The sequence below is a fragment of the Coregonus clupeaformis genome, chromosome 28 (genome assembly GCF_020615455.1).
Source record: "Coregonus clupeaformis isolate EN_2021a chromosome 28, ASM2061545v1, whole genome shotgun sequence".
In the NCBI taxonomy this organism is placed as follows: domain Eukaryota; kingdom Metazoa; phylum Chordata; class Actinopteri; order Salmoniformes; family Salmonidae; genus Coregonus; species Coregonus clupeaformis.
In genome coordinates this window covers 13409803-13553062 of record NC_059219.1, presented here as the reverse complement: position 1 = coordinate 13553062, position 143260 = coordinate 13409803, and the positions used below count along the sequence as shown (strand labels likewise).

At 45.7% G+C, this 143260-nt stretch overlaps 6 protein-coding genes across 12 annotated transcripts; 5 read left to right on the top strand and 1 right to left on the bottom strand.

Annotated features, from left to right (window-relative positions):
• Positions 1 to 67476: 67476 nt before the first annotated feature.
• Positions 67477 to 79238, top strand: efna1b (ephrin-A1b). Its single transcript, XM_041852224.2, has 5 exons — positions 67477 to 67741; positions 77681 to 77976; positions 78138 to 78203; positions 78393 to 78515; positions 78637 to 79238. The coding sequence occupies exons 1-5, from the start codon at positions 67644 to 67646 to the stop codon at positions 78756 to 78758; spliced, it is 705 nt and encodes a 234-aa protein (XP_041708158.1). The 5' UTR covers positions 67477 to 67643; the 3' UTR covers positions 78759 to 79238.
• Positions 79239 to 87892: 8654 nt separating this feature from the next.
• Positions 87893 to 94675, top strand: LOC121542719 (sugar transporter SWEET1). Of its 4 annotated transcripts, none has more exons than XM_045208601.1 (7): positions 87894 to 88118; positions 88519 to 88596; positions 88813 to 88936; positions 90599 to 90623; positions 90858 to 90913; positions 92695 to 92814; positions 92913 to 94675. In XM_045208601.1, exons 1-7 carry the CDS (start codon positions 88051 to 88053, stop codon positions 93018 to 93020), a joined length of 579 nt encoding a protein of 192 aa, XP_045064536.1. In that variant the 5' UTR covers positions 87894 to 88050; the 3' UTR covers positions 93021 to 94675. The 4 variants fall into 4 exon arrangements, with proteins under 4 accessions (XP_041708160.1, XP_045064536.1, XP_045064535.1 ...); XM_045208600.1 differs by having other exon boundaries at positions 90518 to 90623; XM_041852226.2 differs by lacking the exon at positions 90858 to 90913 and having other exon boundaries at positions 87893 to 88118; positions 90599 to 90679.
• Positions 94676 to 106090: 11415 nt separating this feature from the next.
• LOC121542350 (cingulin-like) lies at positions 106091 to 108111 on the top strand. The gene is made up of 6 exons (XM_041851753.2): positions 106091 to 106515; positions 106735 to 106902; positions 107003 to 107065; positions 107155 to 107259; positions 107380 to 107508; positions 107623 to 108111. Exons 1-6 carry the CDS (start codon positions 106227 to 106229, stop codon positions 107904 to 107906), a joined length of 1038 nt encoding a protein of 345 aa, XP_041707687.2. The 5' UTR covers positions 106091 to 106226; the 3' UTR covers positions 107907 to 108111.
• Positions 108112 to 108671: 560 nt separating this feature from the next.
• trim46a (tripartite motif containing 46a) lies at positions 108672 to 128449 on the bottom strand. Of its 2 annotated transcripts, XM_041852227.2 has the most exons (12): positions 128055 to 128449; positions 126207 to 126465; positions 120664 to 120814; positions 119361 to 119559; positions 115510 to 115656; positions 115161 to 115256; positions 113767 to 114020; positions 113424 to 113545; positions 112970 to 113302; positions 110963 to 111192; positions 110766 to 110833; positions 108672 to 110436 (listed from the first exon to the last, which is right to left on the bottom strand). In XM_041852227.2, exons 1-12 carry the CDS (start codon positions 128112 to 128114, stop codon positions 110019 to 110021), a joined length of 2337 nt encoding a protein of 778 aa, XP_041708161.2. In that variant the 5' UTR covers positions 128115 to 128449; the 3' UTR covers positions 108672 to 110018. The 2 variants fall into 2 exon arrangements, with proteins under 2 accessions (XP_041708161.2, XP_045064320.1); XM_045208385.1 differs by lacking the exons at positions 108672 to 110436; positions 110766 to 110833; positions 110963 to 111192 and adding an exon at positions 112223 to 112841.
• Positions 128450 to 128980: 531 nt separating this feature from the next.
• LOC121542721 (transmembrane protein 107) lies at positions 128981 to 131221 on the top strand. Of its 2 annotated transcripts, none has more exons than XM_041852229.1 (6): positions 128981 to 129209; positions 129459 to 129583; positions 129799 to 129866; positions 130020 to 130120; positions 130766 to 130862; positions 130999 to 131221. In XM_041852229.1, exons 2-6 carry the CDS (start codon positions 129497 to 129499, stop codon positions 131066 to 131068), a joined length of 423 nt encoding a protein of 140 aa, XP_041708163.1. In that variant the 5' UTR covers positions 128981 to 129209; positions 129459 to 129496; the 3' UTR covers positions 131069 to 131221. The 2 variants fall into 2 exon arrangements, with proteins under 2 accessions (XP_041708163.1, XP_041708162.1); XM_041852228.1 differs by lacking the exon at positions 130766 to 130862 and adding an exon at positions 130605 to 130701.
• A 744-nt stretch (positions 131222 to 131965) lies between these two features.
• On the top strand, positions 131966 to 134936 carry LOC121542723 (keratinocyte-associated protein 2). 2 transcript variants are annotated; one of them, XM_041852231.1, is made up of 5 exons: positions 131966 to 132099; positions 132654 to 132805; positions 133140 to 133203; positions 133372 to 133438; positions 134358 to 134936. In XM_041852231.1, exons 1-5 carry the CDS (start codon positions 132096 to 132098, stop codon positions 134476 to 134478), a joined length of 408 nt encoding a protein of 135 aa, XP_041708165.1. In that variant the 5' UTR covers positions 131966 to 132095; the 3' UTR covers positions 134479 to 134936. The 2 variants fall into 2 exon arrangements, with proteins under 2 accessions (XP_041708165.1, XP_041708164.1); XM_041852230.1 differs by having other exon boundaries at positions 132651 to 132805.
• Positions 134937 to 143260: the final 8324 nt, after the last annotated feature.

Sequence of the window (143260 nt, the reverse complement as noted above, 5' to 3'; positions counted from 1 at the left end):
CTGGACTGTTCCCTATCATACACTAAATCAACTGGACTGTTTCCTATCAGACACTAAATCAACTAGACTGTTCCCTATCAGACACTAAATAAACTGGACTGTTCCCTCTCAGACACTAAATCAACTGGACTGTTCCCTATCAGACACTAAATCAACTAGACTGTTCCCTATCAGACACTAAATCAACTGGACTGTTCCCTATCAGACACTAAATCAACTAGACTGTTCCCTATCAGACACTAAATCAACTGGACTGTTCCCTATCAGACACTAAATCAACTGGACTGTTCCCTATCAGACACTAAATCAACTGGACTGTTCCGTATCAGACACTAAATCAACTGGACTGTTCCCTCTCAGACACTAAAACAACTAGACTGTTCCGTATCAGACACTAAAGCAACTGGACTGTTCCCTATCAGACACTAAATCAACTAGACTGTTCCGTATCAGACACTAAATCAACTGGACTGTTCCCTATCAGACACTAAATCAACTGGACTGTTCCCTATCAGACACTAAATCAACTGGACTGTTCCGTATCAGACACTAAATCAACTGGACTGTTCCCTCTCAGACACTAAATCAACTAGACTGTTCCCTATCAGACACTAAATCAACTGGACTGTTCCCTATCAGACACTAAATCAACTGGACTGTTCCCTATCAGACACTAAATCAACTGGACTGTTCCGTATCAGACACTAAATCAACTGGACTGTTCCCTCTCAGACACTAAATCAACTAGACTGTTCCCTATCAGACACTAAATCAACTGGACTGTTTCCTATCAGACACTAAATCAACTGGACTGTTCCCTATCAGACACTAAATCAACTAGACTGTTCCGTATCAGACACTAAATCAACTGGACTGTTCCCTATCAGACACTAAATAAACTGGACTGTTTCCTATCAGACACAAAATCAACTGGACTATTCCCTATCAGACATGAGCATTAGTTTTAATTTAAAGTAATATGTAATCAAATCAAATTTATTTATAAAGCCCTTTTTACATCAGCAGATGTCACAAAAACAGAAACCCAGCCTAAAACCCCAAACAGCAAGCAATGCAGATGTAGAAGCTGGGAAAAACTCCCTAGAAAGGCAGGAACCTAGGAAGAAACCTAGAGAGGAACCAGGCTCTGAGGGGTGGCCAGTCCTCTTCTGGCTGTGCCGGGTGGAGATTATAAGAGTACATGGCCATTTAAGGCCAGAATGTTCTTCAAGATGTTCTGCTGATGTAAAAAGAGCTTTATAAATACATTTGATTTGATTTGACTGGGGACAGCCAGGAGTCATCAGGCAGGGTAGTCCTGAGGCATGATCCTAGGGCTCAGGTCCTCCGGGAGGGGTGGGAGAGAGGGAGAGAGAGAGAATTAGAGGGATCATACTTACATTCACACAGGACACCAGATAAGACAGGAGAATTACACCAGATATAACAGACTGACCCTAGCCCCCCGGCACATAGAATATTGCAGCATAGATACTGGAGACTGAGACAGGAGTGGGTCGGGGGACACTGTGGCCCCGTCCGACAATACCCCCGGACAGGGTCAACCAGGCAGGATATAACCCCACCCACTTTGCCAAAGCACAGTCCCCACACCACTAGAGGGATATCAACAGACTATAGCCCACGAAGATCTCTTCCACCGCACAAGCCCAAGGGGGTTCAACCCACTCAAGTGATGCACCCATCCTAGGGACGGCATGGAAGAGCACTAGTAAGCCAGTGACTCAGCCCCCGTAATAGGGTCAGAGGCAGAGAATACCAGTGGAGAGAGGGGAGCCGGCCAGGCAGAGACAGCAAGGGCAGTTCGTTGCTCCAGTGCCTTTCCGTTCACCTTCGCACCCCTGGGCCAGACTACACTCAATCATAGGACCTACTGAAGAGATGAGTCTTCAATAAAGGTCGAGACCGAGTCTGCGTCTCTCACATGGATAGGCAGACAATTCCATAAAAATTGAGATCTATAGGAGAAAGCCCTTCCTCCAGCTGTTTGCTTAGAAATTCTAGGGACAATAAGGAGGCCCGCGTTCTGTGACTGTAGCGTACGTGTAGGTATGTACAGCAGGACCAAATCATAGAGATAAGTAGGAGCAAGCCCATGTAATGCTTTGTAGGTTAGCAGTAAAACCTTGAAATCAGCCCTAGCCTTAACAGGAAGCCAGTGGCTAGCACTGGAGTAATATGATACAATTATTTGGTTCACTAACTGAAGTTTATTTAGTGCTTTATCCGGGTGGCCGGAGAGTAGAGCATTGCAGTAGTTTAGTCTAGAAGTGACAAAAGCATGGATTAGCTTTTCTGCATCATTCTTGGACAAAAGGTTTCAGATTTTTTGCAATGTTACGAAGATTAAGAAAAGGTGTCCTTGAAATATTCTTGATATGTTAGTCAAAAGAGAGATCAGGGTCCAGAGTAACGCGAAGGTCCTTCACAGTTTTATTTGAGACAACTGTACAACCATCAAGATCAATTGTCAGATCCAACAGCAGATCTCTTTGTTTCTTGGGACCTAGAACTAGCATCTCTGTTTTGTCCGAGTTTAAAAGTAAAACATTTGCAGCCATCCACTTCCTTATGTCTGAAACACAGGCTTCCAGGGTAGGCAATTTTAGGGCTTCACCATGTTTCATCGAAATGTACAGCTGTGTGTTGTCCGCATAGCAGTGAAAGTTGACATTGTGTTTCCGAATGACATCACCAAGAGGTAGAATATATAGCGAAAACGATAGTGGTCCTAAAACGGAACCTTGAGTAACGCCGAAACTTACAATTGATTTGTCAGAGGACAAACCATCCACAGAGACAAATGTATATCTTTCTGACAGATAAGATCTAAACCAGGCAAGAACTTGTCTGTGTAGACCAATTAGGGTTTCTAATCTCTCCAAAAGAATGTGGTGATCGATGGTGTCAAAAGCAGCACTAAGGTTTAGGAGCACGAGGACAGATGCAGAGCCTTGGTCTGACGCCATTAAAAGGTCATTTACCACCTTCACGAGTGCAGTCTCAGTGCTATGATGGGGTCTAAAACCAGACTGAAGCATTTCGTATACGTTATTTGTCTTCAGGAAGACAGTGAGCTGCTGCGCAACAGCTTTTTCTACAATTTTTGAGAGGAATGGGAGATTCGATATAGGCCAATAGTTTTTTACATTTTCCGGGTCAAGGTTTGGCTTTTTCAAGAGAGGCTTTATTACTGCCACTTTTAGTGAGTTTGGGACACATTTAATATGTTCAACATAGGAGGGCCTAGCACAGGAAGTATCTCTTTCAGTAGTTTAGTTGGAATAGGGTCCAGTATGCAGCTTGACGGTTTAGAGGCCATGACTATTTTCATGAATGTCACGCGACGTGTATGCGGTCAGCGAAGTCAAACGCAGGACACAGAGCGGCTGGCAACGTACTTTTACTGAACACAGTAATAAACGTACAAAAACATCAAACCTCCAAACAGGGAGGAAAACACAATACCCGTACACAAAGCAACTGCCGGAATGACAAGAACAATCACACACAATAACCAATGAGAGACAGGGGGTAATATAGGGAATACAATACAACATAATGGGAAACAGGTGTAAACAATAAAGACCAAACAAGACAAACACCGAAACATCGATTGGCAGTAGCTAGTACTCCGGGGACGACGAACCCCGAAGCCTGCCCGAGCAAGGAGGAGGAGCAGCCTTGGCTGAATCCGTGACAGTACCCCCCCCCTTGACGCGCGGCTCCAGCCGTGCGCCGACCCCGGCCTCGGGACGGCCAGGAGGACGCGGAGCAGGGCGAGTCGGATGAGTCCGGTGGAAATCCCTCAACAGGGAGGGATCTAGGATGTCCCTCCTAGGGACCCAGCACCGTTCCTCATTCTCCTGGAGTGGACCAGCTACCACCGGCCTGAGGAGAGACACATGGAACGAGGGGTTAATGCGGTAATTAATGGGCAGTTGTAACCTATAACATACCTCGTTCAATCTCCTCAGGACTTTAAATGGCCCCACAAACCGCCGACCCAGCTTCCGGCAGGGCAGGCGAAGGGGCAGGTTTCGGGTCGAGAGCCAGACCCGATCTCCCGGTGCATACACCGGAGCCTCACTGCGGTGGCGATCGGCGCTCGCCTTTTGCCGCCTGATAGCCCGCTGCAGATGGACATGCGCAGCGTTCCATGTTTCCTCCGAGCGCCGAAACCACTCATCCACCGCAGGGGCTTCGATCTGGCTCTGATGCCAGGGTGCCAGGACCGGCTGATAACCCAGCACACACTGAAAAGGCGTAAGACTAGTAGAGGAGTGGCGGAGTGAGTTTTGGGTTATCTCTGCCCAGGGGATATACCCCGACCACTCCTCCTGCCGGTCCTGGCAATAGGACCTCAGAAACCTACCCACATCCTGGTTTACTCTCTCCACCTGCCCATTACTCTCAGGGTGAAAACCTGAGGTCAGGCTAATCGAGACCCCCAGACGTTCCATAAACGCCCTCCAGACTCTAGAGGTGAACTGGGGACCCCGATCAGACACTATATCCTCAGGCACCACGTAGTGCCGGAAGACGTGAGTATTCAGGGCGTCGGCAGTTTGTAGGGCTGTAGGGAGACCTGGCATAGGAATGAGACAGCAGGCCTTAGAAAACAGATCCACAACGACCAAGATCGTAGTGTTCCCCTGGGAGGGGGGAAGGTCCGTGACAAAATCCACCGATAGGTGAGACCACGGCCGTTGTGGAACGGGTAGGGGTTGTAACTTCCCTCTGGGCAGGTGTCTAGGCGCCTTACACTGGGCGCACACCGAGCAGGAGGAAACGTAAACCCTCACGTCCCTAGCTAAAGTGGGCCACCAGTACTTCCCACTAAGGCAGTGCACTGTCCAACCAATACCAGGATGACCAGAGGAGGGTGACGTGTGAGCCCAATATATCAGTCGATCACGGACCTCGAGCGGCACGTACTTCCGTCCCTCTGGACACTGTGGGGGAGTAGGGTCGGCACGTAACGTCCGCTCGATGTCCGCATCGACCTCCCACACCACCGGTGCCACCAGACAAGACTCCGGAAGTATGGGAGTGGGCTCAATGGACCTCTCCTCTGTGTCATATCGTCGGGACAGGGCGTCTGCCTTAGCGTTCTGTGACCCTGGTCTATAAGTGAGCTTAAATACAAATCGGGTAAGAAACATGGCCCACCTAGCCTGGCGAGGGTTCAGTCTCCTCGCTGCCCGGATGTACTCCAGGCGCTGTGACCTCCCTAATCAATCCCGACCCCAAAGGGCGGCTATCTAGGGCATGGATGGGGAAGGGCACATCAACTGGTACAATAGGAATCCCTAACTTATACGTGAACCTCGGGAAACACAACTTTAATACACATATGTGCAACAGAGAGCTCTGGGTGAGTTGGGTGCTTACTCACCTGGAATGATTCATCAGTGCGCTGCCTACTGCCTCGATTCCTAGGAGACCCTCCCCAGCACCGACCCGCAGTGTGTCCTCTGCGGCCACAGTTGGTGCAGGGGACGGCCTCTCTCCTGGTCTCCCTAGCACCAGCACCCCCGAGCTCCATAGGGCTCAGCTCGGAAGTGCTGGGGGATGGAATGGACGGCCCCGACTCCGGACGTCCGCGGGTAGCCAACAGGGTATCTAGGCGAATCGACATGTCCACCAGCTGATCTAAGCTTAGGTTGGTGTCCCTGCAGGCCAATTCCCGACGCACGTCCTCCCTCAGGCTGCACCTGTAATGGTCGATGAGGGCCCTCTCATTCCATCCCGTGTTGGCAGCCAGAGTCCGGAAGTCCAGTGCGAACTCCTGCGCGCTCCTCTTCCCCTGCCTGAGGTGGAACAGATGCTCACCCGCCGCCTTCCCCTCTGGGGGATGATCGAACACCGCCCTGAAGCGGCGGGTGAACTCTGCATAGTTGACTGTAGCGGCGTCTATTCCCCCCCACTCGGCGTTGGCCCACTCCAGCGCCTTGCCGGACAGACAGGAGATGAGGGCGGACACGCTCTCGTATCCCGAGGATGGTTGCCAGGTAGAGTTCCACTTGGAGCAGGAAACCCTGACACCCGGCCGCTGTGCCATCATAAGCCCTCGGAAGCGAGAGCCGAATCCCACTGGACCCCGGAGGTGAAGCGATGGGTATAGCTGATGGTGGTGGTATCGTCGGAGGAGGTGTGGGCAAACCTCCTCTTTCCCATCGCTCCATGGTGTTCACCACCCGTTCCATGGCGGTGCTGAGAGCCTGGATCATGGCCGCTTGTTGTGCTACACGCTCCTCCATTGATCCAGCTGGCACCGCCGCTCTTGCTGACTCCATGTCTAGGTGTGTGATTCTGTCACGCGACGTGTATGCGGTCAGCGAAGTCAAACGCAGGACACAGAGCGGCTGGCAACATACTTTTACTGAACACAGTAATAAACGTACAAAAACATCAAACCTCCAAACAGGGAGGAAAACACAATACCCGTACACAAAGCAACTGCCGGAATGACAAGAACAATCACACACAATAACCAATGAGAGACAGGGGGTAATATAGGGAATACAATACAACATAATGGGAAACAGGTGTAAACAATAAAGACCAAACAAGACAAACACCGAAACATCGATCGGCAGTAGCTAGTACTCCGGGGACGACGAACGCCGAAGCCTGCCCGAGCAAGGAGGAGGAGCAGCCTCGGCTGAATCCATGACAATGAATGTGTCAAGAGATACAGGATTAAAAAACTTGAGTGTCTCCATTGATCCTAGTTCCTGGCAGTTCTGTGCAGACTCAAGACAACTGAGCTTTGGAGAAATATGCAGATTCCAAGTGGAGTCCGTAATTTGCTTTCTAATGATCATGATCTTTTCATTGAAGAAGTTCATGAATTTATCACTGCTGAAGTGAAAGCTATCCTCTCTTGTTGAATGCTGCTTTTTAGTTAGCTTTGCGACAGTATCAAAAAGAAATGTTGGATTGTTCTTATTCTCCTCAATTAGGTTGGAAAAATAGGATGATTGAGCAGTATGATAGTGAGGGCTCTTTGATATTGCACAGTACTTTCTTTTCAAGCTAGTAAGAAGACTTCCAGTTTGGGGGAGTGCCATTTCCGTTCCAATTTTCTGGAAAATTGCTTCATGGCTCGGGTATTTTCTGTATACCAGGGAGCAAATTTCTTGTGACAAATGTTTTTTGTTTTTAGGGTGCGACTACATCTAGGGTATTACGCAAGGTTAAATTAAGATCCTCAGTTAGGTGGTTAACCGATTTTTGTACTCCGACGTCCTTGGGTAGGTGGAGGGAGTCTGGAAGGGCATCTAGGAATCTTTGGTGTCAAGATCGTTGAGAGACGGGTCAGACCAAGGTGCAGCGTGGTATGCGAACATGTTTATTTAATACTAAACACAAAACAAAACAACAAACCAACGTCACGTGAAGTCCAAGGCTATACACAATACAAGCCTATACACGAAACAAGATCCCACAACCTAGGTAGGCACACAGGCTACTAAAGTATGATCCCCAATCAGAGACAACGAGCGAAAGCTGCCTCTGATTGGGAATCACACCCGGCCAAACATAGAAATACGAAACCTAGATCCTAAACATAGAATACATCACATAAATTACCACACCCTGACTCAACATACAAGAGTTCCATACGTCATGGCGTGACAGTACCCCCCCCCTAAAGGTGCGGACTCCGACCGCACAAACCTGACATAACAGGGTAGGGTTCGGGTGGGCATTCCGCCTCGGAGGTGGATCCGGCTCTGGGCGTGACGACCTCTTCCTCTCAGCCTCCCCATTGCGCCCCTGGTCTGGTTTGGACCTCGGCGCGATGCTTCCCCTCTCCTTCCTCCCACGATGCACCAAGCCCTGTCTGGACCCTGGTGTGGGAGACCCCGAACCTGGAGAGGGGCTGACGTCTGGGCCTGGATCGGCAATCCTCCCGCGATGCACCAAGCCCTGTCTGGACCCTGGTGTGGGAGACCCCGAATTTGGAGAGGGGCTGATGTCTGAGTCTGGACTGGAGCCGCTGACCGGAGCTGAACTGGACCCCGGTGGAGCGGACTGCTCTGGCTCCGGAGTGGAACCGCTGACCGGAGCTGGACTGGAAACCGGTGGAGCGGACGGGGCGTACCGGGCTGGCGACACGCACCACTGGTTTGGTGCGAGGAGCAGGGACGGGCCGTACTGGACTGGGAACACGCACCACTGTGCGTGGAGCAGGAACGGGCCAGGCCGGACTGGGACCCGACGCTGGAGGTCTACGACTGTACCAGTCCTTTACTCTCCGCGCCCAGTCCTCCTCCAGTGAGGACTCCTCCTTGAGACCCCACGAGTGCAGTGGTCGGGGCTCTTCTCTATCGATCCCCGACCACCCTTTTAGCCCCCCCAAAAAAAATATTGGGGCTGTCTCGCGGGCTACCTCCTCGGCCGACGCCTTCTGTGTTCCTCTCCTGCCTGGGCCTCCTCCTTCGCCCAGGGTCCTTTCCCTGACAAAATCTCCTCCCATGTCCAAAAACTCTTCCCCACCTGTGTCCAGGGTGTCTGCCCCTGGGCACGCTGCTTGGTCCATTTTTGGTGGGATCTTCTGTCACGATCGTTGAGAGACGGGTCAGACCAAGGTGCAGCATGGTATGCAAACATGTTTATTTAATACTAAACACAAAACATACCAACGTAACGTAACGTGAAGTCCAAGGCTATACACAATACAAGCCTATACACGGAACAAGATCCCACAACCTAGGTAGGCACACAGGCTACTAAAGTATGATCCCCAATCAGAGACAACGAGCGACAACTGCCTCTGATTGGGAATCACAGCCGGCCAAACATAGAAATACGAAACCTAGATCCTAAACATAGAATACATCACATAGATTACCACACCCTGACTCAACATACTAGAGTTCCATACGTCAGGGCGTGACATTTGGGTTGTCAGAGAATTTATAGCACGGCTTTTGATGATCCTTGGTTGGGGTTTTAGCAGATTATTTGTTGCGATTGCAAATGTAATAAAATGGTGGTCCGATAGTCCAGGATTATGAGGAAAAACATTTAGATCCACAATATTTATTCCACGGTACAAAACTAGATCCAGGGTATGACTGTGGCAATGAGTAGGTCCGGAGACATGTTGGACAAAACCCACTGAGTCGATGATTGCTCCGAAAGCCTTTTGGAGTGGGTCTGTGGACTTTTCCATGTGGATATTAAAGTCACCAAAAATTATAATATTATCTGCCATGACTACAAGGTCCGATAGGAATTCAGGGAACTCCGTGAGGAACAATGCATACGGCCCAGGAGGCCTGTAAACAGTAGCTATAAAAAAAAATCAGTAGGCTGCATAAATTTCATGACTAGAAGCTCAAAAGATGAAAACAGTCTTTTTTTATTTGTAAATTGAAATTTGCTGTCATGAATGTTAGCAACACCTCTGCCTTTGCGGGATTCGCGAGGGATATGGTCACTAGTGTAACCAGGAGGAGAGGCCTCATTTAACACAGTAAATTCATCAGGCTTGAGCCATGTTTCAGTCAGGCCAATCACATCAAGATTATGATCAGTGATTAGTTGGAAGTGAGGGATCTAACATTAAGCAACCCTATTTTGAGATGTGAGATATCCCAATCTCTTTCAATAATGACAGGAATGTAGGAGGTCTTTATTCCAGTGAGATTGCTAAAGCGAACACTGCCATGTTTTGTTTTGCTCAACCTAGATCGAGGCACAGACACGGTCTCAATGGGGATAGCTGAGCTGACTACACTGACTGTGCTAGGGGCAGTCTCCACTAAGCTGGCAGGCTGGCTAACAGCCTGCTGCCTGGCATGCACCCTATCTCATTGTGGAGCTAGAGGAGTTAGATCCCTGTCTATGTTCATAGATAAGATGAGAGCACCCCTCCAGCTAGGATGGAGTCCGTCACTCCTCAGCAGGCCAGGCTTTGTTCTGTTTGTGGGTGAGTCCCAGAAAGAGGTTCAATTATCTACAAATGCTATCTTTTGGGAGGGGCAGAAAACAGTTTTCAACCAGCGATTGAGTTGTGAGACTGCTGTAGAGCTCATCACTCCCCCTATCTGGGAGGGGGCCAGAGACAATTACTCGATGCCGACATGTTTCTAGCTGATTTACATGCTGAAGCTATGTTGCGCTTGGTGACCTCTGACTGTTTCATCCTAATATCGTTGATGCCGACATGGACAACAATATCCCTATACTCTCTACACTCACCAGTTTTAGCCTTAGCCAGCCGAATCTTCAGATTAGCCTTTACGTCGGTAGCCCTGCCCCCTGGTAAACAGTGTATGATCGCTGGATGATTATTTTAAAGTATAATATTGCGGGTAATATAGGGTTTTCAATTTGTCAGAGCTAATGGTGGGAGGCTTCTGTGGCTCAGACCCCGTAACGGGTGAAGGAGAGACCTGAGAAGGCTCAGCCTCTGACTCCGACTCGTTGCTTAATGTGGAGAACCGGTTGAAAGTTTCTGTCGGCTGAATGAGCAACACCGGTTGAGCATGCCGACAGCATTTCATTCCAGAAGCCTTGAGAAAATTGTCCAGCTGCGGGGACTGTGTGGGGGGGATTTATTCTACTATCTGAACTTACTGGTGACACAGACGCTGTTTCATCCTTTCCTACACTTAAATTGCCCATGCCTTACGATTGCATCTGAAGCTGTGCTTGCAACACGGCTATCCTCACCACAAGGCGATAGTTCTCCTGCATATTATGAGTACAGCGACTGCAATTAGATGGCATAGTGTTAATGTTACTACTTAGATTTTTCGGCTGGTGGAGGTCCTGTAGAACCATGTCCATATAAAGCGTCCGGGGTGAAAAAGTTGAATGGAAAAAGTTGAGCGAGGGGGAAAAATGAAGACGTTAGTAAATGTATTCAAAGTAAAAACTGAAAAGTTTGGCAGATAGCCAAGTAGCATCAAACAGCACAACAGCACAGAGTCAAGTCTGGAAGTTGAGGGCAGAGCAATGAGGGCGGAACACCAAAATAACGACCAGCGGAGCGTCAAGACTCTAGAACACCTAGATCGAGAGGAGATCAAGAGGAGATTAGATGGAACATGTCCTCACTCTGAGGGTCAAAACTCTGGATGTTATTATGTCCTAAAATGGACACCGCTCCACTCTCATGAAAGGCACTAAACCATGGCCCTCACACACACATACACACACGCACACGTACACTCGCACACACACAAACTATCTCCTATCAGACACAAGCACTAACCACACATCAACATTGGAATGTAGCGTTTGAGCATAATGGCACTTGAGCATAATAACACTGAATGTGATTAGTTCATGTCTTTAGATTGTGGGTCATTCATTCACTAATGGTGAAAGTATAATGACCTTTTTGTGCTATGATGCTATGACGTGCTACACACACAAACAAACACACAAAAAAAGGCTTCCAAAAGGATTCTTCAGCTGTACCCATAGGATAACCCTTTTTGGTTCCAAGTAGAAACTTTTTTGGTTCCTGGTATAATTATTTTGGGTTCCATGTAGAACCCTCTCTAGAAAGGGTACTACATGGAACTCAAAAGAGTTCTACCTGGAACCAAAAAGGGTTATTCAAAGGGTTCTCCTATGGGGACAGCCAGATAACCTTTTTAGGTTCTAGATAGCACCTTTTATTCTAAGAGTGTACACACACAAGTACATATATACACACACACACACACATCATGGTTAGTGTTCATCCAAATACCTCTGTAGGTATTTGCATAAAAGGGACAGAAACTTGGACATAATGGGATAGGAAAAAGAGATGGACAGAGATAAATAGTGATGGAGAGAGAGATTAAAGGTACAGTAGGGATTGGGTATTAAAAGCAGTAAGTCAGTGGAGTGGGAGGGAGGGATGTGGGCGAAGAGAAGTGGTAAGCTGGTGTTCTGACCTGTCACTGATAGAGCAAACACTCACAAACATTAAACCACTAGAGCGTTTACAAACACACACACACACACACACACACACTGTTACGTGACCCGCTAACAGCATTTACAGTGTTTACTGGCCCTGGTCCATTGTCCCTGAGCTAAAACAACCACTGGGAACGTTCAGAGGATTGGTTGGTCAAAGATCTCTTGTATGCATGCAGACATGACATGGACAGATTTAGTCTGTGAGTTAGTTCTCATAATGCCACCGATCCAGAGGGTAGAACCCACTAGGTCAGGGGTACTCAACTCTTACCCTACGAGGTCCGGAGCCTGCTGGTTTTCTGTTCTACCTGATAATGAATTGCACACACCTGGTGTCCCAGGTCTAACTGATTAGAGGGGAACAATGAGAAATGCAGTGGAACTGGCTTCAAGGTCCAGAGTTGACTTTGAGGGCACTAGACCATATCTTTACAGAAGAGGGGAATCCCTTTTCTGGTTCTGCAGAACCCCACTAAATCAGAACAGGTGTACTGCGGAAATGAGCTATAAACACACTACCATACAGGGTTCAGAGAACTAGCCACCAAAAGCCCCATCATCATAACAGAACATTTGCAATCTGAAAATGAACTTTTGGTGGCAGGAGAATTCTGAATTCCAAAGTGAGTTTGTGGTAGCTGTGCAGGCTACAGGCTAACAGTGTGTCTCTATCTGTCATGGCCAGTCTGTCTGTGTGCTAGGAGAAGGATTAGTGGAGCAGGAGAGACAGAGGGTTAAAGACCACAGTCATCCGAGATCAGTCATCAGACCAGGATATGTCATCATTAAGCCCAGACTCTGTTTCTTCCTTCTTTCTTCCCTCTCTCTCCCAGTATTCTCATTGTCCCTCTCTCCTCTCTCTCCCAGTATTCTCACTGTCCCTCTCTCCTCTCTCTCCCAGTATTCTCACTGTCCCTCTCTCCTCTCTCTCCCAATATTCTCACTGACCCTCTCTCCTCTCTCTCCCAGTATTCTCACTGTCCCTCTCGCCTCTCTCTCCCAGTATTCTCACTGTCCCTCTCTCCTCTCTCTCCCAGTATTCTCACTGTCCCTCTCTCCTCTCTCTCCCAGTATTCTCACTGTCCCTCTCTCCTCTCTCTCCCAGTATTCTCACTGACCCGCTCTCCTCTCTCTCCCAGTATTCTCACTGACCCTCTCTCCTCTCTCTCCCAGTATTCTCACTGTCCCTCTCTCCTCTCTCTCCCAGTATTCTCACTGACTCTCTTTCCTCTCTCTTTGTTTTCTCTCTCTGTCCTGACAGATCGTTAGTTAATGAGTTTGTGCAGAGATGGCCTTGTACACACACAGACACACAGACACACACACACACACACACACACACACACACACACACACACACACACACACACACACACACACGGAGAGTGATTGTTCCCTTTTGGACACAAACAGGACGTTGTCATTGGTGTTCTGACCTGTCACTGATAGAGCAAACAACGCTCACAAACATTACACCACGTGAGCGTTCACACACACACACACACACACACACACACACACACACACACACACACACACACACACACACACACATTCACACACATTGGCCAACTACACAAAGAGAACACTGTTCGGTAACAGAAAGAGGGAGCGAAGGGAAAGGCAAACACCGGACGGACGGCTGGGAATAAAAGAAGAACAGGGAATGGAGAGGAGAAAGACACCATTGATCTTCAGTGACCTATAATCTATACTGCTCCCAAACTGTTTTTGTGCCATGGCCCATCTAATAGCTTGTGAATGTCTGTGTGACCATCTAAAACAGATCATCAAAACATTGTTTCATCCCAGTCTTTAGATGTGACCCAGAAGGAATTGTTAAGGACCTAGTAGGATCCAACCTACCATTTGGTATTTCAGAGTCTAAATAAATACCATTTAGTATTTCAGAGTCTAAATAAATACCATTTGGTATTTCAGTGTAAATAAATACCATTTAGTATTTCAGAGTCTAAATAAATACCATTTGGTATTTCAGTGTAAATAAATACCATTTAGTATTTCAGTGTGCACTGTACACTGATTGTCTTACATGGGACTATGTTTTCCATTGATGATGTGTGTTTACTGTACTGTATTTTTGTGCATTTTATCCCATTTCCACACAGGACAAATAAGTTAATGATTGCACCTTTAACAAGCCAGTGGATCCATGTGTCCAGGCCTGTGGTAGAGGAGGAGTGAGGAGGGGTGGATGAGGTGTAGTCCCATTACTGTGGTAGAGGAGGAGTGAGGAGGGGTGGATGAGGTGTAGTCCCATTACTGTGGTAGAGGAGGTGTGAGGAGGGGTGGATGAGGTGTAGTCCCATTACTGTGGTAGAGGAGGAGTGAGGAGGGGTGGATGAGGTGTAGTCCCATTACTGTGGTAGAGGAGGTGTGAGGAGGGGTGGATGAGGTGTAGTCCCATTACTGTGGTAGAGGAGGAGTGAGGAGGGGTGGATGATGTGTAGTCCCATTACTGTGGTAGAGGAGGAGAGAGGAGGGGTGGATGAGGTGTAGTCCCATTACTGTGGTAGAGGAGGTGTGAGGAGGGGTGGATGATGTGTAGTCCCATTACTGTGGTAGAGGAGGAGTGAGGAGGGGTGGATGATGTGTAGTCCCATTAATGTGGTAGAGGAGGAGAGAGGAGGGGTGGATGAGGTGTAGTCCCATTACTGTGGTAGAGGAGGAGTGAGGAGGGGTGGATGAGGTGTAGTCCCATTACTGTGGTAGGGGAGGAGTGGATGAGGTGTAGTCCCATTAATGTGGTAGGGGAGGAGTGGATGAGGTGTAGTCCCATTACTGTGGTAGAGGAGGAGTGAGGAGGGGTGGATGAGGTGTAGTCCCATTACAGTGGTAGAGGAGGGGTGGATGAGGTGTAGTCCCATTACTGTGGTAGAGGAGGAGTGAGGATGGGTGGATGAGGTGTAGTCCCATTACTGTGGTAGGGGAGGAGAGAGGAGGGGTGGATGAGGTGTAGTCCCATTACTGTGGTAGAGGAGGAGTGAGGAGGGGTGGATGAGGTGTAGTCCCATTACTGTGGTAGAGGAGGAGAGAGGAGGGGTGGATGAGGTGTAGTCCCATTACTGTGGTAGGGGAGGAGTGGATGAGGTGTAGTCCCATTACTGTGGTAGGGGAGGAGTGGATGAGGTGTAGTCCCATTACTGTGGTAGAGGAGGGGTGGATGAGGTGTAGTCCCATTACTGTGGTAGAGGAGGAGTGAGGATGGGTGGATGAGGTGTAGTCCCATTACTGTGGTAGGGGAGGAGTGGATGAGGTGTAGTCCCATTACTGTGGTAGAGGAGGGGTGGATGAGGTGTAGTCCCATTACTGTGGTAGAGGAGGAGTGAGGATGGGTGGATGAGGTGTAGTCCCATTACTGTGGTAGGGGAGGAGTGGATGAGGTGTAGTCCCATTACTGTGGTAGAGGAGGGGTGGATGAGGTGTAGTCCCATTACTGTGGTAGAGGAGGAGTGAGGAGGGGTGGATGAGATGTAGTCCCATTACAGTGGTAGAGGAGGGGTGGATGAGGTGTAGTCCCATCACTGTGGTAGAGGAGGGGTGGATGAGGTGTAGTCCCATCACTGTGGTAGAGGAGGGGTGGATGAGGTGTAGTCCCATTACTGTGGTAGAGGAGGAGTGAGGAGGGGTGGATGAGGTGTGGTCCCATTACCGTGGAAGAGGAGGGGTGGATGAGGTGTAGTCCCATTACTGTGGTAGGGGAGGGGTGGATGAGGTGTTGTCCCATTATTGTGGTAGAGGAGGGGTGGATGAGGTGTAGTCCCATTACTGTGGTAGGGGAGGGGTGGATGAGGTGTAGTCCCATTACTGTGGTAGAGGAGGGGTGGATGAGTTGTAGTCACATTACCTCACCACACATGTAGAGTCAGAATAACAAACAGTATAGTGGATAGAGTGAGGTAAGCAGAATGGATCAGGTAAACAACAGTGTCATGCTGTGTGTGTGTTTGCGTGTGTGTGTTTGTATGTGTGCAGTGTGTGTGTGTGTGTGTGTGTGTGCGTGTGTGTGTGCGTGCGTGTGTGTGCGTGTGTGTGTGTGTGCGTGCGTGTGTGTGTGTGAACGTGTGGGGACTGTAACTTGAGATGAGTACCAGTGGTGTCTAGTCTACTGAACTGTGTGAGTAGCAGGTATGAGGTCACCTTTTAACACGTGATAAGACCTGGACTTGGCCTAACACACAGTCCCTCCCTGAAAGATAGACATTCTACCCTCCCTATTTCTCTCTCTCTTCCTCTCGCTCCATACAATAACATGCCACACACTCTCACACACATCTATACCAGCATATTAAATACACAGTCCCACACTGTCATGAGCTCACTCCCTGAAAACATTCACACACTATATCAATCATGCATGCATACCCACACACACACACACATGCACACACTGACACACACACACACACACACACAGTGGTCAATGAGGGATACAATAGTACTTGTGTAACCTATGTGAGCTGTGCAGGTATCCATGTCTCTCTGTGAGCTGTGCTGGTATCAATCTCTCTCTGGGGCAATGTGGCATTGTCCTCTCTCTCTCTCTCTCTTTTTTGTGGGGAACCAAAGAAAGTGTGTGTGTGCGTGTGCGTGCGTGCAAGTGTGTCTAAACAAAAGCTAGCATGTTGTCATTCAGTCCTTTCCATGATTTACTGTATCTGTATCTAAGGGAACACAACAAACAATAAATACTTGATCCTCCAGTTCTTGTTTTTCCTTTCTCACCAACAAAATATATTGAAAACATCATTTTTTACAGGCTGAAGGGATGTTTCCACAGGGATCATATGAATGGCAAAGTCGTCAATGAATCATTCCTGTTTTCTGTGGTTAGGCCCTGTAGGCCCACTCAACCACCGGATAACAACTTCTACATGTTTTCAGTGGTGTGTGTGTGTGTGTGTGTGTGTGTGTGTGTGTGTGTGTGTGTGTGTGTGTGTGTGTGTGTGTGTGTGTGTGTGTGTGTGTACGTGTGTGCGTGTGTGTGTGATTGCATTCGTTCTTGCATCTTGAGGACAAAGACTTCACTTTAATAAACTGCCGTCTGGGATATAGACTCAAATTAACTGGTTAATGTTTCTCTGAGCATAAACATGTTTTAACAGCTACTGCTAAGATAAAGAGATCATATGCTGTTAGTATTACCACTCAAAGTCTGATATACCAACTCCTTAGTGTACAAACACATCTCCAACTCCTGACTGTCTCAAAGTCTGCTCTCTGACTGACAGCCCTGGACCTTGGACATCAACGCAATAAATATGATTTGATTAAGATAAGGGAAATGTTCGCTCTTAACTCACTCTGCCTTTCTCCTTCACTCTCTCTTTCTCTTGCTCAATCTTTCCTTATCACTTCTGGAGAAAGGTGTGTATGTGTGTATGCACTGATACAACCTTTCATAAAGGCACGTACGCTCTCACACACGTGACACATTGAGCAACCAAAACACTCTAGACGTGTGGAGGGACACATTCTACACACAAACACACTCACACACATTTCTGTCACACACAAACACATTCAAATACACACCACTATACTCTATACCAGGGTTCTTCAATTCCGGTCCTGGAGGGCCGAAACACCTCTGTTTTTCATCCTCTCCTTCTAATCAGGGGCTAATTCAGACCTGGGACACCAGGTGAGTGCAATTAACTACCAGGTAGAAATGAAAAACAGAAGTGTTTCGGCCCTCCAGGACCGGAATTGAAGAACCCTGCTCTATACTTCTATAACCACTCACACAAATATATTAGCATGTTTTATGTGTGTGTGTTTTATGTGTGTGAAGAAAAGCACATTTTACATCCCATAATACATCCCAGCTGTTTGTGTTGTTGCAGCAACCCAGACTGACAGGAGCCAGTAGGAAGCAGGAGCTAATTACTGTCTCACACCCTCAACCCTTCAACATTCTCTCTTTCTTTCCCCTCATCCCTCTCTCTATATATTCCCCTTTCTCTCTCTTTCCCTCCATATCTCTCTCTATCACCTCCATCCCTCTCTCTTCCCCTCCATATCTCTCTCTTCCCCTCCATATCTCTCTCTTCCCCTCCATATCTATCTCTATCCCCTCCATCCCTCTCTCTTCCCCTCCATATCTCTCTCTTCCCCTCCATATCTCTCTCTATCCCCTCCATCCCTCTCTCTTCCCCTCCATATCTCTCTCTTCCCCTCCATATCTATCTCTATCCCCTCCATCCCTCTCTCTTCCCCTCCATATCTCTCTCTTCCCCTCCATATCTCTCTCTATCCCCTCCATCCCTCTCTCTTCCCCTCCATATCTCTCTCTTCCCCTCCATATCTCTCTCTTCCCCTCCATATCTATCTCTATCCCCTCCATCCCTCTCTCTTTCTCTCCATATCTCTCTCTATCCCCTCCATCCCTCTCTCTTCCCCTCCATATCTCTCTCTTCCCCTCCATCTCTCTCTATCCCCTCCATCCCTCTTTCTTTCCTTCCATTCCTCTTGCAACCTCTCACCTCTCACCTCTCCCATGCTTGCTATCCCCCTATTCCTCTCTTTGTCTCCCCTCCTTTACCTCTGTGATATCATCTATCCCTCTCTTTCTCTCCTCTATTTCTCTCTCAACTTGTATATCTCACTCTGTCACCATCTCTCTTTCTCTCTCTGTGTTTTTCATTACATCCTTCTGTCTCTCTGACCCGTTCCAAGATAAGAGATGTGATTAATGTCTGCAGCAGTTTACAGTACATGTCCTTTAAGCTGTGTGTTCTTAATGCCTCTGCCCCAGTACAGATCTAAGGCGCTGGGATCACACTGTCTGTCTGTCTGTCTGGTGAATACAACTCACGTCCTAAATAATTGTAGCTCTTTTTGCATACACACACACACACACACAGCCCTGTTCCCCCGCTAGCTCTCATTAGTACAGCACTTAGCCGCTGGCTTGAGGTCCTATAAGCCGTTCGGGCATCCATGGAGCTGCCCGCTTGGGGTACTGCTTAAGCAGGGCTTAGCCTACTATTAGCCTGTCTGAAACTATACGGACCACAGAACTGGGTCAGAGTGTGCCCATTCAGATGGACATTGGCACAATATACTGTAAACACACAAACATTCACACACACTCTCAAACACACACTGACAAACACACATATAGATGTGCACAAACTCACATATACACACATACTGTATACACAAGAACACAAACAGGCCACACTCTTTTTATAACAGACAAGACCAGACAAAAGTTTGGACACCAGTCAAAAGTTTGGACACCAGTCAAAAGTTTGGACACACCTACTCATTCAAGGGTTGTTCTTTATTTGTACTATTTTCTACATTGTAGAATAATAGTGAAGACATCAAAACTATGAAATAACACATATGGAATCATGTAGTAACCAAAAAAGTGTTAAACAAATCAAAATATATTCTATATTTGAGATTCTTCAAAGTAGCCACCCTTTGCCTTGATGACAGCTTTGCACACTCTTGGCATTCTCTCAACCAGCTTTATGAGGTAGTCACCTGGAATGCATTTCAATTAACAGGTGTGCCTTGTTAAAAGTTAATTTGTGGAATTGATTTCCTTCTTAATGCGTTTGAGCCAATCAGTTGTGTTGTGACAAGGTAGGGGTGGTAAACAGAAGATAGCCCTATTTGGTAAAAGACAAAGTCCATATTATGGCAAGAACATGTCACGGTTTCGGCCGAGGCTGCCTCTCTTCCTTGCTCGGGCAGGCTTCGGCGTTCGTCGTCTCCGGAATACTAGCTGCCACCGTTGAATGTTTCTGTGTTCGTTTGCTTTTGTCTGATTGTTGTACACCTGTTTCTCGTTTAGTGTAATTAGTGTCCTATAAGTTCTCGTTGTGTTTTGCCTAGTGTTATTAGTGTTTCCACTGTCTTGGTTGTTGCCAGACGTATTGTGCATTTTGCTCGGTTGAGCTGTTCCTCCATAGTTCGGAGTGTTTTCGTCGCACCTGTTTGTGCGCGCGTATTTGTTTCGCCTGCATGCGGAGTTTCGCCTTCGGGCTATCTAGTGTTGGTACTGTGAGTATTTTCACTAAAGTCTTTGGAATATACTTCTGCGTCCTGCGCCTGATTCCACCACCACACCCACCTACTACATCCTTGACAGAATAACACACCTTTAAGTATGGAATCAGCAGGAGCCGCAGCAGCCCAGGCGACGCTGGAGGAAAAGGTCCGGGAACAGAGGGACCAGATCCTGCAGATGGGGTCCGCCCTGCAGGAGGTGATCACCACCATCCGAGGCTGGGGAACGCCTCCACCGCCATCCTCTCTGCCAGCACCATCGGCCAGTCAGCCCGTTCCCGCTCCGGAACCCAGGGGAGTTCGACTCTCGCTCCCGAGAGCCTACGACGGGACCGCGGAAGGGTGTCAGGGATTCCTTCTCCAGGTGGAGCTGTACCTGGCCACCGTGCACCCGGCGCCCTCGGGACATGAGAGCGTGTCCGCCCTGATCTCCTGCCTTTCCGGGAAGGCGTTGGAATGGGCCAACGCGGAGTGGAGGAGGATCGACGCGGACACCATCACCTACGACGAGTTCTCCCGCCGCTTCAGGGCGGTGTTTGACCATCCGCCGGAGGGGAAAGCGGCGGGGGAGCGTCTGGTCTTCCTCCGGCAGGGGAGGAGGAGTGCCCAGGAGTTCGCCCTTGAATTCCGTACTCTAGCGGCGGATGCAGGGTGGAATGAGCGGGCTCTCATCGATCACTACCGATGTAGTCTTCGCGAGGACGTCCGTCGAGAGCTGGCCTGTAGGGACACCAGCCTCTCGTTCGACCAGTTGGTCGACATGTCCATCAGGCTGGATAAGCTACTAGCTACCCGCGGACGTTCCGAGGGGGGTCCGTCCATTTCACCCTCCAGCGCCTCCGAGCCGTGCCCCATGGAGCTCGGGGCGCTGGCGCCAGAGAGAGGAGGGGTCGGCTTACAAGGGGGTCCATCTCCTGCACCAACTGTGGTCGGGGAGGACACACCGCGGCTAGGTGCTGGGGATGGCCTCCTAGGGGAGACAACGACAGGTCCCGCACTGGGGATTCCTTCCAGGTGAGTAGGCGCCCCACTCACCCAGAGCTCTCTGTTGCACATTTCTGTATACCTGTGCGTTTTCCACAGGTAGCACCTCATTCCCAGCATAAGGCGCTGGTAGATTCAGGCGCAGCTGGGAACTTTGTTGATAAGAAGTTTTGTTTAGCCTTAGGGATTCCCCTTCTCGCTGTTGATGTCCCTTTCCCCGTTCATGCCCTAGATAGCCGTCCGTTGGGTGCGGGCTTGATCAGGGAGGTCACTGCGCCACTTAGGATGTGTGCGCAGGGGGGTCATCAGGAGATGATTCAGTTATTTCTGATCGACTCGCCTGCGTATCCGGTGGTGCTGGGCATGCCCTGGTTAAGTACCCACAACCCATCTATTTTGTGGCGGGAGAGAGCTCTGATGGAGTGGTCTGCCCAGTGTGTGGGTCGATGTTTGGGCGTTTCCGTAGGGGCTACCTCGGTGGAGAGTCCAAACTAGGTGCCCGCATTGCACGTTCCTCCTGAGTATGGGGATTTGGCTATTGCATTTAGTAAGTTGAGGGCGACGCGGTTGCCGCCCCATAGGCAGGGAGATTGTGCGATAGACCTCCAGGCAGGAGCTGCGCTCCCACGGAGCCATGTGTATCCTCTGTCTCAGGAGGAGAAGAAAGCTATGGAGACTTACATAGACGAATCTCTGAGACAAGGATACATACGGCCTTCCAAGTCCCCTGCGTCCTCGAGTTTCTTTTTTGTGAAGAAAAAGGATGGTGGTTTACGCCCGTGCATCGATTATCGTGGTCTCAATCAGATTACGGTGAAGTACAGTTATCCACTCCCGCTGATTGCGACCATGACTGAGTCATTGCATGGGGCGCGTTTCTTCACTAAATTAGATCTCAGGAGCGCGTACAACTTGGTACGCATCAGGGAGGGCGATGAATGGAAGACAGCCTTTAGTACCACCTCGGGCCATTACGAGTATCTGGTCATGCCATACGGGTTGATGAACGCTCCGTCAGTTTTCCAATCATTCGTGGATGAGATCTTCAGGGACATGCAGGGGCAGGGGGTGGTTGTGTACATAGATGACATTCTCGTGTACTCGCCTACCCGTGTCGAGCATGTGGCCCTGGTGCGCAGAGTGTTGCGGAGGCTGGTGGAGCACGACCTGTATGTTAAGGCAGAGAAGTGTCTGTTTTTCCAGGAGTCGGTCTCCTTTTTGGGGTATCAGTTGTCTGCGTCAGGGGTGAAGATGGAGGTAGACCGGGTGTCGGCCGTGCGTAATTGGCAAACACCAACCACTGTGAAGGAGGTGCAGCAGTTTTTGGGGTTTGCGAATTACTACCGGAGGTTTATCCGGGGTTTTGGACAGGTGGCAGCTCCCATCACGTCTCTTTTGAAGGGGGGTCCGGTGCGTCTGCAGTGGTCGGCCGAGGCGGACAGGGCCTTTGGGAGGCTGAAGGACCTGTTTACCTCGGCCCCGGTGCTGGCGCATCCGGATCCCTCTTTGCCGTTCCAGGTAGAGGTGGACGCGTCAGAGGCCGGTCTAGGAGCCGTGCTTTCACAACGGTCTGGCGCGCCACCTAAACTCCGCCCCTGTGCTTTTTATTCTAAGAAGCTCAGTCCGGCGGAGCGGAACTATGACGTAGGGGACAGGGAGCTGTTAGCCGTGGTACAGGCCCTAAAGGTGTGGAGGCACTGGCTTGAGGGGGCTCAACACCCTTTCCTCATTTTGACGGACCACCGTAACCTGGAGTACATCCGGGCAGCGAGGAGGCTGAACCTCGCCAGGCAAGATGGAATATGTTCTTGACCAGGTTTACATTTAAGATCACGTACATCCCTGGGTCACAGAACGGTAAGGCAGATGCGCTGTCTCGGCGGTATGACACGGAGGAGAGGTCCGTGGAGCCCACTCCCATACTGCCGGAGTCGTGTCTGGTGGCACCGGTAGTGTGGGAGGTCGATGCTGAACTCGAGCGGCGTCACGCACCGACCCTAGTCCACCGCAATGCCCTGAGGGTCGGAAGTACGTTCCGCTCGAGGTTCGGGATCGATTGATCTATTGGGCTCACACGTCACCCTCCTCTGGACATCCTGGTATCGGCCGGACAGTGCACTGTCTTAGTGCCAAGTACTGGTGGCCCACGTTGGCGAAGGATGTGAGGGTTTATGTTTCCTCCTGCTCGGTGTGCGCCCAGTGTAAGGCGCCTAGACATCTGCCTAGGGGTAAGTTACTACCCCTGCCCGTTCCACAACGACCATGGTCTCACCTCTCGGTGGATTTCCTTACTGACCTTCCTCCTTCACAGGGGAACACCACTATACTGGTCGTTGTGGACCGGTTTTCTAAGGCCTGTCATTTGCTCCCCATGCCGGGCCTTCCTACTGCCCTGCAAACCGCCGAAGCACTATTTACCCATGTGTTCCGGCACTACGGGGTACCCGAGGATATTGTGTCTGATCGGGGTCCCCAATTTACCTCCAGGGTCTGGAGAGCCTTTATGGAGCGGTTGGGGGTCTCGGTGAGCCTCACCTCGGGTTACCACCCGGAGAGTAATGGGCAGGTGGAACGCGTGAACCAGGATGTGGGTAGGTTTCTTAGAACATACTGCCAGGACCGGCCGGAGGAGTGGGCAAGGTACGTTCCCTGGGCCGAGATGGCCCAGAATTCCCCTACGCCATTCCTCCACTAACCTAACCCCTTTTCAATGTGTGCTAGGTTACCAGCCGGTTCTGGCACCTTGGCAGCAGAGCCAGATCGAGGCTCCTGCGGTGGATGAGTGGGCGCGGCGCTCGGAGGAGACATGGAACGCTGCACACGTCCACCTGCAGCGGGCCCCTCCGACGTCAGAAGGCGAGCGCCGATCTCCACCGCAGTGAGGGACCGGTGTACACACCTGGTGATCGAGTCTGGCTCTCTACCAGAAACCTGCCCCTCCGCCTGCCCTGTCGGAAACTGGGTCGGCGGTTTGTAGGGCCATTTAAAGTCCTGAGAAGGTTGAACGAGGTGTGTTACAAATTACAACTACCCGTTGAATATAAAAGTATTAACCCCTCGTTCCATGTGTCTCTTCTCAGGCCGGGTGGTAGCTGGCCCACTCCAGGAAAGTGAGATCAGGGAGACTCCTCCGCCCCCATTGGACATCGAGGGGGCACCGGCGTACTCCGTGAAGTCCATCTTGGATTCGAGACGTCGGATGGGGGTCTCCAGTATCTAGTGGAGTGGGAGGGGTACGGTCCGGAGGAACGGTGCTGGGTGCCGAGGAGAGACGTTTTGGACCCGTCTCTCCTGACGGAATTCCATCGTGGGCACCCGACGCGCCCTGCTCCGCGTCCTCCTGGTCGTCCCCCGAGGCCGGAGTCGGCGCACGTCTGGAGCCGCGCGTCAAGGGGGGGGTACTGTCACGGTTTCGGCCGAGGCTGCCTCTCTTCCTTGCTCGGGCAGGCTTCGGCGTTCGTCGTCTCCGGAATACTAGCTGCCACCGTTGAATGTTTCTGTGTTCGTTTGCTTTTGTCTGATTGTTGTACACCTGTTTCTCGTTTAGTGTAATTAGTGTCCTATAAGTTCTCGTTGTGTTTTGCCTAGTGTTGTGTGTTATTGTTTCCACTGTCTTGGTTGTTGCCAGACGTATTGTGCATTTTGCTCGGTTGAGCTGTTCCTCCATAGTTCGGAGTGTTTTCGTCGCACCTGTTTGTGCGCGCGTATTTGTTTTGCCTGCGTGCGGAGTTTCGCCTTCGGGCTATCTAGTGTTGGTACTGTGAGTATTTTCACTAAAGTCTTTGGAATATACTTCTGTGTCCTGCGCCTGATTCCACCACCACACCCACCTACTACATCCTTGACAGAACAGCTCAAATAATCAAAGAGAAACGACAGTCCATCATTACTTTAAGACATGAAGGTCAGTCAATACGTAACATTTCAAGAACTATGAAAGTTTCTTCAAGTGCAGTCGCAAAAACCATCAAGCGCTATGATGAAACTGGCTCTTATGAGGACCGCCACAGGAATGGAAGAACCAGAGTTACCTCTGCTGCAGAGGATAAGTTCATTAGAGTTAACTGCACCTCAGATTGCAGCCCAAATAAATGCTTCACAGAGTTCAAGTAACAGACACATCTCAACATCAACTGTTCAGAGGAGACTGCATGAATCAGACCTTCATGGTCGAATTATTGCAAAGAAACGACTACTAAAGGACACCAATAATAAGAAGAGACCTGCTTGGGCCAAGAAACACGAGCAATGGACATTAGACTGGTGGAAATCTGTCCTTTGGTCTGATTAATCTAAATAGGAGATTTTCGATTCCAACCGCCGTGTCTTTGTGAGATGCAGAGTAGGTGAACGGATGATCTACACATGTGTGGTTCCCACCTTGAAGCATGGAGGAGGAGGTGTTATGGTGTGGGGGTGCTTTGCTGGTGACACTGTCTGTGATTTATTTAGAATTCAAGGCACACTTAACCAGCATGGCTACCACAGCATTCTGCAGCGATACGCCATCCCATCTGGTTTGCGCTTAGTGGGAATATCATTTGTTTTTCAACAGTACAATGACCCAAAACACACATCCAGGCTGTGTAAGGGCTATTTGACCAAGGAGAGTGATGGAGTGCCGCATCAGATGACCTGGCCTCCACAATCACCCAACCTCAACCCAATTGAGATGGTTTGGGATGAGTCTGACCACAGAGTGAAGGAAAAGCAGCCAACAAGTGCTCAGCATATGTGGGAACTCCTTCAAGACTGTTGGAAAAGCATTCCTCATGAAGCTGTCATCAAGGCAAAGGGTGGCTACAAATATATTTTGATTTGTTTAACACTTTTTTGGTTACTACATGATTCCATATGTGTTATTTCATAGTTTTGATGTCTTCACTATTATTCTACAATGTAAAAAAAAAAAAAAAAACATGAATGAGTAGGTGTGTCCAAACTTTTGACAGTATTGTATATTCCCCACATTAACCCTCCTATATCCCCCACATTAACACTCCCACAGGAGATAGAGACAGTCTTTGGTGTGGATTGAGCTCATGTGTCCATCTGTTGTTCTGCCCTGTGAGACAGTACACAGGCAGATGTACAAAGTGACGTAACAGTCAGATACACGTGTCTTATGCAGTGTCTGACCCCAGTATAACACACACACGCAGACGCAAACACACACACATGCAAACACAAACACACACACTAATGCAGAAACACCCCAATCCCTATACGACACTCACCCCACCCAAACACTGTCCCCAAATTACCCTTTCACTCAACCCCCAAACCCCAAACACCCCACCCCAATGCATTCACCCCCACCCACCTAAACACTGACTCAGAACACACCACCCACCTAAACACTGACTCAGAACACACCACCCACCTAAACACTGCCTCAGAACACACCACCCACCTAAACACTGACTCAGAACTACCACCCACCTAAACACTGCCTCAGAACACACTACCCACCTAAACACTGACTCTGAACACACCACCCACCTAAACACTGACTCAAAACACACCACCCACCTAAACACTGACTCAGAACACACCACCCACCTAAACACTGACTCAGAACACACCACCCACCTAAACACTGACTCAGAACACACCACCCACCTAAACACTGACTCAGAACACACCACCCAAGATCCAAAGACCCATAACATCCGGAGCAAATTCAGACTCTGTGACGTCATGGAGTTTCATGACCTGACGACAACCACACTCACACACACACACATTCTGACTAGCTTTGCAATGTGGCTTTAACTAAACTGATGAGGTAGTTTTGATATCAACAGCCATTTCCAGTCACTCAGATATCAGTCAGGACTGTTCCAGTCACAAAGCAATCAGTGGCTAATTATTGACATATGGAAGTATGTGACCTCTATGGGATCTCTGTGCAGGCTCACACACACACACACACACAACCACATGCACGCATGCACACTCACACACACACACGTACGCACACACGCACCCACACACACACAGTTTGGTTGTAGTAGTATTTCCTGATCTATCATGTCCTTTTCATGATCCACCACGTTGTTGTCACTCAGTATGTATAACTGATACTCTGATATCACTCATTGGACTGATATTTGAAGTATTGTGGATAACCACACTGAATTGAGGAAAACGGTTGGTCACTAGCTAAAACCACCCAGTATGTCTGTATCCAGACAACAGGGACATACAGTGAGCTCCAAAACTATTGGGACAGTGACAATTTTCGTCCATATAGGGTTCACTGTTAGAAATTACAGCACTTTTTGTACATACTGTAGTCCCCCCATTTTAGGGGACCGAAGGTATTCGGAAAAATTCACTTACAGGCGCGCAAATATCATATCCCCAATAAATGCTATCCTCTCACCAATACAATAACAGGGGAGGTTAGCATTTTTTTTTGGGGGGGTTGATATCTATGCCTCTAACTTTCTCACTCATCATTATTCACGATTCATTCAGGATTATCTGTAATCATAGTAGCATCCACATTAATGTAGAAGTGTTTAGAAACATATTCTATTCTTATTTACAATAAAAGTGACTCCAAAATGACACAATACATTATTTACCATTCATTTCTATTGGGCACAAACTAATCAGAACACAACCAAGATAAACAGAAAATGCATCCAACAGATTTGTAGTCACAAGCTTGATGTAGTCATTGCGTTCTATGAATATGGGAACAAATACTTCACTTTTTACTACTTAATACACATATAAGTGAATTTGTCCCAATAGTTTTGGTCCCCTAAAATGGGGAGACTATCTACAAAAAATGCTGTAATTTCTAAATGATTCACCTGATATGGGTGAATACCCTCAAATCAAAGCTGACAGTCTGCACTTTAGCCTCATAGTAATTGTATCATTTCAAATCCAAAGTGTTGGAATACAGAGCCATAACAACAAAAAATTAGTCACTGGACCAATACTTTTGGAGCTCACTGTATGTGGTTTATAGCTCCATCCGAGGTCAACGTGGGCAGAGTACAAAACAGTTCAGAATAGGTCCATAATGCACAATAGATCTGCAAATGCTATAATTATAATCATGTACGGTAATAGCAGAGAACAGGCTGTTAATGCACAGCAGTTCTGTTCTGATTGGGATCATTATAATCAGGCTGTATTGAGTCTGGCCTGGCCTGTCTTTAGACATTGGGGGAGGGGGGTTGGGCACCACCCTGGGAAGACATTACAGGGAGCAGTAATGAGGCTGCACACACGTTGACATGCACACACACACCCTGTGAGAAGGGTGAGCATTTAAATGGTGATTCTGAATGGAGCCGAGAAAGAGCCAATTATGAGTGTGTGAGTCTAATTATGCCATTCACTTTACTGCACAAAGTCACAGCCAGGGCCAGGAAATGAGACAGGGAGGAGAGAGAGAGAGAGAGAGAGAGAGAGAGAGAGAGAGAGAGAGAGAGAGAGAGAGAGAGAGAGAGAGAGAGAGAGCAGTGCAAATCTGTACAAAGTGAAAAATGGGATAGAGAGACCTATGGAGAGGGTGGGGTGACGTAACTTGATCCCTGGGACCCGATAAAGCCAAATGTATTTTGGAGTGAACAGAAACAGCCCTGTGTCACCACGCAGAACTAGAACTACACAGCTGAGGAAAAAGAGATAGAGCAAGGGAGGGAGGGAGAGAGAGGAGAGAAAGAGGGAGAGGGGAGGGAAAGGCAGGGAGCAAGGGAGTAGGGAGGGAGATCATACAACTCACAGAACTACACATAATAAACATACACATACTGTACACTGGAGCCACAGCCAGGGAAAACAACACAAGAAACAATAAAACATTAGACCTAATCATAAGATCCTATATCTGTATCAAATCAACTGTAAAACATTAGACCTAATCACAAGATCCTACATCTGTATCAAATCAACTATAAAACATTAGACCTAATCACAAGATCCTACATCACAAGATCCTACATCGGCTCGGTCCTCCCCTCCTGCTCCGTGGCTTGACGACTCATTGCGAGCTCACAGAAGAGGGCTCCGGGCAGCCGAGCGGAAATGGAGGAAAACTAGACTCCCTGCGGACCTGTCATCTTTTCACTCCCTCCTCTCTACATTCTCTTTCTCTGTTTCCGCTGCTAAAGCCACTTTCTACCACTCTAAATTTCAAGCCTCTGCCTCTAACCCTAGGAAGCTCTTTGCCACCTTCTCCTCCCTGCTGAATCCTCCTCCTCCTCCCCCTCCCTCCTCCCTCTCTGTGGATGACTTCGTCAACCATTTTGAAAAGAAGGTTGATGATATCCGATCCTCGTTTGTTAAGTCAAATGACACCGCTGGTCCTGCTCACACTGCCCTACCCTATGCTTTGACTTCTTTCTCCCCTCTCTCTCCAGATGAAATCTTGCGACTTGTGATGGCCGGCCGCCCAACAATCTGCCCGCTTGACCCTATCCCCTCCTCTCTTCTCCAGACCATTTCCAGAGACCTTCTCCCTTACCTCACCTCGCTCATCAACTCATCCTTGACCGCTGGCCATGTCCCTTCCGTCTTCAAAAGAGCGAGAGTTGCACCCCTCCTCAAAAAACCTACACTCGATCCCTCTGATGTCAACAACTACAGACCAGTATCCCTTCTTTCTTTTCTCTCCAAAACTCTTGAGCGTGCCGTCTCTAGCCAACTCTCCTGCTATCTCTCTCAGAATGACCTTCTTGATCCAAACCAGTCAGGTTTCAAGACTGGTCATTCAACTGAGACTGCTCTTCTCTGTGTCACGGAGGCTCTCCGCACTGCTAAAGCTAACTCTCTCTCCTCTGCTCTTATCCTTCTAGACCTATCCGCTGCCTTTGATACTGTGAACCATCAGATCCTCCTATCCACCCTCTCCGAGTTGGGCATCTCCGGCGCTGCTCACTCTTGGATTGCGTCCTACCTGACAGGTCGCTCCTACCAGGTGGCGTGTCGAGAATCTGTCTCCGCACCACGTGCTCTCACCACTGGTGTCCCCCAGGGCTCAGTTCTAGGCCCTCTCCTATTCTCTCTATACACCAAGTCACTTGGCTCTGTCATATCTTCACATGGTCTCTCCTATCATTGCTACGCAGATGACACACAATACATTTTCTCCTTTCCCCCTTCTGATAACCAGGTGGCAAATCGCATCTCTGCATGTCTGGCAGACATATCAGTGTGGATGTCGGATCACCACCTCAAGCTAAACCTCGGCAAGACGGAGCTGCTCTTCCTCCCGGGGAAGGACTGCCCGCTCCATGATCTCGCCATCACGGTTGACAACTCCATTGTGCCCTCGTCCCAGAGTGCAAAGAACCTTGGCGTGAATCCTGGACAACTCCCTGTTCATGCTCTACAACATTCGCAGAGTACAACCCTACCTTACACAGAAAGCAGCACAGGTCCTAATCCAGGCACTTGTCATCTCCCGTCTGGATTACTGCAACTCGCTGTTGGCTGTGCTCCCTGCCTGTGCCATTAAACCCCTACAACTTATCCAGAACGCTGCAGCCCGTCTGGTGTTCAACCTTCCCAAGTTCTCTCATGTCACCCCGCTCCTCTGCACACTCCACTGGCTTCCAGTTGAAGCTTGCATCTGCTACAAGACCATGGTGCTTGCCTACGGAGCTGTGAGGGGAACGGCACCTCCTTACCTTCAGGCTCTGATCAGTCCCTACACCCAAACGAGGGTACTACGTTCATCCACCTCTGGCCTGCTAAACCCCCTACCTCTACGGAAGCACAGTTCCCGCTCAGCCCAGTCAAAGCTATTCGCTGCTCTGGCACCCCAATGGTGGAACAAGCTCCCCCACGACGCCAGGACAGTCGCTCTGGATAAGAGCGTCTGCTAAATGACTTAAATGTAAATGTAAATCTGTATCAAATCAACTGTAAAACATTAGACCTAATCATAAGATCCTACATCTGTATCAAATCAACTGTAAAACATTAGACCTAATCATAATATATCCTACATCTGTATCAAATCAACTGTAAAACATTAGACCTAATCACAAGATCCTACATCTGTATCAAATCAACTGTAAAATATTAGACCTAATCATAAGATCCTACATCTGTATCAAATCAACTGTAAAATATTAGACCTAATCACAAGATCCTACATCTGTATCAAATCAACTGTAAAACATTAGACCTAATCACAAGATCATATATCTGTATCAAATCAACTGTAAAACATTAGACCTAATCACAAGATCCTATATCTGTATCAAATCAACTGTAAAACATTAGACCTAATCATAAGTTCCTACATCTGTATCAAAGAAACGATAAAACATTAGACCTAAACATAAGATCCTACATCTGTATCAAATCAACTGTAAAACATTTGACCTATTCACAAGATCCTATATCTGTATCAAATCAACTGTAAAACATTAGACCTAATCACAAGATCCTACATCTGTATCAAATCAACTGTAAAACATTAGACCTAATCATAATATATGCTACATCTGTATCAAATCAACTGTAAAACATTAGACCTAATCATAATATATCCTACATCTGTATCAAATCAACTGTAAAACATTAGACCTAATCACAAGCCTACTGTACATCCTCCTGACCTTTCCATTAATCCCTATAGTCTAATTGATATACAGTGACATACAGTAGAGCCATTGAGAGACTCCTCCTATGTGTGTGTTTGTATATACTCACTCACTCACTCACACACACACACACACACACACACACACACACACACACACACACACACACACACACACACACACACACACACACACACACACACACACACACACACACACACACACACACATCCTTTGGTTAGATTGTGTTTGTTGGGCCGTGCGTAAACTTTAACTCAGTTAATTGTAATCCCATAGTAGGATTAGCTTGTTATTCCCATTGACGACAGGAGACAGCACATATGCATCCGATCCCAGCAGCCCGTCTCTCCCGACATTCCTTACGGACGGAGGATCCGTGAGACTCCTGAGCCCTAAGCCCTGACAGGGATCCTAAGCTTGTTATAACACTACTTAGATGGCAGACCAGTCCTACACTGTAATCGGATGAGACTAATTGGTGGGGAGGTTAGATGTAAACAGTGGTCTCTCTATTCTATATACTGTACATACATCTATAAGCATTTTGCTATTTGAAGTGATTATAGTATTATTATTTCTGTATTTATTGCACATTTGTATAATTGTAATATTTAGAACATTCCATAATGGACATTTGTATAGGAAAACGCCCTGTTAGAATGCGCCATTAGTTTAGCCTGTGTGACGTCATATCCCTGACATCATTGCTTAGCTCATTAGGCAAGAAGAAGTCTATGGAGCAATACAGTGTTTGACCGTGTTGAATTCATTTTCTCTGTAAACTTTTCATTACTATATATAAGGTCAAACGGAGAAGTTTTTGAATGTTTTTATTTCTGTCAGACTCACTGCTTTTTACATAGACTACTGTAGTGCATTGTTTTTAGAAGGCTGCGCCACTACAATGTCCTTCATCTGACATGTACTGTAGATGAACTGTTGTGCCATATCAACACTTGAAGTATACAGTAGGCCTACAGGCCTTAATAAAGCAGGAATTGTCCAGAGGTTGTAGTAGGAATATTATCACAACATTAGTTGTTATAATTCACCACATACCACAAACTTAAGGTCACTGTCGCTTCTATAAAAACATCTGTTTTTATTTATTTTCTGCAAAAAGAAAGAAGTTTCACAAAATGTTATTTTGATGATACAATGTATTCTGTGAATTGCTGTGAGGTTATTTAGCTATGCTATAACCATCCATAAACAAGCCAAAAACCAACTACCAAACTACAGCTGCTAGAGTTTTGACAACATCTCCTATAAATCCTGTAGAATTCTGTTCACCTCCTCTAGTGTACCACAGTAATTGCCACTGCCATTGGACAAGTCATCTTACCAAGGACTATCTGTCATTCAGATGAAATGTTCCTATTAAATATAGGTCTTGAGACAGATAAGATGTATTGGTGTCATTGTGTCTGATCAGTACTGTACATACAATATGGAATACCTGTTTGTCTACTTAAAGAGTTACATTGGGTATTAAATGTTATCTTATGAATTGTTTTCTGTGGAACTGGTATCACTTTGCCACTGATTGATAATGACATAGACAAAATTACATCTACAGATGTAGGATCTTAATTTGAGCCAGTTTGCTACAGCAGGAAAATAATCCTGCAGCAACAGGAAATGTGAACAATTATATTGATCATAATTAATGGACATTTTTGTAGGGGTTGATACCCCTATTACAAACATTAGAAGCCTTTTTAAAACTCAAATACACTACAAGCTTGCAGGGAAATGATCAGCAACAAACGTGATCCAATTGAGATCCTACATCTGTAGATGTCATTTTGTCTATGTCATTATCAATCAGTGGTAAACTGATACCAGTCCCACAGAAAACAATTCATAAGATAACATTTCATACCCATTGTAACTCTTCAAGTAGACAAACAGGTATTGCATATTGTATGTACAGTACTGATCAGACACAATGACACCAAGACATCTTATCTGTCTCAAGACCTATATTTAATAGGAACATTTCATCTGAATGACAGATAGTCCTTGGTAAGATGACTTGTCCAATCCCCCTCCCGATCTCTCTATCCCCCTCACTATCTCTCTATCCCCCCTCCTGATCTCTTTATCCCTTTATAGAAGGATCTTAAGTCTGTTAGTATGTCCTCTCTGTGTGTGTGTGTGTGTGTGTGTGCGTGTATGTGTGCGTGCGCGTGTGTGTCTACAGAGATTGGGGTGGGGGTGGGGGGGTAGTCCATTAGTCTGGTCTCATAGAGAACACCATCTGTCTGCAGTGAGACCACCTCCCTCTCTGGACTTTCTCTAGCAGTTATCTCGAAATCCTTCTACCGTTTAGTAACAACACAAACCCCCTCTGTCTGTCTGTCTGTCTGTTCTTCTGTATTCAACCCACTATTCAAGCCATCTACCATCTATTATCGCTCAGTTAATAATGAAGAAAAACCCTTTATCAGTAGTATGTTATGGTGGTGGCACCTCTAGTATTAGGACAACTCTTATCATATATATATATATATATATATATATACAGTGGGCTCCCAAATTACTGGCACCACTGACTGGCAATGCACAAACAATACTTTAAAAAATAATTATAGAGATAAACTCAAAATACCAACATGTGATTAATACTGTACTTTATTAATGTTTCAATGGAACCAACAAAAATCATACAATTATTTAATACCAAATAAATGTCACCAAAATCAAGGTTTCATAATTATTGGCACTCCTCATTTAGTAAGTGCAACCACCTCTGTCAAGGATAACAGCATGGAGTCTTTTCCTGTAATGTCTGACAAGGTTAAGGAACACATTTGGAGGGATTTTGGACCATTCCTCTATGCAGATCCTTTCAAAATCCTTCACATACTTGGGTTTGCGCTTATCAACTGCCCTCTTCAACTCAGCCCACAGATTTTCAATTGGATTGAGGTACGGCGACTGAGATGGCCATGGCAGAACATTGATTTTGTTGTCACAGAACCATTTCTGTGTGGATCTTGAGGTATGTTTTGGGTCATTGTCTTGTTGGAAAGTCCACCTACGGCCAAGTCCCAGCCTTCTGGCAGAGGCAACCAGATTGTCAGCCAAAATTGCCTGATACTTGGTGTAGTTCATTATGCCATCAATCTTAACCAGTGCCTCTGGACCACTGGATTTAAAACAGTTATTTTGTTTTCTTCATGGTGTTGGATGACAAAGGGATATTGCATGCGTGTTACCTCATTTTTATACCCTAGTGAAAGTTATAGTTCCTTAAGACTTAGATAAACTTAAATAAGTGGAATTTAATTCCTGGTTTAATTTAGGTAAAAGTTATTTACAATAATCTTTAAGGGTGCCATTAATTGTGAAACCTTGATTTGGAGGACATTGATTTTGTATTAAATAATTGTTTGATTTTGGTTGGTATTTTGAGTTTATCTCTATAATGATATTGTTTATATTTTTTTATTAAGTATTGTTTGTGCATTGCCAGTCAGGGGTGCCAGTAATTTTGGAGCCCACTGTATATACAGTACCAGTCAAAAGTTTGGACACACCTACTCATTCAAGGGTTTTTCTTTATTTGTACTATTTTCTACATTGTAGAATAATAGTGAAGACATCAAAACTATGAAATAACACATATGGAATCATGTAGTAACCAAATAAGTGTTAAACAAATCAAAATATATTTTATATTGAGATTCTTCAAATAGCCACCCTTTGCCTTGATGACAGCTTTGCACACTCTTGGCATTCTCTCAACCAGCTTCATGAGGTAGTCACCTGGAATGCATTTCAATTAATAGGTGTGCCTTCTTAATGCGTGTGAGCCAAACAGTTATGTTGTGACAAGGTAGGGGTGGTATACAGAAGATAGCCCTATTTTGAAAAGACTAAGTCCATATTATGGCAAGAACAGCTCAAATAAGCAAAGAGAAACGGCAGTCCATCATTACTTTAAGACATGAAGGTCAGTCAATATGGAACATTTCAAGAACTTTATAAGTTTCTTCAAGTGCAGTCGCAAAAACCATCAAGCGCTATGATGAAACTGGCTCTCATGAGGACCGCCACAGGAATGGAAGACCCAGAGTTACCTCTGCTGCAGAGGATAAGTTCATTAGATTTACCAGCTTCAGAAATTGCAGCCCAAATAAATGCTTCACAGAGTTCAAGTAACAGACACATCTCAACATCAACTGTTCAGAGGAGACTGTGTGAATCAGGCCTTCATGGTCGAATTGCTGCAAAGAAACCACTAACACCGATAAGAAGAAGAGACTTGCTTGGGCCAAGAAACACGAGCAATGGACATTAGTCCGTTGGAAATTTGTCCTTTGGTCTGGAGTCCAAATTTGAGATTTTTGGTTCCAACCGCCGTGTCTTTGTGAGACGCGGTGTGGGTGAACGGATGATCTCTGCATGTGTATTTCCCACCGTAAAGCATGGAGGAGGAGGTGTTATGGTGTGGGGGTGCTTTGCTGGTGACACTGTCTGTGATTTATTTAGAATTCAAGGCACACTTAACCAGCATGGCTACCACAGCATTCTGCAGCGATATGCCATCCCATCTGGTTTGGGCTTAGTGGGACTATCATTTGTTTTTCAACAGGACAATGACCCAACACACCTCCAGGCTGTGTAAGGGCTATTTGACCAAGAAGGAGAGTGATGGAGTGCTGCATCAGATGACCTGGCCTCCACAATCCCCCGACCTCAACCAAATTGAGATGGTTTGGGATGAGTCGGACCGCAGAGTGAAGGAAAAGCAGCCAACAAGTGCTCAGCATAAGTGGGAACTCCTTCAAGACTGTTGGAAAAGCATTCCAAGTGAAGCTGGTTGAGAGAACGCCAAGAGTGTGCAAAACGGTCATCAAGGCAAAGGGTGGCTATTTGAATATATTTTGATTTGTTTAACACTTTTTTGGTTACTACATGATTCCATATGTGTTATTTCATAGTTTTTATGTATTCACTATTATTCTACAATGTAGAAAATAGTAAAAAATAAAGAAAAACCCTTGAATGATTAGGTGTTCTAAACCTTTTGATCGGTAGTGTATATATTTATAAACTGGGTGGTTCGAGCCCTGAATGCTGATTGGCTGACAGCCGCATACCACAGGTATGACAAAACAGTTATTTTTGCTTCTCTAATTACGTTGGTAGCCAGTTTATAATAGCAATAACGCACCTCGGAGGTTTGTGATATATGGCCAATATACCACGGCTAAGCGCTGTGTCCAGGGACTATGCGTTGCGTCGTGCTTAAGAACAGCCCAGGGTGTGGTATATTGGCCATATACCACACCCCCTCATGCCTTATTGCTTAAATATATATACAGTACCAGTCAAAAGTTTGGACACAACTTCTCATTCAAGGGTTTTTCTTTATCTTTACTATTTTCTACATTGTAGAATAATAGTGAAGACATCAAAACTATGAAATAACACATATGGAATCATGTAGTAAGCAAAAAAAGTATTAAACAAATCAAAATATATTTTATATTTGAGATTCTTCAGCTAGCCACCCTTTGCCTTGATGACAGCTTTGCACACTCTCATAGTTTTGATGTCTTTAATATTATTCTACAATTCTAAAAAATTAAGAAAAACCCTTGAATGAGTAGGTGTGTCAAAACTTTTGACTGGTACTGTATATATATACTGAATGAAAATATAAACGCAACAGGCAACAATTTCAAAGATTTTACTGAGTTACAGTTCATATAAGGAAATCAGTCAATTGAAATACATTCATTAGGCCCCAATCTATGGATTTCACAGGACTGGGCAAAGGCCCACCCACTGGGGAGCCAGGCCCAGCCAATCAGAATGAGTTTTTCCCCACAAAAGGGCTTCATTACAGACAGAAATACTCCTCAGTTGTATCAGCTCTCCGGGTGGCTGGTCTCAGACGATCCCGCAGGTGAAGAAGCTGGATGTGGGGGTCCTGAGCTGGCATGATCACACAAGGTCTGTGGTTGTGAGGCCGGTTGGACGTACTGCCAAATTCTCTAAAACGACGTTGGAGGCAGATTATGGTACAGAAATGAACATTCAATTATCTGGCAACAGCTCTGGTGGACATTCCTGCAGTCAGCATGCCAATAGCATGCTCTCTCAGAACTTGAGACATCTGTGGCATTGTGTTGTGTGACAAAACTGCACATTTAAAGGTGGCCTTTTATTGTCCCCAGCGCTAGGTGCACCTGTGTAATGATCATGCTGTTTAATCAGCTTCTTGATATGCCACACCTGTCAGGTGGATGGATTATCTTGGCAAAGGAGAAATTCTCACTAACAGGGATGAAACACATTTTTGCACAAAAATTGTGCACAAAATGTGTGCACAAAATAAGATTTTAGTGGAATTTCGTTTTTTTTTTTTTTATGGAACATAAATTATTTTCAGCTCATGAAACATGGGACCAACACTTTACATGTTGTGTTTATATTTTTGTTCAGTGTATTAAACTTGCTATCTACTTCAGTAGATTTTGAACACATTTCGACCTGCAAATGAAAACATTTCTAGCGGCAAATGTGTTAAATTATAGCCATGGTATAAAAGGGATAATAAACTCAAGGCTCAATGCGTTCTCTGGAAAAGAATGCAACTCCATGGAAGGTCAGTTCCACTCCGCTAGCGTGTCGTGGAACACACCTTCCACATTGTTCATTATTTTCCAAAGAACGCATAACCCCTCGTTGATTATCCCTTACGTATGTGTGGTCCGGGGAATCTAACCCACTACCCTGCCATTACAAGCACCATGCTCTACCAACTGAGCTACAAAGGGCTGCAAATGATTTAGTAAGACAGCAACCCTTCTATGCTTTAGTAAACCTTTATAAACTCCATCGTTATGGTCTCCTGTCCTCTCTGACCTCTAGTACACACTGTACTCCACTATTCTTCACTATCCTCCACTATCCTCCACTATCCTTCACTATCCTCTACTATTCTTCACTATCCTCCACTATCCTTCACTATCCTCTACTATTCTTCACTATCCTCCACTATCCTCCACTATACTCCACTATCCTCCACTATCCTTCACTATACTCCACTATCCTCCACTATCCTCCACTATCCTCCACTATTCTTCACTATCCTCCACTATCCTCCACTATCCTTCAATGGTTTCACTATCCACTATCATTCACTATCCTTCAATGTTCTTCACTATCCTCCACTATCCTCCACTATCCTTCACTATTCTTCACTATCCTTCACTATCCTTCAATATCTTTCACTATCCTTCACTGTTCTTCACAACCTTCCAAAATCTTCAACTGTCCTTCACTATCCTTCAATGGTTTCACTATCCTCCACTATCCTCTACTATCCTTCACTATCCTTCACTATCCTTCACTGTCCTTCACAATCATCCACTATCCTCCACTATTCTTATGAAGCATCAACTTCTGTCTTCATCCCAACAGTATAACTAGTATGACCTAACCACAGTGCATCAGTATTTGGTAGTTCAGAAGAGAATCCAGACAACAGGAACATGATGAACACGTACATCTGCCAAGGATAAACCTCCCAAACTAACTGTGTGTGTGTGTGTGTGTGTGTGTGTCTGTGTGTGTGTGTGTGTGTTTGTGTCTGTGCCTGTGTCTGTGTGTGTGTGTGTGTGTGTGTGTGTGTGTGTGTGTGTGTGTGTGTGTGTGTGTGTGTGTGTGTGTGTGTGTGTGTGTCTGTGTCTGTGTCTGTGTCTGTGTGTGTGTGTCTGTGTCTGTGTCTGTGTGTGTGTCTGTGTGTGTGTGTGTGTGTGTGTCTGTGTGTGTGTGTGTGTGTGTGTGTGTCTGTGTCTGTGTCTGTGTCTGTGTCTGTGTCTGTGTCTGTGTGTGTGTGTGTGTCTGTGTGTGTGTGTGTCTGTGTCTGTGTCTGTGTCTGTGTCTGTGTCTGTGTGTCTGTGTCTGTCTGTCTGTCTGTGTGTGTGTGTGTGTGTGTGTGTGTCTGTGTGTGTGTGTGTGTGTGTGTGTGTGTGTCTGTGTCTGTGTCTGTGTCTGTGTCTGTGTCTGTATGTGTGTGTGTGTAATGCCCTAGACATCGTTACCTCCCACTGGCGTGATTTAGGAGAACCTCTATTCGCCATGACAACGGCAGCCTGTCCCAAGCATACAAACACATACTCACAAACACGTACACACACGTAAACACACACACACACATGAACATGCAAACACACACACCTCCTGTGTGAGTACAGTGCATATCAATCATGACTGGAAACTCACTAACTTGTCTTCCAGAGAGAAACACCCTCTTACAGAAACTCCCAGAGAGTCAGAGCTGGAACAACACCCTGTTCACTGGGTCTAGAGGGACATTATTCCCTCATCATGGTGTGTGTGTGGTGTGTTGTGTGTGTGTGTGTGTGTGTGTGTGTGTGTGTGTGTGTGTGTGTGTGTGTGTGTGTGGACTTGTTTATTATACTTGTGGGGACCAGAAGTCCCCACAAGAATAGTAAACAAACAAACATTTGACCAACAGGGGACATTTTGTTAGTCCCCTCAAGGTCAAATGCTATTTCTAGGGGGTTTAGGATTAAGGTTAGAATTAGTGTTACGGTTAGAATAAGGTTTAGGGTTAGGAGCTAGGGTTAGGTTTAGGGTTAAGGTTAGGGTTAAGGTTAGGATTAAGGTTAGTGTCAAGGGTTCTGATGCGACGGTGTGGTGGAATCAAGTGCAGGACACAGGAGTTCAGTCAAACTTGACTTTACTGGCAAAGCACAAAAATACACGGGTAAACTAACCCGGAGGTAAACAATACGCAACAGTGCGTAAAATACAAAACCCGACTACGCACGAACAACAGTGCGACGGTAAACTAGCGTCTGTCCCAAACAGTCGAACACCAACAGACAGGAAAACAATCACACACAACACCTGACAAACACAACGAGAACTTATAGGACACTAATGACACTAAACGATAACAGGTGTACAATACCAGACCACAACAAACGAACATAGAAACATACAACGGTGGCAGCTAGTATTCCGGAGACGACGAACGCCGAAGCCTGCCCGAGCAAGGAAGAGAGGCAGCCTCGGCCGAAACCATGACAGTACCCCCCCCTTGACGCGCGGCTCCAGACGTGCGCCGACTCCGGCCTCGGGGACGACCAGGAGGACGCGGAGCAGGGTGCGTCGGGTGACCACGATGGAATTCCGTCAGGAGAGACGGGTCCAAAATGTCTCTCCTCGGCACCCAGCACCGTTCCTCCGGGCCGTACCCCTCCCACTCCACTAGATATTGGAGACCCCCATCCGACGTCTCGAATCCAAGATGGACCGCACGGAGTACGCCGGTGCCCCCTCGATGTCCAATGGGGGCGGAGGAGTCTCCCTGATCTCATTTTCTTGGAGTGGGCCAGCTACCACCGGCCTGAGAAGAGACACATGGAACGAGGGGTTAATACATTTATACTCAACAGGTAGTTGTAATCTGTAACACACCTCGTTCAATCTTCTCAGGACTTTAAATGGCCCCTACAAACCGCCCGACCCAGTTTCCGACAGGGCAGGCGGAGGGGCAGGTTTCTGGTAGAGAGCCAGACTCGATCACCAGGTGCGTACACCGGTCCCTCACTGCGGTGGAGATCGGCGCTCGCCTTTTGACGACGGAGGGCCCGCTGCAGGTGGACGTGTGCAGCGTTCCATGTCTCCTCCGAGCGCCGCACCCACTCATCCACCGCAGGAGCCTCGATCTGGCTCTGCTGCCAAGGTGCCAGAACCGGCTGGTAACCTAACACACATTGGAAAGGGGTTAGGTTAGTGGAGGAATGGCGTAGGGAATTCTGGGCCATTTCGGCCCAGGGAACGTACCTTGCCCATTCCTCCGGCCGGTCCTGGCAGTATGTTCTAAGAAACCTACCCACATCCTGGTTCACACGTTCCACCTGCCCATTACTCTCCGGGTGGTAACCCGAGGTGAGGCTCACCGAGACCCCCAACCGCTCCATAAAAGCTCTCCAGACTCTGGAGGTAAATTGGGGACCTCGATCAGACACAATATCCTCGGGTACCCCGTAGTGCCGGAACACATGGGTGAATAGCGCTCGGCGGTCTGCAGGGCAGTAGGAAGGCCCGGCATAGGGAGCAAACGACAGGCCTTAGAAAACCGGTCCACAACGACCAGTATAGTGGTATTCCCCTGTGAAGGAGGAAGGTCAGTGATGAAATCCACCGAGAGGTGAGACCATGGTCGTTGTGGAACGGGCAGGGGTAGTAACTTACCCCTAGGCAGATGTCTAGGCGCCTTACACTGGGCGCACACCGAGCAGGAGGAAACATAAACCCTCACATCCCTCGCCAACGTGGGCCACCAGTACTTAGCACTAAGGCAGTGCACTGTCCGGCCGATACCAGGGTGTCCAGAGGAGGGTGACGTGTGAGCCCAATAGATCAATCGATCCCGAACCTCGAGCGGAACGTACCTCCGACCCTCCGGGCATTGAGGTGGACTAGGGTCGGTGCGTAACGCCCGCTCGAGTTCAGCATCGACCTCCCACACTACCGGTGCCACCAGACAAGACTCCGGCAGTATGGGAGTGGGCTCCACGGACCTCTCCTCCGTGTCATACCGCCGAGACAGTGCGTCTGCCTTACCGTTCTGTGACCCAGGGATGTACGTGATTTTAAATGTGAACCGGGTCAAAAACATATTCCACCGCGCCTGGCGAGGGTTCAGTCTCCTCGCTGCCCGGATGTACTCCAGGTTACGGTGGTCCGTCAAAATGAGGAAAGGTTGTTGAGCCCCCTCAAGCCAGTGCCTCCACACCTTTAGGGCCTGTACCACGGCTAACAGCTCCCTGTCCCCTACGTCATAATTTCGCTCCGCCGGACTGAGCTTCTTGGAATAAAAAGCACAGGGGCGGAGCTTAGGTGGCGTGCCGGACCGTTGCGAGAGCACGGCTCCTATACCGGCCTCTGACGCGTCCACCTCTACCTGAAATGGTAAAGAGGGATCCGGATGCGCCAGCACCGGAGCCGAGGTAAACAGGTCCTTCAGCCTCCCAAACGCCCTGTCCGCCTCGGCTGACCACTGCAGACGCACCGGACCCCCCTTCAACAGAGACGTTATGGGAGCTGCCACCTGTCCAAAACCCCGGATAAACCTCCGGTAGTAATTCGCAAACCCCAAAAACTGCTGCACCTCCTTCACAGTGGTTGGCGTTTGCCAATTACGCACGGCTGACACTCGGTCTACCTCCATCTTCACCCCTGACGCAGACAACTGATAACCCAAAAAGGAGACCGACTCCTGGAAAAACAGACACTTCTCTGCCTTGACATACAGGTCGTGCTCCAACAGCCTCCGCAACACTCGGGCGCACCAGGGCCACATGCTCGACTCGGGTAGACGAGTACACGAGAATGTCATCTATGTACACGACCACCCCCTGCCCCTGCATGTCCCTGAAGATCTCATCCACGAATGATTGGAAAACTGAAGGAGCGTTCATCAACCCGTATGGCATGACAAGATACTCGTAATGGCCCGAGGTGGTACTAAAGGCTGTCTTCCATTCATCGTCCCCCTAATGCGCACCAAGTTGTACGCGCTCCTGAGATCTAATTTAGTGAAGAAACGCGCCCCGTGCAATGACTCCGTCATGGTCGCAATCAGCGGGAGTGGATAACTGTACTTCACCGTGATCTGATTGAGACCACGGTAATCAATGCACGGGCGTAACCCACCATCCTTTTTCTTCACAAAAAAGAAACTTGAGGACGCAGGGGAAGTGGAGGGCCGTATGTATCCTTGTCTCAGAGATTCGTCTATGTAAGTCTCCATAGCTCTCTTCTCCTCCTGAGACAGAGGATACACATGGCTCCGTGGGAGCGCAGCTCCTGCCTGGAGGTCTATCGCACAATCTCCCTGCCTATGGGGAGGCAACTGCGTCGCCCTCGACTCACTGAACACAATAGCCAAATCCCCATACTCAGGGGGAACGTGCAATGCGGGCACCTGGTTTGGACTCTCCACCGAGGTAGCCCCTACGGAAACGCCTAAACATCGACCCACACACTGGGCAGACCACTCCATCAGAGCCCTCTCCTGCCACGAAATAGATGGGTTATGGGTACTCATCCAGGGCATGCCCAGCACCACCGGATACGCAGGCGAGTCGATCAGAAATAGCTGGATCATCTCCTGATGACCCCCCTGCGCACACATCCTAAGTGGCGCCGTGACCTCCCTGATCAAGCCCGCACCCAACGGACGGCTATCTAGGGCATGAACGGGAAGGGGACGTCAACAGGGAGAAGGGGAATCCCTAAGGCTAAACAAAATTTCTTATCAACAAAATTCCCAGCCGCGCCTGAATCTACCAGCGCCTTATGCTGGGAATGAGGTGCTACCTGTGGAAAACGCACAGGTATACAGAAGTGTGCAACAGAGAGCTCTGGGTGAGTGGGGCGCCTACTCACCTGGAAGGACTCCCCCAGTGCGGGACCTGTCGTCTTCTCCCCTAGGAGGCCATCCCCAGCACCTAGCCGCGGTGTGTCCTCCCCCGACCACAGTTGGTGCAGGAGATGGACCCCCTCGTACTCCGACCCCTCCTCTCTCTAGCGCCAGCGCCCCGAGCTCCATGGGGCACGGCTCGGAGGCGCTGGAGGGTGAAATGGACGGACCCCCTCGGGACGTCCGCGGGTAGCTAGCAGGGTATCCAGCCTGATGGACATGTCGACTAACTGGTCGAACGAGAGGCTGGTGTCCCGACAGGCCAGCTCCCTACGGACATCCTCACGTAGACTACAGCGGTAGTGATCGATGAGGGCCCGCTCATTCCACCCTGCATCCGCCGCTAGAGTACGGAATTCCAACGCGAACTCCTGGGCACTCCTCTTCCCCTGCCGGAGGCAGAACAGACGCTCCCCGCCGCTTTCCCCTCCGGGGATGGTCAAACACCGCCCTGAAGCGGCGGGAGAACTCAGCATACGTGATGGTGGTAGCGTCTATTCTCCTCCACTCGGCGTTGGCCCATTCTAATGCCTTGCCGGAAAGGCAGGAGATCAGGGCGGACACGCTCTCGAGTCCCGAGGGCGCCGGGTGCACGGTGGCCAGGTAAAGCTCCACCTGGAGAAGGAAGCCCTGACACCCGGCAGCGGTCCCATCGTAGGCCCTCGGGAGAGAGAGTCGAACTCCTCTGGGTTCCGGAGTGGGAATGGGCTGACTTGCCGATGGTGAGGGCAGGGAAGATGGCGTTGGGGGTGTCCCTCGGGTCTCCCAGCATTGGAGGGTGGTGATCACCTCCTGCAGGGCGGACCCCATCCGCAGGATCTGGTCATTCTGCTCCCGGACCCTGTCTTCCAACGTCTCCTGTGCTGCTGCGGCTCCTGCTGATTCCATTCGAAATGGTGTGTGATTCTGTCAAGGCTTTCTGATGCGACGGTGTGGTGGAATCAAGTGCAGGACACAGGAGTTCAGTCAAACTTGACTTTACTGGCAAAGCACAAAAATACACGGGTAAACTAACCCGGAGGTAAACAATACGCAACAGTGCGTAAAATACAAAACCCGACTACGCACGAACAACAGTGCGACGGTAAACTAGCGTCTGTCCCAAACAGTCGAACACCAACAGACAGGAAAACAATCACACACAACACCTGACAAACACAACGAGAACTTATAGGACACTAATGACACTAAACGATAACAGGTGTACAATACCAGACCACAACAAACGAACATAGAAACATACAACGGTGGCAGCTAGTATTCCGGAGACGACGAACGCCGAAGCCTGCCCGAGCAAGGAAGAGAGGCAGCCTCGGCCGAAACCGTGACAGTTAGGGTTAGGGTAAGGGTACAGGTATGGGTTAGGGTTAGGTTTAGGGTTAGGGGTTAGGGAAAATGGGTTCGACTGTGTGTGTGTGTGTGTGTGTGTGTGTGTGTGTGTGTGTGTGTGTGTGTGTGTGTGTGTGTGTGTGTGTGTGTGTGTGTGTGAGTGTGTGTGTGTGTGGACTTGTTTATTATACTTGTGGGGACCAGAAGTCCCCACAAGAATAGTAAACAAACAAACATTTGACCAACAGGGGACATTTTGTTAGTCCCCTCAAGGTCAAATGCTATTTCTAGGGGGTTTAGGATTAAGGTTAGAATTAGTGTTACGGTTAGAATAAGGTTTAGGGTTAGGGTTAGGAGCTAGGGTTAGGTTTAGGGTTAAGGTTAGGGTTAAGGTTAGGATTAAGGTTAGGGTTAGGGTAAGGGTACAGGTATGGGTTAGGGTTAGGTTTAGGATTAGGGGTTAGGGAAAATGGGTTTGACTGTGTGTGTGTGTGCTGTATTGCGTGTGTGTGTGTGTGTGTGTGTTGATGTGTGTGTGTGTGTGTGTGTGTGTGTGTGTGTGAGTGTGTGTGTGTGTGGACTTGTTTATTATACTTATACTGGTCCCCACAAGAATAGTAAACAAACAAACATTTGACCAACAGGGGACATTTTGTTAGTCCCCACGAGGTCAAATGCTATTTCTAGGAGGTTTAGGGTTAAGTTTAGAATTAGTGTTAGTTTTACGGTTTACCAGCCTAACAAGCTAACAATGGCGAGAGAGCGAGAGAGAGAGAGAGAGAGAGAGAGAGAGAGAGAGAGAGAGAGAGAGAGAGAGAGAGAGAGAGAGAGAGAGAGAGAGAGAGAGAGACAGAGAGAGAGAGAGAGAGCAGAATGTGCATGAACAGAGAAAGAAAAGGGATGGAGAGATAAACAGAATACAGAAGGAGAGGAGAGACAGTCTGAAAAGGAAAAGCTCTGATACTGGAGTATTTTTTAGGCTACATGGTATGTCTGTCAGTCTGTGTGTTGTGCATATGAGCATGGACTGTGCTATATTTGGAATGGAACCAAGATTTGTGTATGAATGTACTGTAGGGAATGTGACCATATCAGTGACACCCATGCGTGATCTTTGTACACATCTGTAACATCAACACCCCAGTGTGAATATCAGTCGTGAACAGCGTTGACCAAATGTTTCAACTGGTATAGTAGTGTAAATGACAACAATATGCCTCTTCAATGTCTTTAAAAGACTATATGCTAGATCCAGATGATCAAATGAGGAACATTTAAGACCCATCAGAAGCACCCACACAATTATTTTGTACAACCCATTCTACAGCTCAGTCTTCCTGATGAAAGAAACTTGTCATGCACTATCAACATTAGTCTTCATACTGTAGCAACAAGACTCATTGGATACTAATAAAAAAGCACAGCTAAAAAAATGTACAGACTGGCATTTACCATAGTAATGATGTGGTGTCAGCAAATTATGTATTAACTACTACTAAAGGTGCTCTCTAAATCCTAAAAGGGTTCTTTGGCTGTACTTGAACCCTTTGAAGAACCCTCTTTGGTTTCAGGTAGAACCATTTTGGTTCCAGGTAGAACCCTTTTGGGTTCCATTTAGAACCCTTTCCACAGATGGTTCTACATGGAACCCAAAAGGGTTCTACCTGGAACCAAAATGTTTTCTACCTGGAACCAAAAAGGATTATCCTATGGGGACAGCTGAAGAACCCTTTTGAAACCCTTTTTTCGAAGAGTGTAGCGTAGGTTAGAGGAGTTTGGCACTATGGTACCAGCCTTGCCAAGACTCAAGGTATCAAGGTAAGGTCAGTCTGATATCAGATAGGACTGTGTCTGGGCACTAAACCTGCAGATATCCAGAGTCAAATAAAAAACATTTGAAATGGGACTAGTTTACTGCAGTATAGCTCACCTTTGACTCCATAACCTTCCGATGCTGTGCCAAGGTACCTGTTTGGTCCTGGCTCTCTCTCACACAGACACTCAAGTACAGACACAGACACACACACACAAACACACACATACACACACACCATGACTGTCCTAACTGGAAACATGGTCATCTCTGGGAATAAGACCAGGGGTTACTATTTCAGTGGAAACCTGAGACTCATTGTCCGTAACTGTGTGTGTGTGTGTGTGTGTGTGTGTGTGTGTGTGTGTGTGTGTGTGTGTGTGTGTGTGTGTGTGTGTGAGTATGTGTGTGTGTGTGTGTGTTTCAGAATGTCTGTGGCTGTCTGAGTCATATTGTGTTGCCAGTTTAAGACAACGAACATATCCGATCACTCACTCTCTCTCTCTTTCTCTGTCTGTCTCTCTCTCTCTCTTTCTTTCTCTCTCTCTCTCTCTCTCTCTCTCTCTCTCTCTCTCTCTCTCTCTCTCTCTCTCTCTCTCTCTCTCTCTCTCTCTTTTGTTCTTTCCTTCTGTTGGATGATGGGAAATCAATACTCTGCAAGAGGTTGTGACCAGGTCACTATGTTTGGGCTTGGTTTTGAGAAATGACAACACACACATGCTCGCGCACACTCACGTAAACACACACAAATACACACTTAAACAAACACGCACACACAAACACATACATACACGTACAGAAAGCAACTATAAACACGTGTACACAGATTCCCTTGCACACGAACATCAATTTCATACACACGCACACACACACATCCACCCACACACACTCTTGGATGCAGCCAGCCACACCTCGCCCCCGTAGATTACATATCAGCCCATCTGGGATCACTCAGGCTGTTGATGAACAGTGGACTAACACCAGGAGAAGAGGAGGACAGGAGGAGAGAGGGGGAGAAATAGATGAGGGGGGAGAGAGAAGAAAGAAAGAAAGAAAGAAAGAAAGAAAGAAAGAAAGAAAGAAAGAAAGAAAGAAAGAAAGAAAGAAAGAAAGAAAGAAAGAAAGAAAGAAAGAAAGAAAGAAAGAAAGAGAAAGAATGGAGGAGGAAAGAATAGAGGAGGAAAGGATAGGGAAAGAAGAATGGAGGTAGAGATGGAATAGTTGAGAGAGAGGAGATAGAGATCATGTATTCATGGCCTTGGTGTCTTGGATTGAGAGAGAGAGAGAGAGAGAGAGAGAGAGAGAGAGAGAGAGAGAGAGAGAGAGAGAGAGAGAGAGAGAGAGAGAGAGAGAGAGAGAAATACATAACACATAACAAAAGAGGGAAGACATAGCAATGTGTAGAATACTGGTGAATACATTGGGTGTAGTGAATTAAAAAGGTAATGGAAAAATGTTACAGTAAAGAAAGAGAAAGTCAGAGAGAGATGAAGAGATGTGATACCAGGTCAGAACAGTTTAGGCCAGAGTGCTCAGATGAACAGAAGAGAGGAGAGGAAGGACATAGAACAGAATGAACAGATGAAAAGAAGGTGAAAGAGAGACAGAGGTTAGGAGAGAGTGAAAGAGAAAGGGAGAACTGAAGATGATAATGAGGCTGAATTAGTTAGTGGACCCCTCTGGTCTATGACCATAGATGCTGCCAATGATGACTGTGGTAGGAGTGATGATCTAAACCAAGTGCTTTAGTGGGGAGGTACACAGCTACGAGGGACGACAGAAGAGAAGTGTGCCTGTTGAATGGGTTAGTTAATGATTGGTGTGTGTGAATAAAGACATTGAGCCAGAGGGGTTCATTTTGTTAACTCAACCATGAAGACCCCTGGTTTATAACATTTAACCCCTACTGACACACACATGAAATGATTTGTGTGTGTGTGTGTGTGTGTGTGTGTGTGTGTGTGTGTGTGTGTGTGTGTGTGTCTGTGTGTGTGTGTGTGTGTGTGTGTGTGTGTGTGTAGGCTTCTAGTTAGCCATTATGTGTGTCAGTTACATAACAGAGCACTATTTCTACCCTTTCAGTTACTCCTTTCAGTTACTCCTTTCTCTATTTTCTACCCTTTCAGTTACTCCTTTCTCCTTATTTCTACCCTTTCAGTTACTCCTTTCTCCTTATTTCTACCAGTGGACACACAGAGCACTATTGAGCAGGAGTGTGCCTCACAGCGGGTGAATGGGGACCACCTGTATGCAGATGAATAGGGCTGAATGGGCCAGAGGGGATTCCTTTGTCGTGCAAGAAAAGGAGCAGCTTGTCGGAGTGTGCCGATATGAGACAGAGGGTCAGGGGATAAAGACAGGCTCTGAAAATCTGTTAGGATCACTGGGTGACATCTTCTATCTGTCCAATAGTGCTGAAATGTAAAGAGAAAAAAACACTGAACAGTAAAACTTCTAGAAAGACGTAACATAAAATATCTCTCTTTACGATGTCCATAATATGTTAGCTAGAGTTATCCTTGTTGTATTATTGTAAAACAGCAGGACAGAGGTTGGAGTGAGACGAATAGAAAGAAGGGACAGAGGCTTGGGGGTAAAAGGGGGAGTGTGATGGAGAGATAGAGAGAAGACGGATAGAGAAATAGAGAGAAGGGAGGGAGGGGACATGGGTAGACAGAGATGTGATAAAAACAGCTCCAGGGAGCAGAGTCCTGCCCCACCTATAGCAGTGTGTGTGTTTGTTTGTGTTGTGTGTGTGCATGCATCTCTTTCTCTCGCACCATCCCTGTTCTTACCATTTGACATTGTTTGTGTGTATTTGTCTTTCTTCCATCCCTTTCTCCTTATTTCTATCCTTTCAGTTACTCCTTTCTCCTTATTTATACCCTTTCAGTTACTCCTTTCTCCTTATTTCTACCCTTTCAGTTACTCCTTTCTCCTTATTTCTACCCTTTCAGTTACTAATTTCTCTGTTTTCTATCTTTTCAGTTACTCCTTTCTCCTTATTTCTACCCTTTCAGTTACTCCTTTCTCCTTATTTCTACCCTTTCAGTTACTCCTTTCTCCCTATTTCTACCCTATCAGTTACTCCTTTCAGTTACTCCTTTCTCCTTATTTCTACCCTTTCAGTTACTCCTTTCAGTTACTCCTTTCTCCTTATTTCTACCCTTTCAGTTACTCCTTTCTCCTTATTTCTACCCTTTCAGTTACTCCTTTCTCCTTATTTCTACCCTTTCAGTTACTCCTTTCTCCTTATTTATATCCTTTCAGTTACTCCTTTCTCTGTTTTCTATCTTTTCAGTTACTCCTTTCTCCTTATTTCTACCCTTTCAGTTACTCCTTTCTCTGTTTTCTACCCTTTCAGTTACTCCTTTCTCTGTTTTCTACCCTTTCAGTTACTCCTTTCTCTGTTTTCTACCCTTTCAGTTACTCCTTTCTCCTTATTTCTACCCTTTCAGTTACTAATTTCTCTGTTTTCTATCTTTTCAGTTACTCCTTTCTCCTTATTTCTACCCTTTCAGTTACTCCTTTCTCCTTATTTCTACCCTTTCAGTTACTCCTTTCTCCCTATTTCTACCCTATCAGTTACTCCTTTCAGTTACTCCTTTCTCCTTATTTCTACCCTTTCAGTTACTCCTTTCAGTTACTCCTTTCTCTGTTTTCTACCCTTTCAGTTACTCCTTTCTCCTTATTTCTACCCTTTCAGTTACTCCTTTCTCCTTATTTCTACCCTTTCAGTTACTCCTTTCTCCTTATTTATATCCTTTCAGTTACTCCTTTCTCTGTTTTCTATCTTTTCAGTTACTCCTTTCTCCTTATTTCTACCCTTTCAGTTACTCCTTTCTCTGTTTTCTACCCTTTCAGTTACTCCTTTCTCTGTTTTCTACCCTTTCAGTTACTCCTTTCTCTGTTTTCTACCCTTTCAGTTACTCCTTTCTCCTTATTTCTACCCTTTCAGTTACTCATTTCTCTGTTTTCTATCATTTCAGTTACTCCTTTCTCTGTTTTCTATCCTTTCAGTTACTCCTTTCTCTGTTTTCTTTACTTCAGCCCACCTTGTGTTGGTTTCTGTTACAGCTTCATGTCTTTATTTCAGCCCACCTTGTCTTGGTTTCTGTTACAGCTTCATGTCTTTACTTCAGACCACCTTGTCTTGGTTTCTGTTACAGCTTCATGTTTTCCATGTCTCTTTTACTACAACACACCTTTAGTGGAAACACACCTTCTATTCACTACACCAATTTGTGTGTGTGTGTGTGTGTGTGTGTGTGTGTGTGTGTGTGTGTGTGTGTGTGTATCGGCTGAACATCTGGACATTTTGAGAGAACTACATCAGGCAGCCTCTCGGGCAATGACAGGATGAGAGAAGAGAGAGGAAGAAGGGGAGAGGGAAGGAGGGAGAGAGAGACGGGGTGAGAATCTGAGGGAGTCCCTGTTAGTGGCTAGAGGAGGCCTATCTGATTCCAGAACATTTATTTTGGCTACTTGGTAGGTCATCTCCCTCTCTTTCTCTCTCTTTCTCTTCCTCTGTCATTCTAGGAGGAACACCCTTTTCCTTCTGCTACTGATCTCTGTTTGGCTTTCTGCTACACCCATACACACACACACACACACACACACACACACACACACACACACACACACACACACACACACACACACACACACACACACACACACACACACACACACACACACAGTCTTGTATAACTAACCTTGTGGGGACATAAAATTCAGTACCATTTAAAATCCTATTTTCCCTATCCCCTAACCCTAAACCTAACCCTAACTCTAACCCTTAACTTTAACCTTACCCTTAACCTAACCCTAACCCTAACCTTAACCTTAACCGTAACCCTAACCCTACAACTAACCCTAGCTCCTAACCCTAACCCTAAACCTAATTCTAACCCTAACACTAATTCTAACCTTAACCCTAAACCCCCTAGAAAAAGCATTTTACCTTCTGGGGACTAACACAATTTCCCCAGTTGGTCAAATGTTGGTTTGTTTGTTTACAATTCTCTCTCTCTCTCTCTCTCTCTCTCTCTCTCTCTCTCTCTCTCTCTCTCTCTCTCTCTCTCTCTCTCTCTCTCTCTCTCTCTCTCTCTCTCTCTCTCTCTCTCTCTCTCTCTCTCTCTCTCTCTTCCCGATGCAGATATGGGAAGGGAACGGGTAAAGGGGATACCTAGTCAGTTGTACAAATGAATGTATTGAACTGATATGGTCAGACCAAGGTATGAGTCATTTTTTGTGTGTTCAATTATGGTGTTGTTCAAGATGAATTTATATTTGTGTTTCTGATATCTGGGGTTTTTCCGGAAAATCATGATTTTAGTATTTTTTTAATTTACTGCCAGGGTCCAATTATGGCAGTATTGCTCTATACAGTGGGGAAAAAAAGTATTTAGTCAGCCACCAATTGTGCAAGTTCTCCCACTTAAAAAGATGAGAGAGGCCTGTAATTTTCATCATAGGTACACGTCAACTATGACAGACAAATTGAGAAAAAAAATTCCAGAAAATCACATTGTAGGATTTTTAATGAATTTATTTGCAAATTATAGTGGAAATTAAGTATTTAGTCACCTACAAACAAGCAAGATTTCTGGCTCTCACAGACCTGTAACTTCTTCTTTAAGAGGCTCCTCTGTCCTCCACTTGTTACCTGTATTAATGGCACCTGTTTGAACTTGTTATCAGTATAAAAGACACCTGTCCACAACCTCAAACAGTCACACTCCAAACTCCACTATGGCCAAGACCAAAGAGCTGTCAAAAGACACCAGAAACAAAATTGTAGACCTGAACCAGGCTGGGAAGACTGAATCTGCAATAGGTAAGCAGCTTGATTTGAAGAAATCAACTGTGGGAACAATTATTAGGAAATGGAAGACATACAAGACCACTGATAATCTTCCTCGATCTGGGGCAACTGTAACGATCCCGGCAGTCTGAGTCGGGTCCTGTCTGGTGACTAGTGTTTCCTGTTCGTAGTCTCCAGTTTCCCGAGGGTTCGGGAACGCTCCGGGGAGCTCTCTTGTTTTCCGCACCTGCATCCCGTCAGCAATCTGCACACCTGGCCCTCATCATCACCCTTTTTAGGCTCTGGCCAAACATCCAGTTCCTGCCGGATCGTTAGCCATGAACAGTAGGTGTTCTGTGTATCAGTTTAGAGTTTTCTAGCGTGAGTTTTGTTATTTTGTACTTTGTTGAGTTTTTTGTGTTCTTACCTCCGTTTTTGTTCCACCTGCAGTCACACGTCCGGAACCTTCACCCCACCTCTGCCTGATGGTCGGCGGCTGCCGAGCCATCACTGGACCCAGTACTGCACCCCCAACTACTCAACCACGCCGCCCGCTCTGTCCCTGGATTATTCTGCACCTTTTGTCGTATCTAATAAACCCTCACCTTCGTTCAACTCTCCTTGTCCTGGTCTGCTTTTGGGTTCTGGCTGAGGGAACTGTGACAGAACGATCCGGCCAAATATGAACCCAGCGGACCTGGATTCTGTTCCGCCATGCCATTACCCAGCAGGAGAAGATGTTGGGCCATCATAGCATGGTACTACAGGAGATCGCGTTGTCAGTTCGGAACCTTTCTACCGGCCTGACGGAGGTCCAGAACCAACGCCAGTGTCCGGTGGAGGACTCACTACCGGTTTCACCCATCTCGCCTGCCGCTTCTGAAGTTGTGTCCCTCCGTGAGCCCAAGGTTCCGACGCCGGAGAAATATGAGGGGGAGCTGGGAAGATGCCGTTCCTTCCTTATGCAGTGTGGATTAGTGTTCGATCTACAGCCCTACTCTTATGCCACTGACAAGGCTAGGATAGCCTTTTTGATTGAGTTGCTGCGTGGTCGAGCGCTGGAGTGGGCTTCAGCCGTTTGGGAACGACAGGATCCCTGCATGGCTTCATACCAGGGGTTCACGGCCGAGATGAGGAAGCTCTTCGACCATTCCGTCCGAGGGAGGGACGCAGCTAGGCGTCTGTTTTCTCTTCACCAAGGAACTCGCAGCGTGGCCGACTTCGTGATCGAGTTCAAGACGTTGGCTGTGGAGAGTGGGTGGAACGAGGAGTCTTTGCAAGCGGCCTTTACCAGGGCCTGTCGGAGCAGCTCAAGGATGAGTTGATCTCCTATCCGGAGCCTAGTGACCTGGACAGCTTGGTAGCCTTGTCTATTCGGGTGGATAATCGAGTCCGAGAGCGAAGGAGGGAGAAGCAATGGGGTCCGTCCAATCGATCAGCTTCTCAGTTCCCAGTCGGGTCGGGTGGTGGACCAGAACACGTCGATCATTCTCCACCACTAAGGATTAGTGGAGAGGACCTCTCTCCCGATTCTGAACCCATGCAAGTGGGGCGGCACGGGTTAACCAAGGAGGAGCGTCAACATAGACGTAAGACCAACTGCTGCCTCTACTGTGGTCGCTCGGGACATTACATCTCCACTTGTTCCCGGCGGTCGTCAAACTGCCCGGCTCGCTAAAGTTGGGAGGACTTTTAGCGAGCCAGTTTCAACCTCTCAGTACCTCTGTCAGACCCCCGCTTCCCGGCTACCCTTGTGAACAGGAATCAGAGCTTAGCGCTTAACGCTTTTATCGATTCAGGTGCCGATGGAAGCTTTCTTGATGCCGAGTTGGTGGAACAGCTGGGGCTTTCCAAGGAGCAATTGCCGGAAGCCATTGAAGCGACCACTCTGAACGGCAGTAGTCTGGCACGTATCACGATGAGGACTGAACCGGTTAAGATGCGGTTGTCGGGGAATCATTCTGAGATGATTTCATTTTTCATTCTGCCGTCTTCCCATGTTCCTCTGGTCCTTGGATACCCCTGGCTGAAGGAACACAATCCCACGTTCGATTGGGTGACGGGCAAGGTAACGAGTTGGAGCCTTGATTGTCATGCTAACTGTCTCAAGACTGCCTGCCCCCATTCGGTTCCCAGTCAGGTGATTGAGGCTAAACCCCCAGATTTGTCCCTGGTTCCCGAGACATATCACGATTTGGGGGAAGTTTTCAGTAAGCAGAAGGCTCTGTCACTTCCTCCCCACCGACCATATGATTGTGCCATCAACCTGGTTCCTGGAGCTGTCTACCCCAAGGGAAGGTTATACAGTATCTCCCGACCTGAACGTGAGGCGTTGGAGACCTACATCAAGGAGTCCCTAGCTGCTGGTCTCGTTCGTCCCTCGTCATCACCCCCTGGGGGCAGGATTCTTCTTTGTGGGAAAGAAGGATGGCTCTCTTCGACCGTGTATTGATTATCGGGGGTTGAATGACATCACGGTTAAGAACAAGTATCCCCTGCCCTTGATGAGTTCTGCCTTCGACTCCTTACAGGGTGCTACAGTGTTCACCAAGCTAGACCTACGCAATGCGTATCACCTGGTCCGGATCAGAGAGGGGGACGAGTGGTTGACGGGTTTCAATACTCCGATGGGTCACTTCGAGTATCAGGTGATGCCGTTTGGACTGACCAATGCTCCAGCGGTATTCCAGAGTATGGTGAACGACGTCCTGAGAGATATGATCGGTCTCTTCGTGTTTGTTTACCTGGATGACATTCTGATCTTCTCGAAGGAACCTTCCGACCACGTCCAGCATGTCCGGCAGGTTCTGCAGCGATTGTTGGAGAATCGCCTGTTCGTGAAGGCCGAGAAGTGCGAGTTTCACGCCCACACTACATCCTTTCTCGGGTACATCATCTCCAGGGGTGAGATTAGGATGGATCAGGAGAAGGTTAGAGCGGTTCTGGAATGGGTCCAGCCCGGTACGAGATTGCAACTCCAGAGATTTTTGGGGTTTGCGAATTTCTACCGCAGATTCATCCGGGGATTACAGCCGTGTGGCCGCTCCATTAACTGCCTTGACTTCCAGTATCAGGACCTTCAAGTGGAATCCGGAGGCGGATCGAGCGTTTCTGGATTTGAAGAGGCGATTCACCAACGCACCGATTCTCTCTCAACCGGACACGGCCCGTCAGTTCGTCGTTGAAGTGGACCGCGTCTGATGTGGGAGTTGGCGCTATCCTGTCGCAGCGATGCTCCACGGACAGTAAACTCCATCCCTGCGCCTACTACTCTCGTCGCCTTTCGCCTGCAGAGAGGAATTACGATGTGGGTAACCGGGAGCTTCTCGCGGTGAAACTTGCCTTGGAGGAGTGGCGCCACTGGTTGGAGGGGGCGGAGCAACCGTTTATTGTCTGGACTGACCACAAGAATCTTGCTTACGTGCAATCGGCTAAACGTCTCAACTCCCGTCCAGGCCAGGTGGGCGTTGTTTTTCGGACGATTCAAGTTTGCCCTGACGTTCCGACCTGGATCTAAGAACGGCAAGGCGGACGCCTTGTCCCGGATGTTCTCCAAGACGGAGGAGAGTGGGTCCAAGACCGAGACTATTCTCCCCCGGAACTGCGTCGTGGGAGCAGTGATGTGGAAGATTGAGGAGGAGGTGCTGGCGGCCCTTCGGACTCAGCCCGGTCCCGGTAACGGTCCACCCGGTCGGTTGTTTGTGCCTGAGTCGGTTCGTCCTGCTGTCCTCAAATGGTCCCACGCCAGCAAGATGGCTTGTCACCCCGGGCGTGGCTCGGACTATGGCGTTTCTTCGCAGACGTTTTTGGTGGCCTCGCCATGGCCGAGGATACTCGGGGTTTTGTTGCTGCCTGTCCAGTGTGTGCGCAGAATAAGAGTACCAATCGGCCCAGCTCTGGACTACTTCACCCCCTTCCTATTCCCCGGCGTCCATGGTCGCATCTGGCTCTGGACTTCGTCACGGGGTTGCCCGCTTCTGAGGGGAACACGGTCGTTCTGACTATCGTGGACAGATTCAGCAAGTTCGCCCACTTTGTGCCTATTGCCAAGCTTCCCTCTGCCTCGGAGACATCCGAGATCCTGGTTAGGGAGGTTTTCAGGGTCCACGGTTTGCCCAGTGATATCGTTTCCGACCGTGGCCCTCAGTTTACCTCTGCTGTCTGGAAGTCCTTCTGTTTGGCCATTGGAGCTACAGTCAGTCTCACATCTGGTTTTCACCCCCAATCCAATGGTCAGGCGGAGAGAGCCAACCAGAAGATGGAATCCACGCTACGCTGTCTGGTCTCTTCCAACCCCACCTCCTGGGCCTCTCAGTTGCCTTGGGTTGAGTATGCCCACAATACTCTCCCTACATCTGCCACTGGGATGTCTCCCTTCCAGTGCCTGTATGGCTACCAACCTCCCCTGTTCCCTTCTCAGGAGAAGGAGCTATCAGTGCCGTCTGTTCAGGCTCATATTCGCCGTTGCCACCGGACCTGGCATCGGGCCAGAAAGGCACTCCTTAGAGGTTCGGATCGGTATCAGCTCCAGGCGACCGTCGCCGGATCCCCGCTCCCACCTATACCATCGGAGATAGGGTTTGGTTGGCCACACGGGATCTTCCGTTACGGACTGAGTCTAGGAAGTTGTTACCGAAGTTCATTGGTCCGTTTGTGGTGGAGAAGGTGATCAATCCGGTGGCAGTTCGACTCAAACTACCGAGGACGCTCAGAGTCCATCCCACCTTTCATGTCTCCTGCCTCAAGCCTGTCTTCCTCAGTCCTCTGTTGCCTCCTCCGCCTCCTCCTCCTCCTCCTCGGATGATCGGAGGTGGTCCTGCCTACACGGTGCGTCGCATCATGGATTCCAGACGGCGGGGCCGGGGTTTCCAGTATCTCGTGGACTGGGAGGGTATGGTCCTGAAGAGAGGAGTTGGATTCCGCGGCGACAGGTCCTAGATGCTGACCTCATCAGGGATTTCTACCGCCTCCATCCTGGCGCTCCGGGAGGTCCGCCCGGTGGCGTTCGTCGGAGGGGGGTACTGTAACGATCCCGGCAGTCTGAGTCGGGTCCTGTCTGGTGACTAGTGTTTCCTGTTCGTAGTCTCCAGTTTCCCGAGGGTTCGGGGAACGCTCCGGGGAGCTCTCTTGTTTTCCGCACCTGCATCCCGTCAGCAATCTGCACACCTGGCCCTCATCATCACCCTTTTTAGGCTCTGGCCAAACATCCAGTTCCTGCCGGATCGTTAGCCATGAACAGTAGGTGTTCTGTGTATCAGTTTAGAGTTTTCTAGCGTGAGTTTTGTTATTTTGTACTTTGTTGAGTTTTTGTGTTCTTACCTCCGTTTTTGTTCCACCTGCAGTCACACGTCCGGAACCTTCACCCCACCTCTGCCTGATGGTCGGCGGCTGCCGAGCCATCACTGGACCCAGTACTGCACCCCCAACTACTCAACCACGCCGCCCGCTCTGTCCCTGGATTATTCTGCACCTTTTGTCGTATCTAATAAACCCTCACCTTCGTTCAACTCTCCTTGTCCTGGTCTGCTTTTGGGTTCTGGCTGAGGGAACTGTGACAGCAACACGCAAGATCTCACCCCGTGGGGTCAAAATGATCACAAGAACGGTGAGCAAAAATCCCAGAACCACACGGGGGGACCTAGTGAATGACCTGCAGAGAGCTAGGACCAAAGTAACAAAGCCTACCATCAGTAACACACTACGCCGCCAGGGACTCAAATCCTGCAGTGCCAGACGTGTCCCCCTGCTTAAGCCAGTACATGTCCAGGCCCGTCTGAAGTTTGCTAGAGTGCATTTGGAGAATGTCATATGGTCAGATGAAACCAAAATATAACTTTTTGGTAAAAACTCAACTCGTCGTGTTTGGAGGACAAAGAATGCTGAGTTGCATCCAAAGAACACCATACCTACTGTGAAGCATGGGGGTGGAAACATCTTGCTTTGGAGCTGTTTTTCTGCAAAGGTACCAGGACGACTGATCCGTGTAAAAGAAAGAATGAATGGGGCCATGTATCGTGAGATTTTGAGTGAAAACCTCCTTCCATCAGCAAGGGCATTGAAGATGAAACGTGGCTGGGTCTTTCAGCATGACAATGATCCCAAACACACCGCCCGGGCAACGAAGGAGTGGCTTCGTAAGAAGCATTTCAAGGTCCTGGAGTGGCCTAGCCAGTCTCCAGATCTCAACCCCATAGAAAATCTTTGGAGGGGAGTTGAAAGTCTGTGTTGCCCAGCGACAGCCCCAAAACATCACTGCTCTAGAGGAGATCTGCATGGAGGAATGGCCCAAAATACCAGCAACAGTGTGTGAAAACCTTGTGAAGACTTACAGAAAACGTTTGACCTGTGTCATTGCCAACAAAGGGTATATAACAAAGTATTGAGAAACTTTTGTTATTGACCAAATACTTATTTTCCACCATAAATTGCAAATAAATTCATTAAAAATCCTACAATGTGATTTTCTGGAAAAAAAATGCTCATTTTGTCTGTCATAGTTGACGTGTACCTATGATGAAAATTACAGGCCTCTCTCATCTTTTTAAGTGGGAGAACTTGCACAATTGGTGGCTGACTAAATACTATTTTTCCCCACTGTATTGTTAAGGTTCTGCTGAAGACCTTCTTTGGTTGGTGATAGAATAACCAAATCATCATCTTTTTTTTGGTGCAATGGTTAGGGAGAAAGCCAATTTGACATTTACTTATTACATTTTTTTCTTGAAGAAAGGTTTGGATTCTTGAATTCTAAATGCTACAGAAGCTACCTTTCCCAAGTTGCTGTTTACGCAAATTCCCCTGTAATTATTGGGGTCTGATTTGTCTCCACTTTTGTGGATAGGGGAGATGAGACCCTGGTTCCAGACATCAGGAAAGCAGCCAGAAGTTAGTACCATGTTTAACAATTTAAACACAGCATTTTGCAACTCTGATGTGCTGTTTTTCAGCATTTCATTTATGATGTTACCTAGACCACAAGCCTTCTTTGGCTTTATAGATTTTAGCTTTTCATTTAGTTCTTGTTGGGTTATTGGGTACTCTAGTGGATTTTGGTTGTTTTTAATGACTGATTCAAGGATGTTCCATTTTTCTTCAATTTCTAATTGGTCTTTTTGTGGGATGTTTTTGTATACATTTTTGTATAGATTATCAAAATAAGTTTTCCAAATGCCTTCATCTTGTATGGCTAATTCTTGTGGCTTTGTTGTTCTTAAATTGTTCCACATGAACTGATTTTAGTCAATTGCGTATTCAATTTCATCAAGTGTCTTATTGGTATAACTTAATTCCCTTGTGTTTCAGTGTATGTTTATACTGTATCAGAGTTTCAAAGTATTAATTTGGGTTGTTTTGCTGCTTATGTTTTTCATTTGACATTTGTCTTAGGGGTTTTCTAATTGTTTTACATTCGTTATCAAACCAGAAACATTTTGTTTTTTGTTTCTGATGTTGCATTTCTTTGGTTTTCTCAGATTTGCTTTTGATGCTGCTTTTTGGAATATTCAATTTATGTTTCGAGTAGCCGAATTGACACCTTCTTTATTGTTTTGGTATTGTGAGTTATTGAAGACCTGTATAAGAGTTCATCATTTCATTTGAGTTAAATGTTTCAATGAATTTATTTGCACTCTTTCGAGCCCATCTGTACGATTGCTTCATGTTGTAGAGTTTTTTAGGCTGTTATTTTAATGAGTATTGCTGGTTAATTTCTTCAGAAACACATTGATCTGACTGTGATCTGACAATGGTGTCTGTGGTCTGACAGTGAATGCACTAATGGAGGAGGGTTCAGTGATGGCATAATCGACTACACTTGTCCCAAGATCTGAGCAGAGTCCCCTTTGATTCTACCATTAACCATGTACAGGCCTCAACATAGATGCACTAACTCCTTCCTGTTTTTGTTCAGTATTTGATGAGGACTGTTTCTATTGTTTATAATAGGGCTAATGTACAAGGAGGGGTGTCCAAATATGTGGTGGTTACCTCCCGCATCAGTGTAAGGCTCAGAACCTGTTCTAGCATTGAAATCTCCATAAAGAAGCAAGAAATCTCTCTCACTCTCTCTCTCTTTCTCTTTCTCTCTCTCTCTCTCTCTCTCTCTCTCTCTCTCTCTCTCTCACTCTCACTCTCTTTCTCTCTATATATCGCTCTCTTTCTTTCTTCCTCTCTCTCGCTCTCTTGCTCTCTCTCTCTATCGCTCTCTCTCTCTCACTCTCTCACTCTCTCTATCTCTATCTCTCACTCTCACTCTCTTTTTCTCTCTTCTGTCCTCTTTTATAATGGTTCTACTCTCACTTTGTCTTTCTTAGTAACTATTTTATTAACAGGAAGGTATTTCCTCTCTGTTGGCTGTTGGCTGTGGGAGGCTGGAGTTACAGTCATCATCATCATCATCATCAGCAGCAGCACTGTGACATAAGGACGAAACCTTGCCATTGAAGAGGGAGTGTGTCGGTCGGAAGTGTGTGTTGGGGAGATCCCATCCCACGGCTGCTACAGCAGAGGAGGTGTACAGAATGCAGGATGTACTGTATCCGTGTGTGTGTGTGTGTGTGTGTGTGAGTGTTTTGTGGGATGTGTGGATTTGGGGGATCCAATATCCTGCCTATATTTAGGTAATGTGTTAGGTTGTGTACGTGTGTTTGTGTGTTGCACTTCTAAACCATACCTTCCCCCTGTAACCTGCTCACACTCCTCTATTTCTCCTCCTCTCACACCTCTCTCCCTCAGTCCTCCTGGCTGTACCTCTCTCCCTCAGTCCTCCTGGCTGTACCTCTCTCCCTCAGTCCTCCAGGCTATACCTCACTCCCTCAGTCCTCCTGGCTGTACCTCTCTCCCTCAGTCCTCCTGGCTGTACCTCTCTCCCTCAGTCCTCCTGGCTGTACCGCTCATCTCTTCCGCTAAATGAGATTATCCTAAATGGAAAAGCAACCTCATCTCTGACTATCCACCCCACAGCCTGGGGTTCCCAGGGTGTGTGTGTGTGTGTGTGTGTGTGTGTTGGAGGTTGTATCGTCTGTCAGAGAGCCAGGGGCAAGTGTGTGTTTGCCCAGCCCAACCTGGGGGCAGTTCAGTCAGACACTCTCTCAGCCCGGCTCCCCTACCACACACACACATACACACACACGCACCAACACACACGCACCCACACACACGTGCACACACACTGACAGACACACACAAAAAAATATATATAATCAAATCTAATTGGATTTGTCACATGCTTCGTAAACAACAGGTGTAGACTAACAGTGAAATGCTTACTTACGGGCCCCTCCCAACAATGCAGAGAAATAATAGAAAAATAATAACACAAGGAATAAATACACAATGAGTAACAACTTGGCTATATAGAGGGGGTACCACTACCGAATCGATGTACAGGGGTACGAAGTAATTGAGGTGGATATGTACATATAGACAGGGATAAAGCACTCTACAAATGTGATTTATTATTATTATTATTATTATTATTATAGGCAACCGGATAGATAATAAACAGTAGCAGCAGCGTTTGTGATTAGTCAAAAAGGATCAATGCAGATAGTCTGGATAGCTATTGTTAGGGCCTTCCTCTGGCACCGCCTGGTATAGAGGCCCCGGATGGCAGGGAGTTCGGCCCCAGTGATGTACTGGGCCGTACGCACTACCCTCTGTAGCGCTTTGCTGTCAAATGCCAAGCAGTTGCCATAACAAGCAGTGATGCAGCCAGTCAAGATGCTCTCAATGGTGCAGCTGTGAAACTTTTTGAGGATCTGAGGGCCCATGCCAAATCTTTTCAGCCTCCTGAGGGGGAAGAGGTGTTGTCGTGCCTTCTTCACGACTGTGTTGGTGTGTGTGGGCCATGATAATTCCTTTGTGATGTGGACACTGAGGCACTTAAAGCCCTCAACCCTCTCCACTACAGCCCAGTGTGGATGGGGGCGTGCTCGGCACTCCGTTTCCTGTAGTCCACGATCAGCTCCTTTGTCTTGCTGACGTTGAGGGAGAGGTTGTTTTCCTGGCACTACACTGCCAGGTCATTAACTCCTCCCTATAGGCTGTCTCATCGTCATCTGTGATCAGACCGAACACCTTCATGTCATCAGCAATCTTAACCCTCCCGTTGTCCTAGGGTCAAAATGACCCGCCACTGTGTTGAACCAACTTTACTTAATTTATATATTTTTTGGATCATTTGTGAGAAGGAGGCAGTGATACTTTCTTTAAAGTCTCACTGCCTCCTTCTCACAAATGATCCCAAAAAGATAAAAATTAAATAAAGTTGGTTCAACACAGTGGCGGGTCATTTTGACCCTAGGACAACGGGAGGGTTAATGATGGTGTAGGAGTTGTGCGTGGCCATGCAGTCATGGGTGAACAGGGAGTACAGGAGAGGATTAAGCACGCACCCCTGAGGGGCCCCCCTGTTGAGAGTCATCGTGGCAGATGAGTTGTTGCCTACCCTCACCACCTGGGAGCAGCCCATCAAGAAGTCCAGGATCCAGTTGAAGAGGGAGTTGTTCAGTCCCAGGGTCCTTAGCTTAGTGATGAGCTTGGATGGCACTATGGAGTTGAACGCTACGCTATAGTCAATTAACAGCATTTTCACATAGGTGTTCCTCTTGTCCACGTAGGAGAGGGCAGTGTGGAGTGCAATAGAGATTGCGTCATCTGTGGATCTGTTGGGGAGGTATGCGATTTAGAGTGGGTCGAGGGTGTCTGGGATGATTCTGTTCATGTGAGCCTTGACCAGCCTTTCAAATAATTTAATGGCGACAGATGTGAGTGCTACGGGGCAATAATCATTTCGACAGGTTACCTTGGCGTTCTTGGACACTGGGACTATGGTGGTCTGCTTGAAACATGTAGGTATTACAGACTGGGTCAGGGAGAGGTTGAAAATGTCAGTGAAGACACTTGCCAGCTGGTCAGCGCATGCTCTGAGTTTGCGTCCTGATAATCCATATGACCTCATGGCCTTGTGAATGTTAACCTGTTTATAGGCCTTACTCAAGCCCTGCCACATCCGACGAGCATCAGAGCCGGCGTATTAGGATTCGATCTTAGTCCTGTATTGACGTTTTGACTGTTTGATGGCTCGTCGGAGGTCATAGTGGGATTTCTTATAAGCATCCGGGTTAGTGTCCCGCTCCTTGAAAGCGTCCGCTCTTTAGCTCAGTGTGGATGTTGCCTGTAATCCATGGCTTCTGGTTGGGATATGTACGTGTGGTCATTGTAGGGACGACGTTGTTGATCAAATTATTAATGAAGCCGGTGACTGATGTGGCAAACACCTAAATGTTACCAGATGAATTCCAGAACATATGCCAGTCTGTGCTAGCGAAACAGTCCTGTAGCTTAGCATCCGCTTCATCACACCACTTCTGTATTGAGCTGGTACTTCCTGTTTGAGTTTTTGCTTGTAAGCAGGAATCAGGATGATAGAGTTATGGACCGATTTGCCAAATGGAGGGCGAGATAGAGCTTTGCATGCGTTTCTGTGTGTGGAGTAAATGTGATCTAGAGTTTTGTCGCCTCTAGTTGCACAGGTGACATGCTTGTAAAAATGAAGTTAGATGGATTTCAATTTCCCTGCATTAAAATATTGCAATTCTTTAGGTCCTGTTGATAGAATAGTCTCGAACAGAGGTTGTCTAGTTTGTTCTCTAGTGATTGTACATTTGCCAATGCAACGGAGGATACAGGCGTCTCTTCCTCTTTTGAATCCCGGGGATTAGGGCCTCGTCCAGAATGAGCAGTATGTCAACTGCTGCCAACTCGTTGAAGTAGAAATCTTCATCCAAATCGAAGTTAGTGATCACTGTTCTGATGCCCAGAAGCTCTTTTCAGTCATAGGAAATGATGGCGGAAATATTATGTACAAGAAAATTGTTAAGATCAGCATTTTAAAAAACACTAGTAACTATCCACTGCAGAGCCATCTTCATTAATATTCACACACACACACACACACACACACACACACACACACACACACACACACACACACACACACACACTGTCCTAGTCCCTGCCCCAGGGAGGCACACCCCAATTGGCCAGCCCCTGAACACACAAAGGCCTGGACTAGCAGGGGAACACAGTGTGTTTGGCAGATTTTCTGATATTTCTGCAATGTACTCATTTTTGTTTTTGTCAGTAATGTTTTTTAGTGGCACAAAAAAAGTGAATTCCATGTGGGATAATAAAGGTAGGCTATATTGTATATATATACAGTGAGGGAAAAAAGTATTTGATCCCCTGCTGATTTTGTACTTTTGTCCACTGATAAAGAAATGATATAATGGTAGGTTTATTTGAACAGTGAGAGACAGAATAACAACAAAAAAATCCAGAAAAACGCATGTTATAAATTTATTTGCATTTTAATGAGGGAAATAAGTATTTGACCCCTCTGCAAAACATGACTTAGTACTTGGTGGCAAAACCCTTGCACACATCTCAGGAGGGATTTTGTCCCACTCCTCTTTGCAGATCTTCTCCAAGTCATTAAGGTTTCGAGGCTGACGTTTGGCAACTCGAACCTTCAGCTCCCTCCACAGATTTTCAATATGATTAAGGTCTGGAGACTGGCTAGGCCACTCCAGGACCTTAATGTTCTTCTTCTTGAGCCACTCCTTTGTTGCCTTGGCCGTGTGTTTTGGGTCATTGTCATGCTGGAATACCCATCCACGACCCATTTTCAATGCCCTGGCTGAGGGAAGGAGGTTCTCACCCAAGATTTGATGGTACATGGCCCCGTCCAATGTCCCTTTGATGCGGTGAAGTTGTCCTGTCCCCTTAGCAGAAAAACACCCCCAAAGCATAATGTTTCCACCTCCATGTTTGACGGTGGGGATGGTGTTCTTGGGGTCATAGGCAGCATTCCTCCTCCTCCAAACACGGCCAGTTGAGTTGATGCCAAAGAGCTCCATTTTGGTCTCATCTGACCACAACACTTTCACCCAGTTCTCCTCTGAATCATTCAGATGTTAATTGGCAAACTTCAGACGGGCATGTATATGTGCTTTCTTGAGCAGGGGGACCTTGCAGGATTTCAGTCCTTCACAGTGTAATGTGTTACCAATTGTTTTCTTGGTGACTATGGTCCCAGCTGCCTTGAGATCATTGACAAGATCCTCCCATGTAGTTCTGGGCTGATTCCTCACCGTTCTCGTGATCATTGCAACTCCACGAGGTGAGATCTTGCATGGAGCCCCAGGCCGAGGGAGATTGACAGTTATTTTGTGTTTCTTCCATTTGCGAATAATCGCACCAACTGTTGTCACCTTCTCACCAAGCTGCTTGGTGATGGTCTTGTAGCCCATTCTTGTCCCTGACATCCTTGGAGAGCTCTTTGGTCTTGGCCATGGTGGAGAGTTTGGAATCTGATTGATTGATTGCTTCTGTGGACAGGTGTCTTTTATACAGGTAACAAACTGAGATTAGGAGCACTCCCTTTAAGAGTGTGCTCCTAATCTCAGCTCGTTACCTGTATAAAAGACACCTGGGAGCCAGAAATCTTTCTGATTGAGAGGGGGTAAAATACTTATTGCCCTCATTAAAATGCAAATCAATTTATAACATTTTTGACATGCATTTTTCTGGATTTTTTTGTTGTTATTCTGTCTCTCACTGTTCAAATAAACCTACCATTTAAATTATAGACTGATCATTTCTTTGTCAGTGGGCAAACGTACAAAATCAGCAGGGGATCAAATACTTTTTTCCCTCACTGTATATATATATATATATATATATATATATATATATATATATATATATATATATATATATATATATATATTGTGTGTGTGTGTCTATATATATATATATATATATATATATATATATATTATAATGCATTATTTTGAGCAGCTTTGTGTTGCTAATTTACAGTCACTATGTGCCTGCAGACTATATGGCTACAGGGGACCCAGAAGATTAGCTACACAGATAACATCTTAATGATTTAATAGGATAACATCTGACTGACCGAAACAGTCACAGACGGGCTCTCCTAGAACATTTAGGTAGACTTATATCTTTTATTACATTATATTCACTTATTTTCTCAAGTATACCATAGTATTGCTATTTCACATTGTCATGTTGTTGAATATGTAGGCCTATAATTAATCAAGGTAAAAAAATTCTGCAAGTTTTGCATTCATGACTAAAATTCTAAGACAGAACTTTTGGTCACAACAAAAGAAACACAAAAACTATTTTGAGTGCTTCATAAATTAATTTCAATGTCATAGAAATAGCTATTGGCCTATATATTTCGGTCCATAGCTTTGATTATATCATATAGATTGGATAAAGTGTTCATGGCGTCTCTAGTTGAATAGCCACAGCAGCGGGGCGTTTTGCCCGCTGCTATTGGCTATACAACCAGGAGAGGCGTGGCTCGGTTAGACAAAACAGTCAACGCGCCTCGGTCTCAACCAAACAGAAGAGCAATAGACCAGCACCGCTATCATACATTTATTTTGAAGTCACGTTTTTGATTACTAACATCAACTTTATTTGTTTTGACAGTGTGCACATCCTGCACAGACTTATTCTGCACTACCTGACAGTATCGTTTCGTTTTGTTCCGGTTCTTGATCTGGTGCTAAATCAGCAGCTATGGATTTGGTGTGGCTGGTATGTTTGGCAGTGAGCTTCGGAACCTGGTTCGCCTCTGCAGAGAGACACAGCGTCTTCTGGAATAGCACAAACCCAAAGTAAGTGTTGTTTTTAATCTCTTTCTCTCTCTCTATCTATCTCGCTCTCTGTATCCCTATCTCTCTCTCTCTCTGTGTGTGTGTGTGTGTGTGTGTGTGTGTGTGTTTACGCGCGCGCGTTGTGCGTATTTTGGTGTAGCACACATTAAACGAGTGTGTGATTTGTGTGTTTACGCGCACCTAGTGCTCAACTCACTTTGAGAATGCTTATCTGACACTATACTAGGCCTACTCAAATACACTTTCTGTTATGGGATAAATACTGTTTGTGTGTCATCCACTCAATGGATAGCCTACGCGCTGAATTTCCTCGATTCTTTATCAGACATCACACCCCACTGGGCACACACGGTCTGGTTGAATCAACGTTGATTGCACTTCATTTCAATGAAATGATGTTGAACCTATGTGGAATTGACGTTGAATTGACCTCTGTCCAGTGGGACTCAATTTGATGACATCTGGATTTTGGTATTGCTTTTATTTCTTACACTTGTAGGCTATTAGTTGTAGGCTGTGTGCCTTTTTGTATTAGCTGTCCGGTTGCCCCTTTAACCAGGTAACAGGATTGAAATTAGGTTATGGTAGGCCAGTTGCCACCAGGGCATAAACAGAGACAGAGGTGGAGATTGGGATCGAATTCTGAGACGGCTTAACAGACAGAATCAACCCTATATATAACCCCGATACACACAGACACCCTCACACAGCATAGCATAAAAATAAATAGACTGACATGAACCAACTCGACCTGAGTGTCTGAATACAGGCTATATGTCTGTCTGTGTTTCACTCTATTGGTACTGCTGACAGTCTGACATTTCAGATCTCCAAAAGTTGGTGTGTGTGTGTGTGTGATGTCCAATGCTGATTGTTTTGTTTTGGGGTCAGAAATTGTAACGCTACCCAGCCACTCAGTGGGATCAATGGAGCTTGACATGCGTTTGAGAGGCTGTGTGATTTATTGAGCTTTTCGCCCAGAACTGAAGATGGCGAGAAAGAAGGATGGATTATTTTATAGAGAAAATGGAAAGCAAAGACTGAGGGGTCACGGTTTCAGCCGACTCTGGTCGATATTATTGTACCTTCTTATCGCAAGGTCAAAATACATTACGACCTTTTTGTGTTGCCTTAATTACATCTGCACTTTCTCTCAGTAGCTTAATTCTCCTTAGGCCAATGATGACGACAGAGCTACATTAGATTTTGTCCGAAATGGGAAAGACATGGTTTTGTAATAATTGATTTAATGATGTTAACACCGGAAAGTTTTGTTGACTAGTCATACCGTCGGTGACGTAATGGGTTTTTGTCGGTGTGAGTCAGTCGTGTGCTTCACCTGTTTCGCGCGCATGTCTGACTTTACCTGGGTTTGTCGGTATGACATCACCGAGAAGGTGGCTCGAGCACAAGGAACATGACTTCTGTTGATCAGGTGATATGAGGAGGAAGAGAAGGAGCTGAACTCTTTTTAGGCCATAATGAGATAAGAAAGAGGTTATAGAGGAGAAATCAGAGCTTCAGAGTTTCGGGTCAAGTGAGAATTGCTATAAAGGCCAGAGAAATACAAAGTGAACAGAAAGAACACTTGATTGAGGGGAAATGGTCTGACTCAAAGTGTTTTTGGGCATATTATGTGTGTTCTTTTAAACCGGCTCTGGACTACATTCCCACTCTAACTTGCGTTGCATAACAACAACAAGAAAAATCATAATGTAACACACTAATCCTTTTCATGGCAGACTAAAGATAGACTAGCACACAGACACACACACACATAACCAGACATAGAAATATGTTCACACGTCACACATGTACTGTAGACACAAACAAGCATGTTCAGACACACTGTCTCACATACACATTGACACAGTCACACACAACAAAAACAAACTACATGGAAACTCGCCATGCCAGTTTGATGTGGGAGCAGTGATGCGCTCCGTGTCCAATGGTGCAAAAGAGTGTTTACTAAAGACCGATAGGCTCACACTGATAACTATTACTCATGATACAATCTCTACTCACACATTCTGTACTGCATGTCTCACACACACACACACATACACACACATTGGTTTTTCCCAGAAGTCTTTATCTAAAGTCTCTGAAAACCTCCAACTGGAACTCAGTGAATGTGGTTATCAGAAGGAGAATAATCCCTGTTAAAATGAAAACTTTATCCTAGTCTGGCCCATACCCACCCGCTATTTTTACCACATTTTTACTGTATAATCTCTCTTCCTCCTCTTTAATCCCTAATTTTCAGAGTTTCCTTCTTTCTTTTTCAACCACTTTTTTTTCCAACTCTCTTGCTATCTCTCTTGCTATCTCTCTTGCTATCTCTCTTTCTATCTCTCTTTCTCTCTGGGCAGTTTTCAGTCTTCTTTCAGCCTGAATGCCCAATCTGGTCCCTCAACTGTCGTCCCACTTTACACTGTGTCTCAACCACCTGATTCACTCCCATGTGATCAATCTGTCAGTCAGACAGACAGCCAGTGAATCAGTGAGTCTAATTGATTCCTGGCTGATTGATCTAAAGCGATCAGGTGAAAACTGATGTGTACTGACTGACTCCAGATGGTAACACACAGATCGCTCAGTGTGTGTGTGTACAGTTGTCAGTCTCCGACCTGACCGTTGTAGAAACGGGTTTTTCGCAGTCTGTTCCAACCTTGTTTTATAGACTACTGTGTGTGTGAGAGAGACAGGGCTTGTTTCGACCTGATCCAACAGCTTAATCATTTGTTTTGGCGCAATGCCTTGTTACTGGAAGTGTTTTTTTGTTTTTGACCGAGGGCGAGTGCGTAGTGTTGCCTGAACTCCAATGTCAGAGAAAGGGAGGGGCCCTATACGTAGGCGATATTACGGAGCACTGATAAATCAGTGACTCACGCACGCACACACACACACACACACATACACACACACACACACTCTCGGGGGCACGAGGGAGGAGTTGGTTGTTAATATTAGTAGCAGCCAGCATTCCACACTGCCCCTGTTACTATACTCAACTCTGTCAGCTGTGTTCGACCCCCTCCCTCCCTCTTTCCCTCCCTCTGTCTGTACCTGTCGGTTCCTCTCTCCATCTCCACTCCCTCACTTCTCCACACCAGCTGGGTCTTCTCTAGCTTGTTATTGCCTGACCATCTCTCTCTCTCTGTTTCGTTCTTTCTGTTTCCATGAGTTCATCCGTCCACCTCTATCACCTTTTCATGTTCTCGTCTCCCTTATAGCTGTATCTTTCTGATTCTCTGTCTCCTTTTTGTCTTTCTCTCTCTCTCCCTCTCTCTTTCCCTCTCTCGTGTTGTGTTGTTGAGGTGTTGGGCTTGTCTGAACAGATATGTCCTAGAGGAAGAGGTTTAGGGTTGTGGTGGCTGGTGGGGGAAGAGGGAGAGGGTGGTTGTAAAGTTAAATGTATGATTTTCTTCTTTGTTTTAAATCCCTTCTTTGCTCTGGCTATATTCCCCTCCCCTCTCTCTACTCTGAAACCCACCTCTCTCTCTCTCTCCCTCCCCCCTCCCCTTTCTCTATTCTGAAACCCACCTCTCTCTCTCCCTCCCCCCTCCCCTCTCTATATTCTGAAACCCACCTCTCTCTCTCTCTCCCTCCCCCCTCCCTCTCTCTATTCTGAAACCCACCTCTCTCTCTCTCCCTCCCCCCTCCCCTCTCTCTATTCTGAAACCCACCTCTCTCTCTCTCCCTCCCCCCTCCCCTCTCTCTATTCTGAAACCCACCTCTCTCTCTCTCCCTCCCCCTTCCCTCTCTCTATTCTGACACCCACCTCTCTCTCTCTCCCTCCCCCCTCCCCTCTCTCTATTCTGAAACCCACCTCTCTCTCTCCCTCTCCCCTCTCTCTATTCTGAAACCCACCTCTCGCTCTCCCTCCCCCTCCCTCTATTCTGAAACCCACCTCTCTCTCCCGCCCCCCTCCCCTCCCTCTATTCTGAAACCCACCTCTCTCTCTCCCTCCCCCCTCCCCTCCCTCTATTCTGAAACCCACCTCTCTCTCTCCCTCCCCCCTCCCCTCCCTCTATTCTGAAACCCACCTCTCTCTCCCCCCTCCCTCCCACCTCATCTGTTGCTCTGGGTCTCTAATCCTACAGCAGAATGAGGGAGAAACACACACACACACACACACAGATTACAGACGATCTGAGCTGTAATCTGACTAGCTGACCTATCCACACAAAAATCCTCATCGTCTTTCTGCTGCTTTTTATATTTAGAATAGATGATATCCCTGTTATCGCTCTTGCGTAACAGACGTGGGTGGGTGGGTGTTAGTAAATCTGAAGCTCCTCAATGTGTAGAGAACAATCAGTTAAAGGAGCCAATAGGATAGCGGCGTTCAGTCAGCCAGCTACACAGCTTATAGTTCTGTCCATTCAATCACATCTAGGCCTGTAGCTTGTTTCCTGCTGACATAACAGCTGTCTTACCTAACACTCTCTCACACACATATTATCGTGGATGTAACATAAAACAAAGTTTTACCATGTTTTTAAAACCCAAAATACTTCATTAGCCCCCCCCCCCTTCTATCTCAGCTCTTCCTCTCGCCTACTTATCTATGGTCCAGACTTCCTCTCTCTCTCCGTCGGTCCCTCTCTTTCTCAAAGACCCTGCTCTGTTTTCCTGAGTAGTTTCCCACACAGATCACAGCAGCTTGCTGTGTCTCCCCACTGTTATTGTTTGACTCAATTCTACAATACTGAGGACTGCTTTATCCTCACCTTATCACGTTGTTTGTGTGTGTGTACAGTATCTTCATGTAGCGTTTCAGAGATGGCTCTCTGTCGCCCCCTAAGCGCCAGTTCCAGTCTCAGCTCAGCTCAGGCCTGACTGACTTCTCTGTTTGAAGCAGCCGGGATGGATATTCCCAACAAGAATTTTTGCAATTCATGACATGTCATTTAAATTCACTTTGAATTAATGAAAATGGTTTTGACCCCAACTGTGTTATTCTGTATAATCCAGATTGAAGCTAGGGTTAGTTGGAATACAATCCTCCTGGTTGATTGACCTGTGAGTTTAGTTCTCCTCATTGACCCAAACCAAGCTGCATATCTAGCAACCTGCCAACATGTAGCCATTTTCTATTCATCTGAGGGAGGGAGATGATGGGGGGGATGAAAAGATGGGGGCAAACACAAAAAGGGGGATGGATAGAGGTTAAAAGAGGAAGGGATTTGTGTTGAAATTAGGCCGTCATGAAGAGCTCCGAGCTCTGATATGTTAACTTTTAAGAGAGAGGGAAGAATAGAGGAGAGATGGACGGAGGGAGAGGGGGATGGGTTAATTTAGAGAGCATAAAGGAGAGACCGATGGAGGGAGGAGAAATGGGACATTGATGGATGGAGGGAGGGGAGAAATGTGGGATTGAATGAGTGAGAAATGGTTGTGTTGACATTTTTAAAGTCTCTCCAACCCTGCAATTCTGAATCAAGAATCACACACACCATAAATAGATGGTGGTAGTAATAAGTGGAGTCTGGATGTGATAATGGTGGTTGGGACAGAATGATTAGCCTCCTGGTATTCTGATGTGTTGGAGCGTGACAGACTGAAGAGTAACCTCTTTGGAACTCTCCTCTCGGGAGAGAGAATGTGGGAGATTAGAATAGAGGGTGTTCTAGAGAGGTTCTAATAGGGTAGTTAGTGTATAATACTGTATTAGTGGATAAAAGGACTAAAGCCCAGATTACAACTGACAGCCCTATATCCTCTCAGAATTGAGGTGTGAATGTGGGATACCACAGTGAATTAATAGGGTAATATATATGCCTGTGTGTGCAGATTTTATAGTCGTATGGTGTGAGAGCTTTCTATTCCACGGACTCCCACAAACCCCAAAAGCCTTGTCATGACATTCCTCCAGTGTGTTTGTGTTGCTGACTACCTGTGGAGTATATGGTGGAATTGCATCTGGGTTTTATTAACAGTGCTGACTCACCTTCAGACCCACTGAAACTCTCCCTTGCTGAGTCAGTGGGAGTGTGTATGAGGATTCTGACCCTGAACTCTAACCCCTGTGACCTGCCTGACAGTTTGTAACATTCCTCAAAGAACGAGAGGAGGAGGAGACAGACAGAGAGAGAAAGGAGAGCATTTTTATATGGAAAACACAGAGGACAGATGAAGGGATAGTAGGGAGAGAGGAGAGATATGCCTATAAGTAGGGAAAGAAGGGAAGAGAAGAGAGGGGTGAGAGGTGAAACTAGAGAGAAGAGATGTAACAGTAAGAGATGAGAAAAAGGACTTCAAAGCTGTTGAGAAGTTAATGAGGTGTTAAATAACTCATCCAATCACCCTACTGTCATAACCATCTACCAAACACACACACACACACACACACACACGCATGCATGCACACACTCAAAGCAAACACACACATAAACACATCTGTGATGCAGTAGCTACAGTAGCAGCTCTAAGAACTGTTCAGTTCAGATGAGAGGTGAGGGAAGACTACCTTCAACCCTGGCTGTTTACACACACCTCAGTGACACACACACACACACACACACACAGGCTCCGGTCTGCCTGATAAACAGATGTGCTCATGTGCCTGGGGCGTGAGGCGGCCTGGATTCTGGTCTTCAGAGAACCCCTCTCTCACACACACACACCCCTGCCTCTCTCACACACACGTAGCTATCACATTAACGCGACTCTCACTCTCCTGTGAACTGGCAGTCAGAGTAGAAGGACAAAGGAGAGAGAGAGAGAGACGACGACACTGTTCGGAGGTATGGAGGGAGGGCGGGAGGGGGGGGAGCTGTGTTCCAGTTGTGAGTCTGGCCCTGTGTCAACTGGCTTCAATCAACTGGACTTCTCCCAGATCCCTAGGCTGAGGTGGCATGCGCACACACACACGCATGCGCACACACACACACGCTCACACAAACCTCCCATTGATGATAAGTAAGGCCGTCAACGTTACTGTACATCTAGCTTCATCATGATTGTTGTAGAATTGGTAGAGAGTAAATTATGGGCAACATGGACCACGTGCAAAATGATGTGAGCCATAGTAGCTACAACACAGCCTCTCCTTATCAGGTCTACATCAGCCTCTACTAGTGAGCAGAGGACACTGAGCACAGCCCTTGGGGGTAGAGGGGGTGAAGGGTGGGGGGCAGACTGGAGTCTAGTCAGCACCAGGGTTTATGTCTTTTGGGGGGTAATTACACCCTATTCAGACCCCCTCCGCCCTTTGTGGGGAACAGCTTGGCTCCAGACCCAAATAGCTTTTAATTAGGTAAGCTTCAGAAGAGCGAGAGATTTCTGAAAGTGTGATTGTTTGTAGTGACTGAGATTAGCAACAGAATATGTGTTTTGACAGCTTTAGACAAGAACATGTTTTTAAGGAGAAGCTGTGGTTAGTGAACAAGGAGAGTGTGTGGGAATCAAGTGGATTCCATTCAGTTAGGAAAGTCTCTTCACTCTGTACTGTAGCAGTGCAGTTCTCTCCTGCCGTTCGTCTCAACCCTGTCATTACCAGTCTGAGTCAAGTAAAATATATAAGAAAGGAAAACAGATTTGTTTGTCAATTAAGTGCTTTAACCGCAGACCGGTGTGTGTGTGCATGCGAAGGCTAAACCAAAGATATCCATCCTGTTTGAAATGGCATTGATTACAAGTGGTGTGAGAGAGGCTAATTTAGCTATTAGCCCTGGCAGATGAGCCTAGGTACGGGCTCTGCTAACAATACATGTTATGACAGGCAAGTTACTCTCTCTAGGTCTCTCTCTCACAAACAGATGCACACACACACACACAGTGGCAGGGGGATTAAGGGGGGTTGGGGACCCACATGGAGCCAGTGTGTCTCACTTAACAAGGACAACAACAACAGGAGAGAAAGGAAGGAGGGTTGAAAGGAGGGAAGGAGGCAGGATGGTCACAGATACCTCCTGTTCTAGGCTTTGATGCTTGGGCACACACTAACACAACATAAACATGTATGAACTGGGTTCTTCACACTTTAAAGTGGTCCTCCCCAATTAAAGTGCCACCAGCCGCCTGTGATACAGACGCTCTGTCTCATGGCACTGAAAAACAGCTTCTATCTCAAGGCCATCAGACTGTTAAATAGCCATCACTAGCCAGGTACCACCCGGCTACTCAATCCTGCACCTTAGAGGCTGCTGCCCTGTATACATAGACATGGAATTACTGGCCACTTTAATAATGGAACACTAGTCACTTTAATAATGTTTATCTACTACTTTACTCATTTCATATGTATATACTGTATTCTATTCTACTGTATTTAGTCAATGCCACTCCGACATTGCTCGTCCTAATATTTATATATTTCTTAATTCTGGTCTTTTACTTTTAGATTTGTGTGTATTGAATTGTTAGATACTACTGCACTGTTGGAGCTAGGAACACAAGCATTTCGCTACACCTGCCATAACATCTGCTAAATATGTGTATTTGACCAATAAAATTTGATTTGATTTGAAACAGAGCCACACACCCAGAGTATGTGGCAGGGTGTTTGTGCTTCAGCCTGTGTGCATGTCTGTTTTTTTATTTTTTATTTAACCTTTATTTAACTAGGCAAGTCAGTTAAGAACAAATTCTTATTTACAATGATAGCCCAGGGCTAACAAGCTCTTACCCACAAACTCAACCTCTCTTCCAGAAAAGTGTGTGTGTACCCTGCCAGCACCACTGACTCCACTCGCCAACACAACTCATAGTCCCTGTGTGAGCTGAATCCTAATAGGCCTGGAGGACAGCTGGAAAGCACTGTTTTACTCAGATACAGCACTTGAATGTTTCTTTCATCTCCCCCTCTAACCTTCCTTCCTACCAGAAATCAAGTTGAAGTTCCACTGCTCTACACACTGTTCTAGGGTTTCTTTCATGAGTTGTGTGTGTGAGAGCTGCGTTTGGTGTGTGTTATAGAGACGTTTGTTCACGTGTATACTTCACTAGATTGGAGGGGTTGACTGGAGGGAAGGAGGGTGAAACCACAACAACAACCGTTAAAATACAGAACCGAGATGGAGGGAGGCACTGAAGGAGGGAAAGAGAGTCCTAAAGTCAAGGGAGGGTGAAGATGGCGGAAGTAGGACGAGACAGAATTAGAGGGGCAGAGTCACTAGAGGAGGAAAATGACGGGGGGGGGGGTGAATGAGAGCGAAAGGGAGAGAAAGAGATGAAATGACTTGTGCAGACAGAGCATATATATAGATATAGATATAGATGACAGACAGACCGAGACAGAGAGAGAGAACGAAGGAGTAGGAGAATCTGTCACTCAGAATCTTGTCTCCATGAACACAGGTGGCCAGTGAAACTCTACCCTTAAAACATGAGTGGACGCTCCAGAAAACAGATGAGAGGGAGAGAGCACGTTAAAGAGGGATAGGCAGAAAGCGTGTAGTGGTGTGTTCTTGTCTAAATAAATACATCAAACAAGTTCAGCCAGTGACTCCTGATTGGCTACTCACTAATTCTCATTGTCTGGGTGACAGGTCTACACCAGTCTCACATCAGGACACTCACGCAATCACACATAAGTGCTGCAGGTGCAAATACACACACACACACACACACACACACACTCTCTGTTTGGGCTGAGTCATAGCAGCTTTTTGTGTTTATGATTGTCCTTGAGTGTGTTTATTATGAGAGTGTGTGTGTGTGTGTGTTTAAGTCGGTTCTTCCATACGTGTTTGTTCATGTGAGTGGAACAGCACACACAAACATGGGCTCAACTCTGTCATCCGGCAGGTGTCTGGCTGGGAATGGGCCGTGATGATATTTCATAATCTTACATTTGTTCCTTCGGTCAGTTAGAGATGATGGTCAGTCAGAGATGACACAAGGACTGCTAGATGTAAGGTCATCTAAACATAATAGCCAGCCATGTCACTAACCTCTCTCTCCTCTTCTCTCTCTCTCTCTCTCTAGTTTCCTATGGGATGAGTACACAGTGGAGGTGAAAATCAATGACTACCTGGACATTATCTGTCCTCACTACACACGCGGGGAGCTGCCGTCCCAGGAGGCCGAGCGGTATGTGCTGTACATGGTGGAGAGGGAGGACTATGAGGTGTGTAAGCCCCACTCCTTCGACCAGCTGCGTTGGGAATGTTCCCGGCCCTTCGCTGCCCACGCCCCCGAGAGGTTCTCCGAGAAGTTCCAACGCTTCACCCCCTTCACCCTGGGCAAGGAGTTCAGACAGGGAGAGAGCTACTACTATATCTGTAAGTATAGCAATACTACAGTACTACTACTCATTTACTTATACCACTACTATCTATGTGCAGTACTTCTGAATTAATACTACCACTTAACTGTACTATAGACTACTCTAACACAATGCTTGGGTGTTTGTACTAAACCTCCCTCTCTTCTCCCTCTACAGCCAAGCCGCTGCATCACCACGGCCAGGAGTGTCTGAGGCTGAAGGTGGACGTGGTTGGACTTCATGGTGAGCTCACTTCCCTTGTCTCCATCAACATGCTAGCATTAGCCTCTGTTAGCTTTAGTGGGTTTTCCTATGGTAGCATTAGCTTCTGTTAGCATCAGTGGCTAGGCTTAGTTTTCCCCATATTCAGTGATATTCCCGTTGGGTGTTCATACGATGAAGTTCTTACCAATGTCTTCTTGTCCTCTACAGGCTCTGGGAAGGCCAAAGCTGACAAAGCAAAAGATGGAGCGATGGAGAAAGCGATAGATGGAGGAAAGGGAAAGATAGGAGCAGGAGGAGGAGTACACAACCCCTCCAACAGGCTTCCAGCAGGTACGTCTCCCATCTGTCCATCCAGAGAGACAGTCAGATGTACAGCATTGACTCTGGATAGTAGAATTGTTCCACTTGTTTCTGATAATAACATGCGCTCTCTCTCTCTCTCTCTCTCCAGATGACCCTGCTGTGTTGGAGCCTAAGGTCCAGAAGAGTGTGGGTAGTTCAGGTGTTCAGCTGGTCTCCCTGTCGGTCTTCTTCACCCTGTTCCCAGTCCTACTATCCCTGTTACTCCACTGAGACTGAGTTACAGACCTAGCTAAAACAGAGACACTGTCAACCCAATGCTGGACATTGGCACAGAGAAGATTTTTATAGAGATTTGTATATATGCAACTGGACTTAGCTGCGTGTGTGTGTATTTGTGTACGTGTGATTGGAACGTGGATCGTTCCAGAGACGAGGATCTTCAAGAGTATTTTTGCAATTATTTTTTTCTACATATGTTTTTGCAAATGAAAGAGGGTGGACGGCTATTCCCCCTTTTTTTCTCATGTTCCCTCCATTTGATCTGTTTGGACACTTTTGGACACCCCACTAAATCTGGAACCTAAATCTACCTGGAAAGTGATGTACTAATAATTATTAGAAAACTGACAAAGGTATAACTGTTTTCATGATTACCCTGAATTGTATTGTAACAGTGATATACACTGAGTGTATAAAACATTATGAACACCTTCCTAATATTGAGTTGCACCCCCTTTCGCCCTCAGAAAAGCCTCAATTCGTCAGCGCATGGACTCTACAAGGTGTTGAAAGCGTTCCACAGGGATGCTGGCCCATGTTGACTCCAATGCTTCCCACAGTTGTGTCAAGTTGGCTGGATGTCCTTTGGGTGGTGGAACATTCTTGATACACACAGGAAACTGTTGAGCGTGAAAAACCCAGCAGTGTTACAGTTCTTAACACACTCAAACTGGTGCGCCTGGCACCTACTACCATACCCCATTCAAAGGCACTTAAATATTTTGTCTTGCCCATTCACCCTCTGAATGGCACACATAAACAATCCATGTCTCAGTTGTCTCAAGGCTTAAAAATCCTTCTTTAACCTGTCTCCTCCCCTTCATCTACACTGATTGAAGTGGATTTAACAAGTGACATTAATAAGGGATCATAGCCTTCACCTGGTCAGTCTGTCATGGAAAGAGCAGGTGTTCCTAATGATTTGTACACTCAGTGTATAATCTGGGTATATATACTCTGTTCAATCTCAAATAGTTTGAGCCAAAGCCTACAGTAATCCTCTGAAACTGCCGGCCTCATGTTTCCTCCTCTACATGTAGAGACTATTGATGATGTATATAGATGTATGTGTATTAGCTGACCGTCCTCTAAGCAGGGTTTATGTCTTGTGTAGTACAGTAGATACTCAGGTCAATGGGGATGTTTCTTCTTGACATGTCACTCAAATCAAACTAAAGTGTATTTGTCACGTGCACAGGATACAGCAGATGTGAACAGTACAGTAAAATGCTTACTTGCAAGCTCTTCCTCAACAATGCATTATTCAAGTATAATTCACTGTACAAAACCCAATGATGTGACAGAGATACATACTCTAAAGCACAGATTAGCACACACTAGAACAAAACACACATTCTATGTTGTAGATATACACAGATAGATATCTACATAACCAGATCCTCTGTCATCAAGATGGTACAACAGCTTCAAGTGAACACATTTGTGATTGTTTTGCATTTGTATTTCTTTATGGTTTAGTGTTGAACAGATGAATGTATAGGAAAGAGATGGAGGGAATGTGAGTTGAGGTGAAGGAGGAGAGCAAAGTGGAAATGACAGGATTCTGAGACGGTGTTGTGATTGCATGGAGGCTGGGAGCTGCGCTTCCTTCCTTTACTGATGGTCATTCCTCCCATTCCTCCCTCTGATATAAGCAACGTCACACAAACAACATAACCGGGACACTGGTCATTATGGTGTGTGTACAGCACAGGAGGTTGGTGGCACCTTAATTGGGGAGGATGGGCTCGTGGTAATGACTGGAGCGGAATCAGTCGAATGGTATCAAATACATCAAATACATGGTTTCCAGATGTTTTTTTTTGTTGTTGTTTTTTTTAGGTTTCCAGGTGTTTGATGCCATTCCATTTTCTCCGTTCCGGTCATTATTATGAACGTCCTGTGGTTTACAGGTATTACACAATAGAATGCAAAGGAAATCCCCTACATACACACAACACCTACAGACATACTGTATTGTAACTGTTTTGTTTTCTTGTTTTTGTAAATGTTTGTATGTAAAATTTGTACATTTAGAAAAGTATATGAAAATAACAGCATTTGTTTAAAATGTGAAACATTTAATGAAATAAAAAAATATTGTGATATAATAAATAAAACACCTGACTTGAGTGCTCTCAATTGCCACATTTTATAACCAAAGGTAAAGAAATTGACGGTCACACTTTCAAAGTTGTTACTTTCGACGCAATTCACAGCTGGAGTTTTAACATTTTCACCGTAACATTCTGACATTGGAAAAAAGTGTACGTTTTGATGGTTGACAAAGGTGACTCTCCAAGCCCATCCATCTGCCCTCTGAAGAAATCTCACCCTCTCTCCATCTTCCCCTCTCAGGTCTTTCCCGTGTTCTTTTCTCTCCTTCCCTGACTTTTGCCGTTTCTGTCTTTCATCCTGGGCTGGTTTGCCCTAGCCAGAACATCACAGCCCTGTGGCCAAACGTCTGTGTGGAGAGGGATGAGGGAGAGGGGGGTGACAGGAGACCACGAGCAAACTGACACCTGGGTATGAAAGTGTCGCTCTCGCTCCCTCCCTCACACTCACCCTTTTGTTTGCCGTCTTCTCCCCTCCCTCCCTCTCTCAATTCAATTCAAAGGGCTTTATTGGCATGGGAAACATGTTGACATTGCCAAAGCAAGTGAAATAGATAATAAACAAAAGTTAAATAAACCAAAAATGAACAGTAAACATTACACTCACAGTTACAAAAGAATAAGGAGATTTTAAATGTAATATGTCTATATACCATGTTGTAATGATATGCAAAGAGTTAAAGTACAAAAGGGAAAATAAATCAACATAAATATGGGTTGTATTTACAATGGTGTTTGTTCTTCACTGGTTGCCCTTGTGGCAACAAGTCACATCTTGCTGCTGTGATGGCACACTATGGTATTTCATCCAATAGATATGGGTGTTTATCAAAATTTAATTTTTTTCAAATTCTTTGTGGGTCTGTGTAATCTGAGGGAAATACGTGTCTCTAATATGGTAATACATTTGGCAGGAGGTTAGGAAGTGCAGCTCAGTTTCCACCTCAATTTGTGGGCAGTGTGCACATATCCTGTCATCTCTTGAGAGCCAGGACTGCCTATGGCGGCCTCTCTCAATAGCAAGGCATGGAAGGTTTGGGAATCGCTTCCTTTTTAGGTGGTTGTAGAATTTAACAGCTGTTTTCTGGATTTTGATAATTCGCGGGTATCGGCATAATTCTGCTCTGCATGCATTATTTGGTGTTTTACGTTGTACACTGGGGATATTTTTGCAGAATTCTGTATGCAGTCTCAAATTGGTGTTTGTCCCATTTTGTGAATTCGTTTTTGGTGAGAGGACCCCAGACCTCACAACCATAAATCGCAATGGGTTCTATAACTGATTCAAGTATTTTTTGCCTTATCCTAATTGGTATGTCGAATATTATGTTACTTTTGATGGCGTAGAAGGCCCTTCTTGCCTTTCCTCTCAGATCGTTCACAGCTTTGTGGAAGTTACCTGTGGCGCTGATGTTTAGACTGAGGTATGTATCATTTTTTTGTGTGCTCTAGGGCAACGGTGTTCAGTTAAAATTTGAATTTGTGGTCTTGGCAGCTGGACCTTTTTTGGAACACCATTAAGTTTGTCTTAACTGATATTTACTGTCAGGGCCAAGGTCTGACAGAATCTGTGCAGAATATGTAGGTGCTGCTGTAGGCCCTCCTTGGTTGGGGACAGAAGCACCAGATCATCAGCAAACAGTAGACATTTGACTTCAGAATCTAGTAGTGTGAGGCCGGTTGCTGCAGACTGTTCTACTGCCCTCGCCAACACCGCTTTCCATCAATTTGCATAGCAGACCCTCATGGTATTTCATCCAATAGATATGGGTGTTTATCAACATTTTATTTTTTTCAAATTCTTTGTGGGTCTGTGTAATCTGAGGGAAATACGTGTCTCTAATATGGTAATACATTTGGCAGGAGGTTAGGAAGTGCAGCTCAGTTTCCACCTCAATTTGTGGGCAGTGTGCACATATCCTGTCATCTCTTGAGAGCCAGGACTGCCTATGGCGGCCTCTCTCAATAGCAAGGCATGGAAGGTTTGGGAATCGCTTCCTTTTTAGGTGGTTGTAGAATTTAACAGCTGTTTTCTGGATTTTGATAATTCGCGGGTATCGGCATAATTCTGCTCTGCATGCATTATTTGGTGTTTTACGTTGTACACTGGGGATATTTTTGCAGAATTCTGTATGCAGTCTCAAATTGGTGTTTGTCCCATTTTGTGAATTCGTTTTTGGTGAGAGGACCCCAGACCTCACAACCATAAATCGCAATGGGTTCTATAACTGATTCAAGTATTTTTTGCCTTATCCTAATTGGTATGTCGAATATTATGTTACTTTTGATGGCGTAGAAGGCCCTTCTTGCCTTTCCTCTCAGATCGTTCACAGCTTTGTGGAAGTTACCTGTGGCGCTGATGTTTAGACTGAGGTATGTATCATTTTTTTGTGTGCTCTAGGGCAACGGTGTTCAGTTAAAATTTGAATTTGTGGTCTTGGCAGCTGGACCTTTTTTGGAACACCATTAAGTTTGTCTTAACTGATATTTACTGTCAGGGCCAAGGTCTGACAGAATCTGTGCAGAATATGTAGGTGCTGCTGTAGGCCCTCCTTGGTTGGGGACAGAAGCACCAGATCATCAGCAAACAGTAGACATTTGACTTCAGAATCTAGTAGTGTGAGGCCGGTTGCTGCAGACTGTTCTACTGCCCTCGCCAACACCGCTTTCCATCAATTTGCATAGCAGACCCTCATGCCAAAAAAAAAAAAAAAAAAGCATGAGAAGGCTTTGGCCTTGTTTTGGTTTGTTTGTTTGTCAATTAGGGTGTACAGGGTAAATACGTGGTCATGTTTTTTTTTAGCAAAATGCTACGTATCCACCTCACTCTCAAGGAAATAAGTAGTACTGCTAGGTCTTACACAGTCAAATGTAACAGATAACTGTACAAATGATACATTTGTGATATTAATATATATATATACATACAGTACCAGTCAAAAGTTTGGACACACCTACTCATTCAAGGGTTTTTCTTAATTTTGACTATTTTCTACATTGACTATGAAATAATACATGGAATTAGGTAGTAACCAAAAAAGTGTTAAACAAATCAAAATATATTTGAGATTCTTCAAAGTAGCCACGCTCTGCCTTGATGACAGCTTTGCACACTCTTGGCATTCTCTCAACCAGCTTCACCTGCAATGCTTTTCCAACAGTCTTGAAGGAGTTCCCAGCTCATCTGATGCAGCACTCCATCAATCTCCTTCTTGGTCAAATAGCCCTTACACAGCCTGGAGGTGTGTTGAGTCATTGTCCTGTTGAAAAACAAATGATAGTCCCGCTAAGCGAAACCAGATGGGATGGCGTATTGCTGCAGAATGCTGTGGTAGCCATACTGGTTAAGTGTGCCTTGAATTCTAAATAAATCACAGACAGTGTCACCAGCAAAGCACCCCCACACCTCCTTCTCCATGCTTCATGGTGGGAACCACACATGCGGAGATCATCTGTTCACCTACTCTGCGTCTCACAAAGACACAGCGGTTGGAACCAAAAATCTCCAATTTGGACTCATCAAACCAAAGGACAGATTTCTACCGGTCTAATGTCCATTGCTCGTGTTTCTTGGCCCAAGCAAGTCTCTTCTTATTATTGGTGTCCTTTAGTAGTGGTTTCTTTGCAGCAACTTGACCATGAAGGCCTGATTCATGCAGTCTCCTCTGAACAGTTGATGTTGAGATGTGTCTGTGACTTGAACTCTGTGAAGCATATATTTGGGCTACAATTTCTGAGGCTGGTAAATCTAATGAACTTATCCTCTGCAGCAGAGGTAACTCTGGGTCTTCGTTTCCTGTGGCGGTCCTCATGAGAGCCAGTTTCAAAGTTCTTGAAATGTTCCGTATTGACTGAACTTCATGTCTTAAAGTAATGATGGACTGTCGTTTCTCTTTGCTTATTTGAGCTTTTTTTGGCATAATATAGACTTGGTCTTTTACCAAATAGGGCTATCTTCTGTATACCACCCCTACCTTGTCACAACACAACTGATTGGCTCAAATGCATTATGAAGGAAAGAAATTCCACAAATTAACTTTTAACAAGGCAAACCTTTTAATTGAAATGCATTTCAGGTGACTACCTCATGAAGCTGGTTGAGAGAATGCCAAGAGTGTGCAAAGCTGTCATCAAGGCAAAGGGTGGCTACTTCGAAGAATCTCAAATATAACATATATTTTGATTTGTTTAACACTTTTTTGGTTACTACATGGATTCCATATGTGTTATTTCATAGTTTTGATTTCTTCACTATTATTCTACAATGTAGAAAATAGTAAAAATAAAGGAAATCCCTTGAATGAGTAGGTGTGTCCAAACATTTGACTGGTACTGTATATAATTAAATACCATAATATGAGATCTGTATGTAAAACATTTACATTTTACATTTTAGCCATTTAGCAGATGCTCTTATCCAGAGCGACTTACAGTAAGTGCATTCATCTTAAGATAGCTAGGTGAGACAACCACATTTTGGAAATAAACTCTTCCATTGTGAAAGCAGACTGTAATGGGGAATGTAAGATACAGTGCCTTCAGAAACACCCCTTGATTTTTTCACATTTTGTTGGGTTACAAAGTGGGATTAAAATGGATTTAATTTTCATTTTTGGTCAATGATCTACACAAAATACTCTGTAATGTCAAAGTGGAAGAAAAATTCTAACATTTATTAAAAATGTGAAGGATAAAACACTAATATTTATTGATTACATACATAAGTAATCAACCCCCTGAGACAATACATGTTAGAAACATATTTGGCAGCGATTACAGCTGTGAGTCCTTTTGGGTATGTCTCTAAGAGCTTTGCACACCTGGATTGTACAATATTTGCCCATTATTATTTTGTTGATCATTGCTAAAAATTCATTTTCAAGTCTTGCCATAGATTTTCAAGCCAGTTTATGTCTAAACTGTAACTAGGCCACTCAGGAACATTCAATGTTGTCTTAGTGACTCCAGTGTAGATTTGGCCTTGTGTTTTAGGTTATTATCCTGGTGAAAGGTGTATTTGTCTCCCAGTGTCTGTTGGAAAGAAGACTGAACCAGGTTTTCCTCTAGAATTTTGCCTGTGAACTAGTGTGGGTTGATGGTCACTATACTTGATAGTGAATGTTATGGATTATTCCCATATCTGTTGATAGTGATTGACGCCAGACTGGAGGTCCAAGTACAAGGACCAAGGACACACTGATTATTCACTGTTGCATTGTATTGATGACATTCTGAACACTGTGGGATTCTGTAGCAGCTGACAAAGTTGTTGCCTTTTTGTTTTAGCTTCCTACAAGCCTCTCAGGCTGGTGTTTACAGAACATTTGGTGCTGCTGATTAAGATATTAAGGTTCTGTCTCCAAGAGGCCAGTTAGACATTTTCTCTGCTTCTGTGCTGGGTGGTGTCTCCCTGTTGCAACTTGTAATAAACCGGATTGATTTTTGATTTACTTTATCTGCAACTGCTCTCCTTTTTGTTCACCTGGAAATGTTTATTACACAGACAAAACATTCATTAGGAGCAGTTCCACTTCACACTGTAGTGATTGAGATTAGTTCCCCCTCACAATGTGCAAAACCCTATTGCTCATTACTATTATTATCATACATAACATAAAGGTGCATATTGTGGAGAGGATGTATGTGGTACAAGGTTACACTGTTTAGAACATTCCAGGCTATATTTAGGTATTTACATTGGATCTCAGTGATGATACCGAAGAGGATGTCATTCATTCCAACCCAGCATGCCTCCAAGGTGAAAACTTCACACTGTGTGATGCCCAGACTACACTACTAGACATCCCAGTATTCTGACTGTGGTCTTGTTGTCTGTCTCATAGAGGAATGTGTCATTAGGATATTCTTTGCTAAGGATGGGAGTTATATACAGCTATTATCGAGCACAGATACAGTATATGACAGGCAACTGCTTTTGTAAAATGGACTTTATCAAATACATTTGATTAGTTGATTGATTGAATGATTGAGCCATACATTCCTAAATACATGTCTCTGATGGCAGGTAATCAAACAAAATTAGCAAATGGACCCTTTTTTTTGTGTACCTGGTAGCAGTAGGAGTAGTAGGTTTTTGCAGCAGTATCCTACCTACTTTTTTATTTATTTATTTATTTTATTTTTTTCACCTTTATTTAACCAGGTAAGCCAGTTGAGAACACGTTCTCATTTACAACTGCGACCTGGCCAAGATAAAGCAAAGCAGTGCGATAGCGATAAAAACAACAACACAGAGTTACATATGGGGTAAAAAAACATAAAGTCAAAAAATACAACAGAAAATATATATACAGTGTATGCAAATGTAGCAAGTTATGGAGGTAAGGCAATAAATAGGCTATAGTGCAAAATAATTACAATTAGAATGCTAGATGTGCAAGAGACACACACTGTGGTTTTACACTATTTGATCAGAGTATCATGATCTCCCCCTCCTGCACATTTGACATGGACTATATTTTGATGCGTTCATCTAAATTAGTGCATTTAGTGACCAAATAATATGTCCCTGGACACTGATGTAGGGGCACCCTCGGCAACATCTAAATCCCATTATTAGTGATCACAGATGTAACGTATTGTCTCCAGGGAGAGAGGGGGTATGATAGCGTTGCCCGTGGACACTGATCTAAGGTCAGTTTAGCATTCTTTCCCTTAACGGTTTAGGTTAATGTTTTGGGAGGAAAGGCTGATCCAAGATCTGTACCTAAAAGAGCGAAATCATCTATCGTCATATTGACCATCATGTCATTGGTGGAAACCTATCCCGCCTCTCATCCTTATTTGCCAATCAGAGTGCAGAATTATTTCAGAATACTGTAGTGTATTCATTACAGAAACCATTTACCGTTAAAGAACCAAACTGAAGCAAACAGAGCAAAACTAGAGTTTCTATTGGACACATGCAGTTAGGTCTCTCCCCGTTTCGTTCCGTTTGCTTCCGTATAAGAAACATTTTGCAACAGAATTGGCGTAATGAATATGCCCCTGATTACAAACACGGAAATACAGTGTAGTTAGAACGACGTCAACGTTGAATCGCTGATGCAGATGTCAACTATTTGGACGATAGCTGATTTGATATTCATAGAGAAATTACTCACAATTTAGACACATACCTAGCTACAACATATTCCGTTTTCCGTTATATGGAGTTTTTGCAGTTTCTGTCATGGGCGTGCATCGTATTTACAGTCGGGATGTTCTCGACTGGACTGTAAGTTTGACAGCTTTCTGCTTTTCAGAGAAACTACCTGGCTAAGTAGCTAGCTAGATACCTGTTCTTTATTGCCAACATCGCAAACTTGGGCAGAGACCAAATTCAGTTCTAATTTGCTTGTTTGTATTGCATTAAACTGTAGACACATAGCGATTTCATTTGATAGCTATTGGTTAGCTAGCTAGCAAGTCCACCCTTATGTCACAAATAGGAGTTATACAAATATTTGCTTAGTTATTCGTTCAATGTCTGAGGCTTGTGCAAATAGAATGCTCCGTTCAGGTGATACTAAAATAATATTTTAGTTCAGTTGCATCCTTTCTCTTGTGCCAGATTTGCAAGCATGTCTTATAAAACTGTGTGTGTGTGTGTGGGGGGGGGGGGCGGTCTCTGTCAGGACGGACCTGAAGAAGATGAGAGCTTCCAAAAGTGCAGATAACGTCCAGTTCCTTCCCTTCCTCACCACATGCCTCAAGTAAGCTGTGTGTGTGTGTGTGTGTGTGTGTGTGTGTGTGTGTGTGTGTGTGTGTGTGTGTGTGTGTGTGTGTGTGTGTGTGTGTGTGTGTGTGTGTGTGTGCGCGCGCGCAGTGCCAATGCTATGTGCCAGCGACCACTGATCAAACCCGGGTCATCTGCACAAGTCATACTGTGTTAGCCCGCTGAGCTAAAGTCTTGTTGTCTGTCTCTGTAGTAACCTGGGCTGGCTGTATTATGGGATACTGAAGACGGATGGGACTCTGGTCCTGGTTAACACCATAGGAGCCTGTCTACAGTCCCTCTACATCCTCTCCTACTGCCACTACACCTACGATAAGGTGAGCTGACCACAGTGTTTTATAGTCTCTCCTACTGCCATTACACCTACGACAAGGTGAGCTGACCACAGTGTTTTATAGTCTCTCCTACTGCCATTACACCAACGACAAGGTGAGCTGACCACAGTGTTTTATAGTCTCTCCTACTGCCATTACACCTACGACAAGGTGAGCTGACCACAGTGTTTTATAGTCTCTCCTACTGCCATTACACCTACGACAAGGTGAGCTGACCACAGCGTTCTATAGTCTCTGCTACTGCCATTACACCTACGACAAGGTGAGCTGACCACAGCGTTTTATAGTCTCTCCTACTGCCATTACACCTACGACAAGATGAGCTGACCACAGCGTTCTATAGTCTCTCCTACTGCCACTACACCTATGACAAGGTGAGCTGACATTTACATTTACATTTTAGTCATTTAGCAGACGCTCTTATCCAGAGCGACTTACAGTTAGTGAATACATATATTTTTATACTGGCCCCCCGTGGGAATCGAACCCACAACCCTGGCGTTGCAAACGCCATGCTCTATCAACTGAGCTACATCCCTGCCGGCCATTCCCTCCCCTACCCTGGACGACGCTGGGCCAATTGTGCGCCGCCCATGAGTCTCCCGGTCGCGGCCGGCTGCGTTCTATAGTCTCTCCTACTGCCATTACACCAACGACTAGGTGAGCTGACCACAGCGTTCTATAGTCTCTCCTACTGCCATTAAACCTACGACTAGGTGAGCTGACCACAGCGTTTTATAGTCTCTCCTACTGCCATTACACCTACGACAAGGTGAGCTGACCACAGCGTTTTATAGTCTCTCCTACTGCCACTACACCAATGACAAGGTGAGCTGGCCACATCGTTTTAAGGTCTCTTCTACTGCCACTACACCAACGACAAGGTGAGCTGACCACAGCGTTTTATAGTCTCTCCTACTGCCATTACACCTACGACTAGGTGAGCTGACCACAGCGTTCTATAGTCTCTCCTACTGCCATTACACCAACGACAAGGTGAGCTGACCACAGCGTTTTATAGTCTCTCCTACTGCCATTACACCTACGACAAGGTGAGCTGACCACAGCGCTTTATAGTCTCTCCTACTGCCATTACACCTACGACAAGATGAGCTGACCACAGCGTTTTATAGTCTCTCCTACTGCCATTACACCTACGACAAGGTGAGCTGACCACAGCGTTTTATAGTCTCTCCTACTGCCACTACACCTACGACAAGGTGAGCTGACCACAGTGTTTTAAGGTCACTCCTACTGCCTCTACCAACGACAAGGTGAGCTGACCATGGAATTTTATAGTCACTTATCACATATATATATACCCAGACCTGAATCCCCCAGGGGTGCATTAGTTTGTCTTCGAGATGTGTCTGGTGTTCATTTCTGTAGATATCATAATGACGTTTTCTGTAGATATTCAGGGTGTGTTTGCTTTAGTTCAATGTTTGTCTTTTGCCGTTAGGGTTTGAAATACACTTTAGTATGTCTGCCCACTGGTTCCCTACTTGTAGCCTAGTTTTAAGGTGTGTGTCAGTAAACTAATGTTGTGCGTGTGTGTTCCAGAGGCGAGTGACCTCTCAGACGTTACTAGCAGGAGGAGTGGTCTGTGGAGGCTGGCTGTACTTCAGTGTTCTCCTTCCTCAGGGAGAGTCTCAGCTGGCCCAGTTAGGCCTCACCTGCAGCCTGTTCACTATCAGCATGTACCTGAGTCCACTCGCTGACCTGGTAAATATACAAAACATTTCACAACATTTAACAAACCTCTACACAACATTCACCCAGTTAGGCCTCACCTGCAGCCTGTTCACTGTCAGTATGTACCTGAGTCCACTCGCTGACCTGGTAAATATACAAAACCTTTCACAACATTTAACAAACCTCTACACAACATTCACCCAGTTAGGCCTCACCTGCAGCCTGTTCACTGTCAGCATGTACCTGAGTCCACTCGCTGACCTGGTAAATATGCAAACCCTTGCCATGCATTGACCTGGTGAAGAAACTTTTATACAACTTGAATACAACGTTCAGATAACATACACTCACTAGCCTGGCAAACATACCTGTTTTTACAATGGTCTGATACCCACTATTCTCAGAGTACTCAGATCCTTCACATACTCTCATAAATATGTAAGTTAGAGCAACAACAGGGCAATCAACAGGCCAATAAGATGCCAGCTTCATAACATGACCTCCTCTCATCACTCTCTGTCTCTCTCTTTCTCCCCTTTCCCTCCGCCTCCTCTCCTTCCCTCTGTTTCCTCTGTGTTCCTGTTTATTCCTCCGATAGGGCTGCATGATTTGAGCATTTGTAAAAAATGTTGTTGCAAATATTGCGATATAATTTATATTGAACTAAAATATAAACGCAACATGCAACAATTTCAAAAGATTTACTGAGTTACAGTTCATATAAGGAAATCAGTCAATTGAAATGCATTCATTAGGCCCTAATCTATGGATTTCACATGACTGGGCAGGGGCGCAGCCATGGGTGGGCCTGGGAGGGCATAGGCCCACCCACTGGGGAGCCAGGCCCAGCCAATCAGAATGAGTTTTCCCCCACAAAAGGGCTTTATTACAGACAGAAATACTCCTCAGTTTCATCAGCTGTCCGGGTGGCTTGTCTCAGATGATCCCACAGGTGAAGAAGCCGGATGTGGTGGTCATGGGCTGGCGTGGTTACACGTGGTCTGCGGTTGTGAGGCCGGTTGGACGTACTGCCAAATTCTCTAAAACGACGTTGAAGGCGGCTTATGGTAGAGAAATTAACATTCAATTCTCTGGCAACAGCTCTGGTGGACATTCCTGCAGTCAGCATGTCAATTGTGTGCTCCCTCAAAATTGTGACATCTGTGGCATTGTGTTGTGTGACAAAACTGCACATTTAAGAGTGGCCTTTTATTGTTCCCAGCACAAGGTGCATCTGTGTAATGATCATGCTGTTTAATCAGCTTCTTGATATGCCACACATGTCAGGTGGATGGATTATCTTGGCAAAGGATAAATGCTCACTAACAGGGACATAAACAAATTTGTGCAAACATTTTGAGAGAAATAAGCTTTTTGTGCAAATGGAACATTTCTGGGATCCTTTTATTTCAGCTCATGAAAAATGGGACCAAGACTTTACATGTTGCGTTTATATTTTTGTTCAGTATAGATCAAAACACTTGGGCGAACTGTTGAAATCATAGAAAGGGAATGATTTATATTAAGAAACAAATTGGAAAGCAGCATCATTCTTGTTTGGAACAATCTGTTGACTGTATTTGACCTAAAAGAACAACATGCAAACTTATAGTGAATCTAACAGCGAGGAGGAGGAACTGCACTGCTTGAGTGACAGGGGGCGGGGCTTGGTGTGTGGGAAGCAGCTGCAAGAGGAGAGAGACGACAAACGGAGTAAACTATAAAAACGGACATTACACGTGGCTGAGTGGCGTTTCAAAATATTGCATGCGATATGGATATTGCACATGTCAATATTGCGATTAATTGTGCAGCCCTACCCTCCGCCTTCCTGTTTGTCTCTTTCTCTCTCTCTCTCTGTCTCTGTCTCCTTATATGACCCTGTGTCTATTTCCTGTCTTTCTTTCTCTCGTCTGTGTCTTCCTGTTGTTCTGGGTCTTATCCCTTCTGCTGTCTTTTTGGATACATTGGAATTGCGTCAAATCATCTCCCCCTCTCCTCTCTCTCCCCCTCTCTTCTCTCTCCCCCTCTCTTCTCTCTGTCAGATGAAGATAGTGCGTACAGGTAGTGTGGAGTGTTTGTCCTTCTCTTTGACTGTAGCTACCTTCCTCACCTCAACATCCTGGACGCTCTATGGGCTACAGCTGCAAGACTACTATATCATGGTGTGTATATGTGAGACGTGGTAGGGGCTAGATGGAAGGGGACTGGTAAATGATTGTAAATGACCTTTAACCTCTGTGTATTTGTTTGTGTGTTCCAGGTTCCAAACACGCCAGGCATCGTGACCAGTCTCATCCGGTTCTTCCTGTTCTGGAGATTTGCGTCTGTCAATCAAGGTGTGCCGTCCTATAAGCTCATCGAAATCTAAGTGGCTGGAGACTCGCCCACCAACGGTTACAAGGGAGAGAGAGATAACAGGCTTCTTGACCCTATCATGGGCAGGCTGTCAATCACGGATATTGTTACTCATATTCTAAATGATTCATGATCACTCCTACCCACCAAGGGTTTAAGAAGTCTTTCTCCACTCAAGGCAGTTGTCCCTAATCACAGATCTAGGATCAGAGTACCCTAGCAATAGGGGATGAAAAATGCTGAATAAATATCTGACCCTGTGTCAGTGGATAGGGGCATCTCCCTCCACCACTTTCTTTTAGTGCCTTCTGTCCTAGTCTGGGACATAATTACTGCCACCTGAGATAACCAAACTCAACCATGGGCGTGACAGTCCTGCCCTGTCAATCACAGTAGTCTCTGTTACCCAGTGGGAGGTTTTTGCTCTTAGCATCAAAGCGCTGCTATTGAATCCCTCTAACAGGGCAGGATGATCCCGCCGCTAGTGGGGTTTGAGACCCCACTCACCTTTTATAGTTGACTTGTATGTCCTCATCACTATGGTACCCTGTAAACTAGGGGTGAACAACTCTGTTCCTGGGTGCCACAGTATCTGCTGGGTTATTATCCTTCTGTTTTAACTAGACTGATGTATACCTGTATAACCAGCCGTCTACGGTCTAGACCCGCTAGTCAATCAGTGATATGAATGGATCAATGAAGTACCAAGGAGAGATGAAAACCAGCAGGACTGTGTGGTTCTAGTAGGACTAGTTGTAGCTGGGGTTTAGAGCCCTCAGTTGTGCATTCCTAAAAGGGTTGCAAAATTCCGGGAACGTTCAATAAAGTCTTTCCGAAATCCCGGTTGGAGAAATCCCAGAATCTGAAGGGAATAATAAGGAAGCCTGGAACCCTCCAACCAGGATTTCTGGAAAACCAGGGAACCCTACTCTTAAGCAGACGTCATGTACTCTACATAATTAATAAGGAAGTCTGGAACCCTCCAACCAGTATTTCTGGAAAACCAGGGAACCCTACTCTAAGCAGACGTCATGTACTCTACATAATTAATAAGGAAGTCTGGAACCCTCCAACCAGTATTTCTGGAAAACCAGGGAACCCTACTCTAAGCAGACGTCATGTACTCTACATAATTAATAAGGAAGTCTGGAACCCTCCAACCAGGATTTCTGGAAAACCAGGGAACCCTACTCTAAGCAGACGTCATGTACTCTACATAATTAATAAGGAAGTCTGGAACCCTCCAACCAGTATTTCTGGAAAACCAGGGAACCCTACTCTAAGCAGACGTCATGTACTCTACATAATCGGTACTTTGTCTCTAAATCCATGAACTGAGGGAAGACTCTTTCTGTGTGAGCGGTTGTTACTAAGATTTCCATTCCTATTTTGTTTCGTGCACAATGTTTTTGTTTGTTGTATTTGGGTCGTATGCCTTCGTGTGCATGTTCACAAGATGTTTTTGTTTATTTTATTGTTTTACATTGGTCCAAACTAAATATAATGTAAGTATATTGTCTATGCTATTTTGTGTTAGATGCAATGGATTGTGAATAGGATATTCTACATATGCTATTATAATGGGATATTATCACTATGGAAATAAGGGAGTTGGGGCTTTGCTGGGTCTTCAGACTAATTGAATAAATGATTTATACTGTTGTCTAACCTCTGTTTTTCCTTGTGTGGAAAAATAAGTATCCACATAGGCCTACTGCTAACATGAATAGGTACAATTTGATTGGCTGAATATGCGCTTGTAACACCAAGGTAGTGGGTTTGATCCCCCGGACCACCCATACACAAAAATGTATGCACGCATGACTGTAAGTCGCTTTGGATAAAAGTGTCTGCTAAATGGCATATTATTATTATTATTATTTAAGACTCATTGAAGGAGGTGAGAGCACGGCACTTGACCATGTGGATCACCAGTGGTGGATTCATTAGTCAGTTGCAAAACATTTAGCAACGGAAACCGTTTACTCCAAAAGTAAGTTTCTATTGGACAAATTCAGGTAGGTCGCTCACCATTTGGTTCTGTTTGCTTCCTAGAGTAAATGGTAAACAGTTTATGTTGCAAAACAGACAATTCTTTACCACGGAATCCGACTAATGAATACACCCCTGCTCTTGTTTTTCTGTGGGGTTTGTTTGTGTTTTAGGGTTAATGAGGTTATTCTTACAGTAGGTTTGTTTGTGTGGAAAGCAGTGTGTGAGACCTTGCGTGATTGGGCAATACTGGGAATGAAGTTGTGTGCGAGTGAGACAAGGCAGTGTGATTGTGCTGCAGTGAGAATGTGTTCGTGTGTGTGCATGAGTGAATGTGTTTTCCTAGCCAACACTGCCTGATTGGGCAGCTGTGGGAACCGCTGTGTTGGGGTTTCTCAGCGTGTGTGTGTGTGCCAGCTTCTCTTCCTGTACTCAAAAGATTCAGCCTCCCTACTGAGAACACACAGACACAACACCGAGAGAGGGGGAGTGGGGAAAAGAGGGGGAGGAGATAGAGAAGGGAGGGTAAGTGAGAAAATTAGTAAAGATTGAGGAGGGAGAAGGGACATGGAAAACGAAGAGAGGGTGAATGGGAAATGTGAGGAAAGGAATAGGGTCAAGGGAACAGTAGAGATTGACAGAGTGTAACAGGGGGAGGAATAGGGTCAAGGGAACAGTAGAGATTGACAGAGTGTAACGGGAGGAATAGGGTCAAGGGAACAGTAGAGATTGACAGAGTGTAACAGGGGGAGGAATAGGGTCAAGGGAACAGTAGAGCTTGACAGAGTGTAACAGGGGGAGGAATAGGGTCAAGGGAACAGTAGAGATTGACAGAGTGTAACAGAGGGAGGAATAGGGTCAAGGGAACAGTAGAGATTGACAGAGTGTAACAGGGGGAGGAATAGGGTCAAGGGAACAGTAGAGATTGACAGAGTGTAACAGGGGGATGAATAGAGTCAAGGGAACAGTAGAGATTGACAGAGTGTAACAGGGGGAGGAATAGGGTCAAGGGAACAGTAGAGATTGACAGAGTGTAACAGGGGGAGGAATAGGGTCAAGGGAACAGTAGAGATTGACAGAGTGTAACAGGGGGAGGAATAGGGTCAAGGGAACAGTAGAGATTGACAGAGTGTAACAGGGGGAGGAATAGGGTCAAGGGAACAGTGGAGATTGACAGAGTGTAACAGAGGGAGGAATAGGGTCAAGGGAACAGTAGAGATTGACAGAGTGTAACAGGGGGAGGAATAGGGTCAAGGGAACAGTAGAGATTGACAGAGTGTAACAGAGGGAGGAATAGGGTCAAGGGAACAGCAGATATTGACAGAGTGTAACAGGAGATGTAAGAGAGGAGGGAAGGATCAAGGAAAAGGATAGAGAGACATAAATTAGCTATGCCACAGGGAGAGAGGCAGCCTACAGGTGTGAGTACGATATGGTCTGGTTTTGATTCAACTGGAAATAGAAGAGAATATCTCAATATAAACACTACGGCTCTACTCTAGGAGGGGGGAGGAAGAGATGAGTGGCCTAAAGGCGTCCGCAGTTCGTTCATATATTATGACATTTTTGGCTTCTTTCTTCGTTTTGGTCTTCGGCAAGGTATTTTTTGGCTGTTCGTGCACACGTTTTCTCGAGGCAGGCCGAAGTTTGGGAGCCGAAGTCTACGTCGCTTCGTCGAACATTGGTCAACAGTAGGGATTCTTCAATGAACTGTTTGTTGTCGTTCAACGATAGACGACTCATTTTCATGCAGATGTTTTCACTTGAGAAATACTGCACCAAACATCTTAGATGTCAAATTGCCCGACTAAAGTGAAAAACTCACTAGAAGTGGGCGGGCAGAAAGGAGGGGACAGGCAGAGCAGTGACGTTATTATAGCAGGATAGTCCATATCTCCAATCATCTTTGCTGATAGCGATGTTGTGTTTCCATAAGTGGATGAATTGGTCTTATTTAGCATGTATGGTAAAGCCTCAACCCGTAGCTACCTCTTCCAATTCAAATGAGCTCTAAAGAAAAGTGAATAATGACAACATTTGTATTGTTTTGTGTAACTGTAGCACCAGCGATAAAACGCACAAATAGAGACACGTTCTAATTGAGCGAGGCGCCGGCTTCGCTTGGGTCATTATAATTCAAAACAATACATTATAATATAAATCACACACACACGCCTCGCCTTTGGTGAGTTTAGGCCATTAGATTTCCTCAGCAAAAACGTCTAAATTAATGACAGATTTCTTGAGTTATCTTCGATTCATTCTGACAATTTTGAGGAAGTGTATACTGGCTACGGCGTCTCAAGGTGGACACTGGACAAACATTTTTAAGGGAGTATGCGAGCACACGGGGGGGGACGACGACAATAGAAGGATCTACTGTATGGAGACACACAGACTAGACAAAGCTACAACAATGGGTTAATATACACCCATATGATCATTGTGATTGTGTACGTGTCTTCGGGAGAGAGAGTTAGGGTATGGTTGTCTGGGGCGTACGGGCAAGAGGGGGACAAGATGTGTGTGTTTCATCAGTGGAACAATGGCAGTCTGCTCGCAAACAGGATCCCTCTGTTTCCTGAACCAGGGTCTCTCTCTCTCTCTCTCTCTCTCTCTCTCTCTCTCTCTCAAACACACACACACACACAGAGAGACACAGACATGTACGCATGCACTCACGTGCACACAAACATGTAATTAATCCTTCACTTTACTGGTAATGTCAATGTAGATTTATTAATCTTAGGGATCAAATTATTCTCAGCAGAAACAGATTTAACAAGAACAGCAGGGGCTGAAGAGTGAAACATGGTGTGCAGACTCAGCATAAGCAGACACAAACACACACATACACACACACACACACATTCACACAGTCAGCATGTGCACTCTCTACGATCAGTAAAAACACACCTGTCCCAGCTGTTGTTTTGAAGAGAGAGAGGGCGAAAGAAGGAGGAGGGAGGAATGTGCTTCTCTCTCATTTTTTTCTGTCGCCCCTCACCCCTACTCTTCTCTGTCTCTCCCTCCTCACCCCTCACCCCCTCCTCTGTGTCTCTTTCTCCTCACCCCTCACCCCGTCCTCTGTGTCTCTCTCTCCTCACCCCTCACCCCGTCCTCTGTGTCTCTCTCTCCTCACCCCTCAACCCCTCCTCTCTGTCTATCTCTCCTCACCCCCTCCTCTCTGTCTCTCTCTCCTCACCCCCTCCTCTGTGTCTCTCTCTCCTCACCCCCTCCTCTGTGTCTCTCTCTCCTCACCCCCTCCTCTCTGTCTCTCTCCTCAGTTTCCTTTATGTTTTTATTTCTCAGGTGTTAGTTCTGTCTCCCTCTTCCTTGTTATTACCGCTGATGTTCCCTTATCTTGATCATCTCTGTGTGTGTGTCTGTGTGTGTGCGTGTGCGTGTCTGTCTGCATGTAAAAGAGAAAGATAGCAGAGGGGTGCTGTGATTGACTTATACAACACACACACAGAGAGAGAGAGTAGACACAACACTGATCATCGTAAACAACACATGTTGGGCGTGAAGCCCCAACCTCAGACAGGGCAGACTGGTAGATGAGGTAGGTGTGAGATAGGAACAGGGCTGCAGGAAAACATGTGGTGAGGCAACATTTGCATAGTTTAATAATATATTGATGCAAAGTGTTAAAAAGACCGATTTGTCAACTCATGCACAATTTCTCTGTCCTTCACATTGGAGTGCTGCTCAGTCTTGACAAATCAGATTCATGCTGATGTCCACCAGATGCATATACTGTACATTTTGTTTTTGCTCTAGTATGCATTTTCAGTACTTGAGGCACATTTGCTTCACTTTTCAACTAGCTAAAAGCTAGCTAGTTGGAGTCTGTGTGTCCTTCCGTGTTTCTACCACCACACCGTAAAGCAACGCACGAGCTGAAAATACTGAACTTCATGCGGTACACAGAACGCATCGCAGCCTAGTGCGACACCCTCAACGTTGCGTTGCGGACTGCTCCATTGACAATGAATGACATCCGCCAGAGCGCAAAGAGTTTAGTGCATCTGGTGGACATGAGGCGTCACGGAAATCGCAGGTCGCGCGGGCCGGTCACAAAGCTGTAGGCGCGCTCTCCACTTTCCTCCGGTATTTGTTTCAGTCTGACCAACTGTATGCTACTAACAACAGCAGCTGCATAGTCTAGACTACTATGCGCCCTGTCCCTCTGGCCAGGGTAAACGAAGGGGTAACGTTTTGTATTTATAGCCCATGTGTTTGTGAGAAAATATAAATGGGAAACATTTGGTTTATATTCAAACTTGGGCTGACTAGGCTACCTAGACTTTTTCAATTCCAAATTATTAACTGGAATGAAACAATAAACACAATAGTGGACATAGACTGTGAGTAGATGTTTAATTAGGCCTACAGTTGCATAGGGCAGGACTACACGATGCAAAACCTGCATAAAGCAAGATAAACCCTGTGTTTTATTGTCCAATCATGCTCCTTTCTCTGTGTCTGTGTATAGGAACCCCCCCCCTAGTCCTTCTTTAAAATAAAATTAATATGAACAAGTACAAGGTTGCTGCAGTTTGACAGGATTTTCATCCTCCCCAAGGCCAGGAATTTTTCCATGTGACCTGATTAGAAAAACTCTGGTCCCATCATAGCCCATATTAAACAGATTAATCATGTCATAACGTATAAGGTCCAGAGTTTCACCTGGTTAGGTTACCAGATCAGGAAAAACTACGGGCACCAGAATGTAGTTTTCACCACACCGCTCTGGGACCTGTGGTGCCACCTCTGGATAGGAGATTGACAAGTCACACAGACTGAGAGACAGAGGGATGTAGCTCAGTTGGTAGAGCATAGGGTTGTGGGTTCGATTCCCACAAATTATGTATGCACTCACTAACTGTAAGTCGCTCTGGATAAGAGCGTCTGCTAAATGACTAAAATGTAAAATGTAAATGTAAATAGTTAAAGCTGCAATATGTGTTATAGATCTGTCATTCTCATTGAAAGCAAGTCTAAGAAGCTGTAGATCGGTTCTATGTGCTCTGTTTCTATGCTTCCCGTTCTTAAGTGTCACTTTTGGTTTTGTACACCAGCTTCAAACAGCTGAAAATACAATATTTTGGATTATTTATATATATTTCACAGCGGTTTAGACGGTACAATGATTCTCTACACTCTGAGTGCTTGTTTTGTCACATAAACTGAAATTAGGCGAACCATTAGAATTTTAGCAACCAGGAAATGGCGGAGCGATTTCTGCATATTGCACCTTTTAATTAAATAATGTTGTTGTTGTAGATCACATTCAACCAATTATGATCCACTTGGTCTCTCTTTCAACAGTACTGAAGATCCTATCTGTGGACATTTGGCAAATTTTACTTGATGACTCATTCTGGGTGGGAATCTGACTGATACCTCGTTTTTGATAGAGAGATTGTTATGAGATTTCAGATTCTGTTAATGTACTTATATGTTAATGTCTTCTCTTAATTAGACAGCTAATAGTCTTGTCTTGTCCTCCCTCTGTTGTCTGTTGGTAGTGATGGACAAAGCTAGCTGTGCTCCCCTCTTTGCACATCAGATATATAATAGGTCATTTAAAGCTAGGCTTGACACCTGCCAGCCTGTGACCTCCGGGAGAGGGGTATGGGTCAGACCGTTGCCCCGGTAACAGTGAAGGTCAGATGTCACAGAGTCTAAAGAGGCAGCCATGTTGTTTTTCTGCTGTCAGTGTCCAACTGTCTCGTCACACACACACACTCACGCACACACACTCTGACCTTCACTTTTCTGACATTCCTGTCTCTCCTCTTGTCCATGTAAGTGCATGTGCAGTTGCTGCAGGAGGAATTTATGGTCAACAATGTGCAGACAGCAGCAGCGAGTGTGTTTCTATTCCCAGTTTAACCAGTGTTCTGTCACTGGAACGCCTCTCTCTTTCTGTTGACTTTCATCAGCATTCATCACTCAGGTCAGACAGGTTACACAGCTGAAGGCCTCTCTCTCTCTCTCTCTATGTCTCTCTGTCTCTCTCTGTCTCTCTCTGTCTCTCTCTGTCTCTCTCTCTCTCTCTCTCTCTCTCTCTCTCTCTCTCTCTCTCTCTGTCTCTCTGTGTCCTCTCTCTCTCTCTCTCTCTCTCTGTCTCTCTGTCTCTCTCTCTCTCTCTCTCTCTCTCTCTCTCTCTCTCTCTCTCTCTCTCTCTCTCTCTCCTGTGTCTCTCTCTCTCGTCTCTCTGTCTCTCTCTCTCTCTCTCTCTCTCTCTCTCTCTCTCTCTCTCTCTCTCTCTCTCTGTCTCTCTCTCTCTGTCTCTCTCTCTCTCTCTCTCTCTCTCTCTCTCTCTCTCTCTCTCTCTCTCTCTCTCTCTCTCTCTCTCTCTCTCTCTCTCTCTCTCTCTCTGTCTCTCTCTCTCTCTCTCTCTCTCTCTCTCTCTCTCTCTCTCTGTCTCTCTCTCTCTCTCTCTCTGTCTCTCTGTCTCTCTGTCTCTGTCTCTCTCTCTCTCGCTCTCTCTATCCTACACAGTATGCCTTCAGGGCTTTATGTCCCAGGTCTGAATGTCCTGCTTCACCTCTACTCCACTCCTCCCCTCTCCTCAACCGTTCCACCTCTCCTCTAATGGTATACAGGAATTATGTTTGACAGACAGACAGACACCCCTGTCTCTAATGGCAGACAGGGAGAGGAGAGACATTGTGAAAGGTAGTTATTAAACTGACAGAGACCAGGCACATGTGGAAACTTTGTCAGCCATGATGACTTGAATTAAACCACCACTTTATTGGCAGAACAAATCAGTGTGGATGTTCTTTCTGCTGATTAATATTACCCAACACCCTGAAAGATACTGGATGTGTGAGATTATGATAAGCATTAAACTGCAACATTTTGTTCAACAGTAGATAGTAGATAGATTTTCTCCTAGAGCCACTTCTACTATAGACTATAGTGGCCTATTCCCTCTCCAAGGCCTGGTCTGGTAAAGGAGTTATATACAGAATCCCACTGAATTCTCGTATCTGCTCAGACAAACAGGTGGTTGATTTAACACCCAGGTCACCCGTGATACAAGTCAGTATTCGACGTTCATCCATGTCTGAGGACGTCGGGAGATGACGTGGAAACCGGCCACTAGGGGCAACAGTGAGCGCTGTTACTTTCAAGTAGGTTTCGGTTTTGCTAGGGCGTTGTGTGAGCATCTGCCTCTATTTCAAAAGGTTGCAAGTTTGAATCCAGCGATAGAAAGTAGTTTTTATTTCTTTGTTTTAAACCTATCCCAAACCTTAACCCTTACCTTAACCATTCAGAGTTAATGTCTAACCTTAAGAATTTGGAGTTAATGCCTTAACTTAACCTTAAACTCTTTGAAATTTGACTTTTGGAACAACTTCGAAATTTGACGTTTGAGAAACATGGATGAACGTCTAATTCTGACTTGGCTGCTGTGAGAGCTGGTAGGGATTTAAAGCAGTTGTTACTGTAGTGGGCTAAGTCAGGGTCATGCATAGTGTTTCTTGGTAGCCTTACACAAATCTACTTTGAAACAAAAGTATACACCTCACACACATTGTTATGGGCTTAAAAAAACAGACACCTGTACCATGTCAGATATAGAGTTGAAATGTATAACATTTAGAATTTGCGTCCTAATATTACACTTCATATATACTTTACATCACAGAAGACTGAAATATAACAAAACCGTTTGACATAGAAGCACCAGATTTTGTTTATTAATTACGAAATTATGAAAAATATTAATAACATTCCACCCATGAGGCCACTAGGTTATTTGACTGCAGGAAAGGGCTACGTCTTTATGAAGAATCACTAATGTTTTTGTAGTCAGAGCAGAGCAAGACACACACACACACACACACACACACACACACACACACACACACACACACACACACACACACACACACACACACACACACACACACACACACACACACACACACACACACACACACACACACACACACACACACACACACACACACCCTGAGGAAGTGGTCCTGTCTGAACATGCAAGCTCACCTTGGCTTGTGTCCATGGCTACATATGTACCAGATCTATTTCTGTGTGTGTGTGAGTGTGTGTCTTTGTGTGTGCGCGTACGTGTGTGTTAGACACAGATGTGCTGACGACAGACTGTCGAGGGTACTGTGGTGTTTTGTTTGGAATAGCATACTTTTGCTATCACACAGGTGGCTGGTGGCACCTTAATTGGGGAGGACGGGCTCATAGTAATGGCTGGAATGGAATCAATGGAATGGTATCAAACACATCAAACATGTGGTTTCCTTGTTATGAGCCGTCCTCCCCTCGCCAGCCACTTAGTATTCTGCACTGTATGCACTTAAAGTAATCATACATGGATTCAAGGGGTATATCTCATACTTCATTGTTATAGAATTAGTTCACGCCAATATTCACTTGAAGTAAAGTGTGTTGTGAGTTTAAATTACTACAAGCTGTAGACAGACATATTTATATGTCAGATATTGTTTAATGAAAGTGTACCTTACAGGTTAGGCCCATCATAAGCACAGATTTATTATATATTTCCAGTCTGTCTAGTGGCCGTCTTTGGTGATGAATTTGACCAGATCTGCAAACTCCATCATGTCAAGCTTGTCATCTCCATTTACATCATAAGCCACCATGAACTCCTCCAGCAGCTGATCATTCAGTGCCTACAGAAAGAGAGAGAGAGAGAGAGAGAGAGAGAGAGAGAGAGAGAGAGAGAGAGAGAGAGAGAGAGAGAGAGAGAGAGAGAGAGAGTTTAGTATTCTGCCCTTTCAGCTCAGTACACAAACACACACACAAGCACACACAAGCAAACACACACACCTGGACCTGGCTGAACTCGTTGGAGAGGAGGCTGCGGAGCTGCTCGCTGGTGAGGGAGTCTCCGTCTGAGCTGTAGCTGAGAAACAGAGCCCTCGTCGGGGGCCTGCTGGAGCCCTGCAGAGGGGCTGGAGAGAGAAGGAGAGGAAGAAAAAAGAGGGGAGGGGGTGAGACACTTATTGGTCTTCGGAATGTCCATCCTCCCATCCAGCAAAGACAAATACATGAGGAGAGAAAATTGTGTTAAATAAGGATACTATTTTGACCACTCACTTTCCTCAGTTTGGGTCATGGAGACAAGACAAGAAAGAGCCAACACTGCCCCCAAGTGGCGGAGAAATATCATTGCAGCAACCTGCAGAAGGCAATAAAAGATATTCAAAATGGATGTGAAGTTGGGCATGAAGTTGACTATGAAAGTCAATTAAATACATTGAAATTGTTAGAAATGTGTGTTTTTTCTTCCCAAACCCAGTTGCAAAAATCCAAAGATGAACATGAAAGCGCAAGAGAGTTGATGAAAAGGCTGTTCCAGGCTGTATCACAACCGGCCGTGATTGTTAGTCCCATAGGGCGGCGCACAATTGGCCCAGCGTGGTCCGGGTTTGGCCGGGTTTGGCCGTCATTGTAAATAAGAATTTGTTCATAACTGACTTGCCTAGTTAAATAAAGGTAAAAAAAAATAAAAAAATAAAGATAGAGACTGAGATCACACCACCCAATAACAACACTCACTCAGACACACACATACCTACATACCTATACTATTTGTAAAACCTTACATAAGATATATGTTTGACATTTAGAGAAATACTTTAGCTTGTTTCCGCGTTCCTCTTTTTCCTCCTCCCTCTGTTTTACAGCTGATGGACAGATTAAATCCTGTTCTGTCTGGTGTTGGTATTCACCTGGTTGGTGTTCACCTGGCTGTGCTGATAAGATCCTATCATAAAATCCTATTACAAACCACCTGTTCCTCTTCCTCCTTCTCCTCCTCCTTTTAAAATATAATTAAATTAAATTCAACTTTAATTATCCCCTCAGGGGCCATCAAGAAAGGCAATTTAGCTTTACAAGTACAAACTTTAACTCTTCACTAACCATGTCTAAACAAACCTGTCTCTGTGAATGAGATACATTTTGTGATGTTTAATACATACTGTTTATTACGGTGTTACTTAGTGATTATTATGATGTGACATGCTACAGTCAGGTGTGTCTTGAGCTATTTTGGTGGCTCATTATGAGACTGTGGAACAATGATTGTCAGAACCATGGCTGCCTGGGCGGATACACAGCCAATCCAGTTCTGGCAGTTTGGCACTTGGCAGCATTACACACGTTGACATGCACAAATAATACCACTCCTGTTTACCTGGCATTTAAACTGGGCAAAGCCAAGTGCTGAGAGCCATTCCCCACATATCATGTCGTCCCATTTAGTCAATCAAAATACGACAACTTTATAGCCCATGTCAGGTTCCCATCTGGGAGATTCTTATATGACAGACATACTATTGGCATTGTTTGTTCACAGGGAGAAAACACATGAAAACAGAGACAGATGAGTGAGAAAGAACACGACCAGGTTAATGTCTTCTCTCAGAGAAGCAGCAGGTGTCTCTTACCTGTATGAGGCTGGTCAGGTGGCAGGAGTGGCTGTGCAGTGCGTGAGGACCGGAGAGAGTGTGTGAAGAGGAGAAGTGTGTGTGTTCTATTTAACTACCTGGATACTTCCTGCTCCTTCTCTGTTGCTCTGACAACAGCCACAGAAGCAGGGTGAGGCTTTGTTTTAAACCCTCAATCCCTTCAAGTTAACTCCACCTTGTGGATCTAGGTGTACTAACTATGGTGATGACTACCTAATCCTCCAATAGGCTTACTGGAGCTTTGGAAATCTTTATTTATTAAGCATGATGATATTTCTGATACCTTGATGCTTTATATTTACTTCCTACTCTTTTACATTTTAGTCATTTAGCAGACGCTCTTATCCAGAGCAATTAGGGCTAAGTGCCTTGTTCAAGAGCAATCTACAGATTTTTCACCTAGTCGGCTCTGAGATTCAAACCAGTGACCTTTTGGTTACTGGCCCAATGCTCTTAACCACTGGGCTACCTGCCAACCCTACTTACTGGCAGACACAACACAGACAGACAAAAGTAACAGGTTTGATTTTCCCACATGCATCAGATACAAATGACCTGCTTTTAGTCTGTGCAAAATGTTCCCTGTTTTATCACACCGCCAAGGCTATCTGGAACATTCACACAGAGGACACGTGTCAACATCTCATGTATTGGTTCATCAACACCAGTGTGTATATAAAGAAGGGGACTGAGCCCAGTAGACTACATTAGTTCTGAAGAGACATTGTTTCAGAATGAGGGGTGCTGTAGCTCTGCAGGTGTTGCTGTTCTGTCTGTCTGGGACATGGGCTCAGGGAGAGAGAGGAGGGGTCAGAGAGAATGACATCACTGAACAGGGTCACAGTGAAGGGGAAGAGAGCAGGGAGAGTGATGCTGAACAGTTGACCACCCAGCCTGACATCTGGACTGAGCTGAAGGAGCTGAGAGACATGGTGGTGGAACAGAGAGTGGAGCTGAGGAACATGGGGGCCAGAGTGACAGCTAGTGAGAGCCAGGTGGACGAGCTGCAGAAAGAGAACTCAGGTAAAGAAAGAACAGTGTTGATGTATAATAGTAGCAAATTCAGGATGTAGGGCAATTGGGACTCCAACCCGAGTCCCTGCAAGTGTCAGTCGAACGCCTTAGCCATTACACCAAGAGATCCAAACTTTTGTACTACGGGTACTACAATATGTTTATCGCATGTGGGTTAGCTTCTTTTTCATTCAGTATGGATTAAAAAGCCTCTTCATGTTATTGTAGTTTTGGAGACCAGACTGAGTGCTAGTAAGAGCCAGGTGAAGGAGCTGAAAGGAGAGGTGGATGAGCTGCAGAAAGAGATGGTGAACCACAGAGTGGAGCTCAGTGTCACAATGACTGAACTGCAGTTCCACAAGAACGAGGTGGAGGAACTGGAGAGAGCGAATGCAGGTAACGTGAGGCAGCTTCATTTCATTTGACTATTGTAGTCGGGGAAGAGTGTGTTGAATTAGTCATCAGTTTATTTGCATTTGTTTACTTGATATTTTAGCTCTGCAGGCCAGAGTGACAACCAGTGAGAGCCAGGTTGATGAACTGAAGAGGGAGAATACAGGTAATGTATGAATAAGTATACATCTAAAATAAGATCTGGAGCTCTAGACATCAGATCAAGAGCTCTAGACATTATTCCCATAATTCCAGCCCAAGCAGCAGAACTGTCAGTCATGGGGACCAGAGTGACAGCCAGTGAGAGAGAGGTGGAGGAACTGAAAGGGGAAGTGGAAGGGCTGAAGAAAGAGAACAAAGGTAAGACAAACGCAGACTTTCAGAAACTCATCGTCTCTAATGTGGTGTGGAAATATGTTCCTTTTATGAATTTATTTTACTCAACGTCCAGTATCTTATTGAACTATTTTGTGCTCACAGACAGACCAAAGGTGGCCTTCTCTGCTGGTTTGACTAACTCAGGAAAAGTAGGACCTTTCAATACTGAGACCCAACTGATCTACACCAAAGTCTTCACCAACATTGGCAAAGCCTACAGCCCAGTGACAGGTACTGCTGCTACATATATGACATTAGCTACAGACACCGACATCACTACCAGGCTGCTCCAGTGTCTATGAGAGACAGACAGTATTGATCTATCCCTCCTTTCCTCTGATGCAGGTGTCTTCACAGCACCAGTGAGAGGAATCTACTACTTCAGATTCTCTGCCATGGACGTCCGCACATCGGCATATATGGGTGTATCCTTATTTAAGAATAAGCAGCGTGAAATATTATCAAATCAGTACAATAGCCACGGAGGGCATCAGTATGTATCTAATGCAGTGACTCTAGAGCTGGAGGAGGGGGACTTGATCTACATGCATCTCCCATCAGGCTATGGTCTCTATGAAGATTCAAATAAACGTTGCACCTTCAGTGGCTTCCTGCTCTTCCCTATGTGAGGGCTGAGAGAACCACAAAAAAAGCTTTGACGAAATCAGATGCTAAATCAGAGTTCAAAGAGCCATGAATTTTCATATAACGACCCGTCCATTAAACGTGATGTAATGACAAATGACCAGCTTCTTCTGTTCTATGTTTGACTTCATTTTCTAGATTACGACAAAAGTATGCAGTGTTCTTGAATGGACCGCTGATTCCTCTCCCTGTCTGGTCATCATTACTGATATGTGCTATTTCCTGAAATAGAACATAATACACCTAACACCTCAATGTAACTGTTGAATTGTTTATTCGTTTTTCTCATTACATTTTACAAACATTCTGCCAGCATGGCAAAGTCTAAATTAGGGTTGGGAAATGCTACAGTCTAAAGTCATTCAAGTGCTGTGCTGCAAGTTATAAGATAACTGAATATTAGAACCAGATCATTCAGGACAGACAGAACAGAAAGCATGGTTGTGACAGCCAGACCTCCAAGCAACAGATTGGACTGGACTGGACTGGACTGGACTGACTCTGAATCTGTCTCTCTCTCTCTCTCTCTCTCTCTCTCTCTCTCTCTCTCTCTCTGTGGAGGCTGCTGAGGGGAGGACGGCTCATAATAATGACTGGAATGGAGTGGTATCAAACACATGAAAACGATGTTCTTGATACCATTCCATTCACTCCATTCCAGCCATTATTATGAGCCGTTCTCCCCTCAGCAGCCTCTACTGATATATATATATATATCTCCCTCTCTCTCTGTCTCTGTCTCTCGCTCTCTTACACACACACACACACACACACACATGCATGCATTCAAGTAAATATACACTCTCACACAGACACACATTCAATATACTGTATGAATACTGACAGTCTGAGCCTCGACCCTGTAAGATCTATCTTTTTACTAATAATCTGTTGAGTAAAAATTAACTATTGCCAGTCATAATAATAATAAAAGCTATGAATAAAAAGCTATAAAACTGTATAAATATTCAGCCAGGTCAGATGAAAATGATAAAACAAGTATTATAATTTTAATTCAACTGAATACACACACATCCTAAATCTTCCCATTGACATCAACGCATGATTTATGCAAAATAGTTTCTATCCATAATGTGTAAATCCCATTCTTCTCTATTTTGTGTCAAAATATAGAATAGACATTTATACCCTCTTGATTTGTAATACATTTTTGAAGCTTATGAGAGAATCTGCCACAATGTGAGCATTTTGGTTTGGTTTCAAACAATAAGATCTATGTGAAGTGCAGGTAACATGAGTCCTTTAACAGTAAACGTCCCACTCATGAGTCCTTTAACAGTAAACGTCCCACTCATGAGTTCTTTAACAGTAAACGTCCCACTCATGAGTCATTTAACAGTAAACGTCCCACTCATGAGTCATTTAACAGTAAACGTCCCACTCATGAGTCCTTTAACAGTAAACATCCCACTCATGAGTTCTTTAACAGTAAACGTCCCACTCATGAGTCATTTAACAGTAAACGTCCCACTCATGAGTCATGTAACAGTAAACGTCCCACTCATGAGTTCTTTAACAGTAAACATCCCACTCATGAGTCATGTAACAGTAAACGTCCCACTCATGAGTTCTTTAACAGTAAACGTCCCACTCATGAGTCCTTTAACAGTAAACGTCCCACTCATGAGTTCTTTAACAGTAAACGTCCCACTCATGAGTCATTTAACAGTAAACGTCCCACTCATGAGTTCTTTAACAGTAAACGTCCCACTCATGAGTTCTTTAACAGTAAACGTCCCACTCATGAGTCATTTAACAGTAAACGTCCCACTCATGAGTTCTTTAACAGTTAACGTCCCACTCATGAGTTCTTTAACAGTTAACGTCCCACTCATGAGTCTTTTTCAGATGCAACACAGCAACAGCAACAGTTGGAATCACACCAGAATACACAGATCCTGATGTAACCTGCAGAACGCTTTACAATCCACTGGATTCCGGGACATTGACATTCTTCTATTCTGCATAATGTACATCATCAACAGTTGCAGACATTGCAAACGCAACCTATACATAAAAAAAGTAAACATAAAGTTGATAAAGGTTCTTTCCACATCATTCCACTCCATACTTCTTCAGTTACCTAAATTGGTGGCGCGTGATTGGATGGTGACCCTTCTGTGCGGTGGCTCCTCTGTGCTCCGATTGGCCACCAGCTCCTGCAGCTGCAGTGCCCCTCCACCAATGAAACAAAAGGCCGGGCACACAGGGGCAGAGCAATCCACATGCCCCTCCCACAGGGTGCGCAGTGAGTGGGCATCGTAGAATGTGACCCGACCCTTCTCGAAGTCCAGACAAACCCCCAGGCGCTGGGGTAGGGGGGCGGTAGGGGGGCCATGGTTGTTCCCATGGGTACTGTGGGTAATGTGGTGTAAGTTTGCTGCCCCCTGGGGTAAGAGGACCTTGCCCATGCCCATGGTGAGGAAGCAGAAGGGAGGGGAGGAGTCTGGAGAATCCTCAGCCCCGCTGTCATGGCCACTGTCTGGGTCATAGCTGGAGAGAGGGAAGGAGGAGGGGAGAGAGAGAGAGGGGAGGGGGAGGAGGGAAGGGGGAGAGAGAGGAGGGGTGAGGGAAGAGAGAGGAGGGGGAGGAGGAAGAGGGAGAGGGGGGGGGAAGCAGGGAGTGAGGAAGAGGGAGGATAGGGGGAGACTGAGTTTTGTTTGTTTGTTTTAGTGTCATTGGAACCACTTCTTTACTATCCCCCTCCCTCTACCTCCCTCTGTCCTCCCTCTGTCCTCCCTCCCTCTCCATCCTTCCCTCTACCTCCCTCTGTCCTCCCTCCCTCTCCATCCCTCCCTCTACCTCCCTTTCTCCTCTCTCACCGGGGGCTGGCCATGTCCTGGGGAAGGTGGAACCACTCCTGGAGCTTGGCCTCCTGTCCAACTCCCACCTGAGGAACACAGAGAGAAAGATAACAAATTAGATTGAGTATATTACACACACCCACGCACGCACGTATGCACACACACACACACACATACACACACGCACACACACACACACAATCTCTCTTTCTCACCTTGACCAGGTAGGAGCCGGGCTCCACCGAGCATGCCCAGTAGTGCCTTCCCTGGGTGACGGCCAGGTCGCCTATGAGGAGGTCAGAGGTCAGGTGACAGGAAGTGAGGGAGCGGTCGGCGGCCTGCAGGAGGGAGAGGCCCGGCACGCTGCGGGCATACGTCTGTCCTTTACCCAGCGCCAGTCTGTCAGCATGCAAACCCCAGCGAGAGTCCAGAGAGAAACTCAACACTGACGGAGGACGGAGAGGAGGAGGAGGAAGAGAGGAGGAGAGGGAGAGAGGGAGGAGGAAGAGAAGAGGAGAGGGAGAGGGGGAGGAGGAAGAGATGAGGAGAGGGAGAGGGGGAGGAGGAGAGGGGGAGGGGGAGGAGGAAGAGAGGAGGAGAGGGAGAGGAGGAGGAGGGAAGAGAGGAGGAGAGGGAGAGGGGGAGGAGGAAGAGGAAGAGAGGAAGAGGGGGAGGAGGAGAGGGAGAGGGGGATGAGGTAGAGAGGAGGAGAGGGAGAGGGAGAAGAGGAGAGGGAGAGGGAGAGGAGGCGGAGGAAGAGAGGAGGAGAGCGAGAGGGGGAGGTGAAGAGAGGAGGAGAGGGAGAGGGGGAGGAGGAGAGGGGAGGAAGAGAGGAGGAGAGGGAGAGGGGGAGGAGGAAGAGAGGAGGAGAGGGAGAGGTGAAGAGAGGAGGAGAGGGAGAGGGGGAGGAGGAGAGGGGGAGAGGGGAGTAAGAGAGGAGGAGAGGGAGAGGGGGAGGAAGAAGAGAGGAGGAGAGGGGGAGGGGGAGGAGGAGAGGGAGAGGGGGAGAAGGAAGAGAGGGAGAGGGGGAGAGGGGGAGGAGGAGAGGGGGGAGGGGGAAGGAAGAGAGGAGGAGAGGGAGAGGGGGAGGAGGAAGAGAGGAGGAGAGGGAGAGGGGGAGGAGGAGAGGGGGAGAGGAGGAGAGGGAGAGGAGGAGGAGAGGAGGAGAGGGAGATGGGGAGGAGGAGAGGGAGAGGAGGAGAAGGAGAGGAGGAGAGGGAGAGGGGGAGGAGGAGAGGGAGAGGGGGAGGAGGAATAGAGAAGGAGAGGGAGAGAGGGAGAGGGGAGGAGGGAGGGAGAGGGGGAGGAGGAAGAGAGGAGGAGAGGGAGAGGGGGAGAGGGAGAGGAGAGGGAGAGGGGAGGAGGGAGGGAGAAGGAGGAGAGGAAGAGGAGAGGGAGAGGGGAGGAAGACGAGGGAGAGGAGAGTGAGGAGAAGAGGAGAGGGTAGGGAGAGAAGGAGGGAGGGAGGAGGAAAATGGAGGAAAGGAGGAGGGGAGGAAGTGGAAGGGTTAGATATAGCATCAGGGAGAGAAGGAGAGAACAGGAGCAGAGGACCTGCTTCAATCTACAGGAAACTGATGTATTCTGGAGGAATAAATACACCCCAGGAAAGAGAGGATAGGAAAGAGAGGGAACGAGGAGAGCAGGAAATAAGAGAGAGAGAGGTCTAGAGAGGGAGAGAGACCTAACCCAAGACAGGCAGGACTGATTATCACTGATCCGTTTTTGAGATATTAATAAATGAATGTCCTTTAGTAAGCTGTATGAACACCTAATCACACAGGAGACTGGGGGAGTGTTTATACAGTATGGACAGTGTGAGGACGGAGAGGGAGAGAGAGAGAGAGAGAGAGAGAGAGAGAGAGAGAGAGAGAGAGAGAGAGAGAGAGAGAGAGAGGTAGGAGAAGGACAGAGAGTGGGATGTTAGTATTCTTCTGAGATGAATCAAGTACAGAGGGTTAGCAAGGTGAAAGAGAGGAAGGAGGGACAGGGAGATAAAGGGATGGAGGGATGGAGAGAGGGTGGCGGGGATGGAGCTGGGTTGCAGAACAGAGGGAGTGGGTTATGCAGAGAGAAGATGAGAAGATGAGGGAACTGAGAAGGTGAAGGGATGGATGGAGACAAAAGAGGTATTGACTTTGTTAAAGAATTCCCCAACAATAATATCATGCATCTGTGTGTGTGTGGGTGTGTGCGTACGTGTCTGTGCGTGTGTGTCTCACCTGGTGCGGGGGGCGTGTGCAGGTAGACCTCTTCGCTGTACTCTCCAAACCCCGCCTTATTGCTTCCTTTTACCCTTAGCACGTACACACTGTCCATCTCCAGCCTGTCAATCACAGCACTAGTCCCGCCCACCTCCTCCAGACGTTGCCACGCCACTGGAGCATTGGGACTCCTGACCCCTCCTCCCCAGCCTGCCTCAGTCAATCCCATTCGCTGCTGGAACTCGACGGAGAAGTGCCAGGCAGGGGCAGAGTCCTGGGGGAGTCGCCAGCACAGGAACAGCTGGTCATAGGCCAGCGTCCGCTGAGTGTCAATCACAGGAGCCAATGGGGCTGTAGCATGGGCGAGCAAAGAAGAAAAGGGAGTTATATTGGTGGAGGATGGGATGAGTTAGCTTTCAGATCTAGCCTCTTACACACACACACACACACACACACACACACACACACACACCTCTTATGTACTCCATGCTGCTGATGAGTTTCAGTTCTCTGGAGGCGTCCATGTGGAAGTGTCTGAAGGAGGGATCAGCGGAGAGAGAGAAACATTGCAGATTCTCTATCGCTTTCACCAGCCTGGAGAGAGAGAAAGAGAGAGAATCAGAAAAAGAGAAAAGAAGAGAGAAAGAGCAAGAGAGAAAACAGAGACGGGGAGAGAGAAAATATAGAGGGAGGAGGGGGGTCAAAACACCCTGATTAAATGAAGGGCTGGTAAGTGTTAAGTGTTGACATTGCACCTGTTATTTACCCAAGGTGTGTGTGCGTGCGCATGTGTGTCTCGCATCTACCACCCGTACCTGTTGTGGGTGACTCGTGCGGCCTGTACGAAGCAGGGTTGGTCAGTCTCTTTGAGCAGCTCCTGTGTGTAGGCCATTAACCCGGCGTGCTCCAGCAGACCCCTCCTCTCAGACACCTGGGCCGACAGGGCCTCCCCCCTCCTTAGCCGGGCCCCCTCCAGGGCCAGGGTCAACGCCCCCTGCCGCTCCACTAGAGCCGCCCCCAGCTCCCTCACAGACTGGGACAACTGATCCCTCGCCACCGCACTGTTCAACTAGAGAGAGGGAGTTAAGAGGGGGAATAAGGGATGGGGTAGAGAGAGAGAGAGAGAGAGAGAGAGAGAGAGAGAGGGGGGAAGGGGGAAAAAGGGATGGGGGAGAGAGAGAGAGAGAGAGAGAGAGAGAGAGAGAGAGAGAGAGAGAGAGAGAGAGGGAGAGGGAAGGGGGAAGAAGGGATGGGGTAGAGAGAGAGAGAGAGAGAGAGAGAGAGAGAGAGAGAGAGAGAGAGAGAGAGGGAGGGAAGGGGGAAGAAGGGATGGGGTAGAGAGAGAGCGAGAGAGAGAGAGAGAGAGAGAGAGAGAGAGAGAGAGAGAGAGAGAGAGAGAGAGAGGGAGGGAAGGAAGGAAGGGGGAAGAAGGGATGGGGTAGAGAGAGAGAGAGGGAGAGGGAGGGAAGGGGGAAGAAGGGATGGGGTAGAGAGAGAGAGAGAGGGAAGGGGGAAGAAGGGATGGGGTAGAGAGAGAGAGAGAGAGAGAGAGAGAGAGAGAGAGAGAGAGAGAGAGAGAGAGAGAGAGGGAAGGGGGAAGAAGGGATGGGGTAGAGAGAGAGAGAGAGAGAGAGAGAGAGAGAGAGAGAGAGAGAGGGAAGGAAGGGGAAGAAGGGATGGGGTAGAGAGAGAGAGAGGGAGGGAAGAGGGAAGGGTGAAGAAGGGATGGGGTAGAGAGAGAGAGAGAGGGAAGGGGGAAGAAGGGATGGGGTAGAGAGAGAGAGAGCGAGAGAGAGAGAGAGAGAGAGAGAGAGAGAGAGAGAGAGAGAGAGAGAGAGAGAGAGAGAGAGAGGGAAGGGGGAAGAAGGGATGGGGAAGAGAGAGAGAGAGAGAGGGAGGGAAGGGGGAAGAAGGGATGGGGTAGAGAGAGAGAGAGAGGGAGGGAAGGGGGAAGAAGGGATGGGGTAGAGAGAGAGAGAGAGAGAGAGGGGGGGGGTGGGGTAGAGGGATAGAGAGCGAGAGCGAGAGCGAGAGCGAGAGAGAGAGATAGAGAGAGAGAGAGAGGGGGGAAGAAGGGATGGGGTAGAGGGAGAGACAGAAGAGCATGAAGGTTATACTGTGTTGGAGAGAAAGAGGCAATAGAAGGATAGAGCGAAGAAAGTAGTGGATTGGACGAAAGAGAGAGAAAGGATGGAGAGAGAGAGTTTACCTCCATCTGTGTGATGGCACTCTCCAGCTGAGTTAACTGAGCCTTTACTGTGTCCTGATTGGCCAGAATGTAGTTGATCTCCTTGGTGATTTTGTCCTAAGGTGTGAAGAGAGACAGATGACAATATCAGCGACCAAAAATGTAGTTTCATGGTTTAACAGCTAGACAGACAGACAGACAGACAGACAGACAGACAGACAGACAGACAGATAGATAGATAGATAGATAGATAGATAGATAGATAGATAGATAGATAGATAGATAGATAGATAGATAGATAGATAGATAGATAGATAGATAGATAGATAGATAGATAGATAGATAGATAGATAGATAGATAGATAGATACCTTTAGTGCCTGGCAGGCCTGTGCGATGGGCGCCACCTTGTGGCCGTGGTGGACTCTGCGGAGCTTACAGAGCGGACACAGCAGCCTCTGGCAGGAGCGACAGTACCACAACAACCTCTCCTGCTCATGCTCCAGACACGTCAGGACCTAACATCAAATCAAATCAAATTTTATTGGCCACATGCGCCGAATACAACAGGTGTAGACATTACAGTGAAATGCTTACTTACAGACCTTAACCAACAGTGCATTTATTTTAAAGAAAAAAGTAAAATAAAACAACAACAAAAAAGTGTTGAGAAAAAAAGAGCAGAAGTAAAATAAAATAACAGTAGGGAGGCTATATATACAGGGGGGTACCGGTGCAGTCAATGTGCGGGGGCACCGGCTAGTTGAGGTAGTTGAAGTAATATGTACATGTGGGTAGAGTTAAAGTGACTATGCATAAATAATTAACAGAGTAGCAGCAGCGTAAAAAGATGGGGTGGGGGGTGGGGGTGGTGGGGCAGTGCAAATAGTCCGGGTAGCCATGATTAGCTGTTCAGGAGTCTTATGGCTTGGGGGTAGAAGCTGTTGAGAAGTCTTTTGGACCTAGACTTGGCTCTCCGGTACCGCTTGCCGTGCGGTAGCAGAGAGAACAGTTTATGACTAGGGTGGCTGGAGTCTTTGACAATTTTGAGGGCCTTCCTCTGACACTGCCTGGTATAGAGGTCCTGGATGGCAGGAAGCTTGGCCCCAGTGATGTACTGGGCCGTACGCACTACCCTCTGTAGTGCCTTGCGGTCGGAGGCCAAGCAGTTGCCATACCAGGCGGTGATGCAACCAGTCAGGATGCTCTCGATGGTGCAGCTGTAGAATTTTTTGAGGATCTGAGGACCCATGCCAAATCTTTTCAGTCTCCTGAGGGGGAATAGGCTTTGTTGTGCCCTCTTCACAACTGTCTTGGTGTGTTTGGACCATGATAGTTCGTTGGTGATGTGGACACCAAGGAACTTGAAGCTCTCAACCTGTTCCACTACAGCCCCGTCGATGAGAATGGGGGCGTGCTCAGTCCACTTTTTTTTCCTGTAGTCCACAATCATCTCCTTTGTCTTGGTCACGTTGAGGGAGAGGTTGTTATCCTGGCACCACACGGCCAGGTCTCTGACCTCCTCCCATAGGCTGTCTCATCGTTGTCGGTGATCAGGCCTACCACTGTTGTGTCGTCGGCAAACTTAATGATGGTGTTGGAGTCGTGCCTGGCCATGCAGTCATGGGTGAACAGGGAGTACAGGAGGGGACTGAGCACGCACCCCTGAGGGGCCCCCGTGTTGAGGATCAGTGTGGCAGATGTGTTGTTACCTACCCTTACCATCTGGGGGCGGTCCGTCAGGAAGTCCAGGATCCAGTTGCAGAGGGATGTGTTTAGTCCCAGGATCCTTAGCTTAGTGATGAGCTTTGAGGGCACTATGGTGTTGAATGCTGAGCTGTAGTCAATGAATATCATTCTCACGTAGGTGTTCCTCTTGTCCAGGTGGGAAAGGGCAGTGTGGAGTGCAATAGAGATTGCATCATCTGTGGATCTGTTGGGGCGGTATGCAAATTGGAGTGGGTCTAGGGTTTCTGGGATAATGGTGTTGATGTGAGCCATGACCAGCCTTTCAAAGCACTTCATGGCTACAGACGTCAGTGCTACGGGTCGGTAGTCATTTAGGCAGGTTATCTTAGTGTCCTTGGGCACGGGGACTATGGTGGTCTGCTTGAAACATGTTGGTATTACAGACTCAGTCAGGGACATGTTGGAAATGTCAGTGAAGACACTTGCCAGTTGGTCAGCACATGCTCGGAGTACACGTCCTGGTAATCCGTCTGGCCCTGCGGCTTTGTGAATGTTGACCTGCTTAAAAGTCTTACTCACATCGGCTACGGAGAGCGTGATCACATAGTCATCCGGAACAGCTGATGCTCTCATGCATGCTTCAGTGTTGCTTGCCTCGAAGCGAGCATAGAAGTGGTTTAGCTCGTCTGGAAGTCTTGTGTCAATGGGCAGCTCGCGGCTGTGCTTCCCTTTGTAGACTGTAATAGTTTTCAAGCCCTGCCACATCCGACGAGCGTCAGAGCCGGTGTAGTACGATTCAATCTTAGTCCTGTATTGACTCTTTGCCTGTTTGATGGTTCGTCGGAGGGCATAGCGGGATTTCTTATAAGCGTCCGGGTTAGAGTCTCGCTCCTTGAAAGCGGCAGCTCTACCCTTTAGTTCAGTGCGGATGTTTCCTGTAAGCCATGGCTTCTGGTTGGGGTATGTACGTACGGTCACTGTGGGGACGACATCATCGATGCACTTATTGATGAAGCCAGTGACTGATGTGGTGTACTCCTCAATGCTATCTGAAGAATCCTGGAACAATCCTGTGCTAGCAAAACAGTCCTGTAGCTTAGCATCTGCGTCATCATAACATGGGAGAACGGGTGAGAGGAGGAGAGAGGAGAGGGGAGGAGGAGAGAGGAGGAAGGCAGGTAGAGGTATAGATACAGGGGTGGGGCAGAGAGGAGAGGGGGAGAAGGTATAACAGGAGGAGGAAGAAAAGGAGGTCACCAGCCAAACTCAGAGAGAGATACTGTAGAGGAAACAGGTGAAGGAGAGAGAGATTCTGTAGAGAAAACAGGGGAAGGAGAGAGATATATATTGTAGAGGAAACAGGTGAAGGAGAGAGAGAGATAATGTAGAGGAAACATGTGAAGGAGTCAGAGAGATACTGTAGAGGAAACAGGTGAAGGGGAGAGAGATAGTGTAGAGGAAACAGGGGAAGGAGAGAGAGAGAGAGAGGTACTGTAGAGGAAACGTGAAGGAGAGAGAGAGAGAGAGGTACTGTAGAGGAAACAGGTAGAGAGAGAGAGAGGTACTGTAGAGGAAACAGGTGAAGGAGAGAGGGGTACTGTAGAGGAAACAGGGGAAGGAGAGAGAGAGAGACAGGTACTGTAGAGGAAACAGGTGAAGGAGAGAGAGAAGTACTGTAGAGGAAACAGGTGAAGGAGAGAGAGAGGTACTGTAGAGGAAACAGGTGAAGGAGAGAGAGAAGTAATGTAGAGGAAACAGGTGAAGGAGAGAGAGATAATGTAGAGGAAACAGGTGAAGGAGACAGAGAGATACTGTAGAGGAAACAGGTGAAGAAGAGAGAGATACTGTAGAGGAAACAGGGGAAGGAGAGAGAGAGAGGTACTGTAGAGGAAACAGGTAGAGAGAGAGAGGTGTAATGTAGAGGAAACAGGTGAAGGAGAGAGGGGTACTGTAGATGAAACAGGGGAAGGAGAGAGAGAGAGAGAGAGAGAGAGAGAGAGGTACTGTAGAGGAAACAGGTGAAGGAGAGAGAGAGACAGGTACTGTAGAGGAAACAGGTGAAGGAGAGAGAGAAGTACTGTAGAGGAAACAGGTGAAGGAGAGAGAGAGGTACTGTAGAGGAAACAGGTGAAGGAGAGAGAGGTACTGTAAAGGAAACAGGTGAGAGAGTGATGGACTGTAGTGGAAACAGGTGAAGGAGAGAGAGAGAGAGAGAGAGAGAGAGAGAGAGAGAGAGAGAGAGAGAGAGAGAGAGAGAGAGAGAGAGAGAGAGAGAGAGAGAGAGAGAGAGAGAGAGAGAGAGAGAGAGAGAGAGAGAGGTACTGTAGAGGAAACAGGTGAAAGAGACAGAGAGAAAGGTGAAAAGATATACAGGTAAAGAAGGTATAGATATAGAGATAGATACAGAGAAGAGAGAAATACAGGACATAGAGAGCAATTTCATGAACATAGTTAACCCTTGCATACACCCCCCAAATACTACGTAAACACACACACACAAACACACACACCCCATGTAAAAAAACACACACACCTTGGGTCTGAAGTTGTTGGTAGGCAGTATGTGTTCGTGCTGGGAGCGGAGCGTGCCCCAGGGGTGGTAGAGCTTGAAACACTCGTTGCAGAAGTTGGACCTGCAGTCAGCACAGCCCTTAGTGGCCTCCAGGGACTGGGGAGCCTTACAGAAGCCACACATTATAGCCACGCTGCCCAGGCTCACTGTGTGTCTGTACCTGGAGGGAGACAGGGGGAGGGGGAGAAAGAGTGGAGAGGGTGGGGGGGTGATACAAAAAGAGGAGTGAGAGATAACACAGGGCAATATTAAGCCATAATGATGATGTCACTGTCCAATATCACTGTAGAGAGAGAGAGAGAGAGAGAGAGAGAGAGAGAGAGAGAGAGAGAGAGAGAGAGAGAGAGAGAGAGAGAGAGAGAGAGAGAGAGCGAGACTGGAGGTGGGTTAGGCGAAAGTTAGGAGGGGGGGGGGGCGAGAAAGAGAGTGGGAATGAGCTAAATGTGCTACCATACGGTCTGTTCTGTCCTGTTCTGCTCTGCTTTCAGATGTTGTTTTTGGGGCTTTTTTATCCAACTTCCTGACCTGGATCCTTCAGCTGTGTTCTGTGTTCTTGCAGACTGCACTGTTTCTACTTCCAGTGAGCTCTGGACTCTCAACATGCCCAGTCATGCTTTACTGACGGAGACAAACCACCCTCCAGGGGAGAGAGAGAGCAGCTGCAGCAAACTCCTCTCAGACTGCTGCGGCTGCGTCTCAAACAACAATGGCCCTTCTCCCTCCCTCCCTCTCTCTCTCTCTCTCTCTCTCTTTTTCATCGCAATTCTTTCCCACTCTCTCCCTATACCTCTCCCAAATCTCTCTTCCATCCCCTCTCTCTTCCCTTCTCTACGTGGATCTCAGTAGTCTACAGAGGCCTCCTCTCTTCCTCTCTTTCCGATCAGTACTAATGAAGGAAAGGAAACATGGAGAGGAGGCTATTTCAGAGAATCACAATGTCTATGTGTTTGTCTCTTGAAGCGTTCAGAACCTCAACTTGTTGTTCAGAAAGTCAATTTGATGTTTGTGTGAATTATGAAGTCACCTCAGCTTCCCAGTTCCCACACATTCAGCTCTTTAGGCCCTGCTTCAGGAGAGGGGGGGGTTCTCCCCGTACCAAAATCAATGATTTTCTGTCTCATTTATAAAGCACTATTGACTTTTCCTTCTTTCTGTGCTTATGTTTATTTCCTGCAGGATTGGTTCAGAACCTACATTCCTCTGTAAGTAAGTGAGCAACTCTCTCTATGTGTGTGTGTGTGTGTGTGTGTGTGTGTGTGTGTACCTCTCTACGATGCGTTCCAAGGTGAGGTTCCTGAGGCAATCGGTCAGTCCTCTCTCCCCCAGCTCCACCTCTTTGTGACAGGACGGACAGGGGAACAGCATGGGGGTAGGAGACATGTCCTTACGACGACGCCCGGGGTACGTCCCAATACCTGAGAGGTGGGGAGAGGTAAGGAGTACGTTTGGAGAGTGAGAGGGAAGAGTGTACGAGAGAGAAAGTAATTAGTATGAGTGTGATAGTTCCATCACAGTTTGATAGAACTAGAGCCATACCTTTATATCCCCTGACTGCACTGCACTCTACATGCTGACACAGACAGAAACTTCTGCTATACACCTAGAACACCTGCTAGTTCAAACACACACACACACTCTACTCGACCCCCCCTCTATTTCTCTCTCTCTCTCTCAACATGAATAATAAATATGTCATATGAACATTTCATGTGTCTTTGAGGTGATGTGATGTATGAACCAGAGGCATACACACTGCATATACAAAACATTAAGAACACCTGCTCTTGCCATGACATAGACTGACCAGGTGAATCCATGTGAAAGCTATGATCCCTTATTGATGTCACTTGTTAAATCCACTTAAATCAGTGTAGATGAAGCAGAGGAGACAGGTTAAAGAAGGATTTTTAAGCCTTGAGACATGGATTGTGTATGTGTGCCATTTAGAGGGTGAATGGGCAAGACAAAAGATTTAAGTGCCTTTGAACGGGTTATGGTAGTAGATGCCAGGCGCACCAGTTTGTGTCAAGAACTGCAACGCTGCTGGGTTTTTCACGCTCAACTATTTCCTGTGTGTATCAAGAATGTTCCACCACCCAAAGGACATCCAGCCAACTTGACACAACTGTGGGAAGCATTGGAGTCAACATGGGCCAGCATCCCTGTGGAACGCTTTCGACACCTTGTAGACTCCATGCCCCGACAAATTGAGGCTGTTCTGAGGGGGGTGTTCTTAATGTTTGGTATACTCTGTGTATATAGAGAGTTGGGGCAATGCGGTTGAACGTTCCGAGAGCGCCACTTTCCCCTCCATAGCCGTTGCTAAGTGATAATTGGCACTTCCAAATTGTATTGCTTATTTCAGATAGTTTTCAAAACCAATGAAGATGCAATATGTTGACACACCAACTCAGTACAGACTTGGGTGCACATTATGCCGAAAGCGAATCAATAAAAACATATTTTAAATTGGCAGCTCTGTTTTGCTTGTTTACAGCGGGTCATTTCATAAGGAATTGTCGGAGGCGCTCTTGTATTGTTACATCATCAACATTTCGAGAATAAATACGCTAACATGGCAGATGTTCTAAAACCTGGCCAAACTGTATATATATATACAGTACCAGTCAAAAGTTTGGACACACCTACTCATTCAAGGGTTTTTCTTTATTTTTACTATTTTTTACATTGTAGAATAATAGTGAACATATCAAAACTACGAAATAACACATATGGAATCATGTAGTAACCAAAAAAGTGTTAAACAAATCAAAATATATTTGAGATTTGAGATTCTTCAAATAGCATGAATCTCATGACTGCCTTGATGACAGCTTTGCACACTCTTGGCATTCTCTCAACCAGCTTCATGAGGTAGTCCCCTGGAATGCATTTCAATTAACAGGTGTGCCTTCTTACAAGTTAATTTGTGGAAATGTGTCCTTCGGTCTGGAGTCCAAATTTGAGATTTTTAGTTCCAACCGCTGTGTCTTTGTGAGACGCAGTGTCGGAAAACGAATGATCTCTGCATGTGTATTTATAATATAATAATAATAATATGCCATTTAGCAGACGCTTTTATCCAAAGCGACTTACAGTCATGCGTGCATAAATTTTTGTGTATGGGTGGTCCCGGGGATCGAACCCACTACCTTGGCGTTACAAGCGCCGTGCTCTACCAGCTGAGCTACAGAGGACCACAATTTCCCACCCGTAAAGCATGGAGGAGGAGGTGTGATGGTGTGGGGGTGCTTTTCTGGTGACACTGTCTGTGATTTGTTTAGAATTCAAGGCACACTTAACCAGCATGGCTACCACAGCATTCTGCAGCGATACGCCATCCCATCTGGTTTGGGCTTAGTGGGACTATCATTTGTTTTTCAACAGGACAATGACCCAACACACCTACAGGCTGTGTAAGGGCTATTTTACCAAGAAGGAGAGTGATGGAGTGCTGCATCAGATGACCTGGCCTCCACAATCCCCCGACCAAAATGGTCCTCTGTAGCTCAGCTGGTAGAGCACGGCGCTTGTAATGCCAAGGTAGTGGGTTCGATCCCCGGGACCACCCATACACAAACATTTATGCACGCATGACTGTAAGTCGCTTTGGATAAAAGCGTCTGCTAAATGGCATATTATTATTATTATTATTAATTGAGATGGTTTGCGATGAGTCGGACGGCAGAGTGAAGGAAAAGCAGCCAACAAGTGCTCAGCATATGTGGGAACTCCTTCAAGACTGTTGGAAAAGCATTCCAGGTGAAGCTGGTTGAGAGAATGCCAAGAGTGTGCAAAGCTGTCATCAAGGCAAAGGGTGGCTATTTGAAGAATCTCAAATATAATATATATTTTTATTTGTCTAACACTTTTTTGATTCCATATGTGTTATTTCATAGTTTTGATATCTGCACTATTATTCTACAATGTAGAAAATAGTAATACATTAAGAAAAACCCTTGAATGAGTACTGTATATATATATATATATATATACAAAGAAAATTGTAGACCTCCACAAGTCTGGTTCATCCTTGGGAGCAATTTACAAACGCCTGAAGGTACCACGTTCATCTGTACAAACAATAGTACGCAAGTATAAACACCATGGGACCACGCAGCCGTCATACCGCTCAGGAAGGAGACGCGTTCTGTCTCCTAGAGATGAATGTACTTTGGTGCGAAAAGTGCAAATCAATCCCAGAACAACAGCAAAGGACCTTGTGAAGATGCTGGAGGAAACAGGTACAAAAGTATCTATATCCACATTAAAAAGAGTCCTATATCGACATAAGCTGAAAGGCCGCTCAGCAAGGAAGAAGCCACTGCTCCAAAACCGCCATAAAAAAGCCAGACTACGGTTTGCAACTGCACATGGGGACAAAGATTGTACTTTTTGGAGAAATGTCCTCTGTTCTGATGAAACAAAAATAGAACTGTTTGGCCATAATGACCATCGTTATGTTTGGAGGAAAAATGGGAACGCTTGCAAGCCGAAGAACACCATCCCAACCGTGAAGCACGGGGGTGGCAGCATCATGCTGTGTGGGTGCTTTGCTGCAGGAGGGACTGGTGCACTTCACAAAATAGATGGCATCATGAGGAAGGAAAATTATGTGGATATATTGAAACAACATCTCAAGACATCAGTCAGGAAGTTAAAGCTTGGTCACAAATGGGTCTTCCAAATGGACAATGACACCAAGCAAGGAGGCCTACAAACCTGACTCAGTTACACCAGCTCTGTCAGGAGGAATGGGCCAAAATGTATTGTGGGAAGCTTGTGGAAGGCTACCCGAAACGTTTGACCCAAGTTAAACAATTTAAAGGCAATGCTACCAAATACTAATTGAGTGTATGTAAACTTCTGACCCACTGGGAATGTGATGAAATAAATAAAAGCTTAAATAAATCATTCTCTCTACTATTATTCTGATTTCACATTCTTAAAATAAAGTGGTGATCCTAACAGACCTAAGACAGGGAATGTTTACTAGCATTAAACGTCAGGAATTGTGAAAAACTGAGTTTAAATGTATTTGGCTAAGGTGTATGTAAACTTCCGACTTCAACTGTACAGTGAGGGAAGAAAGTATTTGATCCCCTGCTGATTTTGTACGTTTGCCCACTGACAAAGACATGATCAGTCTATACTTTTAATGGTAGGTTTATTTTAACAGTGAGAGACAGAATAACAACAAAAAAATCCAGAAAAACGCATGTCAAAAATGTTATAAATGTATTTGCATTTTAATGAGGGAAATAAGTATTTGACCCCTCTGCAAAACATGACTTAGTACTTGGTGGCAAAACCCTTGTTGGCAATAACAGAGATCAGACGTTTCTTGTAGTTGGCCACCAGGTTTGCACACATCTCAGGAGGGATTTTGTTCCACTCCTCTTTGCAGATCTTCTCCAAGTCATTAACGTTTTTTTGGCTGATGTTTGGCAACTCGAACCTTCAGCTCCCTCCACAGATTTTCTATGGGATTAAGGTCTGGAGACTGGCTAGGCCACTCCAGGACCTTAATGTGCTTCTTCTTGAGCCACTCCTTTGTTGCCTTGGCAATGTGTTTTGGGTCATTGTCATGCTGGAATACCCATCCACGACCCATTTTCAATGCCCTGGCTGAGGGAAGGAGGTTCTCACCCAAGATTTGACGGTACATGGCCCCGTCCATCGTCCCTTTGATGCAGTGAAATTGTCCTGTCCCCTTAGCCGAAAAACACGGCCAAAGCATAATGTTTCCACCTCCATGTTTGACGGTGGGGATGGTGTTCTTGGTGTCATAGGCAGCATTCCTCCTCCTCCAAACACGGCGAGTTGAGTTGATGCCAAAGAGCTCGATTTTGGTCTCATCTGACCACAACACTTTCACCCAGTTCTCCTCTGAATCATTCAGATGTCCATTGGCAAACTTCAGACGGGCCTGTATATGTGCTTTCTTGAGCAGGGGGACCTTGTGGGCGCTGCAGGATTTCAGTCCTTCACGGCGTAGTTTGTTACCAATTGTTTTCTTGGTGACTATGGTCCCAGCTGCCTTGAGATCATTGACAAGGTCCTCATGTGTAGTTCTGGGCTGATTCCTCACCATTCTCATGATCATTGCAACTCCACCAGGTGAGATCTTGCATGGAGCCCCAGGCCAAGGGAGATTGACAGTTATTTTGTGTTTCTTCCATTTGCGAATAATCGCACCAACTGTTGTCACCTTCTCACCAAGCTGCTTGGCGATGGTCTTGTAGCCCATTCCAGCCTTGTGTAGGTCTACAATCTTGTCCCTGACATCCTTGGAGAGCTCTTTGGTCTTGGCCATGGTGGAGAGTTGGAATCTGATTGATTGATTGCTTCTGTGGACAGGTGTCTTTTATACAGGTAACAAGCTGAGATTAGGAGCACTCCCTTTAAGAGTGTGCTCCTAATCTCAGCTCGTTACCTGTATAAAAGACACCTGGGAGCCAGAAATCTTTATGATTGAGAGGGGGTCAAATACTTATTTCCCTCATTAAAATGCAAATCAATTTATAACATTTCTGACATGTGTTTTTCTGGATTTCTTTGTTGTTATTCTGTCTCTCACTGTTCAAATAAACCTACCATTAAAATGATAGACTGATCATTTCTTTGTCAGTGGGCAAACGTACAAAATCAGCAGGGGATCAAATACTTTTTTCCCTCACTGTATATATATATATGGCTCTGGTTTGAACCATCTTCACTGGCCACTAAAACAAAGTCAGATACTGATCTGATTATGATGTCACACATGTGAGATCGATATCAGCATGCACACACACGTTAACCCACCTGGTCTGAGGACGCGGTCCAGGCGGTCAGTGGTCTTGGGCGGGGGTCTGCGTGCCCCGCGGGGGGAGCGTGTGTTGGGGGAGGCGGCGGGGGAGTTGGGCTCTGGGGGGAGGTCTGGGGGAGGGTAGCCTCTCTGGATTAACACCTCAGCAGCACACAGCAGACACACACTGTGCTGGCACGGCAGGATGATGGGCTGCTTCACCATCTCAGTACACACCGGGCAATGCAGCTCCCGCTCCATACTCTTCATGTTAGACTGGAGGAGGAGAGATAGAAGAGGGACGGGGAGAGGAGTTAGAGGAGCAGGGAGGGGGGAGCAAATAAAGGGTGAGTGAGCAGTGGAGAGGGTGTGAGGGGAAAGGGGAAAGGGGGGGAGTGAAAACGGGAGTGAGAATGAGTCAGAGGAATAACTTAACTGCTCTAAATACAGATACAGGAGTAGAGAGACAGAGAGAGAGAGAGAGACAGAGACAGAGAGAGAGAGAGAGAGAGAGAGAGAGAGAGAGAGAGAGAGAGAGAGAGAGAGAGAGAGAGAGAGAGAGAGAGAGAGTATCTTATATTATTGAACCATTCCTGGTTAAGAATTGATGTTGGACACATGAAAGGAGAGAGCAGGTGTGTGTGTATAAATACCCAGGCCAGTGCTGACTCCAGGCGCTACAGCCAGTCTCCTTAAATATGAGTCCAATCACTTCATTCCAGCTCTGTCTGGCCAACAGCATGATGTAAACCCAGTATAGATGAGTAATATACCTCTCTATCTATAGCTCTGTGGTTGGACTAGTTGCTTGATTCCAACCTTCCCAATTTTAGTTAACACAAGCCTCTATGATGGTGAAAATATATTAATTTTATGGTAACAATGAATGACATTACATTTGATTTCTACGCACAAAGTAGGCTATATTACCGGGCAAGATCTAGGCCTAGCCGACTTCACCTTTCCTAGGCCGGCTATAGAAATATCGATCGGATTCATGATAGGCCAAGGCTACTGGCTACCGGGAAAATAGCATTCACGTCGATTAGGCTTCGATAAGAATGACTACACTTCTCTCAATCCTCTATCAATCTTTTTTTCTCCACCCCAGGGCGGTTTCTGCACCTCTGTTGCAAGAGAGCCAAGACCGTGGTCAACCCGCCGCCGCGTGATGGCGCTCCCTGAATCCCGTTTCTATGGCGACAAACATCATCCGTTCCCCGCTCACCGTGTCGCGAGACAGCAAATCATATCATCCGAACCCTTGTTTTTGTTTGTTCATGCTGGGGTGCGCATTCGACCGAATGGCTTCAAATATATAGAAATTATATATATATTGGCTATCCATTTGATCCTCCTTTCACCTTTTACCTCATAGCTAGGTGTGTCAATATCCAGCCAATAGTGGCTAGCTCCAAAACGTTGGAGCCAAAGACCACCCAGTCCTAATTTATAGCTCAGACCTATTAATTCATTTCTCATTCAATTGTAGTCAATCTAATAACAAACGCAGACAATTTCACATTGAAAAAATATATAGCCTATGAATTGGGTATGTAGGATGCTGAAATGTTGATGCCAAAAAGGATGTGAAGGCCTCTATAGCTTATATAGGCTAGCCTAAGTGGCGTGAAGAAAACACAGTTAAACTAAAAACATCATGCGATATTAATAATATTATATATATATAGCTTAGCTGAGACATTTCTCTCTGAACGGCCAATTGAAATACAGGTAGCCTAAGCACATTTATGTTTGCTATAGCCTAGATCTGGTGGCCTATATAATAACCAAATAGGCTACAGTCTCCACATCACATTTATGGTAAACAAATAGGGCTAATTAATCATCACCACCACACTTACGCTGATTTGAACGAGTGCGTCCATCATAGACGTAAACGCCTGTAGTTCTGCTTCAGCCATCCTTTAGGACCAAAACGCGGTGTTGATTCGAACGTAGCCTGGTCTGTCAAATTCACAATCGCAGCCTAGGCCTAGTAATATATTCAAATATGTTGTCCTAGGATGAACAAAGAAAAATGTTAAAAGCTTGGTCAATCAACCATATGTAGCCTAGGTATAGGCTATCGCATATTAGTGTGACCGGATTTCTATGGTCTGGCGCGCGCAGCGTTGTGACTTCTATCCCTTTCCACCGGGCTCGCTCTGATAAAGTGATGTTCAATAAACTGAATGGGGGATTGAGCATGCGTGGGGATTTCTGCTGAGGGAAACGGGTTCAAATGATCTATCTCTCTCTGTCTCTCTGTCTCTGTCTCTGTCTCTGTCTCTCTCTCTCTCTCTCTCTCTGTGTGTGTGTGTGTGTGTGTGTGTGTGTGTGTGTTTGTGCGTGCGTGCGTGCGTGTGTGTGCGTGTGTGTGTGTGTGTGTGTGTGTGTGTGTGTGTGTGTGTGTGTGTTTCTCACTGTGTAGGCCTGTACGCGTAATCATTCTGAATATTTTGGGCAGATTTGGTTTACAATGTAATTGACACAAAAATGAATTACATTATTTTACTGCCACTGCCACTGCATATAAAATCAAATCAAATTGTATTGGTAGCGAAATGCTACACCCGCAATAAAGTCTAGGTATAGGTATAGGCTATCAATCAAGTCTGGTGAAAACAATGCACTGATTTTGATGCATACATTGCACATGACCCTACCTACATTACAATTGTTTCTTCTTGCCACTAGATGGCGACGTGAGATTGTAAAACGCTACTAAAATGACGCGTTCACGAAGAAGCGTTCCTCATCCTCAACTCCTCTATTTCCGTCCTAAATTGTTAAGGAAACCCTACGTTCCTGAACGCACCCCAGATTTAAGTTGTTGGAGCAACAAGATAAACCATGCTTGTAGTCGAAGCGACTGTTGTTTCTAGTCCTAGCAACAGTTGTTTCAATTCATGGTAAATAAATCATCAAATGTGGCTAGTTTTTGGATCCAAATATTGACTAACGAGTTGAACAACGTCGTATGTCCTGTATTGGGTACATTAGCTAACACTATCAAGGTGAGTGCGGATAAATTAGCTAATACATTTGCAAATAGTATTTACACATTGTATAGAACGTGCTGTTAACATTTATTTGAGCAGTCTTAACGTTAGTAGTCTAGCAAACTTTAGCTTACCAGCTAACATTTATAGCCAATATTTTATTGCATTGTAGCAGGCTCAAGTCAACACACTGATTTTGTTGTTTCTATTGGCCATATTAACGTTACTGATTAACGTTTTCCTATTCTGCCTCTTTATTCTTAGGACCATAGTGCTGATACAGGTACATCTTTGCCGGAGTAATGTCTGCAGTCAGTAGCCTGGTCCCAGCTCGATTCCTGACTCTCACTGCTCACCTCGTCATCGTCATCACCATTTTCTGGTCACGGGTATGTTCACGAGTTCTGAGTACTGGCAAGGTTGTGGCCAAACCATATCCTCTGTGTGTGACATGTATCATGTCTGTATCTGGCATCTAGAAGACACCAGTTGTTGTTCACGACAACAACTGCTCTTCTAGAATATATTGTGTTTCAACCGTGCTCGGACTCTAGTGATACTGTGTAGATCTATTTCTGAAATAATCATATTCATTGTTCCACAGGAGAACAATGTTGAAGCTTGCCTGCCTTTGGATTTCACACAGGAGCAATATGACAAGGAGGACACCAAGTATGCATCTTTCACCCAGGACAGGACTCTCCCAACCCTACACACCTACACACAGTCTATCCAAAAAAATCACTATAGGTTTTGAAAAATCACTTCTCTCTCTCTCTCTCTATTGTTCTCTCCTCTCTGTCTTTCTCTGTCTCTCTCTCCCAGGTTGGTGGTAGCATTGTCAGTGACCATGGGTCTGTTTGCTATAGAGCTGGCTGGCTTCTTCTCTGGTGTGTCAATGTTCAACTGCAGCCAGGGCCTCCTCTGTATCCTTTACCTGTTCTCAACACTCTTCCACCAAACCCTGTACATTACCAAAGGACACATATTGCATAGTACAGCAGTGGTCACCAGTCCTAGTCCTGGAGAACTACAGTGTGTTCAGTCTTTTGTTCTAGCCCAGTACTAATTTTGCTCGGTCAGTCACATCAACAAGTAGGCTACTCAAGGTCTTGATGTTTTGTTGAGTAGCTGAATCATGTGTGTTGGTGCTGGGCTAGAACGAAAGCCTGCACACAGTGTGACTCTCCAGGAATAGTGAAGAACATGGGAGGGAATTGATAGATGTTAGCAATATGGAGGATGTTATACCCTTATTTCAGATCAGCAAGGGGAAGTTAATAAGGACACAGGGATATAAGGTTGAGGAGGTAATATTTTCATTGGTTTGGTTAAGATTCCCTGACTCAGGACTCTCTCCCCACACACCATCCATCCATCCATCCATCCATCTCTCCATCCACACACTAGCGACCGCAGCCCATGCCAGTGCCTCTGTGGCTCTGCTGTTGTTTCTGTTTGAACAATGGGCATGTGAAATATACTGGTGGATCCTTGCTTTCTGCAGGTCAGTGTCTGTGTGTGTGTGTGATTCTCAGAGGTTTTGTTTCCCTGACTGACGTCTCCTCCAGCGTTGGCTGCCCACTGCAGCGCATCCGTCTCCCTGTCTTTCTTTGTCTTCCAGAGATGGGAGTGTTGGACATACTGGGTTATTTTTGCCTTCTGCAGGTGTGTGTGTGTGTGTGTGGCAGGCAGATGTCGTGTGTGTGTCCTGGAGTCGGCCTACTGGGTTATTTGGGTAATTTTTGCCTTGTGCAGGTTGATGCTGTGCTTATAATGCTGCCGTCCTCTCTACCTCCTGTAGTGTTCTCCCTGCGTTTGTGGAGATGCTTCTCTTCATCGCAGTATTCGGACTGAAGAAGAAGCCACTATAACCGAGAGCAGCGTTTCACATCGATGTTCGGTCTGGGATGTAGTGTCCATCCTTCCCAGCACTTGTACACAGCTGTCCAAGTGTGTGACTGCTCAATAGTGTCAAGGAGATATGGTGGATGTTAGTGATTTTGATGGTGATCGTAGTGACAAAGGCTAAAGAGCTGGTTAAGATATGGGCTATGTGTGTGGCCTAGGGTGGTCTAAGCTGCAGCATCCAACACATGTCTACAGTGACTGCATAGGTTCAAATCTGGCCTACTGACTTTGACACAATCTTTCTCTATCTTTACCCACTGTCATCCTCTCTAGCTATCCATCAATAAAGTCAGAAAATACCTTTAAAGAATATATATTTTTAAAGATATGGGTTGTGTTTCCGGATTCAACGGTTGTGTGGACTGTGGACGTTGTAGATGGAAACAGAGCTACTGTATGTACCAATGCAGAGAGGACGATTTCTAAAAACTCCAGCGTATTGATCCTGATTACTATGCTGAATGTATAGACGCAAGTTACCATCTTTCTCTTCAACATGCTAAATGGTGCTGTGTATCATAGGATTTTATTACCACCTTTTTAAAACGTTTCATTTTGAACACATTTTTTAAAATCAAGGTGTAGCTATTCCAGTTGTTTTGCATTTCATTGTACAGACACTTGTAAACCATTTCTTCCTTTTTAAGATGCTTTTTAAATTAATCTAAAATGTGGTGATATCTGATGGTAGCTACACCCCTGTATGTCGAAGTGTATTATTTATTTTTTTACGATTAAAGTATTTTACCTGTGTAATCTAGTATTTCTTTCATAAATCCCACTTGAAAAATTAGTCGGTCTTGACGCGCTTCTTGCCTTGCTAGAATCTGATTGGCCCTTCACATTCGAATCCTCCTACTTGTGCCACCTCTCACCGTCACCGGGTAGCAGAAACGGAGATTGTTCCTGGATCTGCCTGTGTTTTGAAAGGATATCGAAAACGCCTGATCTTTTGTGTCAAAAACGTAATTATTGGTTAAATATCAAAACATGGGTAAGTTCTGTAAGGCTACTGTTTAATTTTGATCAATGTTTGCGCGTTGAAAATATGGATTGAGGGATACAAAACTTAAAGCAATCCAACTAACGATAGCTAGCTGTGTAACGTTAGGCTTGCCATTCATTGCTAACTTTGTTAACTAGTTATTTTGTGCAGATTACACTTGCCAACCTCAACAATATATATTTATTCAGTTTAATGGTAGGTAAGCTGTGTTGTCGAAATGTATGATGGTAAAGCTTTCTTGTAGCTAACTAGCTAGGTATTTTTAGTATTCGAGAGAGGGTGTTTCCACACGGAGTCTTTCAAGAGTGTACACTGACGTGGCGTAAAGATTGCGTCTAGGATGCAGTGAAATGTTTCGTATAGGCTACAGTTATTTCATGATGCTGTCACTCAAAGATATATAAACACAATTGTTGATATTATTAACGTTATTCTGTTAGAATCTGGCATCTTCAGTCCTGCTGCAGCCCCTCAGATGACTGTTCTACTACTGTCACAAACCATGTGTAATCTGCCTCTCTCATCTCCCCTCCCTCCAGCAGTGAACACAGGCACATCCCTGGTTCTGTCCAGTCTGTTCTCGGTGTTGGTGTTTGCTGGGATGCAGATGTTCAGCAGACAGCTGGGCTCTACAGAGTTGCTCACCATCCTGGGAGGCTTCCTGGGCTCTGTCCTCTTCATCTGCTCCATCACTGTATCCTCCTCACGCCAAAACACACCACAACATAGCAGCTCTGCATACAATGCAATCTAGGTAGACCTCAGATAGGCTTTTAAACTTGTCAGCGTAAGCTGTTGGTAAAGCCAGACGGACATAGGCTAAAGTCTTTGTTTATGTTCTGCGCTCCCTTACTTGTGTTCCCAAGCTATGGAAGCAGACAGTCAGTTGATTGGTTCTATAGTCCACATGCAGCACTGTGAGTCATGGTGACAGGATCGCTGAACGTCTAAAGGCCTAATAAAGCCACCACATTAGGTGTCTCTTCTCTCCCACTGTGTTTTCCTCCTTAACCCCTTCTACAACCCAGGCCTTCAATAACCTGGAAAACCTCATCTTCGGCAAGGGATTCCAGGTCAAGATCTTCCCAGAGAGTAGGTGTCTTCACAACTACAGAGTGATGCACAGAATCGATTTCCTGTGTTTCACACACACACTCACTGAGCCTCTTGTCATATGTATGGGTGCATCTGAATAGTATAGCGGCTCAGCACGCACTCAGTCCTGGTTTAACATTTGTTTAATTCTCTCCTCTCCTCCAGTCCTGGTGTGCCTGTGCCTCTCTCTGTTTGCCTCTGGACTGGTGCACCGCGTGTGTGTCACCACATGGTAAGTATGAACGCACAGACCACTGACAAACCCAGGCGCACCAAACACAGAAACTCTCTTAACAACTGAACTCAGTGATGAAATAAAGGACTTATGGAATAGCAGAGAGCCTATCCAACTGACAATCTCTTAGAAAAAAATATAAACTATTAGAACCAAGATTTAAAAATAACTGATATTGGCACAAGATGGAAGGAATATTGGAACATAACTAATGAGATTACAGTTAACGAAAATGTATGCTTAATCCAGTATAAATTAAATGTATAGAATTTATTATACAAGAGACAAAATTCACATTCTACAGGGGAGTCATGTCTGAAGTGTTAAAACTACTAATGACTAAATAATGAATGCCTTGGAATGTTATAAAGTCCAAAAGTTATGGGTGGAGTTGGAAAGATGGATGTCAGAAGTATAACAATGTAAATTAACTTTTTAAATAATCTGTCTGCATATTTCAAGACATGGCATATGTGGGTGCAGTGAGATACCCGATGGGTAGGACAATACTTTTCTCATCAATCATCTTAAACATGTACTTAAACTGGAAATCAACCAATCCTCCGTCGTTCACGCAATGGAAAGGTGAAATGCTTTATTATCTAAAAATTGGAAATGCGTGGGACGGAGAGAAACAAAATCGTTCCGTTTGAGGCCATGTGGCGGAAAGTGATACGGGCTCTGGAGATAGGGGGGTGAGGGCTAGTGGATCTGGGCAGGAGTGATTTAGTTGTTTGTATGTGTATTGTTGATAAAATAAACTCTTATAGGAAAGAGAAAAGGGATGATGATGATGACAGAACTACTACTATTATCAATGAACTGGGGGTGAAGTTTTGAAGTGTTTTTCTCAAAACCATGTTGGGCTGTTGGTGTGCTGACTGTCTCCTTTTGTTCTCTCTCTCTCTCTCTCCAGTCTGATATTCTCTCTGTTCGCCCTCTACTACATCAACAAAGTGTCTGCTGCTCTGTACCAGGCAGCCGTTCCCACGGTAACGCCAGCCAAGGCTGCCAGCAAGGGCAAGAAAAAGAACTAAGCCACTAATTAGATCAAACTTTCATACCGTCATCCAATCAGCATCCACTACAACGGCTAACCAGGCAAAGGAGAAATGGTGTAGGTTAGCCAATGACAGCGCACCCAGGTTCCTTTTTGTAGGTCATGCCAACCAGCATTCTTACATATTTTCCTTAACTCCAAGACCACTGATCTCCAAGGACTGGACAGGTCTGAGCAGTATACATAGCAGAGACCAACCCAGCCCATCCATACACTGTTATCAGCAGTCATGAGGCCTGGGGTGGAGGAAATGAAGCAGTTTGAGATATAGCCAGAATCATGTCTTTACATTCCCTACATCATCCCCTCCTACTCAGCGCTTGTTTCAAACTGCTTGCCTACAGATCCATATTTTTGATTGACTACCCTTTTGTTTTGGTATGAACACTTTGCTTTTGTTAAAATTAATTTGTAATTAAAAACCATTGAAAATAGTGTCTGTCTCTAGATTTTTCTTGGTTTTACTAAGCTACTCGAAACAGAAAGACAAGTCAAGGTAAGCACTGCCGCTTCAGTGCTGCTATGGGCAGAGTTCCCCTTATAGATACTTCAGGTACACACACATCTGACATACCTTTTACAGAGCAACCATGTAATAAGATACTTTAACTCAGTTGTAGCACACCAGTGTACACAATGGATTTTTGATGAGAGGAATATTATTTGAAAGTACAAACAACTTTGTTTTTGGAAGTGGGTCTGCTGAAGATCTGATTATCAAGGTGTGTCGAATCAAGGTAGCATGTAGGCCGAATAATCATATTCGTCCAAATCATTGTTACATTACGAACTCTGACCGAACCATTCTACTCATAACAAGATTTACCCCCCCCAAAAAAAGTATATAAATATATGACTAGATTTACCTTGAAAGATGCCGCAATAACATCATTATATAAAGTGATGTATCATGCCGGAAAACAACCAAAGCCTAAAATGTAAATGTTCACCAAAAAGGGCGCTCGGAACTTAACACACTGCGCTCATAGATTAGGCTACGCACATGTATTACAATGTCTCTTAAAATCTTCCAAACGTTTGTCTAGGATCCGCGAACAGCTGGGGGAAAATGTTAAAGCTTTTAGAAGAAGAAAAAACATGTTTGCTTTGACTTTTACATCAAATCAATTTTTATTTGTCACATGCGCCGAATACAACAAGTGTAGACCTTACAGTTAAATGCTTACTTACAAGCCCTTAACCAACAATGCAGTTTTAAGAAAAATAAGTGTTAAGACAGTATTTACTAAAATAAACTGAAGTAAAAAATAAAATATTAATAATAATAATAGTTAAAGAGCAACAACAAAATAACAGTAATGAGGCTATATACAGGGGGTACCGGTACAGAGTGAATGTGCGGGGGCACAGGTTAGTCGAGGTAATACAGTGAGGGAAAAAAGTATTTGATCCCCTGCTGATTTTGTACCTTTGCCCACTGACAAAGACATGATCAGTCTATAATTTTAATGGTAGGTTTATTTGAACAGTGAGAGACAGAATAACAACAACAAAAATCCAGAAAAACGCATGTCAAAAATGATATAAATTGATTTGCATTTTAATGAGGGAAATAACTATTTGACCCCTCTGCAAAACATGTAGTACTTGGTGGCAAAACCCTTGTTGGCAATCACAGAGGTCAGACGTTTCTTGTAGTTGGCCACCAGGTTTGCACACATCTCAGGAGGGATTTTGTCCCACTCTTCTTTGCAGATTTTCTCCAAGTCATTTAGGTTTTGAGGCTGACGTTTGGCAACTCGAACCTTTAGCTCCCTTCACAGATTTTCTATGGGATTAAGGTCTGGAGACTGGCTAGGCCACTCTAGGACCTTAATGTGCTTCTTCTTGAGCCACTCCTTTGTTGCCTTGGCCGTGTGTTTTGGGTCATTGTCATGCTGGAATACCCATCCATGACCCATTTTCAATGCCCTGGCTGAGGGAAGGAGATTCTCACCCAAGATTTGACAGTACATGGCCCCGTCCATCGTCCCTTTGATGCGGTGAAGTTGTCCTGTCCCCTTAGCAGAAAAACACCCCCAAAGCATAATGTTTCCACCTCCATGTTTGACGGTGGGGATGGTGTTCTTGGGGTCATAGGCAGCATTCCTCCTTCTCCAAACAAGGCGAGTTGAGTTGATGCCAAAGAGCTCGATTTTGGTCTCATCTGACCACAACACTTTCACCCAGTTCTCCTCTGAATCATTCAGATGCTCATTGGCAAACTTCAGACGGGCCTGTATATGTGCTTTCTTGAGCAGGGGACCTTGCGGGCGCTGCAGGATTTCAGTCCTTCACGGCGTAGTGTGTTACCAATTGTTTTCTTGGTGACTATGGTCCCAGCTGCCTTGAGATCATTGACAAGATCCTCCCGTGTAGTTCTGGGCTGATTCCTCACCGTTCTCATGATCATTGCAACTCCACAAGGTGAGATCTTGCATGGAGCCCCAGGCCGAGGGAGATTGACAGTTTTTTTGTGTTTCTTCCATTTGCGAATAATCGCACCAACTGTTGTCACCTTCTCACCAAGCTGCTTGGCGATGGTCTTGTAGCCCATTCCAGCCTTGTGTAGGTCTACAATCTTGTCCCTGACATCCTTGGAGAGCTCTTTGGTCTTGGCCATGGTGGAGAGTTTGGAATCTGATTGATTGATTGCTTCTGTGGACAGGTGTCTTTTATACAGGTAACAAGCTGAGATTAGGAGCACTCCCTTTAAGAGTGTGCTCCTAATCTCAGCTCGTTACCTGTATAAAAGACACCTGGGAGCGAGAAATCTTTCTGATTGAGAGGGGGTCAAATACTTATTTCCCTAATTAAAATGCAAATCAATTTAAAACATTTTTGACATGCGTTTTTCTGGATTTTGTTGTTGTTATTCTGTCTCTCACTGTTCAAATAAACCTACCATTAAAATTATAGACTGATCATTTCTTTGTCAGTGGGCAAACTTACAAAATCAGTAGGGGATCAAATACTTTTTTCTCTCAATGTATGTACATGTAGGTAGAGGTAAAGTGATTATGCATAGATAATAAACAGAGAGTAGTAGCAGCAGCGTAAATAGTCCGGGTAGCCATTTGATTAGCTGTTCAGGAGTGTTATGGCTTGGGGTTAGAAGCTGTTAAGGAGCCTTTTGGACCTAGACTTCGCGCTCCGGTACTGCTTGCCGTGCAGTAGCAGAGAGAACAGTCTATGACTAGGGTGGCTGGAGTTTTCTGCAATTTTTAGGGCCTTCCTCTGACACCACCTGTTATAGAGGTCCTGGATGGCAGGAAGCTTGGCCCCAGTGATGTACTGGGCCGTACGCACTACCCTCTGTAGTGCCTTGTGGTCAGAGGCCGAGCAGTTGCCATACCAAGCGGTGATGCAACCAGTCAGGATGCTCTCGATGATGCAGCTGTATAACTTTTTGAGGATCTGAGGACCCATGCCAAATCTTTTCAGTCTCCTGAGGGGGCATAGGCGTTGTCGTGCCCTCTTCACGACTGTCTTGGTGTGTTTGGACCATGATTGTTCGTTGGTGATGTGGACACCAAAGAACTTGAAGCTCTCAACCTGCTCTGCTAAAGACCGTCGATGAGAATGGGGGTGTGCTCGGCCCTCCTTTTCCTGTAGTCCACAATCATCTCCTTTGTCTTGATCACGTTGAGGGAGAGGTTGTTATCCTGGCACCACACTGCCAGGTCTCTGACCTCCTCCCTATAGGCTGTCTCATCGTTGTCAGTGATCAGGCCTACCACTGTTGTGTCATCGGCAAACTTAATGATGGTGTTGGAGTCGTGCTTGGCCATGCAGTCATGGGTGAACAGGGAATACAGGAGGGGACTGAGCACGCACCCCTGAGGGGCCCCTGTGTTGAGGATCAGCGTGGCAGATGTGTTGTTACCTACCCTTTCCACCTGGGGGCGGCCCGTCAGGATGTCCAGGATCCAGTTGCAGAGGGAGGTGTTTCGTCCCAGGGTCCTTAGCTTAGTGATGAGCTTTGAGGGCACTATGGTGTTGAACGCTGAGCTGTAGTCAATGAATAGCATTCTCACGTAGGTGTTCCTTTTGTCCAGGTGGGAAAGGGCAGTGTGGAGTGCAATAGAAATTGCATCATCTGTGGATCTGTTGGGGCGGTATGCAAATTAGAGTGGGTCTAGGGTTTCTGGGATAATGTTGATGTGAGCCATGACCAGCCTTTCAAAGCACTTCATGGCTACAGACGTGAGTGCTATAGGTCAATAGTCATTTAGACCGGTTACCTTGGTGTTCTTGAGCACAGGGACTATGGTGGTCTGCTTAAAACATGTTGGTATTACAGACTCGGTCAGGGAGAGGTTGAAAATGTCAGTGAAGACACTTGCCAGTTGGTCAGCGCATGCTCGGAGTACACGTCCTGGTAATCCGGCTGGCCCTGCGGCCTTGTGAATGTTGACCTGTTTAAAGGTCTTACACATATCAGCTACGGAGAGTATGATCACACAGTCATCCGGAACAGCTGGTGCTCTCATGCATGCTTCAGTGTTGCTTGCCTTGAAGCACGCATATACAGTGGGGAAAAAAAGTAGTTAGTCAGCCACCAATTGTGCAAGTTCTCCCACTTAAAAAGATGAGAGAGGCCTGTAATTTTCATCATAGGTACACGTCAACTATGACAGACAAAATGAGAAAAAAAATCCAGAAAATCACATTGTAGGTTTTTTTATGAATTTATTTGCAAATTATGGTGGAAAATAAGTATTTGGTCAATAACAAAAGTTTCTCAATACTTTGTTATATACCCTTTGTTGGCAATGACACAGGTCAAACGTTTTCTGTAAGTCTTCACAAGGTTTTCACACACTGTTGCTGGTATTTTGGCCCATTCCTCCATGCAGATCTCCTCTAGAGCAGTGATGTTTTGGGGCTGTAGCTGGGCAACACGGACTTTCAACTCCCTCCAAAGATTTTCTATGGGGTTGAGATCTGGAGACTGGCTAGGCCACTCCAGGATCTTGAAATGCTTCTTACGAAGCCACTCCTTTGTTGCCCGGGCGGTGTGTTTGGGATCATTGTCATGCTGAAAGACCCAGCCACGTTTCTGTTAGATTAATTTGGATTTTAAGAATAATGACTAAAGAATTTCACCCCAAACACAGTATAAATGTTAGAATTATCATGTAGTGTCAACCCACTAACAGAGGGGGCGGTACTAACCATTCAAGGGGGAAGGCGGGAACTGTTTAAGAAAGCCACCTAAAGGTGGGAGGAGCATAGTGCCTTTGTTTGTCAAGGGGTATAAAAACAGTATGTTTGTGTTTTTGACCAGAGCTCTCCTTGAATAAATATACCGATAATTACTTGTGGATTGTGGACCTTGAATCATTGATGATTAAAACCAGAGCTTTACAACCTCTGGTAATGATTCAAGCTTAGGTTGAATTAGAGATAGAAATTCACATAACAGATTGGTCCTTCGAGCCGGATCTTAATACATCTTTATCGTTCTAAAGACACCGAAATCCGTGCACGGCCGGGTGATTGCATCCGTGGAGAATAGTCCTGGCCTTCGACGTTAAGGTTATAAACAGGCCGGTGATTACTCTTTATGAACGATAAAGACGTTAACGAGTTTGAATTTTTTTTTGAATCCAAACTACAAGGAAAAGGTCAGTAGTTTTATTCATGGATTTTGGTGAAATGATTTGAACTTGTATAAGAATAGGAATTCTTGTGAAGGGCAGACAGGTTACCAAAATCTCAAAGAAGGTAATAATTATTACGACATGGAGGGTCCGCATTTGATCCTAGGTAAATAGCTATTACAAAAATAAACTAGTCCGAAATGACATGGAGTGAATTGCAATCACAAATGTAAACTAGTTAATATTGTCATTGTACGAATTGCAGTATGACAGTATAAACAGGGAAATAATTATCATCGTGTGAGAGGGATGTGTCAGGAGTAGTATATACGACTGGGCATTTGCTAGAACTTTGCAAACAAGTTTGGCAGATGATAAGGTCGTATATGTGTGAGACTTAATCCATCGGGAGACGTGATCATTATTTCAGGGGTGGAGAAAAAAATAAGTTGCGTGAGGAAAATTGGGTAACTTACTCTTTTCATGAAACCGGAGTTTTAAATAGAAACTCTGGGTTAGGGGTTAAATAATTTTAAAGGGTTAATTACAAAAGCAAGAGGCGCACTAAGAGATTAGCTCCTACGAAAATAATTTGGGAGTGAATTATTCAAAAAACAAAAAGGGGGGGGATTTCTTATTGTTCCACCATGGGAAAGACATCTTCTAAACAAGTCCGAGAATTAACTGGAGATGAAAGATATATGTTAGAAAGAGAAAGAAGAAATATGTTTTATGGATCCATTTGGGAGAAGAGGTATGAATTTATTGGGCATCTCGAAGTAAAAAAGTTAGTAGGCAGATGCATATAAAATTTGATGAAAAAAACAGCGAAAGGAGGGGCTAGAGACAGCGAGTGTGTTTTTTTTAAAGCGCGAAAGTGCTTTAACGGGGACAAAGGAATATTTAACCATCGTGACTGCAGGGGAAAAGGAGGAGGACAGTCAATTTTTTTGGTTCAACAGGTAAAATGGTTGAAAAAATGATTCGTGTCAATTAAGAATTGGCTAAAAACACCACAAAGCGATTATTTGAGAGGTACCTATAAGGTCCAACGATGTGATTGTTCTGAACTTTCGCACTCAAACGTAGACGTACGTAATGGGTGAGAAGGTAGAGAATAATTACATTTGCATTTTTGGTCATTTGGCAGACGCTCTGGTCCGGAGCGACTTGTAAGAACCAATAGAGGGTTGCACTGAACTATACTGTTGTGTTGGGCATTTGAATGGCATAAGGTGAAATATGTGTGTATGAGGGAATTCAACGGCGGGTATAAATGATAACCGGATACTACTTAGTATTTGGTTGGTTAAATGCTAAATAAAAGATTTGAGGCGTGGTTATGGGGTAACTAGGAAGACGCACTTATTCAATAAGGAATGGGTGGAGAGAGAGAGTTTTTTACGTGTATTAAAAGTTGCATTAGATAGGTCTATGAAAATATGTTATAAGTACGAATGACATTATTTCCTAAGAAGGAAGATTGTAGGGAAGTTTCCCGCGCCTCCCCCATAATGTAGGAAGGAGCAGGAGAGGGGGAGGAGGTGAGACAGGACATAGTTCAAATGGTAGGAATGTCATTAAGTGTATGCTGATGAACAATATCAAGCATTTGTTTTATTTATTTGGGCCCGAATCAGAGAAAACTGTTAAAGATATTGAATAGCGAACTGAAATGGGTTAGCGGGAAAATACAAATAATTGGAAAATTTTAAAACGATAATTTATTTTCGTTACAGGGAAGCAAGTGGCATTGGCTGTTGTGATGGGGGAATAGCGCCAGCCTGTGGTGGGTTCTGGATTTGTTATAAATAACTTTATATTTTAAACTAAAGTGATGGAATAGACTACAATTAGAACATCAGAAAAAGGACAATATAATTCGTAATAGTTATTATAATTATTATTGATAGTTATTGCAGTTATTATTATCCTGAGTGGCGCAGTGGTCTAAGGCACTGCATCGCAGGGCTAACTGTGCCACTAGAGATCCTGGTTCGGATCCAGGCTCTGTCGCAGCCGGCAGCGACCGGGAGACTCATGGGCGGCGCACAATTGGCCCAGCGTCGTCCAGGGTAGGGGGGAAAATGGCCGGCAGGGATGGAGCTCAGTTGATAGAGCATGGTGTTTGCAACGCCAGGGTTATGGGTTCGATTCCCACGGGGGGAGGCCAGAAAAAATAAATAAAGATAAAAATAATAAAAATGTATTCACTAGGTTGCTCTGGATAGGAGCGTCTGCTGGGTGACTAGAATGTAAATGTATTATCATTGATTCAGTAATGATAGGAGGGAAGTAGCGATAGAGCTGTGAGGGTTGAGTTGAGGACAAGGAGAATGATTTGTGGCTCTGGTTGGCGGGAAAAAAGAGAGGCAGAGACAGACTTAGAGAGACAGAGGAAGTTAGAGAGGGAGAGGTAGAACTCCAGAATAGAAGGGGAGAGAGATTTTACTAGGGGGTGGATCAAATAATTGATAATGGATCATTTGAATGAGATCACATGTAGCAGATTTAGAGTAATCAATTAAATAATCATTGTATACTCGAGGAATTTTGAGGGATTTTATGAAGTTAGGCAGTATTTAGGTCATAAGAGGGAGCTACCAAATTAAGTTGAGCCTAACTATCTTTGATTGTTATTTTTCAATTGGGTTTTTCAAATAAAATAAAAACACACCCAGCATGATGTTTATAAAGGGTTGTTATGTTGAATTTAGGGAATTTTCAACAGTTCATAGGTGGTGTTTACTATGCTGTGGGATGGACCGGTTTATTGGGTGATATTTGAAACTAAATTAATGTAATAAGCTGCAATAATCAGAAGAATGTACAATCTAAGGCGAGACAACTATTGCCTAGATCATTGATTTAGCAATAGGATCAGGTAGATAAGGACTAGAAGAAAAAAAAAATTAGATGAAGAATGATGAGCTTTTTGGTAAGGATAGACTGCTGTAAAGCTTGGGTACTCATTATGTACTGCATACGGGTAAATTAAGTGATCTTATCTATGGGAAGGCAATGGCAGCCCATGGTAAAATCATTTGGAACTCTGAGACGGAAGAACAGGTTATGTTGTTGCTCTCTTCCCAAACAGTCTTAGCTTTTCATAAATATATCAGGGATGTTACCCAAATGGTAGAGAGTAAAGAG

Coding starts and splice junctions, on each gene's coding strand:
- LOC121542721 (XM_041852229.1), top strand. CDS start 129,497: ATGTCTGCAGTCAGTAGCCTGGTCCCAGCTCGATTCCTGACTCTCACT. Junction 129,867..130,019: donor TATGACAAGGAGGACACCAA/GTATGCATCTTT, acceptor TCTCTCTCCCAG/GTTGGTGGTAGCATTGTCAG. Junction 130,863..130,998: donor GTTATTTTTGCCTTCTGCAG/GTGTGTGTGTGT, acceptor TACCTCCTGTAG/TGTTCTCCCTGCGTTTGTGG.
- efna1b (XM_041852224.2), top strand. CDS start 67,644: ATGGATTTGGTGTGGCTGGTATGTTTGGCAGTGAGCTTCGGAACCTGG. Junction 77,977..78,137: donor AGAGAGCTACTACTATATCT/GTAAGTATAGCA, acceptor CTCCCTCTACAG/CCAAGCCGCTGCATCACCAC. Junction 78,204..78,392: donor GGACGTGGTTGGACTTCATG/GTGAGCTCACTT, acceptor TGTCCTCTACAG/GCTCTGGGAAGGCCAAAGCT.
- trim46a (XM_041852227.2), bottom strand. CDS start 128,114: ATGGCTGAAGCAGAACTACAGGCGTTTACGTCTATGATGGACGCACTC. Junction 115,257..115,509: donor AGGCCTGCCAGGCACTAAAG/GTATCTATCTAT, acceptor TTCACACCTTAG/GACAAAATCACCAAGGAGAT. Junction 113,303..113,423: donor CAGCATGGAGTACATAAGAG/GTGTGTGTGTGT, acceptor CCCATGCTACAG/CCCCATTGGCTCCTGTGATT.
- LOC121542719 (XM_045208600.1), top strand. CDS start 88,051: ATGGAGTTTTTGCAGTTTCTGTCATGGGCGTGCATCGTATTTACAGTC. Junction 88,119..88,518: donor GGGATGTTCTCGACTGGACT/GTAAGTTTGACA, acceptor GGTCTCTGTCAG/GACGGACCTGAAGAAGATGA. Junction 88,937..90,517: donor GCCACTACACCTACGATAAG/GTGAGCTGACCA, acceptor TGTGTGTTCCAG/AGGCGAGTGACCTCTCAGAC.
- LOC121542350 (XM_041851753.2), top strand. CDS start 106,227: ATGAGGGGTGCTGTAGCTCTGCAGGTGTTGCTGTTCTGTCTGTCTGGG. Junction 106,516..106,734: donor GCTGCAGAAAGAGAACTCAG/GTAAAGAAAGAA, acceptor ATGTTATTGTAG/TTTTGGAGACCAGACTGAGT. Junction 107,509..107,622: donor AGCCTACAGCCCAGTGACAG/GTACTGCTGCTA, acceptor CCTCTGATGCAG/GTGTCTTCACAGCACCAGTG.
- LOC121542723 (XM_041852230.1), top strand. Junction 132,806..133,139: donor TCTTCATCTGCTCCATCACT/GTATCCTCCTCA, acceptor TCTACAACCCAG/GCCTTCAATAACCTGGAAAA. Junction 133,439..134,357: donor CGCGTGTGTGTCACCACATG/GTAAGTATGAAC, acceptor CTCTCTCTCCAG/TCTGATATTCTCTCTGTTCG.